Below are 120018 nucleotides of genomic sequence, written 5' to 3'. Positions count from 1 at the left end.
CATACTCTACTCTCGTCATATTTTACAGCTGAGAAAATTGATGCATACAGAGAAGGTTAATTTTCAGATTTAGCATTGGAACTCAAGGCAGTCTGTTTCTGAAACAAAAAATCTGAAAGGTTCTATCTATAGTATGAAAGGTTCATACTATCACTGCAAGGTTAATGTTATACTGGACATCAAAGGCTATTTTAAAAAGTATTGAACACATAAGCAGCATATGATTATTCCCATTAATTACTATCTTTCTACTCTATGTAATCAGGGAATCCTCACATCTTGGGATTGATTTCAAACCAAATTAAGTAATGATCACAGTTCATTGTTCAATGCTGTTTAATATCAAATTTTGATGACAATGATGATAATTAGAGTGCCTTGCCTCCAAATAACACTTCTTTTTCTGTTGACCAAATTTGTCATGGAATTTCCAAGTTGATTTACCATCTGCATCTCTATTGATGTCATGAGTCCCTTCTTTTCCTGACTTGGATTTATTTCAACTAAGTATAAAACATAATCTTACTTGCACTGCTTTCAGTTGCACCTACACACTAGATTTCATACTGTGTTTGGCTAGCATTAATTACAATTATTTATAATTAGGATGAATGAGAAGAAGCCACAGAATGTGTTTACCTGTTGGAAAATAATTATACCATTCACATCGCCTTAGACCACAATTTGTGAATAATTTGTATCTTGGTTCCAATGATAATATCTTTTAACTCAATAAATTGTAGTGTTTATGGAGGGAATTGCAGTTTACACTGGAAGTAAATCAATGGACACTTTGATCAATCACTTTCCCCCTAGGTGTCTAAGAGTAGCTTTCCTTAATTGCAGTATGCTAACACACCTAAGGTGAAGGCTACATTATTGCTTGCCTTCTGCCAGCAATCATCGCTGAAATTAAAAATGGAAAAGGAACATACATGCTTAACCATTTTATCTATTCACTTGCTAAAATAAGATGTTTCCAGTGGGTAATCTATTTATTCAAAACAAAGGAAGCCACCATTTCTATAGGAAAACAATTTTGCTAGACATAGAAACACAATCAATAAATTGAACAAATTTCATTCTTTTTGGCTCATCATTTTAGATCAAGTAGCAGAATTAAAGTCTAAATAAATGTAATGCAAAACATTATACAGAGAATAATTAGGGTATATATAAATAAATTTTAGTTGGTTTTACAATATTATATTCTATTGTTCAGCTAAAGATATAAGGGTATGTATGAAATTTTATTGAACTTTTTGTAAAACTAGAGGAGTACAGCCTCTCTAAAATTTAACTGTTTTTAATTCTACAAATTATGTATTTTTAGGATTATGTTTACATAGGAAGGGTAAGGAAAGTATTTCTAGCAGCAACCTAGTGTTCTTAAAATTCACCTTTTTGTGTTTGCTTTCAAGTAATGTATGATAGATTTTTAACAGCTATTTTACATATTCTGTTGTCAAGTTTTCTCTTTGTTTATTGAGTAAACTTAAAAAGTGAAGATCGGCAATTTTCATAAGCACAGCAGGAACTTGGAAAATACTAGCAGATCAAGTTTATCAATATGAACAAAGAATATTAGACCATGACTTAGAAAAAGCTAGCCAAGGAATGCAAGGTTAGCTTAATATACCAAGTAAATAGTAGATGGATATAAATTCATAGGTATAGACATAAATAAGACTGATATAGTGAAAACAGTTTAGTTCAGAGATGGGGATATGATATTAACTTACATAAAAATTAACTAAAGCTCAGATAGTAAAATTAAAAGAGAAAGTGTAGGGGAAATATTAAGAATTTCTATAATGGCATTATTTTGCAAAAAAAATACTAATACAGTTAAATTCTCCATATTGCCTGAGAATTATGCCATATATATATTTGGGGGAAGGTTTATATATATACATATATATGTACATTTGGGGGAAGGTTTTAGGCCACATCTAGCAGTACACAACATTTTCTCCTGTCTATGTGCTAAGTCATATGTGCTAAAGTCTCCTGGTAGCACTCAGGGGACCATATTATATGCCAGGGATTGAACCCAGATAAGCTGCATGTAAGGAAAGTTCCCTGCTAACTCTAATATTTATATTAAAGATCCATATTATCATTGTCCATATTATCATTTTATTTAGTGCATAAATGTTGCATTATCAACATCTCCAACATCAATGTTTCATACTCACCTCAATCCATGAAGCATGATTTTGATCACTTTTTAAAATTTAATTTGATTTTATTGAACCATCAAAATTTACAAAGTCCTTCACAGTTGGGTTTCAGACACACAATGAATCAGGGCCAATCCCACCACCAGTATCAATCTCCTTCCAACAATGTATGTAGTGTATGACAGAGGTGGGCCTCTTGATTCCATGGTTATTGCCTTTCATTTGGATATTTAGTTCTTTTTTTAACATCATAAATACACCTGAGATCACTTGTCCACTGGCCCCCATTCTTTCATATTTGTTTTCTTTTCCTCCACTCAATTTCTTACCTTCTTCTTGCTATATTCTGGAGCCAAGGTTCAAGACATTCCCATTTAAAACATCACATTTCTTCATGCAGTTATTCTAAAAACCACATATAAGTGATATCATTCTGTATTTATCCTTCTTCTGGCTTACTTCATTTAACATACTATCCAGTTCCATCCATGTTGCAGAAAATGATAGCTTAAAAAAAAACAATTGGAATCATTTTATTTCATTTACACTTTTTAATAGTTCATTCTTTAAAATATAAAAAAACATGTCATTTTTAGAATTTTTCAAAGTTTATTCTCATTCTCATACCCAGTCATATCTTTTACCACTTTCCTGTAAACACACTATTTTCTATTCCTTTTAAACTTTATTGCTCCTTAATAACATCATGTATTTTACAAAGATACATTCTCCAGCATTTGAAATAATTTTATTTAATTTTTATATAATTAAATAGTTTTGTATAGAATGACCTTGAAATACAGGGCTGAGTTTCAAGTATGCAATGTTCTAACTCCAATCCAAATGTATTCTTATCATTAAAGTATAAATTTAATATGAACATATTAAACATATTAAGTACAACCCCCAATCATTCAAATATGAGTCAATTTCCCTAATTTTTCTACCCCCATAACATTATAGAACTTAATTCTGAACTTTTCACACTACTTGCTATTTTTTAACTTACTTCATATAAATATTAATACTTTTCTTCTTGATTAGCACAGTGTTTGGTTCAGAGAATATTATAATTAAGTTAATTTAAATGATTTACAGAATAAAGAGGAAGAAGATCCAATGAAGGACTTCAGAAAACTGAAGGTTAAAGTTGGTATCTTTTATAAACTTGCATTGTCAAGCTATTATTTATACATATGACTTTCCCACACTTTATTGTTTATTTGTGAAACATTTCATCCTATTAAGTGTTTAATATTTTATTATCTCAATGTAGAAATGTTGGTAAAAAATTTTCTAGCGGGCCCGGAGAGATAGCACAGTGGTGTTTGCCTTGCAAGCAGCCGATCCAGGACCAAAGGTGGTTGGTTCAAATCCCGGTGTCCCATATCGTCCCCCGTGCCTGCCAGGAACTATTTCTGAGCAGACAGCCAGGAGTAACCCCTGAGCACCGCCGGGTGTGGCTCAAAAACCAAAAAAAAAAAAAAAAAAATATTTTCTAGCTTGTAAATTATTGCCGGGTATAGCATATCGTTGATGAAAACCATTTTATTAAATTCTAAAATTAATTTTAATAAAATATAATGTAAAAAACTACCATAAGCACAGATACCTTTATACTATCACTTGTAGCAAGACACTCTCTATTTTATAACCTAGCAATCACTGTTTTATTTTTTTTTATTGTTTTATTTTTTTTGTTTTTTGGGCCACACCCGGCGGTGCTCAGGGGTTATTCCTGGCTATCTGCTCAGAAATAGCTCCTGGCAGGCACGGGGGACCATATGGGACACCGGGATTCGAACCAACCACCTTTGGTCCTGGATCGGTTGCTTGCAAGGCAAACACCGCTGTGCTATCTCTCCGGGCCCCCACTGTTTTATTTTCTGGTCCCTACAATAATTTTTCCCCCCAGAATATCATATAATATTACAGATCATGTTGCCCCTTTAGTCTAATTTTAGTTACATACCATGATTCATTTAAGATTTATCCAAGAGTTTGGAAGTGTAACAAGGGTACAGATTCATTCATGTTGTTGCAAGTGTTGCAAGTGTTCATCCACATTACCACAATCTCTTAATTTCATTTACAAGATTTTATTCCAGTGCTTAGATTATTAGTTAAATCTCTAAAACACATTAGTATTTTTGCATAGGTATCACTTTTCATTTATTTAGGATAAATAACAAGAATGAATCATTTTACTTTTAATATCCAATGCAATTAAATAATAATCTATGCTTAAATGCCTATTAAAATCAACAATTAATTCAAACATATAAAGGCGATGATACATATAAATGTAGTCTTAGACTACTTCAGGAAATAATAAGAGCCACAGTCTCTTAATCTGCATAACATGGAAATATGTTTATGCTACATAATTCAGAAACTAAGTCATTTTAATAACAAAATAGAATTTTATATATATATCTTTATATGAAAGTAATGAAATACCAAATTCTAATTATTTCCCAAAATGGGTACTTTGAATGAGGGTAACTCTAGAGGTATTTCAGAGATTTCTTATTATTTTAAGTTAATACTAGAAAGATAATGTAGAGGCAAAAACAATAACACAGTGTGTAGATCACTTGCATTGAGTAGTGACAAGGGTTCCATCTTTGACACCCCATTTGGTCCCAGTACACCCAAAAATGATGCCTGAATGTAGAGACAGGCTGCAGCTCTGGGAACTATTGGGTATGCCCCAACTAAAAAAAAAAAAAAAAAGATTAACTATCAATGTTGAGATTGGATCAAGGATGCTTAGGGCAGTAAAACAGTTAAGACAAAGATCTTGGCATGGTAAATAGCAATAGATGTTCAATGAGACAATATAATTGATGCCTTCATACCTTACAAAATAGAATCTAACTCACACTAAAAAAAATGGAAGAGATAGAAAGCAAGTGGTCTTAGGCAGTATGTCAAAATACATTACAGAACGAAAATATGCTATAAAACAAAGCAAACCAGCAGCCAAAATGTCTTGACAGCTTAAAAAAATGGGCTACTTCTAGGCACATTTTTTTCAGGCTCTATGAAGAAGTTTTTCCTTCTTAAATGTAAATTATCTAGTGGCATTAAAAGCATTATGAAGAGATACATTGCATTTTCATTTCAGCATCACTTTATAGTAATTATCATGAATCTTTATTAAATCTAATTTTTGTTTCATATATATGTGACAGTCTTGAATACAGTTTTAGAATCTTAGATTAGATGAAATGAGAATGTACTTTTTTTTTTTTTTTTGCTTTTTGGGCCACACCTGGTAACGCTCAGGGGTTACTCCTGGCTATGCTCTCAGAAGTCGCTCCTGGCTTGGGGAACCATATGGGATGCTGGGGGATCAAACCGCGGTCCGTCCTAGGTTAGCGCTGGCGAGGCAGACACCTTAACTCTAGCGCAACCGCGCTGGCCCTGGGATGCCAGGAATTGAACTGCGGTCCTTCCTTGGCTAGTGCTTGCAAGGCAGACACCTTTGCCGGCCTCGAGAACATACTTCTATATCACTTTATTTTAATGTTTGAAATAAACATTGCTCAAAACTTAACTAAAGAGTTGAAGAACCTATATGAAGAAAATTACAAAAAGACTATGTCAAGAAATAAAAGAGTAAAACAGGACACACAAAAAAAATGGAGACATATAACCTGTTCATAATTGGAAAATTAACCTCATAAAAATGGCAATACTGGAGCCAAAGAGATAACAGAGTTGGTTATTTAAAAAATAAAATGTTAATCTTGCAATTACAGTTTACTTTCTTTTTAATTTCAAATGGGTTATTAGGAGTCAACCTCACCATGTATTATTAAGAGATGGTATAAGAACTAAAATTTTCAGAGAGAAAGAGAATATTAGATGTTAAGTTAAAGGTAAGATTGACCAACGTGATTGAAGTGGAAGATGAAATGATGTCTTTGCAGAGAAGACTGAAATTGTCAAATATCTAAGTGATCAAATATTTCTCAGGCTGAACTGGAAGTTGCCACTTCCAAACATAAGCCTCACACCCAATATAATTCTTTTATTCATTTTATCCTCTCCATCATTACAAGAATACTTCTCTATTATCAAATCTTTCCTCATATTTTTATCCTTTCTAAAATTTTTATATTCAGTTAGTATGCCTCATTTAGAAAGTTTAAATTTTCATGAAATTGCTGAATTAATAAGAATAAGAAATGCTTAAGTTTTAACAAATATAAAACAGTTTTTAATCATTTATAAATATCACAGCAATAGGGTATTTGTCTTGCATGCAGCTGATCCAGGTCAGACAAAGGTTCAAATCCCAGCATCCCATATGATCCCCTGTGCCTGCAAGGAGCAATTTCTGAGCACAGAGCCAGGATTAAACCCTGAGTGCCACTGGGTGTGACAAAAACAAAACAAAAACAAAAACAAAAAAAAGTATCATCATTTATAAATCCATGTCTATTTTAGTTATATTTTTTCATTTTTATAACAAAAATTCTCTTGTCAGGCCAGAGTTCAGTAAGTAGGGCACTTATTATGTGGGTAAAACACCTACTATGCATGTAATAATTTTAATTATATCCCTGGCACTTAATATGCTTCCTCAAACCCAAAAGAATGACCCATGAGCACAGAATCATGAGTAACTTCTGAGCACCAACAGGAATGGCTACAAAACCAAATGAAACCAAAACAAAATAAAAAACCAACTTCTCTTGACAAGGTCACTAAAGATTTCTACATTACTACACTGGATGTTCAATTCTTAGTTATCATCTCTTTGAGGTGTCAATAGCATTAAACCTATCATCTTCCTTTAAAAGGTGTTTCACTTGGCAAACAGGACTCTGAAATTACATGGTGTTCTTGTTTCATGTAAAACTTAATTTCACTGTCTTTTTCTGGCAACTTGTCATCTCTGGCTCTAAATTTTGCAGTGCTTCATGCTTGAGCCATCTTCCTATTCTTTGTTACTCCCTGGGTGTACATGACTAATCATCATTTTAAGTTTCTCAAAAGTGTATCATATCCGCATCTATGATCTCCTTTGAACACAGACATGGATCTCTAGCAGCCAAACTGACACCTTCACTTAAAGATCTGCAAAATATCTCCAATTAAGCCTGTCTATAACTCCCAAAATTCAACTCCTGGTATACCCACCAAACCAGTATTTCTCATATTTTCTTCAATTTTTGTGATAGCAAATTACTTCCATATTCTAAGAAAAACTATTTTATGCCATTTCGTACTCTTTTATCAGATAAACATGCTCCAACTCCTTCTCTATAATGCCATTTCTCCAGATATCAGCATTCTCACTCTTTTTCTATATTAAGTTTTTGTACAAATGTCAACTTCTCAGCGTGAACTTGTCTATTCTGATATATACAGTGTGTGGTATCTGGGGCCAGAGAGTCCAGATTTAAATTACAAGGCTGCCACTCTTTGACTGGTTTTCATTAATAGATTGTTTTGTTATTGTTTGTTATATTGTTGTGTTTTTTTTGTTTTTTGTTTTTTTCTGTTTTTCTGATTGTGCTCCATTGTGACCGTGCTTGGATACATTTGTGGTTGCAGTGCTTGCCAGGAGTGACTATAACTTTCAGGTTATGCTTGCTCTCCTGGTTTTCATATGTGAGCATCCTTTAGTCTTTGGAGGTTTCACATTGTTTTTGCCATTATCACACTCTGCCACAGCCTCTGAGACCATCTCAGTGAATGTGGTTGGTCCCACAGATAGAGCTAGCTTGCAAGGTTGATCAGGCTTGCAAGAGTGGAATGTGTTGCCATGGAGCATCCTGCAACCCACATTAAGTTCTCTAACACCCCCAAACATATTTCTTTTATTTAATATAAAACTAATAAAGCCACTCACTGGTAATTTTTGAGTTCTAAATAAATTAGCATATGTGTAATACTTATAGTGTCAACTATTTTTTATCATTATTGATATAATTTGCTTAAAGAATTGAAAGATCATATAAGTAGGGGCCTGAGACATGGCTTGGTGGTAAAGAGCATGACTCATGTATAAGACCTTGACTTCAGTTTTGAGCACAACACAAAACAAAAACAAAAGTATGCTACTGGTAAAGAAAAAATAATATTAGCAAATATCATGGTTTTTCAGATCCAAACTATGGTTTATATAATTTCTCTTCAAAATTGTATTAAATAGAAAAACTATTACATTTAATTTTCAAATTTAGCCTTAAAAATAAAGACTGGGAGAAAGAAATAAAAGGCAAAACAACTATTGTTGTCACTGGAAGAATTACCATGTGGCAGTTAGGATCTACAGGGTCCTAGAGATCAAATCCAAGGTCTTGTGCATACAAAACATTTGCTCTGCTTGATCCACATGTCCATGCCCCCCCCCAAATAATCCTGAATTTCTCTCTTCTTTGTTTAAAAAATAATCTAAATATGAATCTAAAATAAATCTAAATATGAATCAAAATATAAAAATCACATACATATTGGAAAATCTTAGTATCTCCTATACTTTGAAATGTGATAGTTAAATCTTATTTTTCGCTATTTATTGATCTCTTTTATTTTGAATATTGTGATTGAATTTGGGATATTGTGACTGGAAAAATGTTAATAGTTTCTCTAGCTTAAAGAATCATCAATCACAATTTGTCTTTAATGAGATTTTCCAGAAATTTCTACCCACTGATTCCAAAACCATTAACATCAGGACATTCAGAATTTCATGTCCCTACCTATTTATTGATATCATCCTGGTGGAGGCAAAGAAGAGAGACCTTATTTATTTAAAAACTAGTATTTTTTATAATGTAGATTAAGAATTCCTAAGTAAAAATAAAATACTTCCATATAAAATGTAGTTATCATATTTTCCTTTAATTTCATGATATGAGAAGGTATGGCTATGTCCATCTAGAAATGAAAACAGAGGTATCAACTACTATATTGTGATTGGTTTTTAAAGATAACCTAATTCATATCAGATAATGTTGTGAAGTTTGCCCTTGTAAAAATATATTTGGACATTATTTATAAAAGATTTAGACTGCTTTTTATAGTTCCTAACAAAAGTTTAGTCACTTATTTGGCCTAGTTTTAAAGCCTAATTTTAATTTATGAAGTTGTTTAACAGTTGTTATTTGAAAAGCACCTTAGCATGGTATTCAAAAGATAAAAAGAAGCTTATAATTTTGTTTATAAAGCAATAATACAAGAGTCTAAATTTCTAATATTCTCATTCTAAGTGGGCAATATGAGAGAAGGAGAGGAAAGAGAGAGGAATGTGTACATGCATATGGGAAATATTAAATATCCTATATTTGGTATATATTTAAATCTAAAATATTAAACTATAGTTGTGATCTCTACAAATGCAAGTACGCAGGCTACTCTTAATAAATTCACTCACTTAACATCTATTTGTTAAATATTTACTATATACGAAATAGATTCCTAAATACAGAGAATGAAGGAGTAAAAAATAGATGAAGCATCTGCTTCCTGGTGATCACATCATAATTCCTATTAGTGTCTATTCTAAACAAGCCTAACAGCTTGATTTTAACCTCATTTTTAAAAAAAGTTTTTTGGAGGTTCACACCCTGTGGTGGTCATGGTTTACTCCTGAATCAGTGCTCAGAAATCGCACCTGGCAGACTCAAGAGACCATATGGGATGCCGGGAATCAAACTGGGGTCTGTCCCTTGTTGATTACTTGCAAGGCAAATGCCCTGCCACAGTGCTAATTCTCCAGCCCATTTCAACCTATAATTTAGGGACAAGGGAGGCAATAGAACAAGTAGGGTATTTCCTTCGATGCAACCAACCCCAGTTCAATCCCCAGACTACCATATTGTCCCCTGAGTACTGCCACAGTAATTTTTGAGAGGATAGTCAATAGTAAACCCTGAGCATGACCCAAAAACTCATTTTAAAAACAACCTTAAGTTCAGGCATTTAAAACTAAATAAAATATATCCATTGTTTATATTCAATTTATGAAGCCAAATGTTCTTAAAGAGTTAAGTCCGATGACAGATGATTAGCTATAGCTTCAAACATTATGGCAAAAAGAGGCTGGAGAGGTAGCACAAGTGGCAGGGCATTTACCTTACATGTGCTGACCTAGGACAAACTGTGGTTTGATGCCCCAGCATCCTATATAGTCTCCCAAGCCAAGAGTGATTTCTGAGCGCATAGCCAGGAGTAATCCTTGAGCAACACTTGGTGTGATCGATCCCCAAAAAACCTATTGAAAAATTATGGCAAAAAGAGTTGAGATCTCAACTAAATTATAATAAGCTAAAATTTTTCTAGTGTTTACATTTTAGATGTCATCTAGTTTTGTTTTTAAGTCACACCTTAAAGGTGCCCAGGACTTATTCCTGACTCTGCACTCAGGGATCTCTTTGGCAAGGTTTGGGGAAAATAATACAGGGTTCCATGAACTTAACCCACATCAGCCAGGTGCAAGGAAAAATTTTCCCCCATTGTTTTATCACTCCAGCCCCCGAATATTTTCTCTTTTAGAAGATACACCAATTAATGAGATGGTTTGTAACAAACTCTCACCATTAGATTATCTTTTCCAGATTTGCTCAGACATCTTGTAAAGGGGATTGGAGTGGCTAAACTAGTGAATGTTCATGTTCTTTGTTTTGTGTTGTTTTGTTTTGTTTTGGGCCCAATACCCAGTGATACTCTCAGGGGTGACTCCGGGCTATTTGCTCAGAAATCACTCCTGGCTTTTGGGACTGTATGGTATGCCAGGGTATCAAACTGCGGTTCATCCTAGGTCAGCCATGTGCACAGCAAAAGCCCTACCACTGTGCCATCACTCTGGCTCCTCATGCTACTTTTTTATTAGTAACATTTTAATGCCTTCTAACAAACATACAAATTGGTCTTTAGTTGAGCAGTAATCTGGGGAGGGGGGGGTCATTCCAATCTTTGTCAAACCTTGATATATGCAAAAGAACACAAGGTGATATTCATCATAATATTGGTTAGTAATCATAAGAGCACAATTAGGTGGATTCTGTTTTAAAATTCTATTTTAAAAATAAAAACAAGAAGAAATAAGTAGGTAACATTCATAAATCCTATCAGTAAATTAAAAGCCATATCCAATCCCACATCTTTCTAAAATTAAGAATAATAAACATGTACAGATGTACTTAACAGAAGTAAGATGCTTCAGATGACTAAACTTATTTAGTGCTCAATAGAAGAGCATAGGAAAGGCAACATCTGGGCTAAATAACAAATTAGAGATTACTATAAAGAAGGTGGGGGATAAAATGTGAGTAAACCAGGACAACTAAAAACAATGTACAATAAAGTATAGAATTGGACTCTCAGTGATTAATTTAATTTAATATATACACATGGTAATATTCTGAGAGGCACACCTGAAATTTATGGAATGCTTAATGTACTAATATTTCAATAAAAATAAGTGAATTGATAAGTAAAATGAAAAAGAGATACTTCACTTTTTTGAGTTTTATATTCTCAAACTTGAAACTCAAAAATCAAAAACTAGCTCATTAAATCTTATAATTAAAGAACTAATGGTAGGGATTTGATATCAGATGTTTAGATATCTTGCTTTCAAATATTAGGATGTGCTCACCTCTATAGCTACCAAAATACAAAGCTAGGTCTAGAATTACACAGCATGTGGCCTCCGATGGGTATTGACACTACAACTGAACTAATGAGATAGGAAAGGAAAAGGAAAAAAAAGCCAATTTTGTGGGAGATGGGATAAATGGAAAGTAGCTGGGTAACATCCAGTGATAATGTTGTGTATGCCATTTTAGAAGATAAATTTACTCACAGGAGAGAAATGCTGAAGGCATCTATTTAAACATATCTTTTCTTAGAAAGGAAGCCACTGTCAAAAGTATTAGCTTAGGATCTAAGGTGTAAATCAAGATTATTCAGGAACAAACCTTCCAGACAGTTTACATTTAAAGTTGTTGGAGAGTACTTCGGGGTTCTGAGAGAAAACTGCTAGGTGCTGTCAGAACAATTAACTAGTTCCCATAAGGATGAAATGAAGAGAGTAATAATAGGGAAAACTTGGTAAAACATGCTCGCATAGTAGTTCTGGCATTTATTTTTCCACAGCATTTTTATTCAATATTATTTTGACATGGTACTAAATTTTACAATTTAGAGAAAAAGGTGGATATGGAAATAGCTTTTAAACTATATAGACTTAAAAACTGACTTTTCTTTTGTGATCTTAGGTAAACAGATTAACCTTTCCTAAGATTGATATTTTTATGCTTGAAAATTAAACAATAGAGAAAGGCAGAACCTCTGCCTGTTGTTTGATTACCAATTGGGAGAGACTGTGCATGCCTCCTGTGCGTGTTTCTTTATGTTCTGTGTCCTGAACCTCTCCTGAGTGGGATGAGAAGGGCCCAGAAAAATCACTCTCCTAGAGTTGCCCAGGTCAAAAAGCCAAAGAAGACTAAGTCCATGAGTGAAAACTGGCTATCAGCAGTAACTTGCAGAAAAGCAGAAGCTCTGTCTGTGAAGTCAGGTGGAAGGAATCTGTCCCTGCTGTCTGTGAATGTTTCTCTATTGTTCTGTGTCCTGAACCTCTCCTGAGTGGGCCTAGAAGGGCCCAGCAAAATCGCTCTCCTAGAGGCTCCAGAAGAGCACAGTTGTTTCACTTTGCTTCGTGACCCTGCACTCTTTCTAATGACTGAACCCCACCATAACAAGCAGAAAAAAAAAATCACACTACAAGTGTGACAGTGGGGAAGCCTCGCAGGCATGAATGAATGAAGATGATAGCTCTGATTACCAAAAAAATACCAACCATCAGATAAGGAGTTTAGAATTTAGTATTACCTAATGGAAATCAAAGAAAACATATCTCTAGATGAACAGAACACAAAGAAAGAAATCAGAAAACTTTAAACTGAAATAACAGATCTGAAAAACATGGTAGCTCAACTGAAAAATTCAATGGACAGCCTCTCCAGCAGGGTAACAACAGCTGAGAACAGAATCAGTGAACTGGAAGATCAAATGCAAAACAGCACCATACAGCAGAAGAGATTTGTAAAGACCCTTAAGGCAAAAGATCATGCAATGGAAAAAGTACTCAAAGAATATGAACAGAGAACACTAGGAAATGGAAACACATACCCTTTTCATGGATTGGCAGGATTTACATCATTAAAATGGCAAGACTTCCCAAAGAATTGTACACATTTAATGCCATCCCTCTAAAGATATCCATAACAGTCTTTAAAGAAGTGGATATTACACATCTGAAGTTCAATTTGAAAAATAAACACCCTTAAATAGCTAAAGCACTCCTTGGGAAAAATAAGGGAGGCATTACTTTTCCCAACTTTAAACTGTATTACAAAGCAACAGTTATCAAAACAGCATGGTATTGGAATAAAGAGAGACCCTCAGATCAGTGGAATAGACTTGAGTACTCAGAGAATGTTCCCCAGACATACAATCACCTAATTTTTGATAAAGGAGCAAGATATCCTAAATGGAGCAAGGAAAACTTCAACAAGTGGTGTTGGAACAACTAGCTAGTCATTTGCAAAAAAAGAAAGAGAGAGAGAGACAACTCAGATCTCAGCTAACACCATATACAAAGGTAAAATCCAAATGGATTAAGACCTTGATATCAGACCTGAAACCATAAGGTATATAGAACAACATATACGTAAAACACTCCATGACATTGAGACTAAAGGCATCTTCAAGGAGGAAATGGCACCCTCCAAACAAGTGAAAGCAGAGATTAACTGATGGGAATATATTAAGCTGAGAAGCTTCTGCATCTCAAAGGAAATAGTGCCCAGGATACAAGAGCCCCCCACTGAGTGGGAGAAACGATTCACCCAATACCCATCAAATAAGGGGCTAGTAATCAAAAATATACAAGGCACTAACAGAACTTTACAAAAAAAGCATCTAATCCCATCAAAAAATGGGGAGAAGAAATGAGCAGACACTTTGATAAAGAAGAAATACAAATGGCCAAAAGACAAAAAAATGCTCCACATCACTAATCATCAGGGAGATGCAAATCAAAACAACTATAAGGTAACATCTCACACTACAGAGATTGGCACACATCACAAAGAATGAGAACAAATAGTGCTGGTGGGGACATGGAGAGAAAGGAACTCTTATTCACTGCGTTGGGAATACCATCTAGTCCAACCTTTATGGAAATGATATGCAGATTCCCCCCAAAACCCAGAAATTGAGTTCCCATACAATCTAGCTATAGCACTTCTAGGAATATACCCTAGGAACGCAAAAATACAATACAAAAATACCTTCCTCACACCTGTATTCATTGCTGCTCTATTCCCAACATAGCTATATTTTTTTTCCTATATATGGATGTACATGGAATCTATTATGCTGAGGGAGATGACTGAAACCCAACGACAATCATGTTTGTAATCAAGGTGTTTCAGTAAAAATATTAAATAAAGAAAAAAGAAAATTAAACAATAAACATCAGAAGTTTCATACAACTATCTTATATCAAGTGTTTAAAAGTGCTAACTATATATAAAAGTATTTTGTTGTTTATAAAAAATTACATTCACTATTCTTTACTAATATTTTGAAAACACTGCTAATTCTCTATAAATGAAGTATTGAAGGTGTCAGTTATCAGTTGTTATGATTAAAATCCTATTTTCCTATTGCTCTGTTTATGTCAAGAATAGCATAGAGTGAGAAGGCAAGAAATATTAAAAAGAATATACAAGAATTATTTTTCTCAAAAGTCATTGACCAAGTGACATCAAACTCTTAAGGCTATGGCGTTATGGAAAATTAATTTCATAGAAAATATATTACCTTATTATATTTGTCAGTAACTATTATATGCAAAACTTTACATACATTGACTTTCACATATTTGTTTCAATTAAGCATATTCCCTGTAAGGTTCTCACGTTATATTTCCAATTTAAAGAGAAGATAACTGAGATTCAAATTTGAAGTTACTTTTCGTAGAGAACTGAAAGCCACCTCAATATTGTGTCATTTTGTGCACAGGAAAGCTATCTATATTAATGGCAAATTAAATTAAAGGTTTTAATGTAAAAGAAAATTAGGTAAACAAGAAATGTATTTACTATGCTGGTCTATAGAGTATATTTCCAATGTAAATTTCCATATTTGTAAATAAATTTTTTAACTTAAAACATCATTGTTAATGTAGTTTTTTTTCTCACAGATAATATTGTTCATGATTATTATACAATGTATAACAACCTTCACCAGTAAACTGTTAAGTTCTATGTGTGATTTATTAGGCACACAAAAGTTAAATTTGGCTTCATTCTAAATGACAGAAATTTCTTTCTCTTAAAGTCAATGACTACAGTAATTTCTTTCATAGAAACAGTCAAGGTTCAAAGATAAATCCTTTAAAGCTTCTTCTTTAATCTAAAGTCAACTTTCATGTAGCAGATACTGTGAATATGAAAAGACAAACAAATGAGCAGACACAGTATTTCTTCTCCAAACAACTTGTTACCATTTCTTTGGAGACTAAACTTTAGTCTTTGCTCAGGTTCAGTATAACTATGTGCTTTATAAATAGTCTTACATTTCACAACCTGGAAGCATATCCAGTATAAACTCAAACAATATTCTCTAAGAAATGGATCCAAATGGATCTTTGGTGATTTAAAAATGAGTTGAATTTTTCCAAAAACTGGTAAAAATGCTTGGAAATAGTTATTGAAGAACCATTCCAACTGTTAGATCATGAAATAGGCTTTCTGTCAACTTTCTGGGCAAATCACCTGGAATAATTTAATGACGTATGAAGAAAGAAGGCAGAGGTCACATCTATTTTTACATGATTGTCAGGGGCTGTGTTTGAGAGTCATTCTTATAAAACAGGACAGCAAGGTATGGGGTGTGAATAGATAATTAGAATTTAGTCACACATGGAATTAGAGAAGAGAGGACCTGAGATCAGCCATATGTATTGGGAAATTATTAAATAATATTTGAGGAAATATTATTTTATTAAACATTAAATATTTTATTAAATATTATTAAATAATATTTTAGGGAATTATTGAAGTGTCAATAATTGTTATTATTGATTATTGATAAAGATTGTAACAGTTATAACTGACGTAGAAAGGTTTTTTAGCTGAGAACCACCCTTTCATCTCCAATCAGGAAAACTTAGCAAGATACGTACAACAAGAATGGTCTGTAAAATATAAGAAACCAAAGATGGGGAAAGATATTGAATTCTACAAACAAGAGAAATAGAAGGAATATAAGAGAAAGAAGTGAAAACGAAAAAGCAGCTAGAGGAACTCAATATAGAAAAGGAGTTTAGTATGAAAGAAATCAGTATGAAAATCTACTAAAACCTTCAGAATAAAAGGTTACTACTGATTGGAAGATGTAGTCAAATACATACGCCTATTTGAATGCAAAGAGTTGACATTTGTAAAAAAAAATTGTTGAGCTAATTTTCTATTGGTATTTATCTTGGTTGGCAGTTTTTTTTTTCGCCCCAACTGGTTGTGATAGTGTCACATTTGAATGCTATGTAACGATTTTTAAAACTGTCGAAATTTAATTCAGATATAAATCACTATTTCAAACTCTGTCATCATTCTCAGTGCTAGAACTTGATCTTCATCTTGGCCCTATTTATCTTGAATCACTCTGTAAATCTCTTAGTTAAAAATTTAACATCATCACCTGACTTCAAAACTCATCTTTTGTAAATTAGAACTAATACATGGCATAAGTATATTTTTAATTTATTTAAGAATTTATACAAGTCTAGTTGCAGACTTTCAGACATTGTTCAATTAGTTTTTTATAAGAGAAGGGCTGTATGTGACAAATAAATGAAAGTTATGGCTATTTCTTATTGCAAACATGAGAAAATGGGCTCACCAACTTTATTTTATCCCTCTGAACTTGTGGCTACTGTGTTTGTTACTGCTACTGCTGTTTTAATTACCAAGGGTTGTACATTTTATTTTGGTGTGGTGCTTACCAGTTATTCACACACTTTAATCATAGTGCAGCACATTTTTAATGTAGTAAGCACAAGACCACACATTTTTGATATAGTGCCAGGGATACCAAATAGAGTGCCACTAGAATCACTCAGCTTATAGAGAGAGTGGTGTCAAAAATCAAAGTCATTGCCTCATGCTTGCAAATGGGAGCCCTACACTAACTTATTTCTGGGTCTTTCAACCAACAGTATAATATATAATAAATGTATTGATTCACCCAACAAAATAAAACTTACAAATTAATTTCAGAGAGTGTCTCCAAATTGAAACTTTACCAAAACCTCTTTATTGTACTTCCTTTAATATAGTTAGATAAACTAACATAACTGAGAAATAGACAAACATTTAGTCACATCTCATGAAATAAGTAATTCCTTACATTAAGGCACATTTTCCCACCTTGGAGAAATAGTCTCCATATTCCTATATGAAGTGTATACTTATTCTTTCAACTCTGAAGAAGCCTATGTTCTCTTTTGAGCATGTATCTTTCTTTCCTTCCTTGTCTATCAAATGAACTTCTTTTACTTCAAAAAATAGAAATAATAATATGTCTTTATCACTATCACACAATAGTGTTCAGAAGCTATTTCTGGTTCTATGCTTAAGAGTGAACCCTAATAGTGGAAATATAGTGTTCTTGAACCATAAGGATTGAAACAGAGTCAGGTACTGCAAGCCAAGTGTCCAGCATATTGCATTATCTCTCACTTCTACATTTTATATTCAAGCATACAATTTCTACATTTTATATTGAAGGCATATATGTTGACTAGAATGATACTCACTGTACGTGGATGTTGTATTGGTTTTTATATTGAGAAAACTTTAAGTGCTGACTGTACCACATTTTCTAATTACTGAATATAATATAGTGAAAATCAAATACTATTTTTGATTATTTGTTTACATTGGGTAAAATCCACAAATACACATTAATGCTCATTTTTTCTTAATAAAAACAGCTTTATTTGGCTTTTTTGCCTGTCTTTTTCTGTCCTATTTAGCCAATTCAAAATTTTACAAAGAGTCCAAAAAATCAAAAAGACAAAGACCAGCAAGAGAGCAGCCATTAAGAGTAGTGCCCAGAGATTAGGTTAACCTCCTGGTAAGGGTACGTGAAACAGACGCAGCTGCCTGTAAATAATTATAGACAGAATTCGGGGGGTGGGGGATCACAGCTTGAATTCAGCAGAGTGAAACTATCGAGTGTATAGTCATTTCAATTCAAACCGGGCTGTGCATGTCTTCCAGTCAAGGATCTGTAACACAAAAAGTAATAAGAGAACCATACATAGAAATTCACAAAGGAAAAACTACACAGAACCATACCACAACTTGTGACTGAAGAAGCTAGTTCTGGAGACCCATACAACACCTGAAACCAACCTAATATATCTGATCAGGACTTTTGAGACGAAATGTTATGAATTTTTAATGAACTTAGAGAAATTAAGGAATAGACAGCCCCAGAACTCAAGAAGATATGAAAATAAAAAAGAGAAAAAGTCAAACAGAAATATTAGGACTAAAAAATATGATAAGTAAAACTAAAAACTCAATGGAAAGCCTGACCAGCAGAGTAACAGCCACTGAGGATAAAATCAATGATATAGAAGATGACCTGCATAAAACCACCATATAACAAAAGATGCTAAAATAATCCTTAAAGAAAGGTAACAGAGGCTGATGCCATTGAAAGGGGCACCTGGTCATTGCTGCTTTGAAACCAACTCCAGCACAGAAGCCCCAAAGGAAGCCCAGAGAAGGAAACACCTGGAAACACCCAAACAGTGTAGGGAGTGGGGCCACTCTGCTTTGCTTTGCAGACATGTGCATCTTCTAGCAAATGAACTCAATCATAAAACATAGAGAAAAAAAATCACACTTAAGATTGATAATGGGGAAACAACACCAGCACCAGGCATAAAGAATGAAGATGGCAGCTCTAATGACCCAAAAAGTTCTAATTACATATATAATCTCTCAGATAAGGCATATAAAGGATGGTCATGGAACTCAAAGAATGTATATATTGAGCTAAACAGACCACAAAGACAGAAATCAGAAAACTAGAAGTGAAAATAACAAAACTAAAAAACTAGGTAAATGAAATGAAAACCTCAACAGAAAACCTCTCCAGCAGAGTAACAGAAGCTGAGGACAGAATCAGTGAGCTGGAAGATGAGATACAGAAAATTCTATACAACAGAAGTGATTGGAAAAGAACTTTAAAATAAATAATCAGACAATGAAAAAAAAATTAAAGTCTTTGTTAAATTCAACAGAAACAACATAAAAATTGTTGGAGTCCTATAGATCCAGGAAGAAAATCCTGAGGAAGAAACAATAGTTAAGGACATCATTACAGAGAAACTCCCAGAGCTCAAGTCTACATGCAACTAAATCCTGCATTCTCGAAGAGTACCAGCTAAAAGATATCAGAAGCAAAGCACACCAAGACACCTCCAAGTCACAATGACCAATCCCACAGAAAGAAATAGAATTCTGAAATCAGCAAGATCAAAAAGGAAAATTACGTTCAAAGGAGCATCCTTAAGATTTACAGCAGAACTGTAACAAGAAATTCAGACATACAATCAATTAATTTTAATAAAGGGATAATAAATGCAAAAGGGAGCAAAGAAAGCCTCTTCAACAAGTGGTATTAGGACAACTGGTCAGCCACTTGCAAAAAAAAAAAAAAGAACTCAGATCTCAATCTAACACCATGCACAAAGATCAAATCCAAATGAATTAAAGACCTTGATATCAGACCCCAAACTATACGGTACATAGAACAACACAAAGGAAAAAAAAAACTCCATGACATTGAAACTAAAGGCATCTTCAAGGAGGAAATGGCACTCTCAAAAACAATAAACACAGGAGTAACCCCTGAGCACCACCAGGTGTGACCCAAAAACCAAAAAAAAAAAAAAAACAATAAACAGATAAGCTTCTGCACCTCATTGGAAATAGTGCCTGGGTTACAAAACTTACCCAAAGAGAGAAACTATTCACTCAATACCCAACAGATAAGGGGCTAATAACGAAGATATACAAGGTACTGACTGGACTTAAGAAAAAAATCTAATCCCATCAAAAAACGGGAAGAAATGAACAGCCACTTTCTCAAAGAAGAAATATAAATGGCCAAAAGGCACATGAAAAAATGTTCCACATCACTAATCATCAGGGAGATGCATATCAAAGAAACACTGAGGTATCATTACATGCCACAGAGACTGGCACGCGCACACACACACACACACACACACACACACACACAGAAAAATCTGTGCTGACAGGAATGTGGAGAAAAGGAACTCTTATTAACTTCTAGTGGGAATGCCTTCTAGTCCAGCCTTTATAGAAAAAAATATAAAGATTCCTCAAAAAACAAAATTAAACTTCCATATGATCCAGCTATACCACTCCTAGGGATATATCCTAGGAACACAAATATACAATTCAAAATCCCTTCCTCATATCTATATTTATTGCATCCAGACTTATATCCAGATATATAGCCAGACTCTGGAAAAAAATGATGCTCTTCAATAAATGAATGGCTAAAGAAACTGTGGTACATACTGGTATACACAATGGAATATAATGCAGCTGTCACGAGAGGTGAAGTCATGATATTTTCTTATACATGGATATACATAGAATATTATGCTGAGTAAAATAAGATAGAGGTAGAGAGATAGACACAGAATAGTCTCACTCATCTATGGGTTTTAAGAAAAATTAAAAGAAATTATTGTAAAAATACCCAGAGATAATAGAAATGAGGGCTGAAGGACCAGCTCACAATATAAAGCTTACCAGAAAGAGTAATGAGTGCAGTTAGAGAAAAAACTACACTGAGAACTATCATAACAATGTCAGTGTTGAGGGAAGTAGATAGCCTGTCTTGAAAACTGGGGAATAAGGATGAGGAGGGACATAGGGCACATTGGTGATGGGAATGTTATACTGGTGAATGGGGGTGTTCTTTATATGACTGAAACCCAACTACACACGTCTGTAATCAAAGTGCTTTAATAAAGATATTAAAATAATAAAAAAAAGTTAACAGATGACAATATAACTCTGAGATAAACTCAATAGAAACACCATAAGAATCTTTGGGGTCCCATGGACCCAGGAAGAAAACTATGATAAAGAATAAACAGTCAAAGATAACATTACTGAGAAATTCCTAGAACTAAAGAGTGCATGCAACTGTATTCTGGATGCCTGAAGAGTACCAACTAAAAGTAATTTTAAAAAATCACCCCAAGGCACATAATTAAGACACAGTGATGAAAACCACAGATATAGAATACTAAAAGCAGCACAACCAAAAAAGAAAATTATATACAAAGAGGCATCCTTTAAGATGTAAAGCATAAATGGGGCCGGTGAGGTGGTGCTAGAGGTAAGGTGTCTGTCTTGCAAGTGCTAGCCAAGGAAGGACTGCGGTTTGATCCCCTGGTGTCCATATGGTCCCCCTAAGCCAGGGGCAATTTCTGAGCACTTAGCAAGGAGTAATCCCTGAGCATCAAATGAGTGTGGCCAAAAAAACAAAAAGAAAAAAGTCAATGGTTGGAGGACAAACATTCAAGCAAACAAACCCCTTATAAGGGTTGAAGTGGCCATACTAATATCAGACAACACAGACTTTAAGATTAAAAAGGTTATAAGAGATAAGACATTTTTAGTAAACTAGGGCTATATACAACAGGAAGAAATCACACTACTAGACATGTATAAAGCCAATGAGGGGCCAGCAGGATTGGTAATCAAGAAACTGTTGTCAATATAGTCAATGTCATTTACAACAAAACTATGACAAATATTACTCAATGAGGAAAAACTAAAAAATATTAAAATAATACTGGCACAAAACAAGATTGGCCCCTATAGCCGCTTCTATTCAACAAATTACTGGAAGAGCTTGTGATAGCCATTGGTCAAGTAAAAAATATCAAGTACATACAGAGGAAAAAGGAAGAAGTCAAACTCTAACTGTTCAGATATGACATGATATTTAGAAAATCCTGAAAACTCTACCAAAAAGCTTCTAGAAACTAAGTAATTGTGTAGTAATAATTAAGGCAGACTAAAAATTTACCACTAAAAATCCATAGCATTTTATATACAAATAATGAAAGAGAAGAAAACTATTTTACAAAAACAACATTCACAATGTTGTTTCAGAAAACCAGTACCTTGGAGTCAACTGACCTAAAGAGGTGAAAGATCTATACAAAGAAAACTATAAAACACTGCTTTAAAAAATAAAAGAAGACACAGGAAATGGAAACATAAACCCTGCTCATGGACTGAGAGGATTGACATCATTAAAATGCAATACTAGGGCACAGGAGTAAAGATAGCACAGGAGTAAAGATATTTGCCTTGCACATGGTCGACCCAGGACAGGCCTGAGTTTGATCCCCAGTATCTCATATAGTCCACGAGCCTGCCAGGAGTGATTTCTATGCATAAGGCCAGGAGTAATGCCTGAGAGCTGCCAGGTTTGGTCCAAAAAACAATAAATGAGTAAACAAACAAATAAAAAGTCAATACTTCCAAAGCATTGTACAATTTAATGCAATCTCTCTAAGGATACCCATGACATTTTTCAAAGAAGTGGATCAAACACTCCTGAAATTTATTTGGAACAATAAATGCACACAAATAGCTAAAGCAATCCTTGAGAGAAAGAAGATGGGAGGCATCACTTTCTCCAAATTTAAATTGTACTATAAAACACTAGTAATTAAAACAGCATGATATTGGAATAAGGAAAGACCCTTAGATCAATGGAATAGATTGTTATTCTGAGACCAAGTCCCAGATATTCAAGCAATTAACCAGTGATAAAGGGGTAACAAATAAAAGATGGAGCACGAAAAGTCTCAAGAAGGGGCCGGGAAGGTGGCACTAGAGGTAAGGTGTCTGCCTTGCAAGTGCTAGTGTAGGAAGGACTGCGGTTCGATCCCCCTGGCATCCCATATGGTCCCCCCAAGCCAGGAGCAATTTCTGAGCGCATAGCCAGGAGTAAACCCTGAGCGTTAAATGGGTGTGGCCCAATAACCAGAAGAAGAAGAAGAAGAAGAAGAAGAAGAAGAAGAAGAAGAAGAAGAAGAAGAAGAAGAAGAAGAAGAAGAAGAAGAAGAAGAAGAGAAGAAGAAGAAGAGGAGGAGGAGGAGGAGGAGGAGGAGGAGGAGGAGGAGGAGGAGGAGGAGGAGGAGGAGGAGGAGGAGGAGGAGGAGGAGGAGGAGGAGGAGGAAGGAGGAGGAGGAGGAGGAAGAAGAAGAAGAAGAAGAAGAAGAAGAAGAAGAAGAAGAAGAAGAAGAAGAAGAAGAAGAAGAAGAAGAAGAAGAAGAAGAAGAAGAAGAAGAAGAAGAAGAAAGAAGAGAAGTCTCAACAAGATAAGCAAATAGGACTATATTAAACTGAGAAGTTTTTGTTTTTAAAGGAAACAGTGACTAGGATATAAAGTCTATTAATGCAATGGGAGAAATCATTCACCTAAAACTAATCTGAGTAAAAGCTAATATTTAAGATATATAAGGTATTGACAAAACTTAATAAGAAAAACGCATCTAACCCCATCAGATTACTGGGAAATTGAACAAATGTTTCCTCAAAGAAGAAATACAGATGGTAAAAAGGAACATGAAAAAGTGCTTCACATGACTAATCATTGTGAAATGCAAATCAGAAAAAAAATGAGTTATTGTCTCACATAGAGTCTCACAGTCTGGCTTGCATCTCAAACAAAAAAACAGTGCTAGTGTACATGGGGAGAAATGGAATCTCAGTCACTTCTAGTATAAATGCCATTTAGTTCATCCTTTCTTGAAAACAATATGGATATTCCTTTAAAAAAAAACTTGGAAATTGAGCTTCCTTAAGATCCAGCAATACTACTCCTATGCGCATACCCTAGGAACACAAAAACACAATACAAAAATGATCTCTTCACTCCTATGTTCATCACAGTTATTTACATTAAACAGAATTTCAGGTGCCCAGCATTATACATAGATGATATGGGGAGTATTATGCTGATTGCAATGAGTCAGAGAAAGAGGGATACCAATAAAATAATCTTACTCGTCGCTAGTAAGGAAAATAAGAGACAATGTGGGGGGGTGATATCCAGTTACAATAGTACGGTTAATGTAAAGAAGGGTTTAATATGTAAAGCAATTATGGCTCTCCTTTATTTGCAGTAGTACAAACCACAATGTCATAAAAGAAAAGAGGGTGGAGAGAGAGTGAAAGGAATAGTGAAATAAAATGTTTACACCAGAGTCAGGCGAGAGAAAATGGTGGAGAGAATGCTTAGAGAGGGTTATAGGGAAACTGTTGACAATGGTGGCAGAAAATTCTCTCTGCTGAAGATTATACATTGTATGACTGTAATTCAAACATAAAAAACTTCTGTTTGTTTTGGTTTTTTGGGGGGGCACACGAGGTGACACTCAGAGGTTACTCCTGACTATGTGCTCAGAAATCGCTCCTGGTTTGGGCGACCATATGGGACTCAGGGGGATCGAACCTTACCCCTTGCACCGTTGCTTTGACCCCATCAATCATGAGCAACTTTATCTGTGAAAAAATGCAGCATGAACAACCTTGTAACTATGGTGTTTAAATAAATATATATATTAATAAAAAATCACTCAAAAAAGATGCTTGTTATGATGGCAATGTGGGGTAGGGGATGGTGGCATAGAATCCACTCAGAATATTGGTGGAGGGAGATTGACACCGATGGTGCAATTGCTCCTGAAACATTGGATGTCTGAAACCCAACTGTGAATAATTTTGTAAATCACTATGGTTTAAATTAAAAAAAATAAAAAACATAAAATAAAGAGATTGGGAGAGATAGAGGAAAAGAGATAAAGAAAAGTTCACAAAATTATTTTTAAATTTTCTTTTCATTTGTTTTGTTACTCACCTGGCAATGCTCAGAGATTTCTCCTGATTCAGGGGTTACCAAGAAATCATTTCTTGTAGTTCTCACTAAAATATATGGGATGCTGAGGATTGGACCCAAGTCAGCCTCATGAAAGGGAAATATGTCTTTTCAGCTGTACTATTGCTCCATCCTCAACATTCTTCTACCCTTAAATTTTTAATTATTTGGGCTTCATTTTCACAAATTTGTATTTTTAATTGCTTTGATGAAGATAGACAATTTTTCTCAGGGTTCAGATGATAAATCTTTACATTATGTTGGATTTTGTCAAGTTAAAAATTACTAATTTCATTTACATTTATTGTTCTTCCAGGGCTAAAGGGACATATATAACTCAGCATCTGCTATAAACCTTTCACATTATTTTGAACTATAGAATTAATTCTCTTCTGTAATGTGACACAATTAGAAAATTCATGACTCACATTAGTTAGATGTGTTCTAAGTTCCTCCAACATTTCAACACACTTAACCTGAACAATACAGGGTTGCACTATCTCTCTGGTTTCACCTCTATATTTTGTTATAAATACAAAGTTATTTGTTATAATACAAGGTTATAAAAACCTGAGCCTCTTTTTTACTCAAAGGGAACCTTTGGAAACACTATCTTATTTGCTGAGTTTAGCTAAGATTTTTCTTTAGACCAAAGATAAACCATCTATTTCCCTCTCCATTCAATCCTATTTACACCTCTTTACAAATATGTTGATTTTGAAAGCATTTCAAAAATATTGTCTTAATATAGGTGCCATTAGTATTTACATGTGGTAAAATCAACAACAAAGATGATCATAATTAAAAAATAGTTTGTTATTCACATTTCTGAATGGGTTGAGTTATGAAGTGCCAAATTGAATTAGTAAACAGAGAGGGGAACTAGAACCAAAGTCATCATGTTTTTTATAGAAAGAAGTAAATTAAGCAGAGTCAGTATTATCTAGTTTGTAATAAGTTCAAAGATCTCTGGGACATAGACTGTTCCTAAATTCAGTACAAACTTCACATTTATTAGCATAGATAGATAATATTGGTAATGAATCATTTGGTCTATATGTGGGCAGGTTGTTCATGCTCTAATAACTGGGCAGTCTTTCCAATAAGTAAAACCTCAGCTAGCAAGATATGAGTATTTTAAAGACTTGTTTAATATAACTTCCTATATAGAAATTAGTTCTGAATCTATACCTTTTGGTCTCAACTGGCAATGCTTTCATCTCAGTAACTATAATGCATAAGTTTAGACACATATTCCTCTAATAACATATTTTTCAAAAGAAAACAGAATTTCATGATCTGTAGCATTGGTCAATTTCCATGGTTTGTTGTTCCCACTTTGGTTGATTTCAAAACTATCAACATTTTGCCTCTTTGAGTAGAGTTAGGAAAAGATATGTTTTATCAATTCCAAAGATTATTTATTGTGAGCTGGTTACAGAGAGTTTTGACTATTAGAGGGAATTAAAATATTTTGTAAAGTATAATGTTATTTGTTTTTATTAGAGATTTATTATTGGTTCTCAATATGATCTAATTTCTAGGGTACAGATTTGACACATTTGCATATGTATATTTCTCCACACATAGCACCAAAGTTTCAGCACCTTATACCACCACCAAGAAGAGACCCCTTTTATTCCTTCTACCCACACTTCCCTTTTTTCCAGTAACTTCTACTTTTTATTGATTCTAGAAGCTTGTTTTGTTCTCTTTCCATTTCATTTACTTTAGTAATGCATATTCCACACATGACTGAAACCACCCAGTAACTGTTTTTCATTCCCTTACCTTTTTCACTGAACATAATCGAATTTATCCATTTATTTTGTCTACAATGACATGGTTTCATCTTTTTTAAATGACAGCTTTTGATTCTACTGAGAATATATACTATAAGTTCTTTATCCAGTTTTCCACTAGTGAGCATTTAAATTGCTTCCATGTTTTGGCTTTGTGTATAATTGCTAGTATTGTAAATAATGCTTCCCTGTATATAAAGTACAAATATTCTTTCCAGTGAGAATTTTCATATTCATGAGTAGTATTGTTAGATTGTATAAAATTTCCTATTTTAAGGCATAGCCATACAATTTTCTCATAGAACATGCATCTAGTTACATTCTATTAAGAGTTTTCTTCATAGCTTAACTCCATAGCCTTGATCTAAAATAGCCTCATAAGCATGAGGTGATATGATCAATTGTTTTTATTTACTTTTCCCTAGTAACAAGTAAGTTAAGCTTTTTTTTATGTCTGTGGACCATTGGTATGTCTTCTTTAGAGACGTAACTGTTAAGGTCTTCTCATTTTTAATTGGGCTGTTTTCATTTTTTCTGTTCAGTTAGTTGTGTGAGTTCTTTGTATATATTATTAACAACCACTTAGCAGATGTGTGATATTTAGATATTTATAATTTCTTAGTGTCTTTTGTTTTTATGGTATTTTTGCTTTTTTATGTCAATCTTTGACTTGTGTAGCTTGTGTGTCTTCCTTCCCCAGTGTCTTTCTTCTGTGATTCTCTCTTTCCAAACTGCTCCTTTTTTCAGTTACATTGTATTGACCCCATGCAATTGACCTGACTTTTTCTTTAAAAACCTTATTTCCAGGGTCCAGAATGGTGGCACTAGATGTAAGAGCTGCATTGCAAGCTCTAGCCTAGAACGGTCAATCCCCCAGCTTCCTATATGATCCCCTCAAGCCAGGAGCGATTTCTGAGCTCCCTGAGTGAGAATTACACCCTGAGTGTAAACGGGTGTGCCCTTCCAAAAAATTTTATTTTCAGATTCGGTTACATTATAAATCATAAGAGATTTAGAATCTCAATATATCTCTTTGGACTATGGATAAATTTCTGTTTATAGCAATAACTGTAAAAATTAATTGTTAAATATTTGTACCTATCAACCCATATGAATAAGCCTAAACCAAGATAGATTCTTATCAGATTATTTGAAACTAATAAAGAAAAGAAAATCTTAAAATGAGCTACTGAGGGGGCTGGCATGGTGGCGCTAGAGGTAAGGTGTCTGCCTTGCCAGTGCTAGACTAGGATGGACCGCGGTTTGCTTGCCCATCGTCCCATATGGTCCCCCAAGCCAGGAGCGACTTCTGAGCTCATAGCCAGGAGTTACCCCTGAGCGTTACCGGGTGTTGCCCAAGAACCAAAACAAACAAACAAAAAAAAAAAACTGAGCTACTGAGGACCAGAGAGATAGCATGGATGTAGGGCATTTGCCTTGCATGCAGAAGGATGGTGGTTTGAATCCCAGTATACCATATGGTCCCCAGAGCCTGCCAGGAGCGATTTTTGAGCATAGAGCCACAAGTAACCCCTGAGCACTGCCTGGTGTGATCCAAAAACAAACAAACAAACAAAGAGCCACTGAGAATAACAGACACCACACCGAGGCAATAATAAACATATACTTCCCTCTCTTCCCCACCCCTTTTATTCTGGGAGGGGGATTGGGTTGTTGCAGTTAATGGGAAAAATACATGTTTTCTTGCAGCTCTTACTCTGACTTGGTTGTGTTGCTTGCTGACAGTTACACATCTGATTATTGTACTTACCTGCAATTTCTTATGTCACTTTTAATGATTGCATATATATGTCTATACAATGCTAAAGGCTGAACATGTATGTGGTTGAAAAGTTCTGTCAGTACCTATTATACTTAGATATTAGCCCCTTATCTGATGAGTATTGGGTGATTAGCTTATCCCAATCTGTGAATAGCTTTTGTATCCTGGCTATTATTTCATTTGAGGTGCAGAAGCTTCTGCACTTAATATAGCTCTGACTGTTTGTCTCTGCTTCAACTTGTTTGAAGAGCATTGTTTTCTCATTGAAGAAGCCTTTGATCTCAATGTCCAGACTGTTTTACCAACCTGTTATTCTATATACCTTTTGGTTTTGGGTCTGATGTCAAGGTCTTTAATTCATTTGGATTTGACCTTTGTGCATGGTTTTACACTGAGGTCTGAGTTTGTTGGGTTTTTTTTTTTTTTTTTTTTTTTGGCAAGTGGCTGATCTGTTGTCCCAACACCACTCTTTGAAGAGGCTTACCTTGCTCCATTTTGGATTGCTTGCCCATTTATCATAGATTTTTATGTATGGGGGACATTCTCTGAATATTTAATTCTGTTACACAGATCTGATTTATAATACATTTTAAAGTTAGGGAAAGTAATGTCTAACAGTTCTATAGCTATTCTCCCAATGGTTGCTCTACTATTCAAGGGTGTATAATGTTCCTGATGAATTTCAGGAATTCGTTTGACCCACTTCTTTAAAGAATGTCATAGGTGTCCTTAGAGGGGTTGCATTAAATTGTTTCTTTGAAAAAGTAAACAATATTGATAAACCACTAGTAAAACTCAAAGAAACAGAAAAAGAAAAAAATTAATAAACCTGATTAGAAATAAAAAAAGGGGAGATTACTATTGATACTGCAGAGATTCACAGGTTAATCTGAGAATACTTTGAGAAACCCTATGCCAGGAGACATGAGAACAGGGAAGAAATGTATAAATTCTTGGACTCATAATCTTCTATACTTAAACTGGGATGATACAACATATCTAAACATACCCATCACTACTGTGGAAATTAAAATGTTAATAATAAAATGGTAATAATTTTGTCCTCCCACGAACAAAATCCCAGGCCCAGATGGATTCACTAATATCTTTCAAACCTTCTAAGAAAATACTACCAATCCTTTTCAGGCTCTTTAATAAAATTGTAAAATCAGGAATTCACCCAAATTGTTTTCATAAAGCTAACATCCCCTTGACACCAAAACCAGAGAAAGGGACTGCAAAAATATAAAACTTTAGACTAATATTCTCCACAAATTGTAGCATCATCATCAAGAAGGTCATCACTATAGCCAAATAGGATTAATTTAAGAAATGCAAATATGGTTTAACATATGAAAATCAATCAACATAATATACCATATCAGCATAAAGAAAAATAAAACCATATGATCATATCAATAGATGCAGAGAAAGCATTTAATAGGTCCAACACACATTCTTGATTAAAAATACTCTAAGCACTTTATCACTATTGAACATAGTTCTGAATGTTCTTACCACAGTGATTAGGCTAGAAAAAGATATCAAGGGCATTCATTTAGGAAAGGAAGAAGTCAAACTCTCGTTTTTGCAGATGACATGATACTATATTTAGAAAACCCTAAAGACTCTACCAAAAAGCTTCTGGAAAAAATAGATTCATATAACAAAGTGGCAGTCTACAAAATTAACAGACGAAAATTAATGGTCTTCGTTTACAACAATAACGATAGAAAAAATTATATTAAAAACAATCCCAGGGCCGGAGAGATGCATGGAGGTAAGGCATTTGCCTACCATGCATAAGGTCAATGGTTCAAATCCCGGCATCCCATATGGTCCCCGAGCCTTTCAGGAGAGATTTCTGAGCATGGAGCCAGGAGTAACCCCTGAGTGCTGCTAGGTGGGACCCAAAAACCAAAAGAAAAAAAAAATCTCTTTGGGGGACGGAAAGGTGGCACTAGAGGTAAGGTGTCTGCCTTGCAAGCTCTAGCATAGAACGGACCGTGGTTCGATCCCCCCACGTCCCATATGGTCCCCCCAAGTCAGGAGCGATTTCTGAGCACATAGCCAGGAGTAACTCCTGAGCATCAAATAGGTGTGGCCCAAAATCCAAAAACAAACAAACAAACAAAAAACCTCATTCACATTATTATAGCCACACAAATTCAAATATCTTGGAGTCAACTTATTTAAAGAGGTAAAGGTTCTATACAAAAAAAAAAAACTATAAAATCACACTTCAAGAAATAATTAAAAAATTTAAAAAACAGCTTTTACCAGGCTTCTGTAAAGACTCTAATCCCAAGTTAGATCATAATTATACTTATAACATGTTGAGATAGCTTGTTGACTCCTATAGTAAAGTTTTCCAGAGCCAAAGAAACACATCTTTAAGTAATTTTTATTGTGATGAAAGTGAATTATAAATCTTTCGCAGTAATGTTTAAGGTACATAGTGACAATGAATCAGGGGCATTTCCACCACCAGTGTTGTCTTCCCTCTACTCCTGTTCCCAGCATGCATCCCATTTCCCTCTCCTTTGCCCCCTGTAATGCTAGGATAACTTGTCCCCTCTTGTACAGCTTGTTGTAGATTGAGTATCGATTCTGTTGTCTTTTGACTTTGGGTTTGTTGTCAAGTATGATCATTTTTTATTTCTACTCAGTGTTCATAAGACTGTTTGGTCCTGGTACCATCCATTTTCTCCCTCAATTTATAAGGCAGAACAAGATGATTCAAGTTATGTGGTTCTGTTGGAAATAAAAGAAAATGAAAAGAAACAAACTTCTAAGAGTTCATCTAGATGTTATAAATATCAATTTAAAAGGGAATAAAGGGAAAAAATAACAACACAAAATGACCCAACAAAGAAACAACAAAAGAAACAATAAGGAATCAGGTAGTGTCCTTGGGCTGGGGGGTTCTTCTGGAGCTGAATCAGTAGCATGCAACAGTCCACCTTTGGCGGGGATGAGAAGGACCACAAAGCATGAGTCAGGAAGAATGTTGGTTGTAGTTTCTTGCCGGGATACAAGATGTCGTAGTGAGAGGGTGTTCATTCGTTTTCAGAACTTGGAGATGGTTTATTGAGGCAGGAGGTCGGTCTCAGTACTAAAGAGTTAAGAACTGAAATTAAAGCGGACTAAATATCAGATCAGGATTAAGGGATGAAAGGATAGAAGGATTTCTGAAGAGGAGAGGAGGGATAATATATAAGGGAGCTATATATACTTTAGGCATGGATTGTTTACATTTTAGGTTTGGCAATCAGAGAGGAGTCCACTGTCTGCAAACTCATGCCCACATAAAGACAGAAATTAGTGATTTATTCTTTGGCTGTAATTGGAAGCCTGACCCTCCTATGCTGATCTGAGCTCTTAAGAAATAATTGAATTAAGAAAAGATAATTAGGTGAGATACAGATTAGGAGTGAAAGAAGGGAAAAATGAAAGATAAGAGAGAAGAGAAAAGAAAAATAAGTAAATATGGTAAAAATAAGTTAAAAATAAGATTGGGCTGGTACATCGGTGTTGGAGGGTTTTCCAGTTTCAAGGCTCTTAATCAATGACAAGGGTGAGCTTTGTTATGTATAGCTTTCAGTTTATATAGTGGCTGGAGCATTTTAGGGCAAGCATGGTTTTCAAGTCTAGAGTACTAAACAATGTGGTAGTGAGGACTATAAGATGTGGCTTGTAATAATGTCCACCTCATCTTATGTATAGAGGTATTGATAGCTTGTTTAGTCTCTAGGTGTTTGATGTTCTCCACAGTTTCTTTTTACAGTCAATATTGAACTGTATTGCATAGTGATCTTATAGGGTGCTTCTAATAATCATTATATTTGTGACTTTGTACAAGTTAGATTTATATCCTAAGGCATGGTTTATTCTAGAGAAGGTTCTGTGTGCACTTGCGAAGAATATATATTCTGCTTTCATGGGGTGGAGAGCTCTGTATAAGTCCATTTGTCCTTATTTCCTCTAATATCTCATTTAGGGTTCCTATGTATTTGCATGTTTTCTGCCTGGTGGATCTGTCTAGTCATGATAGTGGAGTGTTAAAATCTCCTACTACTATCACATTTTCTTCCATATGTTTCTTTAGGTTTGTGAGCAAATGCCTTACATATTTTGCTGATTCTACAATCGGTGCATAAATATTGATAAGTGTTAGTAAGTACTTCTTTGTCTAATACTGCCCTAATTAGTAAGTTGTGACCCTCTTGGTCTCTAAACACTTTCTTGAGGTTGAATGCAATTTATTCTGATATAAGAATGTCTGTCCAGCTTCTTTTTTTGTTTTCCATTGGCTTGAATAATTGGTTTCCATCCTTTTATTTTAAGCCTGTATCTATCCTATTCTTTTAGTTATGCTTCTTGCAGGCAGCAGATATATGGTTTTTATTTTCTGATCCAAACAGTAGAGACTCTGTCTCTTAATAGGGGAATTTAGACCATTGACATTTAAGAAGATTATTGACAGAGAGGGTTGTTGTGCTATTGTATTGAGTAGAGTGGTTGTTGTTACAGTTAAGGGTTTGGATTGTGTAATAGATCTTTGAGTAGTTCAGTAAGAGATGGTTTGGTTAGCACAAATAGTGTCAGTTCTTTTTGTTTGTTTGTTTGTTTTTGCTTTTTGGGTCACACCCGGCAACGCTCAGGGGTTACTCCTGGCTCCATGCTCAGAAATCGCCCCTGGAAGGGGACCATATGGGATGCCAGGATTCAAACCACTGTCCTGCATGAAAGGTAAATGCCTTACATCCATGCTATCTCTCCGGCCCTGTGTCAGTTCTTTTTGTCTGAGAATGCTTTTAGTTCTCCCTCCCATATGAATGAGTGTTTTACCCGGTAGTGAACTCTAAGTCATTAGGTGACTACATTTTCCCCAATGTTTTGTCTTTTGCTTTCTTATTGATTTCTTTGTCATTGTTGTTTTGTGGTTTTTCTTCAAGTTCCTCTATGCATTCTTCTGTGTAACCTGCTATTATGGTTTGCTATTATGTTTTTTATTTATTTTCCTTAGTTCCATTTGTATGGATTCTTTCATATTATGTAAAAGTTTTTCTTTGAGTTCGTTGAATTGTTTGTCTATAAATTTCTTAATTTTGCAGGCTAGTGATTCCTTGATTTCCACTACTAAGATATTCATTGTCATTCTTAGGTTTTCGTCTATTGGGCTCATGTATTTTGGTGTAATTGGAAACTTGATAGGATTTCTCTCCATTTTCTCAGCTGCTAGTGTCTTCCTTAGATTACTCATATTTCTTTGCATTTAGTGGTTTTGATTGTTGAGTTTTTGTTTTTTTTTTAATAAGTGATCTGCTATACAAACTGAATTAATAGTGATTAAAGCTATATCCTATTTTGAGTTTATTTTCCCTAATTAGGTGAGCTTGTCTAAGTATGATAGAGGTATTACAAGCTGCTTCAGTGTTTTGCTATCTTTTTTTGAACTGACTAGACTTATAAGGTCTACTATAGGTCTAATATACCCTATAAGGGTAGTTAGACTATCTATAAGGATAGTTAGACACTCTTCGTTCTCACTATTAGCAGGTACAGTAGAAAGGGGCAGGACATTCCCGAACCTGATTGGATGGCCCAGAGGCCAGACTGAGTCTACACAAGTTGCTGGTTCAGCATAAAGTCGTGGAGCATTTCCAAACCTGGCTGGATGGCCCGGTGGCTGGGCGACTATTTGCAGAGGTCGCGGGTCCAGCGGAAAGAGCCAAAACTTAAGAAATATTTTAATACTCTCTTTTTGTCATTTTTTTCTTCATACATCCTATAATCTTTCAAAATGTTTCACATTTACACTAATCTCATGGTTAATATAAGGTGAGAGCAATGTGTAGCTTTCTGAGTGCTCAGGAATCAAGGACCATGTGTGGTGCCAGGGATAGAACTCATGTCAGTCAGGTTGCAAAGCAAATTCCATCCCTACAATACTATATCACTCTGATTACAACATAAAACTTCTTACCTAAGATATTCTTATTTTAATCAGTAGTAAGAGTATTTCAAGAATTAGGTTTGATTATTAGTAGTGTCTATATAGTTTAATCTTGTGCCTTGTTTTCTCATATAAATTCTATACTGTTCCTGACTGGCACTGGTAAAAACTGTTACTCTGTATTCAAAGGATTTTTTTTCCATCTTTTTCTTAAGCTGCTTTGGTTTTAAGTTTTGCCACAGATTCAAAATAGCCACTAACAAACTCTTTTTTTCCACAGTTACTTTCTTGAAAACTTTGCTATTTTATTTTGTAAAGGATCTACAGTTTTTATACCATGAACAATAGCAACAATGTACTTACAATTTTTTCTGCATAAACTTTTCTTCCCTCTAAGATCCCTAATGGATTTCTCTTATTTTCACCGGGTCTACATTTATGCTTTATTTTTTGAACAAGAATTTCCTAACTTGGGGCTGGAGCAATAGTACAGCAGGTACTTGCACACAGCTGACCCAATTTGATAAGAGCATCTCATGTGGTTCCCCGAGCTGCCCAGGAATGATATCTGAGTGTAGATCCAAGAATAACACCTGAGCACTGCCAGGTGTGGCCCAAAACCAAAACACAACGAAAGTAGACTTGTCTAATTTTCTTATTTAAAAAATCATCTTGAACTAGTTATCCTATTTTTCTCAAATTATTTGTTTAGTGCATATACCATATTACAGTGTATTCTATATTTCATATTAATGTGCCCCTTATCTTCTTCAAACTAAAATGAGCTATGAAGAAAAGGATTTCTTTCACCTTTAAAAAATTCATTACTTGGTTGTCTATATCTATCTGCCATGATAAACATTATAAACAGGTATTAGATGCATTCCCTAAGCTATCCTTTTTTTTTAGGTAATTTATCTTATTTTAAAACAAAAGTTGAAATTTAACTAAAAACTTCCATTGTTTATTTTGGTGTCATATACATAAATCGCTATTAATTGTTATATGCTGAATGAATGACTGCTTCCCTAATGAGTGGCAAAGTACCATGTATTATACTGGTTACAGATGGGGAGTGGGAGTATGCACTTGGATGTTCTATTCTTGGCCTTTTTCTCTGATTGCATTCAACATACATGAATATTCATTAGATGTTTATTTTGGGACTAAAATATCAAATGCTCATTTAGTAAATATGGTGATAAAGAAAAGCAAAGGACAATCCGCTGGAAAAGGAAATAAAGATTACATTTTCTTCTAGGGTCTTAAAATATGCCCAGAATGTGGTGTGAGCATGCGCTATAGTAGACTTCTGGATGTAAATCTGTATATGCAGGAAGATTTGTATTTGCAGTGAACCGATTAGAACTAATGGTTCACTGCAAATACAAAGCAGTCCCTAAGGACATATTTGTTTCTCTTGTAAAGGCCAATTACATCAATGTGTGTCATGAATGAATATATCCTATTGGAATTATACAGAAATTCAGAGGTTGGAAATGATTAACTCTTGAAATCTAGTAAGGAGCTGTTGTCCGGAGAAGTCTTAAAATTGAAAAACTAAATAACTAGTAAACTAATTTGGGGTCGCCTATTGTTGGAATTTCCTTTCATTCAGTCTGGCTAGTCTTTTTACAGAGTACTGAGGTTCCACATGATGCAGTCTTTCTCTGGAGTAGGTGTCTCTGTAAGGCAGATTCAGTCTTTTCCCTTCTCTATGAAAAGGACAGAAAGCAACCAAGTTCCATTCTGAAAGAGGTGTTCTTTACATGACTGAAACCCAAACTCAATCATGTATGTAATCAAGTATTTGAATAAAATATTTAAAAAAAGAGATAAACGATTAGTCTGCTTCTTCAAAACTATAGAATGACCTGCCATGTCTTGCAAACTTGTTACAATAGAAAAAATTGAGTAATTACATAATCTGTCTATGACAACATACTTGTAAATTCATAAGCTTTCTGGTCACATTCCCTGAGATGTTCCCAAATGTGCTCTGCCTTTCACCCAAAGGAAATCTCTGGAGAGAAGGAAAGACAGTTTGGTGGAAAAGACAACTGGGGTGGTGGTAGGAACAAAAGCAACTTTTCAATTAAATGTCAGCCCTAGGTGGAAGTTCAGCTTCAGCAAGCTGCCATTGGGTGTAATCAAGGTTGGAGAAAAAGACAAAAGTGGGACAAGACTTGGGACTCTATAACTCATTGAGTTCTAGCAGTGTCTGGTCCAACATCCTTTATGTATAGAGATGCTCCCCTTTTGTGCAATTCAGTTTATATTCCAAATTTATGTTTCCCAACATGGCTACTAATGTCTCAGCAAACTCAGCAGAGACCTCTGCTCTTTGGGTTTATCAGTAAAAATCTTTATCTCTTCTTCACATTTTTCTTCTTTTTAGAAAACTTTTCCTCAGCAAAACTCAGACACTCCAGATTCTGGTCCAGCAGTATATTCTACTCCATCTCTCTGCAAGAGTACTCTGCTCCTGATTTTAATTAGTAAATCATTAATTTTCTTCTTCATACTTCTGATCTGCCTCTTCTGTAACATGCTTAGTTTCTTTGTGCTGACTTTCCTGAAGTTCCATTTTTTCTTCCTCTTCTAAGGCCTGGATTTCAATGACCATCATCCCTGTCTTTCATCGGCTGCTTTCTCAACAACTTTTGTAGGGTAGTTTCCAGGCATTCCTGGCCAGAAATATGGTCCAGTTCTTCTTTGACTATATGAATCTTATGATTCAAGGATGCCACTTTTACCTTTGCCTATTCTAGGGCCCAACTTTCACCCTCCACTTTCCACTGGAAGTGCTCAGTCCTCTCCTCCTCCTGTTGCAGAGCCTGGATCTTGTCCTTTGCATTCTCACTGGTAGTGATGCTCGCTATGGTCCTTCTAAACTCAGCTTCCTGTGCTCTCAGCTCCTCCACTCATCACTTCAGCTGCTTCTTTGTTCATTGAATCCAGGACCCTCCACAGCTCTGCCTGATGTTCCCCTGAAGACATGCAATGCCAGAGGTGAAACTTAATGCGTATACATAAAACATATACATTATATTCCCCCTCAGTCTTGAATTATATTACTGACTCTTTAATATTAGAATCTTTAAAAAGTCAAACATACACAATGGAATATTATGCAGCTGTCAGGAGAGATAAAGTCATGAAATTTTCCTATACATGGATGTACACGGAATCTATTATGCTGAGTGAAATAAGTCAGAGAGAGAGAGAAAAACGCAGAATGGTCTCACTCATCTATGGGTTTTAAGAAAATTGAAAGACACCCTTGTAATAATAATTTTCAGACACAAAAGAGAAAAGAGCTGGAAGTTCCAGCTCACCTCAGGAAGCTCACCACAGAGAGTGATGAGTTTAGTTAGGGAAATAACTACATTTTGAACTGTCCTAATAATGTGAATGTATGAGGAAAATGGAGAGCCTGTCTAGAGTACAGGCGGGGGTCGGGTGGGGCAAAGGGAGACTTGGGACATTGGTGATGGGAATGTTGCACTGGTGATGGGTGGTGTTCTTTACATGACTGAAACCCAAACACAATCATGTATGTAATTAAGGTGTTTAAATAAATTTAAAAAAAAGGTATTTTGAATATAGGCATCTGAGTCTTAAACTAGAAAGTTAGTTGTAAAATCTAAATATTATGTTTCCATATGTACCTGAAGTAAATTTGAGATAGACAATATTGACATTTTAGAGTGCAACTAAGACAGTTTTCCAAATCCCCACATGAATGTGTATCATATCTATATAAAATATTCATATATAAAACATTTAATATGCTGTATATAAAATATAAGTATATATCCCTTAGACTAGCCTCTATATTGCTTTTACTCTATTCCCACCAAGTCTATAACAAAAAATATTGCAGCTAGCAGGTTAATATTAATGGGACTATTCAACTCTTCTTTAGATTATTTTTCTTTTTTAAATTAATCTTAGAAAAAATGGTTAGTTGTTTTTAATAATCTTTATAAGATACACATTTGAGATTATAAGAAATTATGTTTAAGTAATTTAGACAGGTCTGCATGTCAATTCCACCAAAACTAGTGAGCTTGTCAACTACACTGAAAACATACTCATCATAGGTTGTCATTTATATGTATACCTTTATAAGATAGTGGAAAAGTCTACCAAGAGATAAAATCATCTTCAAATCATCAATAATGGTGACTTAGAGTACTACTTAATCATCAGTTGTCTAAAATAACTTGATTTCATGGATACTGAGAATAAAAGGTGGAAATAAACTAAAGTATGAAGTGACAGTTCTGACAAGAAAAATAGAGGTGGATGTCAGAATTCTGAGTGACTAGAGAGATATCTGAGTGCTACCTAGGTCAGCTGTATTCTTGAAAGCACTCAGATAGCTCCCTAGGTCAAGTTTTCTATAGCTTAATTACAGTTTACTCATTATAAAATATAAATCTGAGCTTAAAAGGTTTCTGAGTTTACTAGATGATTACATTAATTTTAGAGATATATAATATATATAAAGTACCATAAAGTATTTTATTATGGAAAATGATCAATAAATATTCTCTACTTTGTAGCAAAACTGTTAGTAAAAGTAGAATATCTTTTCTAATTTAGCCAAATCTACTTTAACCTGATGTCTAATGCCAGTATCAGGGTTTTAAATTATAGCTTACTGAGAAATACATTTTGTCAATGTAAATGAATAAATTACAAAAATTTCTAAAGAATAAAAATTTTTCAGAGTAGTCCAGGTTATATATTATACACAGAAAAACTGACACAACTAACATTCCAGTCTATTTAACATATAAACATATGACAGATCTGTTTTATTACTGCCTATTTAGGACAATAGGAAGTGAATTCTCCATCTGGATCAACTTAATGGTAAATAATAAACTTTAGATATACTATTATTAGTATCAAATGAAAGGACTTTGAATACAATTTTAGTATTTATAAATTGCTGTGCCCTTAATTGGCAAAATATAAGGAGAAACAATCTTAGTTTTTCCAAATGTTATTTTATATTAGGCACCCTGTTTTTCTGTGTCACCTGTACACTTCACTCAAAAAAGTGATAAAAATTTTGTGCATACAAATTTTAAGACTTTAAAATAACTTTTTTCATTTGTTATATAAAACCATATTCCATATAACTGTTTGTAAATTATTTTTATTTGTTAGCTTTTTTTTTTTTTTGGGGGGGTGGGGAGGCTACACCCAGTAGTACTTAAGGCATACTTCTGATTTTGCACTCAGGGATCACTTCGCTGGCTAGAGTGACTACGAGGTTACACATGGTCTATCTATCCAGCCCCAAATGCTATTGTATATTCAGTACCATTTTACTATCTGTTCATACCATATTTTTTACAGCTTCAAGTGACTACATCACAATAAAGAGCTTCATTATTTTTAAACTTTGTTTAAACTTTGGAAAGTTTTATCTTCAATAAAATAAAAATTAGTATTTTGGCAGTGGGAAGAGTTGAGCCATACCCCTTTAGCAGTGTTCAGGGCAGAATTCTGGCTTTGTGTTCGGATTTTATTTCTGGCACAGGACTATGTGTAGTGCTGGGAATTGAAACCAGCAAGCATCCTGCCTTCAGTTAGGAGATTAGTTAGTACAATAGTTTTATAAATTAAACATTTCCTACTTTCATAATGAATTTGTCTTGTAAATAAAAATATGGCACACAAACTTTTTAGATATGGTGGTATACTATCAAATTTTAAGAGAATGAAAGTTTTAATACCCACGATCACTTGGTGTTCTTTATTAGAACAATGAAGCAAGCACACTAACACATTTCACCAGATTGTATTCCTATAATGTGGTATCACTACCTATTCTGATCAAATCTAATTTTATTATTCTGGTTTGTTCTTTCATATACTTCAAGGCTAGAGTTAGCAGCTCTAAAAATATGTAAGCTTGAAAAGAACAATTCTTAGGATTTGGAAAACATGTCTGCCTTCTTCTCTATGCTAATGAAGACATAATGTAATCTGAGAGATTTGCAATGATCCCGGTAAGTTTCCTTTAAGAAGAAAACAGAATATGTGTGTGTTTATATTTTAACAGGGGCAATAATCACAGTAATATTGTGATGCTGCTAGAAATGAAATGATACAAAGATAGGGCCTGTACCAAATGTCAGTATATACCCAAAACTCCAATCTCTGTTCTAATCAGATAAAGCATCTTTCTCCCTCTGGGCAGTAGGTTGGTTTTAAGAGTATTTTTAAGCTATGAAAAGAAAAATCAATTCTTGCTTTATTTTTATCTAAAGTACTTATATAAAAGCCCATTTTTATCTTTAATCTGAAGTGGTAAAATTAAACTGCAATTGCTTTTTTTATAAATTGAAAACACAAATGATTAACCATTGCCCAAGCTAGTTTTGTAATTTGGACATATGTGATTGAAAGCTCTCCATATTTAAAGACACAATAAGACAGGAGTAATGACATAAAAGCTTTAGTGTTGTTTGTTTGTGAAATAGTGAATTAAGATAAAAGTCAAAAGTAGCTAATTAACTCTCCATTTTAGACTCTTTCAATTCCTGCTCTATACTCTCATTCTTAAAATCTCAATTACAATCTGCCATTGGACGAGAGATAGTTCAGCAGGTTAGGAGATTGTCTTGGTTTGTGCCCAAACTAGATTTGTGACTGACATCCATAGGGCACCCTGAGCTCTGCCAGAAGTGACCACTGAGCACAGAAGTAGGAGTAAGCTTTGAACCCAGCAACATATGCTCTTCAAATATAACAACAAACCACTCTGGTATTGACTGTGAAATTTATATTATTTACGATAGAGTAATTAAGTGATTCATCATTATTTTGTTCTCTGTCTTTTTTCTTTATGTAAATATCTTGATTGCAAATATGATTGTGATTAGGTTTCAGTCATGTAAAGAACACCTCCCTTCACCAGTGCAACATTCCCACCACCAATGTCCCAAATCTCCCTCCATCCCACTCCACCCCAACCTGTACTCCAGACAGGCTTTCCAGTTCCCTCATTCATTCACATGATTATGGTAGTTCTCTGTGCAGTTATTTCTATAACTGCAGTCAACACTCTTTGTGGTGAGCTTCATGAGGTGAGCTGGAAGTTCCAGCCCTCCTCTCGTTGTTTCTGAGGACTGTTACAAAAATGACTTTTATTTTTCTTAAAACCCATAGATGAGTGAGACTATTCTGTGTCTCTCTCCCCCTCTGACTTATTTCACTCAGCATGATAGATTCCATGTACATCCATGTATAGGAAAATTTCATGACTTCATCTCTCCTGAAGCTGCATAATATTCCATTGTGTATATGTACCACAGTTTCTTTAGCCATTTGTCTGTTGAAGGGCATCTTGGTTGTTTCCAGAGCTTGGCTATTGTGAATAGTGCTGCAATAAATATAGGTGTGAGGAAGGAGTTTTTGTATTGTATTCTTGTGTTCCTAGTGTAGATCCCTAGGAGTGGAATTGCTGGGTCGAAGGGGAGCTCAATTTCCAGATTTTGGAGGAATCTCCATATCACTTTTCATAGAGGTTGGACTAGATGGCATTCCCACCAGCAGTGGATAAGAGTTCCTTTCTTTCCACATCCCCGCCAGCACTGATTGTACTCATTCTTTGTGATGTGTGCCAATCTCTGTGGTGTGAGATGATATCTCATCATTGTTTTGATTTGCATATCCCTGATGATTAGTGATGGGGAGCATATTTTCATGTGCCTTTTGGCCATTTGTATTTCTTTTTTATTAAAGTGTCTATTAATTTTTTCTCCCCATTTTTTGATGCGATTACATGTTTTTTTCTTGTAAAGTTCAATCAGTATCCTGTATATTTTGGATATTAGCCCCTTACCTGATGGGTGTTGGGTAAATAGTTTCTCCCAGTCGATGGGTGGCTCTTGTATCCTGGGCACTATTTCTTTTGAGGTGCAGAAGCTTCTCAGCTTAATGTATTTTCATCTGTTGATCTCTGCTACTACTTGTTTGGAAAGTGCAGTTTCCTTCTTGAAGATGCCTTTAGTCTCAATGTCATGGAATGTTTTACTGACGTGTTTTTCTACATACCTTATGGTATCAGGTCTGATATCAAGGTATTTAATTTATTTGGATTTTACCTTCATACATGATGTTAACTGGGGGTCTATGTTCGCTTTTTTGCAAGTGGCTAACCAGTTCTGACAGCACCACTTGTTCAAGAGGTTTTTCCCTGCTCCACCTAGGATTTCTTGCTCCTTTGTCAAAAATTAGGTGATTGTATGTTTGGGGAAAGTTCTCTGAGGACTCAAGCCTATTCCACTGATCTGAGGGTCTGTCATTATTTCAGTACCATGTTGTTTTGATAAATATTGCTTTGTAGTACAGTTTAAAGTTGGAGAAAGTAGTGCCTCCCATTTTCCTTTCCCTAAGAGTGCTTTAGCTATTCAAGGGTGTTTATTGTTCCAGAAGAACTTCATAAGTGTTTGACTCACTTCTTTGAAGAATGCCATGGCTATTTTTAAGGGATTGCATTAAATCTGTATAATGCTTTGGGGAATATTGCCATTTTAATTATGTTAATCCTGCCAATCCAACAGCAGGGTATGTGTTTCCATTACCATATGTCCTCTCTTATTTCTTGCAGCATGGCTTTATAGTTTTCTTTGTATAGGTCCTTCCTTTCTCTGGTCAGTTGACACCAAGGTATTTGAGTTTGTGTGGTAATAATATGAATGGGATTGCCTTCTTGATGTCCATCTCTTCCCTATCATTACTGGTGTATAAAAGGCCATTGATTAAGAGTGGTGAGTGAAGTTATAGAAATAACTACACAGAGAACTACAATAATCATGTGAATGAATGAGGGAACTGTAAAGCCTGTCTAGAGTACAGGTAAGGGTGGGGTGGTATTGAGAAACATTTGAAACATTGGTGGTGGGAATGTTGCAGTGGTGAAGAGGATGTTCTTTACATGACTGAAACCTAATCACAATCATATATGTAATCAAGATGTTTAAATAAAGAAAAAAGTTTCAAAAAAAATATAAAGCACCTATAATCTTAAAAAAAAAAGGCCATTGATTTCTGTGTGTTAATTTTGTAGCCTGCCACCTTGCTATATGAGTCTATTGTTTCTAGAAACTTTCTGGTAGAGTCTTTAGGGTTTTGTAAGTAGAGTCATGTCATCTGCAAACAATGAGAGCTTGACTTCTTCCTTTCCTATCCAGATTCCCTTTATATCTTTTTCTTGCCTGATCGCTATAGCAAGCACTTCCAGTACTATGTTGAAGAGGAGTGGTGAGAGTAGACAGTCTTGACTTGTACCAGAATTTAGAGGAAAGGTTTTAGTTTTTCTTCACTGAGGATAATATTTGCCATTGGCGTGTGGTAGATGGCTTCAACTAGGTTGAGAAAGGTTCCTTTCATTCCCATCTTGCTGAGAGTTTTGATCAAGAATGGGTGTTGGACCTTATCAAATGCTTTCTCTGCATCTATTGATATAATCATGTGATTTTTATTTTTCTTGTTGTTGATGTTGTGTATGATGTTGATAGATTTATGGATGTTAAAAACATCCTTGCATTCCTGGGATGAAACCTACTTGGTCGTAGTGTATGATCTTCTTCATGATGCATCGGATCCTATTTGCCAGGATTTTGTTGAGGATCTTTGCATCTGCATTCATCAGGGATATTGGTCTGTAATTTTCTTTTTGGCAGCATCTCTGTCTGGTTTTGGTATCAAGGTGATGTTGGCTTCATAAAAGCTGTTTGGGAGTGTTCCCGTTTTTTCAATTTCATGGAAGAGCCTGGCTAGGATTGGTAGTACCTCCTCTTGAACGATTTGAAAGAATTCATTAGGAAATCCATCTGGGCCTGGGCTTTTCATTTTGGGCAGATATTTGATTACAGTTTCAATTTCCTCAATAGTGATGGGGGTGTTTAAATATGCTACATCATCTTTACTTAATTGTGGAAGGTTTTAGGTGTCCAAGAATTTTTCCATTTCATCTAAGTTCTCATGTTTAGTAGCATAAAGTTTCTCAAAGTAGTCTCTGATTACCCTTTGGTTCTCTGCAATATCTGTCGTGATCTCCCCATTTTCATTTCTTCTATGAGTTATCAGGTTTCTCTCTTTCTTTGTGAGTTTGCCAATGGTCTATCAATCTTGTTTCGTTTTTCAAAGAACCAACTTCTGCTTTCGTTGATTTTTCGAATTGTTTTTTGGTATTCCACTGCATTGATTTCTGTTTTCAGCTTTGTTATTTCCTTCAGTCTCCCTAATTTTGGTTCCTTTTGTTGGTCATTTTTTAATTTTATGAGCTGCGTCATTAAGTTATTCAGATATGCCACTTATTCTTTTCTGATATGTGCTTTTAGAGCTATAAATTTTTCTCTCAGGACCGCTTTTGCTGTGTCCCACAGATTCTGGCAGTTTGTGTCTTCATTATCATTTGTTTCCAGGAAAGTTTAGATTTCCTCTTTGATTTTTATCTGGGACCCACTGGTTGTTCAGTAGCAGAATGTTTAATTTCCAATTGTTAAAGTTTTTCTTCTGTGTGCCTTTGTAGTTCACATGTAATTTCAGAGCCTTGTGGTCAGCTAAGGTAGTCTGCAAGATTTCTATCCTCTTGATTTTATGGAGGTATGTTTTATGTTTCAGCATGTAGTCTATTCTGGAAAATGACCCATGTACATTGGAGAAGAATGTGTATCCAGGTTTTTTGGGATGGAGTGTCCTATATATATCTACTAGTCCTCTTTCTTCCATTACTCTTTTCAGGACTAGTATGTTATTGTTGGGTTTCAGTCTGGTTGACCTATCAAGTGTTGATAGGGCCGTTTTGAGGTCTCCCACAATTATTGAGTTATTATTGATGTCTTCTTTCAGATTTGTCAATAACTGTATTAGTTACTTTGCTAGTCTCTCATTGGGTACATAAATGTTTAACCGTCTGATTTCTTCCTGTTGCACATATCCCTTGATTAGTACACAGTGTCCATCTTTGTCCCTGTCCACTTTTCTGAGTATAAAGTTGATGTCATCAGATATTAATATGGCCACCCCAGATTTTTTACGGTTGCTCTTTGCTTGGATGTTTTTCCTCCAGTCTTTGATTTTGAGTCTGTATTTGTTCTGACTATTCAGGTATGTTTCTTGTAGGCAGCACAAGGTTGGATTCAACTTTTTGATCCATTTTGCCACTCTGTGTCTTTTAATTGGTGAATTTAGTCCATTGATGTTGAGGGAGATGATTTTCATAGGATTTAATGTCATATTTTTAGATAAGTTTGTTGTGTTTGTTGGTCTCTCTTGTCTTAAAGTAGACCTGTCAGTTTTTCCTTTAAGGCTGGTTTTCCTTCTGTGAAGTTTATGAGCTGTTGTTTATCCATGAAGCTATGTATTCTTTCTTCAAACCTGAATGTGAGTCGGGCTGGGTGCAGTATTCTTGGTGAAGCATTCATTTTATTCAGACTTGTCACAATATCCCACCACTGTCCTCTGGCCTTGAGAGTTTCTTGTGACATGTGTGCTGTAAGTCTTAAGGATGCTCCTTTGAATGTAATTTCTCTTTTTTGATCTTGCTGCTTTTAGTGTTCTACCTCTGTGTAATTTGTCATTGTAACAAGGATGTGTCTTGGGGTGTTTTTCTTTGGGTCTCTTTTAGCTGGTACTCTTCATGCATGCAGAATTTGATTGCATATAGACTTTACTCTGGGAGTATCTATTTGATGATGTCTTTGACAGTTGATTCTTCCTGGAGATCTCCTACCGGGCCTCTGGGACTCCAATGATTCTTATGCTGTTTCTGTTGAGTTTATCAAAGATTTCTATTTTCATCTGTTCATATTCCTTGAGTGCTTTTTCCATTGCCTGATCATTTGTCTTAAGGTTCTTTTCCAACTTCTTCTGCTGTGTTGTGTTTTTATGCATCTCATCTTCCAGTACTCTGATTCTCTCCTCAGCTGCTGTTACCCTGCTGGCGAGGCTATCTATTGAGGTTTTCAGTTGAGCTGCCTTGTTTTTCACATGTTATTTCAGTTTGGAGTTTTCTGATTTCTGTCTTTGTGTTCTGTTCAGATCAATCTGTGCTTTCTTTAAGTTCTACAAACATCTTCCATATTTCTCTTTTAAGTTCCTTTTCTCGAGAGGTTAATCAGGTGGTTGGACTTTTTTAGGTCATCTGAGCTATCGTCTTCATTCTCTGTGCATGGTGTTTGCCTGCGAGTTTTCCCCATTGTCACACTCGTAGTGTGTTTTTTCCTGTGTGTTGTGGTGTGGTTCATTGGTTAGAAAAAGTGCGCGTCTGCGAAGTAAGTGTCTTCTGCTGGGTCTAGTTGACAGTCTTTTGGAGGTGCACTTCCTAGGCCTCTGAGGAGACCTTCAGGTATTCAAGAAACACAGACAGGCACAGGAGAGAGTTCCCTTGAAGTCCTCAAAGTGATCAAAGACACAGCATGGTGGAACCTCCGCCTGCCAGAGAGCTCTGTGTATTGATTGGCAACCCCCACAGCCAGACTTTACTCACTCACTCGCTGGCCAGCTTTAGAATGCAGATGCTTTGGGGGTGCGCTCCTAGGTCTCTGAGACCTTCAGGTATTCAAGGAACACAGACAGGCACAGGCTGAAATTTATATTTTTAACCAAGAAATAATTTTTGAATATTTGTATTTCCAATTATCTTGACTTGTCAAGTTGTATATAAATAAAACATAAGCAAAAGAAAATCTATTCACTTTCTATATTACTATTTATATGTCTGAAAATAAATTCTTTGAGAGAAGTAACTGTTATCTAGTCACTAAGTTAGGACTTATTAAGCTTCTGCAAATGAATGTTTTACACAACAAAAATGATTACCTACCATTTCTGGAAACTAGATCTAAATTCAAATTTATTCCTTCTATAAAATGAAACTCAATAATCTGTTCCAGACTTTTTTCCACTTTACCTGTAGTTGAAAATTGTATCCTTGTATTTCTCACCTCATCTTTCTACATATCTCCATAACTGCCTGACTCTAAATTTCTACCCTGGATTATTATTCCAGTCAAAATGATTTGATTCCACATTTCTAAGGCCTGTCCTCACAATTCTGACATCAAATTTCTACTTTAGATAATGATACTAGCCTTATTGAATTAAGGTTCTTCCTAATACTGCATTATAACTGGTGCATATGAGATGAATCTATTTCCAAGTATAAAGCTCACACTCTCATAATTCAACCCACATCAAAATATAATTTTATTGTGTCCACCATTTTTTCTGTAAGGTCTGGTGGTCTTAGGGTCACATATATGGAGATAAAGATTCTTATTGGCACTTTAGTAGTTAAAATAACTAGGAACAGAAATTTGATCCTTCGCATGGTATAAGTATCTCTGGGGGAAAAAAGTATCCCTGGAGTATTTCTTCTGTTTCATAATAAAAATAGGGGCCGGGCGGTGGCGCTCGAGGTAAGGTGCCTGCCTTACCTGCGCTAGCCTAGGAGACGGACCGCGGTTCGATCCCCCGGCGTCCCATATGGTCCCCCAAGCCAGGAGCGACTTCTGAGCGCATAGCCAGGAGTAACCCCTGAGCGTCACCGGGTGTGGCCCAAAAACCAAAAAAAAAAAAAAAAAAAAAAAAAAAAAAAAAAATAAATTACTGACTTAAAAAAGAAAAAGATAGGTGCAAGAGGTTTTAGTATAGCCATGTAAGTAAGGCCATTAGCTGAATTCAGTATTGTGAGAGTAAATCTCACCTCTGTAAAAATTCAAAAAGTGGATATAAAACATAAAACATAGAGGAATAATTGACACAGTTAAGAAAAAACAACTTAAAGCCCAAGTGGCTCTAAGATCATGTAATTTTAAAAAAAGTAATGCAAAAACTGACCCATTTTACTGTTCTTCTGAGATATTATTTTGTAAACCCCTTCAAGTCTCCTTCAAGATGAACCCCTGAAATCTGAGTATTTCCTGTGACTGAGTCAACTGCTCTAGCAGTTCTCCTTCTTTTATCTTGGAATATGTGTTGGTATCTTTTGACTATTACCATGGTATCAGAAGATACCATATCAGGGAGAGAGGCCCATGGAAGATGAAGTGAAAGGTGAATTGGGAATGCCTTTCTGTATTTATCATAGCTGTAGCCCAGATGCTGTCTGTGGAGATGTCAAAGTAAATATGTGTTGGTATATTTCGACCATGGTATCAGAAGATATCATATCAGGGGAGAGGCTCATGGGAGATGAGATAAAAAGGTGAATTAGGAATGCCTTTCTGTATTTACCATAGCTGTAACCCATATGCTGTCTGTGGAGATGTCAAAGTAAATATTTGATGAGAGCTTTCCAAACTGATATATAATAATGTATATAATATACATTATATTATATATAATGCATCTGTACCTAGAATTAACTATTAAATAGTCCATAAACATCTAGAATATAGCAGATTCTAAGTTTTTTATTTTTCTAAAGGAAAACTCTTCTCCAAACTCCATAAGGAATAAACATAGAGAAAGTAGGGAGATAGATCCAGAGTATGGATCTCATGTTTAAGAAGTAAAGTGTCTTCAATTAAAAGTTTCCTGTCAAAATGTTTTTCTTTAAATATGCATTCATTTTTCTATAAGTTTTTTGGATCACACCAGAAAGGGCTCAGGGGCTACTCTTGGCTCTATGTTCTAGAAATCAGCCCCGGCAGGCTCAGGGGGCCATATGGGATGTCAGATTTTGAACCACCGTCTTTCAGCATGCAAGGAAATGCCATACTGCTATCTCTCTGCCCCCCAAAAAAATTCTTAAGTTTTTAAGAGAATTGATAATAAATGATTTCACAGTCAGGAAAAGACCATATGAGCACAAAAACTTTGGGTACTAAGTTCTTTTTCTTTAAATATGTATATATATATATATATATATATATATATATATATATATATATATATATATATATATATATATACAGCTTGGTTAAAAATATGATTGTAGTTGGGTTTCAGTCATGCAAAGAACACCACCCTACACCAGTGCAACATTCCCATCACCAATGTCCCAGATCTCCCTCCTCCCCACCCAGCCCTGCCTGTACTCTAGACAGACTTCTACTTCCCTCGTTCATTCACATTGTTATGATCATACTCAATGTAGTTACTTCTCGAACAACATTCATCACTTTTTGTGGTGAGCTTCATGTAGTGAGCTGGACCTTCCAGCCCTCCTCTCTTTTGTCTCTGAGAATTACTGCAAAATGTCTTTTATTTTTCTTAAAACCCATAGATGAGTGAGACTATTCTGCATTTTTCTCTCCCTCTGACTTATTTCACTCAGCATAATAGATTACATGTACATCCATGTATAGGAAAATTTCATGACTTCATCTCTCCTGATGGCTGCATAATATTCCATTATGTGTATGTACCACCGTTTCTTTAGCCATTCATCTGTTGAAGGGCATCTTGGCTGTTTCCAGAGTCTGGCTATTGTAAATAGCACTACAACAAAAATAGGTGTAAGGAAGGGATTTTTGTATTGTATTTTTATGTTCCTTGGGTATATTCCTAGGAGTGGTATAGCTGGATCATATGGAAGCTCAATTTCCAGTTTTTGAAGGGATCTCCATATTGCTTTCTATAAAGGTTTGACTAGACGGCATTCCCACCAGCAGTGAATAAGAGTTCCTTTCTCTCCATATCCCAGCCAGTATTGCTTGTTATCATTCTTTGTGACATGTGCCAACCTCTTTGGTGTAAGGTGGTACCCCATAATTTTTTTGATTTGCATCTCCCTGATGATTAGTAATGTGGAGCATTTTTTTCATGTGCATTTCTATTTTTTCTTTGCCATAGTGTCTGTTAATTTTTTCTCCCCATTTAATTATGGGATTAGATTTTTTTTGAAAAGCTCTGTCAGTGCCTTTTATATTTTGGATAATAGCCCCTTATCTGATGGGTATTGGGTGAATAGTTTCTCCCATTCAGTGGTGGCTCTTAAGAGTCCAAGAATTTATCCATTTCTTCCAGATTATCATATATGTTGGCATAGAGTTTCTCAAAGTAGTCTCTGATTACCCTTTGAATCTCTGCAATATCTGTCGTGATCTCCCCTTTTCATTTCTGATATGGGTTATCAATTTTCTCTCTTTCTTTGTGAGTTTTGCCAATGGTCTATCAATCTTGTTTATTTTTTCAAAGAACCAACTTCTGCTTTTGTTGATCTTTTGGATTGTTTTTTGTGTTTCCATTTCATTGATTTCTGCTCTAAGCTTTGTTATTTTCTTCTGTCTCCCTATTTTTGTTCCTTTTGTTGATCATTTTCTAATTTTATGAGCTGTGTTATTAGGCTATTGAGGTAAGCCCCTTGTACCTTCCTGATGTGTGCTTGCACAGCTAAAATTTTTCCTCTCAGGACCACTTTTGCCATGTCTCATAGATTCTGATAGTTTGTGTCTTCATTGCCATTTTTTATTTCCTTTCCTCTTTGATTTTATCTCGAACCCACTGGTTATTCAGTATGAGGTTGTTTAACTTTCAGGTGTTAAAGTTTTTCTTCTGTGTTCCTTTATAGTTCACATATAATTTCAGAGCCTTGTGGTCAACGAAGGTAGCCAGCAAGATTTCTATCCTCTTGATCTTATGGAGGTATGTTTTATGTGCCAGCATGTGGTCTATCTTGGAGAATGATCCATGTACACTGGAGAAGAATTTGTATCCAGGTTTTTGGGGGTGGAGTGTCCTATATATATCTACTAGGCCTCTTTCTTCCATTTCTCTTTTCAAGCTAGTATATTTTTGTTGTGTTTCAGTCTGGTTGACATATCAAGTGTTGACAGGGCCGTGTTGAGGTCTCTCACAATTATTGTGTTATTGATGTCTTCTTTCTGATTTGTCAATAGTTGTATTGATCCCTTTCGCCACTCTGTGTATCTTAGCTGGTGCATTTAGTCCATTGACATTGAGGGAGATGATCGTCATGGGGTTCAGTGTCATCCTTGTGTATAAATTTGGTGTTTCTGTTGGTCTGTCTTGTTTTAAAGTAAACCTTTCAGCTTTTCTTTTAAGGATGATCTTGCATCTGTAAAGTTTCTGAGCTCTTGCTTATCCATGACGCTATGAATTCTTCCTTCAAACCTGAATGTGAGTCAGGCTGGGTAAAGTATTCTAGGTGAAGCATCCATTTCATTCATCTTGTCACGATATCCCACCACTGTCTTCTAGCCTTGAGAGTTTCTTGTGACATGTCTGCTATAAATCTTAAGAATTATCCTTTGAATGCAATTTCCATTTTTGATATTGCAACTTTCAGAATTGTATCTCTATCTGTGGGATTTGTCATTGTGACTAGGATGTGTCTTGGAGTGCTTTTCCTGAGGTTGCATGCCATATTAACTCTGGAAGTTTCTCTGCAATGATGTCCTTGACTGTTGATTCTTTATGAGGATTTTCTTCCTCGGTTTCTGGGACTTCAATGATTCTATGTTGTTTCTGTTGAATTTGTCAAAGATTTCGATTTTCATCATTTCACATTTCTTGAGTATTTTTATGGTGTTTGATTGTTTTAATGTTCTTTTCCAATTTTTTCTGCTGTATTGAGTTGTTCTGCACCTCATCTTCCAGGATGCTGATTCTGTCCTGGGTATCTGTTACTCTGTTGTGAGGCTTTGCATTGAGTTTTTTTATTTTATCTACTGAGTTTTTCAGTTCTATTATTTCAGCTTGGAGTTTTTTGATAGTGTTCTCTTCAGCTTGATCAATTCTTTCTTTGAGTTCTATGAACATCCTCCATATTAGTACTCTAAACTCCATGTCTGACATGTTATCTATGTGATTGGTATTCTCTGGGACATCAGAGCTGTCATCTTCATTCTCTATGCATGCTGTTGTCTGGCATTGTTTCCCCCATTGACACGGTTGAAGTGCGACTTTTGCTACGTGTTCTAGTGGGGTTCATGGCTTGGGAGATGTGCGCTGCCGTGGAGCTTTGCGAAGCAGCCACGCTCCTTCCAGGTTGGTGAAAAAATAATGGGATCAAGTTGCTTTAGGATCCTGGGGACTCTCTGAGCCAGATCCCGCAGGGGTCAGGAAGCTGGGTTCTAAGTTCTTAATATTGAGGACAACAGGTATAAAGTTGGTCAGAGCTAGAACGAGAGACATGGAATGATTTCTTTCATATCTGGAATAAATAGAAACTTTGTAAGGAATAATAAATTCCAAAAGGCAATAAAAAAGGTGGAGAAATCATTCTTTAACGTTTAGCTTGCTATTGCATTGGAGGTATGGGGAAATAAATTAGTGAAAGGTATACCAGGGCTTGATGACGGAGAAAATTGCCTATTCTAAGTAGTCTGTGAACTGAAGATTAATTGGTGATATTGGTGGAGAGAAGTAGACACTGGTGAATGGATCAGGGTTGGAACAATGTATGCCTGAAACTTAATAAAAATATTGTAACTGTAAATCATATGATCAAAAATTTAAAAATTATATTAATAAAACTAAGTCAATATGCCTTTACTATTTATAAATTATGTAAGATATATATTTATATACATTCTGAGCAGTTTTCAAAATATACACTACACATTTATAAGATTATCTCCTGAGAAAAACACCATAAACTATAATTTCTCACTTATGATTTTAAAGCTATTAGACTGAACACAAGCCAAAAACGTAAAGTAGGCCATAATTAGTAGACCATAATTTTTCTGTCACAATATTTTATTATTGTTTCATACATCCAGAAATACTCAATGTACAGATCTGGAAATATGGCACATATTTTAAGCTAATATTCATACCTGAGGCCAACCCAGGTTTAATCTCCAGCACCAAATATTTTGTCCAAATGTATCAAGTACATAACCAAGAGTAATTCAAAAGCACTGCTAAGTGTGACCAACACTCCCCCACAAAGAGAAAGAAATATATTCAGCACACAAATATCTAACTTATAAAAATAGTTCTGTCCTTTTCAGTTTTACTCTAAGCCTTAATTTTATTTTGAACCCAAGAAGAAGTACCAAGGTCCAGGTGAATAATTCTTTTATACCACATGTGAATTAGTTCAAAAGAAAGGAGAGAGAAATATAATTAAACTTACTTATTTTAATCAAAAAATGTTACCATCCTAAAGAGATAGTCTGCAAACTTTCCTGTGCATCTTTTAATAAGTGCATTTTTAATAACTGAAATTGATAACATTCTTAAATAACTTTCTCCTTTAACTCAGTAACTTATGGAGATAGTCAACTCAATGAAATAGAGCAGGGAAGTTTGCCTTTGAATCTAAACTAATTAATCAAAAAAGAGCTTTCTGGGGCTGGAGAGATAGCATGGAGGTATGATTTTGCCTTGCATGCAGAGGGACAATGGTTTAAATTCCGGCATTCCAGATGATTCCCCAAACCTGCCAGGAGCAATTTCTGAGCAGAGAGCCAGGAGTAATCCCTGATCCCTGCCGGGGTCCAAAAAACCAACCAACCAAACAAGCAAACAAACAAAAAACCTTTAAAAACAAGAAAGAGCTTTTTACAGAGAGAAAAGTAAATTAGTAACAATGATCTTAATTTTTCATAAAGAAAAAAAGTAGCTAGTCACAGAATCCTGAACTCATAAAACATTAACTGTCTTCCCTGATATTTTCATTTTTTTTCTTGAAAGCATTCATAGATAATATAGTTTTCAGAAAGAAAAATATATAAATTTAAAATGTGTATATTATTTTCATTCTTATGGAGAAGATATTATTTACAATAAGAAATATCAGCATTAGCTCAATACCCAGTATAAGATAAATTTGATTAATTTTAAACCACAAATGGTTTTCTTCAAATTTCACAGATTCAGGGCTTCTAAACTCTTGGGCATATGAGGACTATTTAAGAAATACTGTAGAAATGTTAAATATTAAACCCTTCCATCTGGCAGAATTTTATGCTAAGGTTCTCACATGCTACTCATCCGTATTTACTGTTATTTTAGAATGCACATATGAACCAGAGCTTCACCATATACTCTGAGTGACCTAAGGACAAGCCTTATAAACTTGAAATTGTCTAAATTAATCCTCTCTCCTGGAAATGTCAGACAAAGAGGAAATTCATGACCAAACTTGTGCAAATAAAACTTTTATTCCAGGCTCCCGAGCTCAGAATCTCAAAGGTCTTCCTCCACTACTGTGAGTTCTTCTCCTTGAGATCAAGTCAATGAATAGTATGGCCTAAGAAGTGATAGTGAAATCTAGCAGTTTCCTCACACATCTTCTAGAAAAGTAAGATAAACAGGATGACTAGTTGCTCTGTTGCGTCATTTTCAACACAAAAACAGATCTGAAGACTACACATATGAAAAAGTGCAATTTTCCAACTGGTTAATATTTTTGTGGCTTCAGCAATATTACACTGCTCATAAAAATATGAAAATATTTCAATATTTCGAAGAAAGCATATTTACTCAAAATAATCTAAAAATAACATTTTTGAATAGAAAATGTCTGTTTTTGCTATTTGTGTTTATTATATACTTGTGAAAAATCTAAAACAATACCATTATCAGTAGACTTTATTTAAATTTATACCTCCAGGATTCAAGTTTCTTTAAGATTTGTTTAAATGTATACTAATATTTATATAAATGTAAATACTTGTTTTTTATTTTGATCATAGTGGCATACATATTGTTGACAATAATACTTTAGGTACATATTTACATAAAATCAGGGGGGATTCCCATCGCCAAATTGTCCTCCCTACACCTCCGTTTCTGTCCTACCTCCCATTTCCTTTTCCCTCATCCCAGGGCGGCTAGAATATGTGGTCCCCTCTGTATCCAACCCACTACTTAGTAGTCTTGCACCTGTTTGGTCTTGATGCCTCCCTTATTTCCCCCTCTAACTGGAGGCAGGACTAGTTAGTTCAAGTTGCGTGGTTTTGTTTGAAAAAAAAGAAAAATAATAAACTGGGGTAAGAATCTAATACCCCGAAAATGGGCGGAGTCCTTCTAAAGGCTCTCATCATCAATTTGGGAGATGGAGAAAAAGAAGGTGAAACACTCCACTAGTACCAAAAGAAGTATTAAATATCCAGTGAGGGCTCCAGCTATATCGATAAGCACCTCAAAGAACAGACAAAACAAACAAACCAAAAAAAAAACTAAAACTAAAACAAACAAACAAAAATCACGCCATGGTCTTGAATTAAGAAACATGGTATAGCACATAACGAAAGAGAAGAAAGGAAGAAAGAAAAAAATAAATTAATATAATTGGGGACAACACTTTCAATAATCACACCCAAACAGAAAAATCGACCAAAATAGATAAATAAATCAAAAATAATAATAACAATAATAAATAAAGGTAATATATATTTATATAAAAAATAACCAAGATTTTGTGCTTTTTGTATTTGTTTTTTCCCTCCTGCCCTGGCACAGTAAATATTGGGGTCATTCGAAAAGGAATTCACTTGGCCTAAGAGATATGGGGTTTCTCTGTCCTTGGAGCATACTGTCATGGGATCAACTCTAGACTTTGCTCATGATCAGGATCCTTTACTTTCCCGATGGTGTTTTGTTGTTGTTGTTGTTGTTGTTGTTGTTTTGTTTTTTTGTTTTGTTTTTCTGATTGTTTTTTTTTTGGTGTGTGGAAGACTTCTGCTCTATGTTTAGAGGTCTCAGTATCTGCACAGATCCTGAGGTGGGACTTATGATGAAGTCAGTCTTTGTGGTTCTAGAGGTTCTGTTACCTCAGTGTCATTTTAATCCATCTTCTGTGGTTGGTGATCTTGGTCTTTGCACTGAACCTAGGGTGGCACCTAGGATAGCGTCTTTCTTTGTGCTTCCAAAAGCCCCATTCTGTTACAATTGTCTCAGCCGGACCTTTGGGACTGGGGATCATGATTATTGTGCAGGTCATAGTTCAAGCCCTAAACTAGGGCTTTTTTATTGGTCCCAAGATGTATACAGTCTGGTCGTGGTTCTTGCAGCCAGTCATCTGCAAATCCCGATCTTGATTTTTGGACTTACCAAAGGGTGCCAAGACTTCTGGTTTTGTCTTGTCGTTAGTTGGTAAGGTAGGCTAATCTGCTCTAAGGTCAAGATGTTCACATTTTCCTCGTTGTCAGGATAACATGTTAGAGCTGGGCCTTGTTGTTAGTCCCGCCATATCAAGGCTGTCCCGGATAAAGTTTGTTTCCTGCAGCTGTTGTGAAGAGCTGTGCCGTTTTTATGTCGGGGATCAAGGGTTCAAGGCTGAATGAATGGTATCTAATCACCTGAGGTCTAAGTTGATTCCACATGACATATTTTCAAGGCAGGAGATATCCCCATATTGTAAACAACTATGAGTTCGTATCTCTAGTAGATAGGAGCTCTTTTTTTTTTATATGTAAGATTTCCCCTTTACTTAGTGTGCCTTTGCAGGGGGAAGTGGTGCTACATTATAATGTCTGTATATTTGTGGGTGGATTGATGGGATAACCGAAACAGGTCACATACCCAAAAACGAGGGGAAAAAAAAAAGGGGGAATTAAAAATGTATGTGTTCACCAATATATATGTAGGACAATCATTTAAAAAAGATAAATAAATAAATTAAAAACAAAACAAAACAAAACAAAAACAAAAAATAAAACTAAAAAAAGAAAAAAATAAATAAAATAAGTTAGCGAAGTTTTTAAGGAACCAAAGTGGTGCAGAGGACTACCTTACATTTGGGGGAGAGCAGGTAAAGAGGTGGTGTATTACAGGTTTTATGCCTATGTTGGAAGTACAGTTTTTCCCATTGTCTTTTGGGTTTTTCTTGTGGTGTGTGGGTTCCCAGGCATCTTCCTAACACATCCCCTGACCTTCAGATTGGTAAAAATTTGTGGCAGGGAGGTCTTGGAAGAATTCTTGCATTGGGGATACTTTTGGACCTAGGCCCAGTTTCAAGGAACAGTCCGCGTTAGGGAGAGTTAGTAGGGAGGGCCTCACAGCATGAGTCCACAGGGGAGTTGGCTGTCTTTTCTTTCAGGAGACGAAGTGTGGGTTTATCTGGGTGTCCCCTCGCCTGGGTGCAGGGTACTTGTTCATTGGGTAGGAGGTTGATCTTGATGCCTAATAGAATAAGGACTGAGGGTGAAGAGTTTTAATATGATGGGAGATCTGGATGGGATTGAGGGGTAAAGGGATAGTTGGATTTCCGGAGGGGAGAAAGGGGAAGGTATATGGGAAGGGTATGAAGAAGAGAAAAGAGAAAATACCTTAGAGAGAAAAGGGGAAGAGAAAGGGAAAAAAGTAATGAGCAGAATAGAGAAAAAAAAAGTAGTGAGAAGAGAGGAGAGAATAGCAAGGGAATGCTGGTTTGATTAAAAGTGTTCGAAGAATAGAGCCTGTGGTTTAAGTCTGTACGTCTCAGGTACTGCTTCGATGGTCTAAATGATCACGTGCTACGATTCCTAAATGGAGGTATTACCTAGAGATAAAGTGTATGTTAAAGAGTTTTCTCGTGGCCATCTCGTAGTGCATGCAAGGTATGGTATCCCATGTGGTATCCCGAGTTGCCACCTTAGTTTGTCCGCCCTTTGTATCCAAGGGCGCCTGTGGACAGAAAAGCTGAGAGGTTATTTAAAATATGGTAAGATAAAGGCATTAAAAGGTAGTGTTATGGTATGTTGCCATAGCCGTCCGTGATTTCCCTTGGTGTTCTATACTTGTGTTCCTGTATACGAACTCCAAGGGATTATTGTGGGCCTTTGTTGTAGAAGTCTGATTACATACCTGTTCTCTCTATGCTGCCGTTTCTGTTGTTATTGTTATCTTTATGGTATATCGTGTAATCAAAAATTTGCATTATTCCTTTTTCATGTTTTTGGACACTGCTCCCACGTATATGTTGACTATTACAGTGTTCGGAGTTTCTACCATGTTAAACCCTGTTATTTGATTGTTAAGTATTAGTTGTATATAAAATATGTGTTCTAGGTGTTTCAGAATAGTGCTACCATTCTGTGTTTTTCTTTTGTCTTCTGACTTACTTCGTTTAACATAACATGATCTAGGTCCATCCATGTTGCTGCAAAGTCTGTGATTGTATCATTTCTAACTGCCATGTAATATTCCATTGTATATATGTACCACATCTTAATGATCCATTCATCTGTTGTTGGACATCGAGGTTGGTTCCAAGATTTGGCTATTATACTGAGTGCTGCAATAAATAGTGGGGTGCACATATATTTTGGAATGAATGTCCTTCCATCTTGGGGATATATGCCTAGGAGAGCAATTGCTGGGTCAAATGGCAGCTCAATTCTGAGTTCTTTGAGCACTCTCCAGACTTTTCTCCATAGATTATGGACAAGGGGGCATTCCCACCAGCAGTGGATGAGAGTTCCTTTCATACCGCATCCTCGCCAACAAAGGTTGTTTCCATTATTTTTGATGTGAGCCAACCTCACTGGTGTGAGGTGGTATCTCATTGTTGTCTTGATTTGGATCTCCCTGATGATGAGTGAAGGTGAGCATGTTTTCATGTGTTTGTTGGCCATCCTTCTGTCTTCCTCAGAGAAGTGTCTATTCATTTCATCTCCCCATTTTTTTATGGCTTTATTTGGTTTTGAGGGGCTCAGCTTTCTGAGTGCTTTGTATGTTCTAGATATTAGCCCTTTATCTGATATATCAAGTGAAAAGATTTTTTCCCATTTTGTTAGCTGTCTTCTTGCATTAAGTAGGGTTTCATTTGCCATGCAGAAGCTTTTTAGTTTGATGTAGTCCCATTTGTTTATATTTGATGCTAACGTTCTTACCATTGGTGCTCCATTCTCAAAGACCCTTTTGATATAAAGGTCTTCGAATGTTCTGCCTATTTTATTCTCAATAAAATTTATAGATTCAGGTCTGATTTCCAGGTCTTTGATCCATTTTGAGTTGACTTTTGTATAAGGAGTGAGATATGGGTCAATTTTCACTTTCATACATGTGAGTTTCCAGTTGTACCAACACCATTTGTTGAATAGGCTTTCTTTGTTCCATTTCATATTCTTGCCTCTTATATCAAATATTAGTTGGCTGTATATCTGGGGGTTTATGTCTGGGAATTCTGTTCTGATCCACTGGTCTGAGGTCCTGTCTCTGTTCCAGTACCATGCTGTTTTAATTACTATGGCTTTATAGTATAGTTTCAAGTTAGGTAAGGAGATGCCTCCCAACTTCTCATTTTTCAGTATGTGTTTAGCTATCCTTGGTCTTTTGTGGTTCCAGATGAATTTTGTAATTGATTGTTCTATTTCTTTAAAGAATTGTGTCTGGATTTGGATAGGGATTGCATTAAATCTATATAGCAGTTTGGGTAAGATAGTCATTTTGACTATGTTAATTCTACCTATCCACGAGGATGGGATGTTCTTCCATTTCGTTAGATCGTCTTCAATTTCTTTCTGAAGTGTTTTGAAGTTTCCCTGGTATAGGTCTTTCACTTCTCTTGTAAGGTTGATTCCTAGATATTTGATATATTTTGATACTATCTTAAATGGGATTGTATTTTTAATCTCTCTCTCCTCAACTTCATTGTTTGTATATAAAAACGCTACTGTCTTTTGTGTATTGACTTTGTATCCAGCCACTTTACTGTATTGGTTGATTGTTTCTAGGAGTTTTTCTTTGGACTCTTTAGGGTTTTTGATGTATATCATCATATCGTCGGCAAATAGAGCTAGCTTGTGTTCCTCTTTCCCTACTTGAATTCCTTTGATTCCCTTCTCTTGTCGGATTGCTATTGCTAGGACTTCTAAGGTTATATTGAATAAGAGTGGAGAGAGTGGACAGCCTTGCCTAGTTCCTGACCTTAGTGGGAATGCTTCTAGTTTCTCGCCATTAAGTATAATGTTGGCTGTAGGCTTTTCATAAATAGCTGTAACTATCTTGAGGAAGGTTCCTTCTAACCCTATTTTGCTGAGTGTCTTTAACATGAAAGGATGTTGGATTTTGTCAAACACCTTCTCGGCATCGATTGATATGATCATGTGGTCTTTGTCTTTCATGTTGTTGATGTGATGTATCAGATTGATTGATTTGCGTATGTTGAACCAACCTTGCATTCCTGGTATGAATCCCACTTGGTCGTGATGTATGATCTTATTGATGAAGTGTTGGATTCGGTTTGCTAAGATTTTGTTGAGTATCTTTGCATCTATGTTCATTAGTGAGATTGGTCTGTAGTTTTCTTTTTTGGTGGTGTCTTTGCCTTCTTTGGGAATGAGTGTGATATTAGCCTCATAAAAGGAATTGGGGAGGATTCCTGTTTTTTCTATGGTTTGGAAAAGCCTATGGAACAGTGGTAATAAGTCTTCTTGAAATGTTTGATAGAATTCACCTGTAAATCCATCTGGGCCTGGGCATTTGTTCTTAGGGAGTTTTTTAATTACATCTTCAATTTCCTCTGAAGTGATTGGACTGTTTAGACTTTCTAGATCTTCCTTTTCCAGTCTTGGAAGAGGGTGTTTGTCCAAGAATCTGTCGATTTCTAGTGGGTTCTCTAGCCTAGTTGAGTATAGTTGTTCAAAATATGATCTCATGATATGTTGTATTTCTTGGAGTTCTGTTGTAATCTCTCCCCTTTCATTCGTGATCCTAGTGATTTGGGTGTTTTCCCTCTTTTTTTTTGGTGAGTTTTGCCAATGGTTTGTCTATCTTGTTTATTTTTTCGAAAAACCAACTCCTGGTCTCATTGATTTTTTGTATTGTTTTCTTAGTTTCTATGTTGTTTATTTCTGCTCTGGTTTTTATTATTTCTTGTTTTCTGGTTGTGGTTGGATTTCTCTGTTGCTGTTGTTCCAATTCTTTGAGGTGATCTTTTAAACTGTTGCTTTTGTTATTTTCCTGTTTCTTGACATAGGCCTGTATTGCTATGAGTTTCCCGCTAATTACTGCTTTTGCTGTGTCCCATAAATTTTGACATGTTGTCTCTTCATTGTCATTCGTCTCAAGGAATCTTTTTATTTCTTCCTTGAGTTGTTCTTTGATCCAGCTGTTGTTAAGCAGCATGTTGTTTAATCTCCAGGTATTAGTTTTCCTCCATTGCTTCTTCTTGACATCAATTATAAGCTCTGTTGCATAGTGATCTGAAAGGGTACTTCTAATGATCCTTACCTTTGTGGTCTTATATAGGTTGGCTTTGTATCCTAAGACATGGTCTATTCTGGAGAAGGTTCCATGTGGGTTTGAGAAGAATGTGTATTCTACTTTCTGGGGATGGAGGGCTCTATATAAGTCTATTAGCCCTAAATCTTTTAATTTTTCATTTAGAGCTCTTATTTCTTTGCTATTTTTCTGTTTGGAGGATCTGTCCAGTGGTGATAGTGGAGTATTGAGGTCCCCTACTATTATCACAATTCCCTTCATGTGTTTCTCCAGGTTTGCCAGTAGTTGCCTCACATATTTTGGTGACTCTACATTAGGTGCATAGATATTGACCAGGGTTAGTGTTTCTTGATCTAATGTTCCCCTGATCAGTAAGTAGTGACCCTCTTTGTCTCTGATCACTTTCTTGAGGTTGAATACAATTTGGTCTAATATAAGAATGGCTGTCCCTGCTCTTTTTTGTTTTCCATTGGCCTGAATAATTACTTTCCATCCTTTTATTCTAAGCCTGTGCTTATCCTGTAACAGTAGGTGTGTTTCTTGCAGACAGCAGAAGTCCGGTTTATTTTTCCTAACCCAGTTCTCTACTATGTGTCTTTTAATTGGAAAGTTTAGTCCGTTAACATTTAGGGAAATTATTGATAGAGAGGACTGTTGTGCAGTTGTATTGTGTGGAGTGGTTGTTGTTACAATCGGGGGTTTGGATTGTGTAATTCGTCTCTGAGTAAGTCGCTCAGGATCGGCTTAGTTTGCACAAATAGTTCAAGTTCGTTCATATTTGTGAATGTTTTTAGTCTGCCCTCCCATATGAATGATAGTTTTGCTAGGTACTGGACCCTGGGTTGGAAATTTCTTTCATTCAGTCGTTTAAATATGACATTCCACTGTCTTCTTGCTTGAATTATTTCAAATGGGAGATCTGGTTTGATTCTTATGTCCTTTCCTTTGTACTTGAGGTTTTTTTTCTCCCTTATTGCTTTCAGGAGTTCCTCTTTCTCTTTGTTTTTTGCCATTTGGATTATTATGTGTCTTGTGTGGGTTTATTAGGGTCTATTTTATTAGGGACTCTCTTGACTTCTTGGATTTGTCCTGAATTGTCTTTCCAGAGGGTGGGAAATTTCTCTGTTATTATCTCCCTGACTACCTGTTCTTCCCCCTTCCCTATTTCCTCCCCTTCTGGTATACCCACAATTTTTAGATTGTTTCTTTAGTCCTTGTTCATTAGATATTGGATTTTTCCTTCCAGTGCTTTGCCTTTTATTTCTTTGTTGGTTTCTTGATCATTTTTTGATTGCAGTTTTCCTTCGAGTTCTTCGATGTGCTTCTGCCACATTCCCACTCAGGAGAAGAACACACCAAATAGTGTAGTGTCCTCCTGAAAAGGAATTAATTGCCAAAAAGGCCCGCTTAGAGTAGTCAAATTCACTTGACCCTTTGTGTGGAGGGTTTGGCAATAATTCTAAATATGTGGCTGTAACTATCTCTCTCTATATTTTAAACCTTTATTAGAAATCAGGCCTTAGTAATTTCTTCCTACTACAAAGGACAGTACTAATCCCGCCAAAAAATCTCCCACTTAATAGCTCCCTGTAATTTTTCCTACCTTGGCACCTAAATTCAGGTTTTTCCATTACTTAGCTCAAAATAAAGTAATTTTCACTTCTCCCCCCGAAACTCTGATACATTCCTCACTATTACTTTTTCCTTCTGTTTTACCCAAAGCAAAGCAAACCCAAAACAAGCTGTCTTTTTCACCTTCAGTATTCAGCTCCTTAATATGCTAATCTAGCCAGGGTCTTTCCATTCTTCTCCCAGCCTCTTTGATGCCTAGAATTTACATCTGCCTTCCTGCCTCTACCTTTTAAAAGCTGCCAGCTTAAAAAATAAATTTGTCTTCGTTCTTGGAATGAAGTCCCCATGCAATCTGCGTGGTTTCATTTCATTTCTACAATATATTTTCCGTCATTAGCCATTCCGCGTGCCCACCTTTTCCCGTGGAATTTTTCCCAAACTCCACGAAGGATTTGTTTGCAGGTGATGTAGACTGCAAACAAAATTTGGCTCACAGCATGCTTCTCCAACTCTGTGTTTCTATTTGTAAGGCTTGTTACTTTGTCTTTTAAATCCTTCACTTCTTTTTGTATGGAATCTCTCATGTTCTTTGACATTTCTTCTTTAATTTGGCTGATTCGTTCATCCATGAATTTCTTATACTCGGTTGCTAGGGTTTCTTTCATTACTTTTAGTAATTCTTGCATTTCCTTCCTCATGACCGCTTTTAGGTCTTCTTCCCATGGATCTGTGCGTTTTGGTGGACTTGGAAACTTGATAGGGTTTGTCATGGTGTCTCCAGTTATAAGGGATCTCCTTGATTTACACATAATTCTTTGTATTTAATGGTGTGTTTTGGAGTGCTGTGGCTTCTAATTTCGGCCTGCTTTGGTCTCCTTCCTGAAGGTGTTTCTAGAGGAGCCTGTTGGGTGAGTTTGTTGAACCTAGCCCTTTATCCTCCCCTTTGCTTCCTAGAGTTCAGCCTTCCTGCAGTGGGTCTTGTCCCTTTTCTGCTCCTTATTTCTGTCAGTGGTGCAGTTCCACTCCTGGCCACAATGTCTACTGGCGCTGTTGAGCCTAGCTCTCAATCCACCTTCCTTTCTCTGGGATTCAATGGAGCTCCGCCCCCTCCAAGCCTCCCTTGAATGAGTTCCCTCAATTCGACCCTGCAGGCTCTGTCCACGCCCTTGGGGAGTCCCTGGTCCGCTCCAGGGTCCAGGGGGGTGGACTGTTCTAGGTCACCTGCGAGTCCAGATGGTTGGCCCTATCTCCCCCGTCTATTCGGGTCGCTCAACTTGCCTTTCTAGGCACCACCCTGGGGGAGGGTCCGGCCTAAACGCCAAGCAAAAGGACAGAAACTCACTCACGCCTCCCCAGCCGGCACGCAGGGGTCTCGTAAATACTTTTAATTCACTGGATTCAGTGTGAATTTGATCCACGACTTTCCTATGTACTAAATAGAAAAATTATTTTAATATTCTAACAAAATTATGTAGTTTATACTAATATTTAATTATCTTTTAATATTAATGAGCAATATAGTTTTTAATCATCTTAAAGACACTTAACTGCCAGTGTATGTTCTATAGGCTTTACCCCATACCATAGCAAAAGTTTAAGCACATGTTTTCAGAAATGTATCTTGACTAGGCAAGAATGTGTCAAAATGAGATAAATGAAGATATTTCAATGACATTTACAATCAAATAAAATAGTCATTTAGTGGATGTTGCTAGTCAGCCCCTGAAGAAGTTGACTGATGGAGGGATGGAGGATGAGGTCTTTCCCCTCCAGCTCGGAGCACGTGTCTGCCACCTCGTCTGGTTCTGAGGTGAAACAGCAAGTAAACAGCTCACAAACAGTCAGGCTTGTGGAAATATTAGCTTTATTCGGTGGACAAGACTGAAGTCCAAAGTCTCAGCCTTAGTTCCAGCAAAAAGCCTCTCACCTTCCACAGACCCTTGTTTTTATCCCCCAGAATCAGGTACCACCCAATGGTGGGATCAGATACCACCCAATGGTGGAAGCAGAATCAGGTACCACCCTAAGGTGGGGGCAGAATGCCAGGTCACACCCTAGGGTAGGGCACAATCACCGATCAAGGTAGGGTCAGTAACATAATAATCCCCTAAAATATTTACATACACAACAATGAGTGAGGAAAAACTAGTCAATAACAAAAGTGCGGCTGTTTGCATAAGCGCTATCACAGGAAAATGTAAAGAAAAACTTCTAACCTAAACACAGTGTTCTCATCCTCCATCCCTCCATCAGTCAACCTCTTCAGGGGCTGAATTGCAACATAATGGCACCCTAAACATGGATGTGAACTCTGGATCCAAGAGAACAGCAATCATGGTGAGATTCCTGCTTTTGAGTTTGATATTGGTTCTTTTCAGTTGCATTCAGCCTAAAATCTTGGGCTACTATGTGAAGCCATTGTCAAATATGGCCGACAACCCTTCTGGGGGCAGAAGAGCAACTGAAACATGGGAGGTGGAAGCGTGTATTACCCCCATCCCAGGCCCAGGCCCATGACTGAGACTTTGTTACAAGAAATAAAAACCCGGGCCTCTTCAGAGACTGATGGAAAGCCTAGATTGGAAACGGACAAGAAAAAAGACTGTATTTAGAATGGACTGATTTACTAATATGACCTACAGCCTGAATTTGGATTTCGACTTTAAAAATTTCAGACTGGACTTTAGTTTGAATCACTTTGAATTCTGAACATCCAGATGCGCCCTGCAAAGAAGCAGCGGCCAAGATGATCAGCAGAAAATGCCCGTTCTGCAGGCAGCTATGATCAGCAGAGAACGTGTATCCTGCAGCAAAAAAGCAGCGAAAAACTCCTAATCAGGCCAGAAATGGAAACATGTGGGAGTCAGCTCAGCCCTGCTCAGGTAAAGCTACATGGAAACAGTAGCGTAGAAGTGGTTTTTGCAGTGAGCCTGGGACCCACCCTCCAGATCAGGAGAATAAAATGGCTCAAGTTAACCCAGTTGAAACCTCATGAAAGAAAGCCATGTGGAGATATCAGCGTGGAAGACCAGCGTCTGGACTAATGGTTTTCAGGTGAAGGGATTAAGTGGGTAGCCACATATTTTACACATAGTTGGTGATGGGATAAGTTCTAGTTAGTGGTGTAAAAAATTAGTTAAAAAAGTGGAGAAATAACAGTAAAGCCCAAATGAACAATCTAATTTAAAAACCACCTCATTTAACTTTGATTCAGGTGTATCTCTTGATTAAGTTAGGTTCTTGCCAATTAAATGTGTTTATTGTTTTCCATAGTTAATATTTTCAATTACAAAATGTTTTACTGTGTATTTTAATGTATTAGTCTGTTTTCAAAATGTATGTTCTGTATTCATGCTTTTGTGCTTGTGTGTAGGGAAGGGTAATAGGAACAAAAAGTTCCCCTCAAATAGTTTAAAGGTATAGGAACAAAAAGAAGTTCCAGAATAGTGCGTGGTAGAAAGCATTGAAAAAATTTTAAGTTACAGGTGTATGGTATATTTTTCAGAAATGTTATATTTTTGAAAAAGGCTAGTATGTTAATTTTCACTTTATTACATTGTTGCTACGGAAATATTACCCGCCTTTAGCTAAAGGCTGAGTTAGGATTGCAAAAGCTTATTATCATTCATTTATATTAAGGGAGGGGCACCCTGTGTTTAGGTTAGAAGAAGTTTTTCTTTACATTTTCCTGTGATGCGCTTATGCAAACATCTGCTCTTTTATTATTGACTAGTTTTTCCTTTAATAATTGTAGACAATATTATTTGTTTACTAAAAACAAATGGGGAATTGTTGTGTATGTAAATATTTTAGGGGATTATTATGTTACTGAACCTAACCTGATTGGTGATTGTGACCTACCCTGGGGTGTGACCTGGCATTCTGCCCATACCCTAGGGTAGTACCTGATTCTGCTTTCACCATTGGGTGGTATCTGATCCCACCATTGGGTGGTACCTGATTCTGGGGGATAAAAACAAGGGTCTGTGGAAGGCGAGGACCTTTTGGCAGGAACTGATGCTGAGACTTTGGACTTCAGTCTTGTCCACCGAATAAAGCTAATATTTCCACAAGCCTGACTGTCTGTGAGCTGTTTACCCGCTGTTTCACCTCAGAACTTTCGAATAGACAGGTGCTTTGAGCTGAAGGGGAAAGACCTCATCCTCCATCCCTCCATCAGTCAACCTCTTCAGGGGCTGACTTGCAACAAGTGGATATAAGAAAAATTGAAGTTTTTAGGGCTGGCGAGGTGGCGCTAGAGGTAAGGTGTCTGCCTTGCAAGTGCTAGCCAAGGAAGGACCGCGGTTTGATCCCCCGGCATCCCATATGGTCCCCCTCAAGCCAGGGGCAAAATCTGAGTGCTTAGCCAGGAGTAACCCCTGAGCATCAAATGAGTGTGGCCTGAAAAACCAAAAAAAAAAAAAAAAAGAAAAAAGAAAAGAAAAATTGAAGTTTTCATGAATATATAAAATTTAAGAAAAAATTGACAATAACTAGCCTTCATGGTAATCATAAGACTGAAAATTAAAATTAAATCTCTTATGTATAGATTTAGTTTAGTATTCATAAATAGATAAACACATTTAAGAATGCTTTAAAAATTTAGGAAAATAAGCAAGTTATAAGAAATTATATATAAGTAAATACTATGCTTATTCAGTTTTCAAAAATTATTTTGAGGAAGAGAGATATTATAGCAAGGAAGGTGCTTGCTTTGAATACCGTTGATCCCAAATCTATAACCCCACTCCACCTGAGCACAGAGCCAGGAGCAAGCCCTGCAAACAGGAATCTATGGCCCAGTACTTCATCCCCTAAATACACATACTTCTGACTATTCGCTCAGAAATTGATCCTGGCTTGGGGGACCAGATGGGATGTTAGAGGATCAAAGTGCGGTTCATCAGGGCTAGCACCCACAAGGCAGAGGCCTTACAGCTCCAAGCCACTGCTCTGGCTTACCAGATATTTTTTAGGGAAAAATTCTTTATATGAATGACTTTAAAGTCATTCCTTAATTTTTTTAATTTGTTTTATTTACTTATGAAAATATAATGTTATTGCATAAAATGTATTTATAAGAGTGACTAAAGTTACTACTTATTTTTATTTATTTACATTATTTTATTTATTATTTATATAAATATCATATTGGATAAAAATCTAAGAAATGTTCTCAAGTGTTTGCTGTTTGTCATCTTCAAACCTCCTTTGGTGAAATGTCTATACAGTTACTTTGTCTATTTAAAATAAATTTTGTGTGTTTATTTAATGTTGCTGTGATAAAACATTATGTATATATTTTGGATATATGCATCATTTTCAAATATCTTACTGAATCCAGTAGGTTGACTTTTCATTTTGGAGATGGTTTCTTTCATTGTGCAGCATAGATTAGAAAAAATGGAAAAGCAAAACCACAAGTAATAATAACAATTTTCAGTTATTTAAGTGACTTATTTAAAAAAAAAGATGAGAAACAGGGGCCTGAGTGGTAGTACAGATAGTAAGGTGTTTGCCTTGCACGTGCTAACCTAGGACAGACAGCAGTTCCATCCCCCAGCATCCCATATGGTCTCCCAAGCCAGTGCCAATTTCTGAGTGCATAGCCAGAGAGCCCCTGAGTGTCACCGGGTGTGGCCCAATAACAAAAACAAACAAACAAAAAAAAGGTGAGAAACAAAGAATATTGGGGATTGTGAAAAAATAGAAATTATACACTACTAATAGGAATTAAATCAGAACAACTTTTGTAGAAAAACATATACCAATATATAAATGAATGGAAATACTAAATAATCCAAACATTCCACTTCTAAACATTTATACTGAGAATATAAAACTACTAATTAAAAATATAAATATGAATCATGAGCTTCATCAGGAGTGATTCCTGAGTCTTGTAGGCTTGGCAAGAAAAAAATCATAAACTTGAAGGAGAAAGTAGCCCAATGGTCTTAAGTGTAAATCTTGTGTGTTCAGGGAATGAAGTTTGAGTATCAAGATAAAAGTCTTGGGCCTAAATATTCTGCGAAGTGGCACTGGTAGACCCAGTACCACTGTGCCCTAGAAGCCCACATTTTGGACCTTTTCTTGAACTCTCCATGGTTGGCTGAACAAGGTCAGAACTGGTCTTTCATTCCCCTAAGTTCTCTTTGGATATTTCCCTACAGAAAAAAATCATAAACTTGAAATTTTATACTTCTCTCTTACAGCCATCCACACTTTGCTTTCACTATGCTGTTGACATACAGTGAAAGAAACAGTTTCTTTCTAAAAATCTGCACCAACATTGTAAGAACTGGGCTGCTGGTTTTTTTTTTAAATAATATCTTTATTTAAACAATATGATTACAAACATGATTGTAGTTGGATTTCAGTCATATAGCACTGTTTCTTTTTTTTTCCTTTTTTTAATTGATTATTTTATTTATTTTAATTGTTTTTATTTTTTTTTTTATTTAAACACCTTGATTACATACATGATTGTGTTTGGGTTTCAGTCATGTAAAGAACACCCCTCATCACCAGTGCAACATTCCCATCACCAATGTCCCAAGTTTCCCTCCTCCCCACCCGATCCCCGCCTGTACTCTAAACAGGCTCTCCATTTCCCTCATACATTCTCATTATTAGGACAGTTCAAAATGTAGTTATTTCTCTAACTAAACTCATCACTCTTTGTTGTGAGCTTCCTGAGGTGAGCTGGAACTTCCAGCTCTTTTCCCTTTTGTGTCTGAAAATTATTATTGCAAGAATGTCTTTCATTTTTCTTAAAACCCATAGATGAGTGAGACCATTCTGCATTCAACCTTTATGGAAAGCAATATGGAGATTCCTCCAAAAACTGGAAATCGAGCTCCCATACGATCCAGCTATACCACTGCTAGGAATATACCCTAGGAACATAAAAATACAATACAAAACCCCTTCCTTACACCTATATTCATTGCAGCACTATTTACCATAGCAAGACTATGGAAACAACCAAGATGCCCTTCAACAGACGAATGGCTGAAGAAACTGTGGTACATATACACAATGGAATATTTTGCAGCTGTCAGGAGAGATGAAGTTATGTTTCTTTTTTTATTTAAACAACTTTATTACATACATGATTGTGTTTGGGTTTCAGTCATGTAAAAAACACCACACATCACCAGTGCAACATTCCCATCACCAATGTCCCAAATCTCCCTCCTCCCCACACAACCCCCACCTGTACTCTAGACAGGCTTTCTATTTTCCTCGTACATTCTCATTATTAGGATAGTTCAAAACGTAGTTATTTCTCTACCTAAACTCATCCCTGTTTGTGGTGAGCTGTATGGGCTGCTGTTTTAAACCCATCAAATATAAACTAACTTTAAAAAGGTCAATAGTTTATCTGAAATTAAAATTAAATTCCCAGGGATATTGTTTATACAGCAATAAAATAAGATGCTCTCTGGTTTTGGTCTCCTCATTCTAGTTTCTACCATAAAGTATTTATTATTAGCCATCTTTTTCAGAAGTGCTTTGCTAGAAGCTATAGGGACAGATATGTTAGAAAAGAGCCCCTGTAGCCAAAATTTTACAATTACATGTCAATACTAGCATATTGAGCAGTATAACCTTCATTTAAACTAAAATTGTAGCTTAAATAAAAAGAAAAATATTAATAGATAAGTCACTAACCAAATAAATGAATTCATCATAAATATTCTTTTACTATAAACGTATTCACCTATAAATGATAGTAATTACAGTAGCTACTTGATCAATATTATGGAGGATTAACATGATCATGACAAAAATAACTAATAAGTAAACTATGTAAATAATTAAGGGAAAAGCATTCTAGTCAGAAAGTTCAGTAAGCCTCTGCCATAGAATTGATCTTTAGTTCCTGGAGAAAGAAAGAAAGCAAGTGTTCTAGATTATAACAAGCAAGAGGAATGATATAGTCAATTCTGTGTTATAGACAACAGTAGAAGACAAAAGGAAACCTAAGGTACTTTAAATTCAGGTTAATACCTAGTGAGAACTAAATAACTGTTTGATTCTAGCATTGTCTTGGCAATTTATATAATTGTGTTGAAATGGATATGATTATTCTCAAATATGAATATTAGGGTATAAGTAGGTTGAGGAACTTATCCACATATATTTTATGTAGTAGATATAGTGAAAAAATAGAACCCTGTTCTTTTGTTGTTGTGAAAACCCATGATTTGTAAGATTACATTAAGGGAATCATAAGCTTTGATGAAAATACAAAATATCACTGGGAGCCGGGAGTTTCTGCCAGCATGGCCTCTTTAACCAGGCCTAGGAAGGGGTGCGGGACATGGGTCACCCCAGTACCCATCTACCTCTAGTGAGGTGGGAATAGCAGCACAATAGGTTCTGGCTTCAGGAAGTCCCAGCGAAGTTTCCTGACTAAATCTGTCCATTGTGAAACCGTGCGGGGCCTAGCACCCTCGTGTGGAACATATTGACAAATATTTAGATATCATTGTATTTAATCTGTTTATCATAATCTGAAAGCCGCCCAGGAGCTCATTTTATCCCTTTACTCCCTCACTCCCACCTCCTATTACCCCACATTTAACCATTTTTCTGTTTTGGCCAAGGTAGATTATATATCTTTCACAGTAATCTTTTGCGTGAAGTCTGAAGCTTCAGCAGGCAACACGTGGACGGCATGGCTCCACGCTGTAGGCTTTTTGGCCAACCTAAGGGAAAGATGCAGCCTTGGCTGCCCCCCACAGCCTTCTCTCTCCTTTCTCCAGGTCCCCAGGACACCAGCTCAGGGTCCCAGCAAGTGGGTTCCGGCAAGGAGCAATTTAAAGGAGACCCCAAGCTTTCTCATTCCTGCGAGGGGCTGGGAGATGACTGGTGAACTTCCGACTTCCAGCAATTAGGAAGCAATCACCTCTCTGGGAGTTGAAAGCTTCAGCAGGCAACACGGGGAGGACATGGCTCCAGGTGCTCTTCACTTGTCCAAATCACAGACCAAAGTGGTGTCTCAGAAACAACACCCTCCCTCTTTACTATTTCTTTTTTTTATTTTTTGTTTGTTTGTTTGTTTTGTTTGTTTATTAATTTTTTTATTTTTAATTATGAGAACAAGGATGCAAAGAAAAAAATATGGAACGCTTCACGAATTTGCGTGTCATCCTTGCGCAGGGGCCATGCTAATCTTCTCTGTATCGTTCCAATTTTAGTATATGTGCTGCCGAAGCGAGCACTTGACTATTTCTAAAACATAAAAGGAACACGTGTATCTTCTTTGTATATCTCAGATGTATTCTCTTAACATCTATAACTCCTTTAAAACATCCTCATATAGTGACAATTTTGCCCACTGGTTTTGTTATTTGATTGATTTTCCCCCTTTGAGTTCTGTTTTATAAGCAATACTGGTAGAAGAATATCTCTGTATAGATTTCATGTTTGAACCAAGTTACATGGAATGTTGGACTTTATTTATCAGCCCCCAGATGCACCAACAATATCTGTGGCATTGCTTCTCTTTTGCATAGTCACATTAAAATGGGAAAATAATACATATGCAAACAAGTTCTTATCTAATAGAGATGGGAATACAAATTTGGTAATGCAATTAGGCCTTATAACCTGAACATTGGCATAATGATTTGGCTCAGGCCTCAGAAGAATGGGCATCGCCCACACACACCTGAACAATGAATACCATCTATGGAAACAACCACAATTGTCTATAACATTACCAGGATCCAAGCCTCTACCAGGGAAGACCTACCACTGCTTTGGCATTGACTTACTCCAAAGAGTGCTCTCAACACCCAGACAACTCAGCAATAGCCTGCTTACAGGGCAAATAGATCCATATTTAATGGTATGCTGAAACTAGAGGATGCTCCACATCAGCCTGACATCAATGAAAGAAATGCACAGAATCCGGAATCTTTAAGTACAAGAACCTGATATCAACAATAGCTAAAGTGTGAAAAGTTTCACCGGGACCACGGAGAATGACTCGGGTTGGACAGACTGGTATGCCTGGAACTCAGTCAGTCTTATGCCAATGAACTTCTGGTCTTAGGCATTTTTGTAATCAGGCCAAGGAATGTTTTCGTTTTCCTCATATTTTTCTGGACCTATGCAAACAATGGCGATTACCACTATCATACCTTTACTATATTTTTTTTTACTCTTATCCTTTAAGGAAAAAATATAAAATTTACTGAACTTAAAAACAAATAATTGTAGTAGAATGCCTGTCTCAAATACAGGCAGGGAATGGGAAGGGGGTTAGGGGGAGTGTTACACTGGTGAAGGGGGGTGTTCTGTTTGTGACTGTAACCCAACTATGATCATGTTACTAAAATAAAAACATATTTAAAAAATAAAATACAAAATATCGTGTATGCTGTATTCATGTGGGAAGCATATGGGTCACTGAACAAGACTATAAACATTTCAATGGAAATAAGAATAGCCTGCTTTGTAGTCTCTATTTCTTTTGGTCAAAAATCAGGTCCTGAGTTTTTTCTACTTTTTGTACTCCTGACTTTTGAGGAATAGATTGAGTTCAATCTAATGGATCTTTGCAAACATTTGTATGCATGTTTACAAATCATTATATAATTAAAAAATGTGTTTGCACATAAGCCAATTCAGGATCTCTGAATGTAACTATTTGAGGAAAATATGCCTGCTAAGTGATATAATGCAATCATGAAGTTGGCAACTACTTTGTGGCCTTCATATTTTCCTTTTCTTTTTTATATGAATATTTATAACTTCCAGACAGAATCCTCCCAGTTTTGGTTTGTTGTTGTTGTTCATTTATTTATTTTTTATTTTTTGTCCAACAGAACCACATAACTTGAATCATCTTGTTCTGCCCCATGAATTGAAAGGAAAAAAAATGGAGAGTACCAGGACCAAACAGTTGTATGAACATTGAGTGGAAATAAAAGTGATCAGACTCAAACACCAAGCCCAAAGTCAAAGACAACAGAATCGATGCCCAATCTACAACAGCTATACACAGAGAGGAGCACATACACTAGTAGTCCAGGGGGCAAATGAGGGAGATATTTATTGGATGTATGCTGGGAACAGGGGACAATGCTGGTGGTGGGAATGGCCCTGATTTATTGTCACTATGTACCTTAAATATTACTGTGAATGATTCACAATTCAATTTGGTCACAATAAAAATTATTAATAAAAACTATACATTAAAAAACTATTAGAGGAAATTTAAAGAGCACTTCAATAGTACTAGCTATGCAGCTATGCAACAAACTTGATCAAATAAATAAATAAATAAATAGATCACTGCAAACTACATATTATCTAAACTCTTCAATTATATTTCTTCAACACTTTTACCCTCCATCATTCCCAAAAAGCCCTGGTGATGTCAGCCTAAAGACCAACAAAACTGAAGTTTGGTCAGATTGATGTCTCCAAAGGGAAAACCTGGCAGCCGTGATCATGCCAACAAATGCAGTTGCCATGTTCAAACTGTTGAGATTATTGTTATTATTATTAATATTATTAATAGTATTTATTACTTATCATCATTATAAACAATTATTACTAATATAAATATTAATTATTGTTAGTGTAATTGAGCATTTGTATTAATAATTAATTATATCAATTAACAAACTAATTAATCATTCACATTTATTTATTGTCATAATATATTAATTTTAAGTGTTATTTATGACAATATTAATACAATATTAGATTATTATTTATATGAAATATATTAAATATATTGGATATATAAAAACAATAGAGTGACATCTAATACTACCCAAATTTATTCACTGATGCTATTCACATTTAAAACATATTTGTATTTTGGGGCAGTTGGGTTGCCACACCCAGAGACGCTCAGGAGTTACTCCTGGCTATGGGCTCAGAAATCGCTCCTGGCTTGGGGAACCATATGGGACACCAGGGGATCAAACTGCTATCTATCCTAGGCTAGCGCCAGCAAGGCAAACACCATACCGCTTGAGGCACTGCTCTGGCCCAATTTAAAACATATTTGGAAATCAACTATAAAGAGAGCTGAAAAATAATACAGAATGTCTTGCATTCTCTTGGCACTCCCCAAGTCTGCCAGTATGATCCCTGTGTATAGTCAGGAGTAATCCCTGAGTACCAGGTTGTTCCTCCGCCCCCCCCCAAATATATATATAATATCTGAAGAATTAGGAAGGCTGTGTAATGGGAAACTTAGAGTAAATTTTACCTACAGCTACAATTTTTGATCGATATGTGAAATGTTTATTGAATGTAATGCATATTTAATTTTTATAGATTTAGCTTAGTTGACAATTCTTTTAAATAGATTCTACACACATACACATATAAATTGAATCTGTTTATTATAGGAGGATATTTAGGGGAGTCCAAAATATTTGCTAATATGTAAAGAGCTTAAAAATTCTGTTAAAAATATGAGTATTTGGGGGCTGGAGCAATAATATAGTAGGTAGGGCATTTGCTTTGTACATAGACTCTGGGTTATAAATTTTTGAATAAGGTCTGACAAAATTGCCCCTTTAAGTTATTAAATCAACCTCAAGTGTAAGAAACTCATGGAATTGTACCTAATTTCTTCTCAACTTCTTTAATGTTTTATGTTTTACAATAGAGTACAAGTATACCTTGTTATTTTATTTTTTACTTTCTTACTAGCTTGTGTGATATACCACACTCATATATTTTTGATGGTGTGTTTCTCCTTTTCTAGGAGTTCTTTTTTAGAACGTTTCTAGGGAGGAAGAGACAACTCCATTTATTAAGGATCCTTCTAGATCTTTCCCACTATGGTCCACATTAATGAGTTTCATCATTGTTTTAATCAGTTCATTCTCTAGATGGCAAAGTAAAAATCCTTTAATGCTTAGGATGTTTATCAGATGAGTGTTCAGTGCTTTCTTGGCAATGAAATGATGCCAAAAAATGAGTTAAGAAGCTAGAAACAGAGTAGGAGACACAAATATATTGATAATAGCCTAAGTCAATCTTTTGATTTTTAGAAGAAATTTCAGCTGTATAGTGGATACTTGTTCAATGAATAAATGAATGTGTGATTATGTACAACAGATTATTACAAACATAATCAATAATCAGTTCACATTCTTGGCTACCTTTAATCAAATGTGTCCTTTATGACAATGAGCTGATTCAAAAGGTCTGCTTGTTCTCATTATTTTAATCCACTAGGAGAGTTTTTATTCAGTGTAGCACTTCAAAGCATTTACTAAGATTTCCTTGGTCATCCTTAATACCTTGACTAATGAAACAGAGAAGGGGGCCTGCTAAGTTGTTTTAAGTTTTTTCTTTTCTTCTTTTTTCTTTTATTATTTTTCTTCTTTATTCCCAAGTCAAGCCAGTTATTTTCCTTTGCTCATTTTGTACTTTTCTATTCAAAGAGAAGAGAGGAAAAAATAGAATATCTAGTTGTCAGCAAACACTCTGTCTTAAATAATTGAATAACAAGCACTATTATCCCAAAATATCTCCAAAATGATGTGCTGCAGATAAGAAGAAAAACAAAATTCTTTGCATTTTATAGGGCAAGTTGGTGACATGTTGCCGGAAACTTCACTTTTATGACAATGTGTAATACAATGTCTTTACCCTCAAGTTTTCTATACCCTTATTTCACATTGGGGACTGCTGCAAAGTAGCCCACCATATCCAAACTACCTTAACTATGCAATACATTAATAGGTCTAAAGAATGAATATGAGCATATCTTGGCTCTGCCTACCTTTCAGTTCATCCGGGATTCTTTTTTCATGATTTATTTAATAAGAAACCAAACCAAGTGAAATGAAGTGAAACCCCGGTTTAAGTGAAAAAAAAAATGTATAGTAAGTAATTGAAATGTTTTGTTTGGTTTTATTTTGAATAACTTTCTGTTTCTTCTCCTGGGAAAGCAAGCCAGTTTAAAGACTTGCCTATTAGGAAAACCTTGCTGATATTCAGCCTAAGTCAACAATTTTCTTTTGTTCTCTAATTGCTTTTTCTCCCTCTTGGTCTCCTTTGAGACATGCAGCTGCAAACTCCATTCCTGAATTTTGAGATCTAGCACAAAGTCTAGCACAGTCTCTCCATGTAAAGAGTCTCTCCAGCCTCTCTTGAATTAGACTATTGTTGGATCCCTCCAGTGACAGTTACTGAACTGTCTGGCAGATGGAACCCCAGAGAGCAACTGTTCTGAGAATTATTCTTGAAATGATAACTTGCCCCTGTTTATGCTTCTGATATGTCCTGCCACCTTGCATGCATCCCTTTTGTCCTATTTAAGCAATGATGAAATGGAATAAAATGTCTCTGGGCATCAGTCTGGAGATCCATCCGTTCTTTCCTGGTCATTAGTTGAGGGAAACATTCTCAGTCCTAAACATACCTGGGGAGACAGAAGTTGATCCTTGCTAACCTACAAAATGAGGACAGAATACATTCCCTACCTCAGGAGATTTTTTTGAAACCTGATACTTTGTGATCAAACATCTTTTAGAATGTTAAAAAATTAAAAAAAAGAAAACTCTTTTAAAGTCTTGCAGAACTTTCCTTCATGAGATGAAAAGGAAAGTAGTATCCAGGTATGTTAAATGTTTTTTTTTAAGCAGGAGAATAGCAGATAATAGAAGAGTTGGTATGCATACCTGAAATTTGAGATAGATATGATACATAGCCGTATTATTGGTGTATTATTGCTATTCTTGGTGTATTATTGTATCATGTGGGTACACATGCATTGCTATGTTTTATGCAAATAATAACAAGTTATGGAAAGTCAGGGAACAGAGTTCACTTGCAGAGGAATGTCCTGTATGCCAAATAAATAAGAAATTATCTAGGTAAACTAACCATTGATTGCAAAATATTTTAGCCTTAAAGAAAAATCAGAATACTAAATTTTTTTGTGCAACAGTAGGATATTTCCCTTGAATGCGGTTGACCCAGGATGGACCACGGTTGATCCCCGGCTTCCCATATGGTCCCTGAAGTCAGGATCAATTTCTCAGTGCTTAGCCAGGAGTAATCCCTGAGTGTCACTGGATGTGGCTCATAATAAAAAAAAAATCCTTATGATCATCTGAAAGGTTCTATGCGATTTTATTTCCACATCCTTCATTCATATGGTTATGATATAATATAACTATAACTTTGAACTTTGAACTTCTTTATGAGCTTTTCAGAACCTGATCGGTCTTAGCATAATAAACTTATTGTTAATTAATTAATCACCTCTGTCATACTCTCTACTTCTGCTATTTATTACTTAACTCATATTTATTATATGAGTTATTATAAATGTTATATATGAGTTTATTATAAATATATATGTATATATAACATATATAATACATATAAAAATATAAATATATAAAATAAATATATATAATATATATATGAGTTTTATGAGTTTATTATAAATAAAATGACTTCACTGAAATATTTGCATGTTTTAGTCACTATAATTTTATAATATTATCATGTGTATTTTGAATAATTAGTAATTTATTAAATCATGGTGTTGTTTCAATACTTACACACTTATTGTTGTGCAACCCTGGAACTGTTCTCAATTTGAAACTGTTACAAATAAAACTGTAATGAACAATTCATTTACAAGTTCATTTACAAGTACATATATTGATTCTAGACACATATTTTTGTAATAATTATGCTTTTCAAAGAGACTTTAGTATTTATATTTATATGCAAATTCTATGAGTTCTAGGTGCTCATTTTATTTACCTTCACTCAACATTATAGTCATTTGATCATTCTAGTAGTATATTGATATGTCATTATAGTCTTAAAATGCACTTTTCTAATAATGATGTTAAGATTTTTTTCTACATGATTAATGGCTGTTCATAGATCTCTTTTTGTGGCATGTATATTCGAGTCCTTCTTTGATTTTAAAATGGGTTGTTTGCCTTATTAATTTGTAACAGCTACTTATAAATGCTGTGTCTATCAGATACATGTATTATCAGTACTTCCTAGGAAAGAGGTTGGGAGAATATACAGGCATAATTTTTTAAGCTAAAATATATGGTCTTTAAGATCTTCATTGCATATCAGAAATCCAGATCCCGGCATACCATATGGTCCCCTGTGCCTGACAGGGGCAATTTCTAAGCATAGAGACAGGAGTAATCCCTGAGCGTTGCGGGGTGTGACCAAAAACAAACAAAAGAAACCTTTAGGGGCTGGCGAGGTGGCGCTAGAGGTAAGGTGTCTGCCTTACAAGCGCTAGCCAAGGAAGGACCGTGATTCAATTCCCCCAGCGTCCCATATGGCCCCCCCAAGCCAGGGGCAATTTCTGAGCACTTAGCCAGGAGTAACCCCTGAGCATCAAACAGGTGTGGCCGAAAAACGAAAAAAGAAAAAAAAAATCCAGGATTCATTAACAGGCTAGAAAGTCCTTGGATGATTTCCAGTCATTTGCTTTTTTTACTCAGCAAATTTTTCGATAACTGTATTAGTGAAACACTGGCTATGATAGTTCTCCACCTTGATGTCAGCTCACATATTCCCTTTTTTGAAAAGTATATCTTTATTATCCAAGAGTTTAAAAGGTCTTTTTACAGAATAAAATATTATTTTAATTCATTCACAATATTATAAAATATGACAGAATTTTTCAAGTTACTTAATCCATTTTATAAAAAATTATTCCTTACCTTAAGACTCAGTAATGCCAATATTGTAAAAAGGTTAAAATTAAAAACCATTCTAATAACCTAATTGCCAAGTAAAGCTGCCCAAAATGTTAAAATACTGACATAAAAATTTTCAAATGTCTTATGTATGAGTTCTGTTCACTTACATTTACACACATAAGCAAACATCATAGACACATGATATATGCCTTATTCCTTTCTTTCATGAAACTGTAAATTATTCCACTTACACTATTTGTATCTAAATATTCTAATGCGAAGTAAAATAAAGCACATAGTTTACAATTTTCTATTGGAATAATGCACAGATAGTAAAAGAGATTAACTGTCACACAAATGATAGTTACTTATATCTAGTCCAATGAAAGTTGCAACTGATAGTTCTGACAAAAACTCGATGCTGAAATTGGAGAAATAGCATGCAAGGCACCCATTCTTAACAACAGTGCTAAAAACAATGTCAAAATGGAAAGAGTTAGAGAGAGAAGCAAATTGCCTGCCATAGAGCTAAGCATAGTGGGAATAGGGATGGGAGAGAAACGGGAGACATTAAAAAGATGCAATGGTGAAGGATGGTGTGCATTGTATTACAAAAAACTGTCAATGAACTATTTTGTAACCATGGTGATTAAAGAAATTAAAAATAAATTTAAATCACAACTAAGGAAATTGAAACAGTAATTAAGAATATCCCCAAAAATAGAAGTCCAGGACCAGAGGGTTTAAAGATCAATTCTATCAAACATTCAGAGAAAAATTACTACCATTGATCCTTGGACTCTTCCAAAAAATCAAAAAGATGGGAATCATACCTAGCTCCTTTTATGAATCTAAGATCAAACCCATTCCCAAAGCTGACAGAGATACTACCAAGAAAGAAAACTACTAATCTCACTGATGGGCATTGATGAAAAAATCCTTAGCAAACACTTAGTAAACTAAATCCAACAGCACATCAAAAACAAAACAAAACAACAAAAAAACAAAAACAAACAAACAAAAAAACTATATCAACCAAGTGGGTTTATTCCCGGGAATGCAAGGATGGTTCAATATACGCAAATCAATATACCACATCAGTTAAAAAAAAAAAAGAAAAAAAGATAAAATTCAGATGATCTTATCAATTGATGCACAGAAAGCTTTTGACAAGATCCTACACCCATTCAAATAGATGTGGAATTAACTGTCCTCAAGATAGTGAAGGCTAAAGCCTATAGCCAACATTATTCTTTTTTGTTGTTTGTTTTGATTTGTTTTGGGGGGCACACCATAGCACTCAGATGTTACTTCTGGCTCTACACTCAGAAATCTTTCCTGATAGGCTCAAGAGACCATATGGGTTGCCGGGAATTGAACCTGGGTCAGTCCCATGTTGGCCACATGCAAGGCAAATGGCAGATGCCTTGCTGCTGTGCTATCACTCAAGCACCCCCTACATTATTCTTAATGGCAAAAAATTGAAAGCAATTCCACTGAGGCAGGCACTACACAAAAAAGTCCTTTGTCTTCACTTTTATTCAACATAGTATTAGAAGTCCTAGCAATAGCAATCTAGCAAGAGAAGGAAATCAAAGAAATTCAAATTGGAAAAGAGGAAATCAAACTATTTCTCTTTGCAGATGACATGATGATATACATTGAAGACACTAAAGAATCCACAAAAAAAGTTCCTAGAAACAATAAACCAATATAGCAGAGTGGCCAGCTACAAAGTCAACACAGAAAAGACCCATATCTTTATACAGATAATGTTTCAGAGAGAAAGATGTCCTTTTTCTTTTTGCCAAAGAATAATCCTTCAACCTAACTCTAATGTTCAGACCTTGCCTATGTAATTCTATTTTTACAATAGAGTGTTAAATGTCAACTTTCTTGAAACACCTATCTATAACCCACCTCATCCTTAAACTAGCTTAGGTATTCCTTACCTAATTGTTCAGAGCAGTCTGTGCTTTGCTTTATTTATAACAGCTCTTGCTAGTGCTACCCTTAAAGTGGAGGAAATAGAGAAGAGAAATACCTGCTCTGATTAATTATAGCAAGCTTTTAGAAGCAGTGCTTTCCCATAGCCTCAAACATCATAAAACATAGATGTAAAGTGTACTGGCCTTAATACTTTGTGAATTGGAGGACCTCCCCCTATAATGGCCTTTTACAAGACTTAAATTATCTATTTGTTTGCTTTTCTCTTTGCTTATTTATTTATGTATTTATTTATAAAGAGCCTTGTTCTAAATAATCTTTTTTATATAACAAGCATCAATACCTATGAGTGCTTGTCAAAACAGAACTGCAATATCAGCACATTTAGAATTAGAATTTTCATTCTAGAAGAAAAAACGTCCGTATAAATTCTTTCTCCAGGTATCTAAACTCTTATGACAATTAAGAGACTTTTTTGGGTTTGTATTTTTGTTGTTAATCTAATGAATTCTTCTCCCTGAAGAATATCTTTATTTTTTCTGATATAGAGCCAAATTTCCGTGACATAGAATTTTGCATTTCAGAGATTTATAAAACGGTGAGACTGCTTTATTTAAGAGTACATTATTGGGGGCTGGATAGATATCTTGGAGGTAATGCAGAAGGATGGTGGTTCAAATCCCGGCATCCCTTATGGTCCCCTGAGCCTGCCAGAGCGATTTCTGAGTGTAAAGCTGGGTGTGATAAAAATAAAGAGGACATTATAGAACTTAACTTTTGAGGGTAAAAAGAGGCAAGAAAAGTTGGTTTTGTAAATCACAATTATTAAAGGAAGACTAGATTTTTGAGTGTTAAAAGAAAAAATACAGGACCCAAAATAAATAAGTTAAGGCAACTCTACCAAGACCTAATACCTCATCCAAATACAATTTCAACTTGTTTCCAAAAGTAATTTTAAGTTACTCTTAAATTTCATAATCAGCACCAATGAGATTATCCATATCCACCTGCCTTCTCCTGAAGAACAGCAGTTTTGTCTGATGTAATCCTTCCTTTCTTAGGCTTATTCACTTTTTTCAAATCAAGAGCCATTTCTTTTGTATTTGTTTGTTTGTTTTTGTTTTGGGGCCACACCCAGAGCATTCAGGGGTTACTCCTGGCTCTGTGCTCAGAAATCACTCTTAGCAGATAAGAGGCATTTTTTTTTTTTGCAGAAACATGAAGGCTCTTTCTAATTATTGTATAGGATACTGCCAATTAATGAGTTTTAATAAAATACTTAAATCTGTTAGGTAAATTTATTCAGATTAACACATTCAAATATATTTGCCTTAAGTGTGAGCAATGAAAGCTATGCTGTCATTCTGATTTAGAAAAGAAGATAAACTAACCTCATGTTCCACCCCAGTCCCTACCTTAATGAGAATCAGAGAGACTAAACATGCAACCTTGTACTATTTAAAGACTTTCAAAATGGGAGCGATATGACCAGTTTTCTAAAAAGAAAGACAGAGATTCCAGTCACCCAGCACTGAAGAAAACAAGCAAGTTGATATAGGTTGGGCAACTTTGCTCTTCTTTTCTCTCAAGTGAATTTAAAATTTAAGTCTGAAAACTTTGGGGCACATAGCTACAGTATGATGGGTACATATGGCAAACCTGGATTTAATTTCTGGCATCCTATATGACCCCTAGTTCTCCAAGAGTAGTTCCTGAGCACAAAACCAAGAGTACCCACTGAGAATGGCTGAGTGTGGTCAAAATTTGCAAACTTTTTTAATCACTATCTTTTGAGAATATCAAGAACATTTGCCCTAACCATTCCTTCCCCGGAATAATATTTAAGAAAGGGAAGATGCAGGTTGAAACTGGGGGTTATTGACAAATCTCCCTGGCATCAATGAATAGGCAATTTGCCCTTTGTAGAGTCAACCTCCCTGTTCTTTTCCTTTATGAACTTCTTCCTAAGCAAGCAAACAAGATGGTAGTTTAGAACTGGTGTACATCTCAGGAACTTCTAGCTTGTTGCTAAGAGACCTCTTTTTTCCCCTCATCTTGTCCTTCCATAGACTGTCTGCTGGAGTGGCAGGGGAAATGGGCCTTGACAATCCCCATGGATGCTAGGAACCGAGCCTCCTGGACACTCTGAGAGTACAGCTTGTAAAGACCCACTTGCTGTATCAGACACGTTGATTCACTCAGGCATATCATGAGTGTGAGTTTAAAATAGTCTGAAATATCTGAGAACTTGACACTACATTTACTAATGGAGATGATTTATGGTGTCATATTAAGCAATGTTTTGGTCCTGACAGCACCATTTATATTCATCTTCTTAGCAGAAGAAGATCAAAGAGCAGCTATATAACCAAAGCCTCAAGTATACTGAGCCTTTACATTTGGTTGGAAATTTTAAAGTGGTTTGCCTGTGAAAAAAAAAGCAGGAGGTAAAGAAATGTGCTTTTTATTAAGATTTTTGGCAAATAGTTGCATTATTGGAGCACGATCTCTTAGGGTCAGCACTTTGAATCCAATTACTAGTGAGCATAATGGATAGTTTCTCTGACTTGTCATTTCTGCTCTGCAGGCACTTAAGGTGATTCTCTTTAACTTTTCTGGTTAAAGTGAATTTATTGCTGGCAAAAATTATTTCTGGAATTGAAGTCTCTAAATGAATTCATAGTTAACGGTTTCACTGGAAACTGTCTCTTTCAGAGAAATTGCTGTGAAGGTATGTTCTCCCAGACAAATTAGACTATAATATTAAATGAATAAATAAATAAATACAAGCTCAATCAGCATTGCTTTCATTTTTGTATTATCAATGACAAAAATGTCAGGATTAAACTTAGCACTTGTGATTCTAGACGTGTTTCTGTTATTGTTCTTCTGTATTTCCCATGGAAAGACATTGAAAATAACTTGGTTTTTCTTATTTCAGCTCAAATGCCAACTTGATTGCTTAATAGGGCAGACAAATCACTGTAGTCTCAATTCTATTGTCTATTAAGAGAAATAATACCTTTCTAAAAGTATTATAAAAGCTTAAGTTAATATTGTGTTATAACATTATTTAATGTGCCTAAGTGTTAGCATATATTGTCATCATGGATATCTTATGAATAAACCTAACTTCAGAGTAATTAAAGAATAAATTAAAATATTTTACTCAATATTCTAAATTGATGCTCATCAACTGAAGTGCAGCAAAAGTCATAAAATAACGTCTTATAAACTTGAGAAGATATATTGATAGCAATATAGAAATGTCATAAAACATTAATGCCCTGCCTCCCTCATTGAAAAAATTGAATAAATAGTAAGGAAACTATCTGAACATTAGTAAAAAAATAATAAGACCCTAATGAGGAATTAGAACTGAGCTTATTATTCATGTGCTAGAACTCCCCCTAAAATTGAATACAAAATCTTTTCAATGCATTAGGATATTCTTCAGGATAGATCACATGCTAGGACATAGTTTACATATCTAAAAATTCACAAAAATAGACATTTTGTCAAATATACTTTAAAAGCACAATACATGAAGGTAAAAATTAACCATTAAAAATAAGGTGGAATTTCGAATGATTGAAAGCTGAAAATGATAGTGTTATATAATTATTGGATGAAGATAAAACAAGAAATTTTGAGATTGAACAAAACTATCATCAGAACCTGTGGAATACAGCCTTTCCTATGAGATTGGCACAAGGACTATATATGTATTCAATGTCTTATTAGTCATTGAAGTTAAAAATTATAACCTTGTGCACCAAAATCTGCAATTTTGGGTCTATAAGATTACCATTTTATAATACAAGAAAACAGAGCCTGGAGACCACATGCCTAGAACAAACTATGAGGCAATAAGAAAACCTACTGAAACTCATCCAAACTCTCGAATTCATAGACAAACCTTTAGATCATAATATATGATGCATCTGACAGAGATAAAACATGACAAAGTAGATATTGAAAATCAAGTCTCAGAAAGAAAAATCACCTGATAAGTAGCCAGCTGCTCTCCTCCAAAACATAAAAGGACATAGATTCCCTTTTTAAGATTGTACATTTGTAATATCTCTTCCTTTCCACTCATACAGTGGCAGAGATTATTTAGGTTCCCATTCAAAACTCTCCAGTGTTTTGAAGATTTATCTCTTCTACACTTGCCAAAGCCAACAGAAAAAGAATTGCCAGGATCTGCAGCTTATCAGCCTCAGTTAGTCATGCCTTGGTGGTAGAGGGAGCTATAGCTTTCTACAAGAGCCAAAGGCCCCTGTAGAACAGGGAGTTAAGATAGGTGCCTATGCAGAAGAATAAAATGGGTTCGTTTTCTACTAGTTCCCAGTTCCCAGATGCCATCCTAGCTTTCTCTTACACTGAGGATTCAACACTTTCACCAACTGATACAAGACTATTGATGGCTATCAGTAGGCCAGTAGAAGCAGCAGTGAAAGTGGTAGTCAAACATGGAGGTAGGCATTCTACCTCTCTTGTTATTTAATTTTGTCATGCTAGTTACTAGTGTTGTTATTTCCCTAACAACAGGCAGGGGTGAAGGGGCATTGGTGGTGGGAATGTTGCACAGGTGAAAGGAGGTTATTCTGGAAGGCATCTATGCTCACCACTATACCACCAATGCGCCCCATATGAAGGTTTTCTGTTTATGTCTCCAACCTAACTTCAATCATGCTTGTAATGCTGGTGCTTAAATAAATATTTCATTAAAAAAACATGAAGGTAGATCAGAAGGGACAAAAAAAAAACATTTAAACTCTCCAATTTATTTCTGCCTCCATCTTTTCCAATTCTTGCCTTTTGCTACCAAGGAGTGAGTTGGTGTCTTTTCATTCCCTTTGCACCATTTGGTAGGATTACTGAGAAGAGTCCTAGTTATGAGATAGCATAAAGGGTGAAAATATGATAACATCCATTTTTCTTGGTTTTTACAAAATAATTGTAACTGTAATAGAATATAATGATTCAGAGACCCATTTAAGGGCCATTTCTCTCCCAAATTCTAGCACATAAAAAAGACAAAGGAGTGTTACAGAAAGGCAAATCTTTTTTTTTACTCATTGACCTCTAACAAAGTGATTTAACCTGCAAAGATTCATTTTATAGGAGTTTATAGAGTTTCAAAACCAAATTGTCGACAGTGAAACGAAGAAAACCAAATTGTAAACACAAACACTCATTGAATAAGACCAAAAGTTAAATTTAAATGAAGCTTCTTCAAAAACTTCTTTTTTTCCTCCTCCAACAGCAATGGGCACATCAAGATGAAAAGAAGGGAGGATGAGAAGGAAAAGAATCTGGACATCTTCTAGAATTATTTCCACTCTCTCTTTTGCTTTCTCTCTCTCTATCTCTCTTTCTCTCTCTCACTCACACACACACACATACACACACACACACACACACACACACACACCACAGGGTGACCTCACCACAAGCAGCCAGCAAACACAAAGAACCACTGGCTGACTTTCTTCTCTCACAGCAAACTTGATCCAGATAGCCCAGATGAGTTATTTCAAAGAGCTATTTAATGATCCTTTATAACCAAGAGAAACAGGCCACCTTGTGTGTTTGAGCTGTCCCCTGGCTAGATCATCAAAGACTGTTACTACTCACTGCTCAAGAGACTAAGATTGATGAGAAAATAAGTAATTAGTGAGTTTTTGTTTTGTTTTCAGATTCTTGCTAACAACCTGAGAGTATGCTGAACTCCTTCTCAAAAATAAATTCATCACACTCTCAAGTTGAATAATGAAGAGTTATTTGCAAAAGTTGAAAGAAATTTATGGTTGTAGGCATTTTATAAAGGTCTTGAAGAAGTCTGGACTGGTATCAATGGTTAATGAATTCCATTGGATGATGGTATGTTCCTTGTAAAACATAGAAATGACCAGCTAAAATAACCATCTATCACCAAGGTCTACATGATAACCATTGAGACATTTCAGAAGACCTAAATTTGCTCTTTTTCCCACCATTCATAACTTGACCCAGTCTAACATTAAAAATACAATGCATAAGAATATTCTTAAGAGCAGAAGTCAAATTCCAGAGTATGGGGGGGTAATAAGAAGTATATATGTGAGAAGCAGAATGCCTGCTCTAATAATTGCTGAAGTCAGAAGAGGCCAACACATATCTAAGTGCCCTAATCTCAGATTCCTAGCTTCTGGAACTATGAGGAATAAATTCCTATTGCTTAAACCTACCCAATCTATGGTATATTGTTATTGCAGCTCACTGGACTAATTCTGATATCAATAGTAATTATAAAAACTAGTCAGCTTATAGATTTTCAAGTAAAAATTGAAGTTTTTTAACAGAAGAAATGAGTATGAAAAAAGAATGAGTCTGCAATATGTTGGATCTGTCCATTCTCTGAATGACTCTGTACAGAAAATATTTAGGAAAAAGGAAAGCCTTTTATTTTGGATTTTTGGCCACATATGGCAGTGCTCAGGGGTTACTCCTGGCTTTATGCTCAGAAGTCGCTCCTGGCAGACTCACGGGACCATAGGGGATTCCGGGATTCGAACCACTGACCTTCCGCATGCAAGGCAAAAGCTTTACCTCCATGCTATCTCTCCAGTCCCAGAAAAGCCTTTTTAATTCTAATGTTATACCTACAAAATTTGAAATAACAAATAAGCATTTACATAATAGAAAAGTCAGTCAGGCAGTAGTATATACACATCTGCTGTTCTGAATCTGGAATGGTATAAACTATGAGAGTTTTGGGTTTTGTTTTTTTGTTTTTTTGTTTTGTTTTGTTTTGTTTTTTATTTTGGGCCACACCCAGCAGTGCTCAGGGGTTACTCCTGGCTGTCTGCTCAGAAATAGCTCCTGGCAGGCACAAGGGATCATATGGGACACCGGGATTCGAACCAACCACCTTAATTCCTGGATCGGCTGCTTGCAAGGCAAACATGCTGTGCTATCTCTCCGGGCCCAACTATGAGAGTTTTAACTTGTAAATTTTGCTTATGTTTGTTTGAGAATAGACAAGATCATCTAGGGAGTGAGGAAGAAGTTAGAACAAAAAAGTTCTCAGCCCTGAGGGTTGACATCTTTAAGAGGTTTGTGAAATAAGAATAAGCATTCAAAGAGACAAATATTCAAAAAGTTCATTGAAATGGATAAAAGAATAAACAGGAGAATGTGTAATCTAATGAAAACTAGCAAAGGTAGTGACAATTGTTATTTATGTAAGCTACTCATAAGTCAACTGAGATGTACATGTTTGTAAGCCCACAGTATGATTCTTCTTTATGACTACTCAACCAATCCATGATTGAGTTCTTTGATTATGTAATTGTGTTGTATATGTGTGTGGTGGAGAGGGGTCAGTATACTTAATGCATATAGAATACAGGAACATATTCCTGAACTGTGACAACCAAAAAATATCTCTAGACACTGGCAAAATACTTTTGGAGATAAAATTGAACTAATTGAAAATCACCATTCTGCATATAATGTATATATATACATTATTCCCATTTACTTAACTTGGGCCAAACTGAAAGTCTAGCAAACTGACAATAGAAATATTTGGAGTAGAGGAGAAGGCTGGGAGTCAATAGCAGAAGCCAGAAGTTCCTTCTCTGTACTGAAGGGCAGACTTCATGGCTGAATTGGCTTCCAATGATAACTTGATTAGCATTTGTTTCTATTGAGACATTTCAAAGAACTTCTCTTAGAAACTAACTCAAACCAACCTTTAGGGTGAAACAGAAATCTTCCAGCTGTATTTTGTCAAGCAATAGTCTAGACTCTGCAGTGCCTAATTAACTTCGTTTTCTTGATGTCTCTGTGCCTGGAGGACCAAAAGCACTTTTGCACACTAAGGAAATAATTTTCTAATGAGGTAATCAGAGCTGCTGCTGCTGAACCCCTCAAAATGACCACTGAAATAAGAAAATAAAGCTGAGCAGACACAAATGGTTTTTAAGGATATTGGTCAGCCTCTTTCTGAAAGAGATAACAATAAAAATATACCACAGCTACATATCAAAGAAAAAGTTAAATGTAACGAAGACATTGAAAGCAATGATGATGATGATGTTGATACAATTAGGCCTCTTTTTCTCAGAAACTGCTTATTGAGTATCTCTTATGTATGTAGTTCTTAGGCTTCTCATTAAACAGCTTGAAATAGAATTCTATACACTATGCAGTGCCAGAGCTTAAATTTTGGGTACTAGGGGCCGGAGAGATAGCATGGAGGTAAGGTGTTTGCCTTTCATGCAGGAGGTCATCAGGTCGAATCCCGGTGTCCCATATGATCCCCCGTGCCTGTCAGGAGCAATTTCTGAGCCTGGAGCCAGGAATAACCCCTGAGCACTGCTGGGTGTGACCCAAAAACCACACAAAAAAAATTTTGGGTACTATATAGATAACATATGTGCTCCTGGTTCCTGATATATATTCCCAGCCCAAATACCAATAAGGTCATAAAATATTGATATGTTACTATGTTTGGCTAGCTTGCTACATAACAAAAAAGTTACTAACAGTTATTTCCCAATGCGCAATAAATTCATACTTTCTTATCATAAATATTTCCTGAACATCATATCAAGAATATATCCTTTTGTGAATATGGTATGGCTGATATTAGGTAAAAGATAAAAACACAGCTTTAGTCAGTAAAGACTTAATTGAACAAATCTACTAATTTGATAGTCATTCATGAGATAAGCTCAGAAGGATGACATGAGGCTGTTTATTTCTTTTGTTTTATCTTTTTAAAGCTGGACAATCTAACCAAGTTTGTGTTTAGTAAGTCAGATCATTGTTGATATTGTCAATTTCTAGGCACCTACAAAACTCATGCATATTTGGGGCCGGCGAGGTGGCCCTAGAGGTAAGGTGTCTGCCTTGCAAGTGCTAGCCAAGGAAGGACCGAGGTTCGATCCCCCGACATCCCATATGGTCCCCCCCAAAGCCAGAGGCAATTTCTGAGTGCTTAGCCAGGAGTAACCTCTGAGTATCAAATGGGTGTGGCCAAAAAAAACTCATGTTTATTTAAGACCCTTGTAGAATTTGATTTCCTTTATAAAATATAATATGCATATAATGCTCTCTTTTTCCTAGCTAAATGCATTTTCTTAGAAACTTACCTCACAAACTATCCAATTATGAGAGTAGAATCTAAAAGTTAATTTCTCCTAAAATGGTAAAATTTCTGTCTAGTTTATCTAAAACAGATTAATAACCATCTTTATATCATTCCAGATATGTTAATTTATCTATGCTAAATATCTTAAAAATACTGCTCTAACTTCTTGGAAAGAAAGTTAACAGTGTCGTTTATTACTGATTAAGAAATAAAATTTAGTTCCAGGAGTTACAAATCAGTCATACTAGACAAATATGGCCTACAAATATATCTTTTGTTGTTTCTTGCAAAATTATTTTGGGATAATTTTTTTGACTACATTCAACTCTGCTCAGGCTTTACTTGAATTTCTGTGCTCAAGCATTGCTCCTGGAAATGGTTGGATGACCATATTGGTGCAAGGGATTAAACGGTTGTCCATATACAAGGAAAACATTTACATTACCCCTGTATTATCTATCTCTGTGACTTAAATTATTTAAAAAAATTAATTGAAAGGGTTAAGTAAAACCATGAAGTTTTCTCACACATATCAAATATACAAATATATGAAAGAATGTATATATGAATAGATGGATACATAAATTAGACAAATTTAGATTTGATGTCCTCTGAGATAATTAAAATTTGAAGATATACAGAAGTCTTCCATCACCACAAAAGCACAGAGGGGAGAGTAAATGATCATGCAAGAAGTCTATAGTTAATCCCATGATAGTATACTTCAGGGTTGGAGAAACCCTGTATCTCCTAGGCCAAGGGAATTCCCTCTATAATATCCCCCAATAGTTACTGTGCCTATGCAGGGGGGAAAAGCACAAAATAATCATTTTTCTATATATATATTTATGGATTGATCAATTTTTGACGTCTTTATTTTAGTGTAGATATTGAAGTAGATGTCTCCAATTTTATTTTATTATATCTTTTTTCTTTCTTTTTGCACTCCAGCATGGTTTGATTTCAGAACCGAGACTATTGTGTGGTGCTTGTCTTTATTGCTGTAGTGCTCACTGGATATTTAATTTGATATTTCTTCTGTATTGTTGTGGTGTTTCAATTACCTTTTTCATGTCCTTTCTCAAACTGAGGTTGAAAGCCTCTAAAAGGACTCCACCCATTTTCAGCTTATTTGATTTATTTTTATTTTTTATTTTTTTCTTAATTTTTTACCTCATTCTATTGCTTTTCTTTGCTTCAAACAAAACCACATAACTCGAATTATCTAGCTCTGCCTCTCAACAAGGGAGGGTACCAGGACCAAACAGATATATGATCACTAATAGTAAGCTAGACAAAGAGGGGACCACCTACTCTAGCAGCCCAGAGGGATCACCTGGTGGGACATATGGGTTGCAGGAAGGGAGCGAGAATGAGGGGAGGACAAATTTGGTGATGGGTATTTCCCTGATTCAATGTTAATATGTACCTAAAACACTACTGTGAAAGATATGTAAGTCAATATGATCAAAATAAAAACTAAAAAAATTGAAGATATAGACTCTAATTTCTGGCATAGCAATAATTAGTAAGAAATTCAGTGGGTTCCTCTTTTGAGCATGTAAGCTTCCTTCATTAGAGTCCTTGCCTTCCTTTTTGTCTTGATAGAGACATGTTAATAGGAAATAAGAGAGAGAAAACTATCATGTGTACAAAAGTCAGAGATAAGAAAGTCAGTTTTGGATACAACAGTTGTTGAATTTTATCACTGGCTGGATTTTTAAGCAACAACAACAAAAAAAATTTAAGCAACAAATGATAGAATTTTATTAGTAACATTTTTGAATTGCAGTCAATGATTACCAGAAAAAATTATTTTTAATAATTGAAGTATCCATGATGCAATATGCATCATTTTTGTATGTTATTATCATCTCATGGGTAAGTCTTCTAAAATTTATTTGCAAGCTTACAATATTAATTTGAACAACACATTTTATCTTCCAAGGTAATTAGACTAATTTTACTTAACATGTTTAGGAAGGCCTACATATATTATATCTATTAAATAGCTTTTGTTCATTAGTGGTTTTATATATTTGGAAGAGTCATTGAATTTCAATAACTCTAAATGACTTAAGAAAAGGGAACCTCATTTCAAAATGGAAAAACAGAGATAGAGAAAGAAACATCTCAGAAAAGAAATATGGAAAAGGATCAGTCATTAAAATGTAAAGCTATTGTTAACAATATTAATATAAAGTATATATTCATTCATTCTTCATAAATATACTAGAACCTAGATGATCATAATCTCCAGAATTTTAGAATGTTTTAAAATTGCCTCTAAATAACCTCACATATTTTTAACTTTATTAATTAAAAATCATCTTCTATAATTTGAACCATCTTGTTTCGCCTCTAAAATTGTGGGGGAAATAATTAAGGGTACCAAGACCAAACAGTTGTTCATCACTAAGTAGTAATAAAAATGATCAGACTTAAACACCAAATACAAAGCCAATGACAACAGAATTGATATCCAATCTACAAGCTAGACACAGAGGGGACCACTTATACTAGCAGCCCGGGGGGTAAAGGAGGGGGATATGGGATGCATGCTGAGAATGGGGCTGGAGAGAGGACAACTTTGGTGGTGGGAAGTCCCCTAATTCAATGTCAATATATACCTAAAATATTACTGTGAAAGATTAGTAATCTACTTTGATCAAAATAAAAATTATTATTATAATAAAAAAGAAAAGCATCAACTTTTAATTTTGAGTGTTCTTTAATACTGTCTCAAATATATCACTGACCTCATTACTTCTGCATCTCTCCTTGCATCTTTTTAAAAACAATGATGTTTTGATCTGCATCTCCTAGATAATTTTTTCAAGTGTCTTTTGGCCTATCATCTAATGAACCCCATCATAACATGTAGGAAAAAATCACACTATAACCGTGACAATGAGGAAACATCGTAAACAAACAATATGCACAGAGAATGAAGATGATAGCTCTGATGACCCAAAAATTTAAACATCTGATTAATCTCTCAAAGATAAGGAATTTAGAATAGAAATATGGAGGATCCTCATAGAAATCAAAGAAAACATAGCTCAAGCTGAAAACAAAGAAAGAAGTCAGAAAATTCCAAACTAAAATAACAGTTCTGAAAAACATAGTAGCTGAACTAAAAAACCTCAATGGAAAGCCTTTCCAATAGGGTAATAGCAACAGAGGACAGATTCAGTGAACTGGAAGATGAAATGCAGAACAATGCCATATAGCAGAAGAGACTGGAAAAGAGCCTTTAGGCAAATGTTCAAACAATGGAAAAATTACTCAAAGAGTGTGAACAGATAAATATAGAAATCTTTGGGAAAATAACAGAAACAAATAACAATCATTGGAGTCCGAGAGGCCCAGGAAGAACATCCCCAGGAAGAATCAATAGTCCAAGACATCATTACAGAGAAACTCCCAGAGCTAAAGACTGCATGCAACCAAATCCTGCATGCCTGAAGAGTACCAGCTAAAAGAGACTCAAAGAAAAGCACCCCAAGATACATCCTAGTCACAATGACAAATTCAACAGATAGAGATAGAATACTGAAAGTAACAAGATCTAAAAAGAAAATTACATTCAAAGGAGCATCCTTAAGATTTACAGCAGACATGTAAATCCTCATGTAAACCCTCAAGGCCAGAAGACAGTGTGAGATATTGTGACAAGACTGAATGAAATAGACGCTTCACCTAGAATATTGCACCCAGTCAGACTCATGTTCAGGTTTGAAGGAAGGATACATTAGCTACATGGATAAGCAACAGCTCAGAAATTTTACAGATGCAAAGAAATTAACATAATGTTTCCTTACTCTTAGGAAGGTGAGGTAATTTAAGTATCAAATATATATTTATATAATAGTTTGTATCAGTGTTGATATTTCTAAAATATAAAGTGAGACATGATATTATTTAATAACTATACAAAGAATTTATATTGTTTTTCTCTTTCATAGTACCTATGATATGGGATATATATTATTACCTAATTAGTTAAGCACTCCACAAGTATAAAAAGTAGAGTTAAGTGTTAAAATAGCTTTGGGAGGGTATGGATCTACAACTTTTACTTATGTTGCATTAAGCTATCATTTAATTATGACATCTGAAAGTTAATAAAAATTTTATTCAGGGTATAGAACTACCATTATTATTATTATTATTATTATTTTGGTTTTTGGGCCATACCCGGCTATGCTCAGGGGTTACTCCTGGCTATCTGCTCAGAAATCGCCCCTGGCAGGCATGGGGGACCATGTGGGATGCCGGAATTTGAACCAACCACCTTAGGTCCTGGATCAGCCACTTGCAAGGCAAACACCACTGTGTTATCTCTCCAGCCCCAGAACTACCATTTTTTTGCTATCCAAGATTCACTGAATGTATCAGTCAATCATGCTAATTTTTACTATTAAAGTCCCTTGGTAATGTTTTGTTGAAAATTAAATGTAATGTATTCTGCCCAAAGTAAGATAGCATTGTTTCTTTTAATAACTTAAATTAGATTTTAGTTCCCTCCTTTTATGGTCATCATAGATTTTAGTGGTTCTAAGTATAATTCCTCATGTATTGTTTAAAAAATGTGTTGGCTTGATATTTTTTTCTGGTGACAACTACATTTTTAAAGGAAAAATGTATTATAATAAACATTGCAAGAGACTCACCCATGGTAAAGTGACAAATCATATATGAGGGCTCCATTATTCATTTTAAAAGGTTTGCACAAAGTGAATATCACCATTATTATAGATCAGATGTAAAGATGTAATTTCATTCTACGTTCATTTTTAAGTCTGACATACATTTTACTATGAAGAAGGAGGAAGTGAAAAATTAGTCTCTTTAGTCCTGAGATTAGTTTAGCTGACTATATAGAGAAAATAAAATTTTACCCCAAAATTTTCAGAAACCTTTTGAAATATTAAGATACTTATTTGTTTGTATCCAAATAATGATGATTGTTGTTCATTAAATAAGAGATGAGATGTCAGTCCTGTATACTCCACCTTAAGTTATAAAATAAATTGATTATAAAAAGTTCTTGTCGTTTGATATTTGAGTTGTTGTCATCTCATGTCAATTACATGTGCATAATCATCTTGAAAGTTTTAAATATTAAGAGTGAAATTACTGGTTATGTTTAATTTTTTGCAAAATTTTTATACATACTCGGATAACTATTTCTATCAATAATGCATCTCCCTTTTGCTATCCTGACCAATACTGATTGCTTCCAGTCTTTTTGACATATGCTATTCCAATATTGCAGTGATTTATTTTCATTTCCCCAATTATAAGTAATGATAAACACTATTTCATCTGACTACATGAAGTAGGAATGTCTTCTTCATGAAAGTTCATCAACTTTTTCCATTACCTTCTCCTTTACTATATCTCTGGCCCCTTGCTTTTTGTAAATTTTTATTGTGGTGAGTGAATTACAAATCTTTCATATTTTCAAGAGGACTAAGTCTTTGGAAACTATGTTTTTCCCTAGACATTTTGAGTCTGGGATTAAAATCAAAAGAATTAAAGGGCCAGAGCCGGGCATTTGCCTTGCACACTCTAACCTAGGACAGACTTCTGTTCTATCCCTGGAGTCCCAAATGGTCCCCTCAAGCCAGGAACGATTTCTGAGCACATAGCCAGGAGTAACCACTGAGCATCAAAAGGTGTGCCCCCCCCCCTGAGGATTTCAAGGGAAACTTCTTCTGAGGCTATCTACCTGTGTTTCTGAATCCCTGAAGATTTCCCCAGAAGCCTAGAGAGTGCACCCCAAAAAACTGCATTTTGAAGTTGCCCAGTAAGTACATTCTGGCTACAGGGGCCACTGTCCAATAAGCTGAGGTCTCTGGCCTGTGGACGCTCCACCCTGCTGTGCCTTTGTTCACTCTGAGGATTTCAAGGGAAACTTCTTCTGCACCTATCTGCCTGTGTTTCTGAATCCCTGAAGATTTCCTCAGAGGCCTAGGGAGTGCACCAAAAAAAACTGCAGTTTGAAACTGCCCAGTAAGTACATTCTGGCTGCAGGGGCTGCTGTCCAATAAGCTGAGGTTTCTGGCCTGTGGAGGCTCTGCCCTGCTGTGCCTTTGTTCACTCTGAGGACTGTCAACTAGAGGCAACAGAAGAGCACAGCCACTTTGCTTCGCAGCCATGCACTCTTTCTAACCAATAAACCCCACCACAACAAGCAGGCTCAGCTCGGCTGGGCTCAGCTTGGCTGGGCTCAGCTTGGCCCGGAAAAGCGGAAAACCTAGAATCCACCCTCCAAATCACAAAGGTGAAATGGCACAAGTGAACCGGCCTGCAAAAAGTTTAAAGAAGCACGTGGTAAAATCAGCGTGGGACAAACCAGCATCTGAACTTTAAAAGTTTACAGAAGCCATGTGGTGAGATCAGCGTGGAACAAATTAATCATCTAAACTATGATTTTAGGTGTAGGGACTAAGCGGGTAGTCTTATATTTTACTCATAGTTGGTGATGGGATAAGTTTTAGTTAGTTAGTGGTTAAAAATAAAAATAAAAGGTAAGTAATACAGTTTAGCCCATTTAACATCTGATTTCTAACCATCTGCATCTTTGTCTTAATTAAGTCATTTTCTTTATAATTTAAATGTGTTTTGTTTTCCAGTTAATATTTTCAATTGCAAAATGTTTTACTGTGTGTATTTTAATGTACTTAGCCTGTTTTTAAAATGTATGCTATGCATTTATGCTTTAGTACTTGTGTGTAGGGAAGGTTAATAGGAACAGGAAGTTCCCCCAATATAGTTTAAAAGTATAGGAACATGAAAGTTCCGAAATAGTGCTTGGTAAAAAAGCATTAAGAAAATTTTAGTTACAAGTGTATAGTATATTTTGCAAAAAATGTTATGTTTTTAAAAAGGGCTGGTATATTAATTTTCACTTTATTACATTGCTGCATAAAAATATTAACCCACCTTTGGCTAAAGGTAAAGTCAAAATTACAAAAGGCTCTTTTTATATTTCAAAGAAGGGGGAAATGTTACTCCACCCTGGATTTACGTGTAGCAACCTGAGACCCACCCATTTCTGGGAGGGGTCTTGGGAACCGGATATTAGGTGTGACCTTACCTGCAAGACCCGGCCCATTCCTGGGAGGGGTCTTGGAATAGGTAAATAAACCCTGGAGCCGGGGGAGTCGGCCCTTTCGGCCTGGCTGAGCTCGCTGGCTTTGGGGTCTCTGTGTTCTGGTCTTGGACCAGCATGGAGCTAAAGGGAAGATGGCTGAAAGGAGTTTAAGATGCAGGGCCAAGAAAAACTAGTGCTTGAAAGGTTATGAGTAGGCCACACACATGTGGTGAATAGGGCATGAATAAAGCTGATGCTTCCTGATGCCTGTCTCTGGATAAGTCTGATTTTCGCTTTTCACCTGGGCCTGGGACTCGCCAGCTGGATGGAGTTGCGGAGCCACGTGGCCTGGGATGGCAAAAAGAAATCCATCGCCATCCACCACCATCCAGCCCCATCATTATTTATTTAACACAACAATCACTGCACAAAAATCTCAGTTAACAACGGAAAATAATTGTGGCCACACAAGGAAATATGTCTGACTATGTCTGGAAGCATAAAAAAATTTCAATAGATATGTTCATGTTAAGTAATAGTTACTAACAAGATCAGATAAAGGCATTAGAGACATGATTTTTAAGGACTAAGTTTCTTGAAAAATAAAGACTATGGTCAGTCCTCATAATAACAACTGTAATCAGCCAGAGCTGACTTTGAGCAAAGATTGCATGAAATGGAAAAATCAGAAAAGGAAACATCAGTAGTTACTTCTCTTTCTTGAATGGTTATTGTTAAATCAATACTTTTATTTTTCTTTAAAATTGCAATAATAGGGCTATTCCAGACATGTTCAAATATGTCATCATGTATTAATATATACGTTTGAGTCCTTTGATAACCAACCCTATGAACTGTATGAAACAAGAAAAATGGTCTCATAGAATGTCCATAAATTGTTTGTTGTCTTATATGTAATATTTAGTTTGAGTTATGTAAACTAGAGTTTCGCAACTTTGGTATTTTAGGAACTGGTAGAAGTAGAACTTTGTCTTGAATCTTCATTCTTGAGCACCACAGAAGGTTCTTGGGAACATCTACACTCAAGAACAAATCCATGAGTGTAGAGCCAGAAGTAAATGCTAATCACCACTGGGTTTGGTCCCTAAATTAAAACAAAAATAATCCTTTCAACATCCTTTATACTTTGTAGTATTGGAAGAATATAAAGACAAAATTTAATAGATTAAAGATGAGTGCATTTACTTTGAATTTTCAGTATTTAAAATATCAATAAGTCACTTGATATGTTTCTTTTTCATTTGATTTAAAGGGTAACTCCAGTTTTTATAAAAGTTAAAATGTCCATATCTAGATCAATAACAAATCTTCCCAATTTTAATTCAGATAAAATTATATAGTTGAGATTTGGAATTAGCTCTGCTCACAACTATTTCATCAACAAACAGGCTCTACTGTTGACTTTTGAAATTATTTAAAATGGATAAAATTAAACACCAATGTTGTTTTTTGTAAGTAAAAAGGTTTTATTTGGAGTTCTGAGGAAGGTAATAAAGGGAATAATAAAGAGAGTGACATACTTGAGAGAGCACTGTAGAGCATGAAAGTATCAAAGTGGAAAATACACACCTCAAGAAGGGAGATGATGTGGGTGACATTTGCATGTAAACGCCATATGGATGGGCTACCACCGCATATGTGCCAAATACTTGCTCTGTAATCCAATAATGGTCATGATAAAATAGAGTATGTGACTAAACACTAATTCTGGTGACCCACACTCATTAAAGGAATTGATTACAATAAAGAAAAATAGGGGTAAAAGAGATTATACTGTTGTCAGGGCACTTGTCTTTCACACAGCCAACCTGGATTCTATCCTTGATACCACATAGAATCCCAGCAATTTATCTCTAAGTGCAGAGCCAAGAATATTCTCTGAGTTCCACTGTGTGTAACACCAAAATGAAAAATAGAAAATAAAAACACATTTATGGAATAAGGAATAAGAATGAGACCATTGAAGGTTACCAAAAAAGAAAAAGTTTTACTAGGGTGCTAACAAGTTGACGAGGGCAAATTTGCTCTATGTTGGTGCTAGGAGGTTGCGTCAGAAATAAATTTAGAGGGGCAAAAGAGATAACACAGCAGTAAGACAATTGCCTTGCAAGCTGCTGACTCAGGATGGATGGTGTTTCAAATCCCGTCATCCTATATGGACTCCCATGCCTACAAGGAGTAAGTTCTGAGCCAGAAGTAACTCCTGAGGGCTGCTGGGTGTGACCCAAACAACCCTTCCCCAAAGAAAATAAATTAATTTAGAATAATGAGGAGCTTCACTTGAAACAGTATGTCTGCCAGTGTCAGTGGTTAAGTGAACCCGTTGTTCCTTATGAAATTGGAAAAGTGTCAAACAACAAATTTATGTAAAGTGATTTCTTGCTATTATGAAAATATTACAACTCTCTAATGTTCAGTTTTCATCACGGAAGAGAGAGTAAAAGCAAGGCACTTGCATAACACCAACCGAGCCCTACCTATAGTATATGAGCTCTATATGTAATATAGTTGAGCACAGAACCAAGAGTAAACCCTGAAGAGAGTTGATGTGGCCCCAAAACAAAAACTACATGAACAAACAAAAATTTCTGCACTGCATGCAAAAATTAAATGAGATGTTGCCTGGGGAGAATTATCATAGTACCTGGCATACAATGAAGATCAATTAATTTAAAAAATCTCCATAGGATTTTTTTGTTTTGTTTTGTTTTTAGTTTTTGGGCCACACCTGGTGCCGCTGCTCAGGGGTTACTCCTGGCTATGTGCTCAGAAATTGCTCCTGGTTTGGGGGAACATATGGGAAGCCCGGGGATCAAACCACGATATGTCCTAGGCAAGCCCATGCAAGACTGGTGCCTTACTGCTTGTGCCACCACTCTGGCTCCTCCATAGGTATTTCAAAGTAAGTCAAATCATAGTAAATATATTTGATTTTATCTAAGAAAATTTTGCCCTCTACTGATGTAAAGGTGTAAATGTTTTTGGAGTCTCTGTCCAATATGGTAGAAGTGCAAAAGAAGGTTAATGATAAAATAAAAATATACTTAGTGCCCTCCAGTGGAAAAGAGCTGGCTTGGACAATACTCAGAAGTACAAACTGCTGTCTATTATTGAAAATGGTATGTTCATCACAAGTCATCCTTGAAATAAAGGATATTTTGGATGCAATTTTTAGGTTTTGTTCAGATCTTTTGGCATCATGTAGAGACTAATCAAGCATACTGTATATAACCCTATTTTAGAAATGAACACAATCCTGGCTGGAACAACTAATAAATATTTTGTTTATTTATTTATTGGTTTTGGGGTCTAACCCAGTGACACTCAGGGGTTACTCCTGGCAATGCACTCATAAATTGCTCCTGGCTTTGGGGAACCTTATGAGGTGCCGGGGGAACGAACCTAGGTCCGTCCTGGGTCAGCGGCCTGCAAGGCAAACGTTCTACCACTGCGCTATCGATCCAGCCTAAACTCACCAATTTTATAGAATTACCTGGATGAAGAAGTTGGTGACATTGTGAGGACCAATAAACCATATATTTAGCCTCAATTTTTTCATATTACAAAGAAAAATGTAAAAATAATGTAGATAAAAATACAGAAGATCACAACATTTGAATTCAACTACCACCTATAGAGCATCAAAAGTACTTTTACAACAAAAGAAAATCATGTTCAGAACCTTATTCAGAATTCTTTGATTCCACAAAATAAAATAAAAATCTGAGAGTATACTGCATTACCAGAACCTCTGATATTACCTGACAGGTTTCCCTTTATCTCACTTTCTCTGAGACACTACAGTTGGCATATTATCATCTTAATACCTTTAAAATGCTTTCTTTCTGGAATGTTCTCCCCCAAGACATCCTTAGAATTAAGGATTAAGGCTTTCACCAACTTTAGGTCTTTGTCTAAAGTTAATTTCTTAGTAACATTTATTGTCTACAATATTGGATTAGTATTCAAGGATTCCTACCTTATTTTTCAACTCAGTACTATCATCAAAAATATACAAATATGGCAACCTATATAATACATATACTATATAATTACATATCTGTGATATATCAGTTACATATGCATATTTAGTCATTTCTCTATATAAATAAATATAATTGATTTCTTTTATTTTACTCTGAGAAGTTCCCTATTCAAATAAATTTTGCCTCTTAGTTATTAAAATATTTCTAGAATCTAGCACACAGTAAATTTTAATCAAATATATTGAATAAGTCAATTAAAGAATGCTTACACATCATTTAGCTTGTTATCTAGCATTTTTTGTGAATCTTGTGAGTGGGTGCATAGCAAATGTCCTACTGCTGTGCTATTTCTCCGGCTCTTCCACTATCAATTTTTTATTTAACATCTTTTTTTTTTAAATTTTGGGCCACACCCAGCGGAACTCAGGGATTACTCCTAGCTCTGCTCTCAGAAATCGCTCCTGACAGGCTCAGGGGACTATATGGAATGCCAGGGTTCAAATCTGGGTCCATACAGGATCAGCCATGTGCTAGACAAACACCCTACAGCTGTACTATAGCTCTAGCCCTAATTTAGATTTAAATATCTGAAATTTAATTGTGATATAACAATACATATATTTTATTTCACTTTTGACTAAAAATGAGAACTACCTGAAAATGTATACATTTATCTTGGCTAACATGAAGCCCAGTAATTGTTTCTAAGTTGGTGATGTTGATAAAATTGAGGCTGTATCTTTAATGTGGCAGGAGCTATATATATTTAACAACACCAACTTCTCAAGGGCAGTTCTCTCTCTCTTAAAGTCAGCTGTTTCTAAAATAATGGAATCCCAGAAATATGTCTGCTAGATCTATTTGATCACTGATTTGAGTTCCTTGAGGTCTCTGTCTTGGCCATTATTTAAAATTTGTATCTCTAAATTTAATTTATTTATTCTACTTTCCCAACTTTTATCATTATTGATTAACAAAAATGAAAATCTTACTATGAAACAAAGAAGATAATGAAAAAGTTAACTTTGAGCTGAACCAGGCACTTCTACTAAAGCTCTCTAATTGATCCTATCTCCTAACACTCAATATCTCAATATACTGTTATGAATTTTTTCTTGAGAAAATTCATACATTCAAGTCTCTACCCCTTCTACTTTAGAATGTGACTTGCTTACATAATATTTCTCTACAAAAAGTATTCATTTAATAAGTAGTACTTTAGGTTACTCCAATAGTTAATGATATTGTTAAAAAGAATAATCTATACCACCATAAAATATAAGAGATATATGCACTCCTAGAAAACAGACCATAATAAGAGTGCATAAAGATGATAGCTGCAAGCCATAGAGAAAAGACACAAAAAATTTAAAATGCTCCCATCTTTATTACAGTTTATAACTTTCGCAACTTTGAGAAAAAAAATAATTCCTGCCTGTAATATCCTTTTTGGCAAACCTAATAAACTAATATTTTCTCCTATGAAATAAGTAATAGCCTGGGCTACCTTTTAGAGAAGTCTGCTATAATATTTCTAGAAGTAAGGTATCTTAAATATCAAAGGTAAGGCTGAAGAAAATACAATGAGCTGAGTACTTGTCTTGTGCATGGGCAAACTGGGTTTAATGTTTAGCATTCTACCAAGCTCCACCAGAAGTGATCTCTGAGTAGAATAGCCATGAGTAAGCCCTGAACCAGCCATGGCTGGTTGTGGTAAAAAAAAAAAAAAAAAAGATAATCAAAGTCATGTAAGCATAAAAAGCATGTCAACAAAATACATTCAGGAGCATAATGGGAAAGAGTTCTTGGTTGAGTTCCAAGCACAAAATGCAAGCAGTTCAAGTTCACTAATGTGAGATGCCAGCTAAAGGGAAGACGATGCTCATTGCCTTGAGTCTTTCACTTTGTCTTCCACAATATACAATTCCTAGAAGCTATGTGTTTTGAAAGACATTGATTTTTCTCTGTCTCCAAAACGACCCAAAATCAGCAAACTAGCACATTCTTTTGGCTATAATAAACTGACTTTGTGGTCATTACAAGGTTAAGATGATTAAACCAAAGTAGAAAATAATATTCATGTTCTAATACTTAATAAAATAAGATTTGTTTGAGCATGAACCAAGAAGAATGAAGTAACTAGTTGTGAGAACTACCTCAGGTAGTTCTGCTGAAACTAAAGAGTCAACTCAAGGAGTACATTGACAGGACAAGGAGACAATAAAGAGTTAAAAATGAAACAGGTAGTGAATTATTAAACCTTTGAATTGTTATATCATATTCTTTCTGAAGTTTATTCTTGTAGATATTTTTAAAATTAACATTTCTGTCTTCTCTCATCTTTATGCCAGTTTGAATTGGTTACTGACTTAGGTTCTCATATAAGACATTTGGTAAATATACCTGTTGGGAGAGAATGAGCCTTTAGAATTTGAGAATTATTCCATGGGAATTCAATTTTTGTCCCAATTTAACTTTGAAGATTTTTATCACAGAGATCATATTATAAACACTTGCAAATCACATCTATATTCTATTACATTATATCTTTTACCTCTACATAACCTTGTACCTTTGATATTATAACTCTAACCATGAATATTATAATTGCAGCAATAGCTTCTAACTTTGCCTCAGAGTATTATACTCTAATTATTCTGTTTGTCATAGCTATGTGAGGTGGGTTTTTTTTTCCAATTTGTCTTATTTCTATATTGCTAATTAGGCCCTTTGGTTAAACTGTTTGTACAATTCAGTCCTTCTTGTTGAAAAAAATTGTTTTATCCTCAGTAAGAGACTGGTATGCTAGGCACAACTTATTTATTTTAAGTTCAGGAACTAGAAGAAAATATTTCTGCTTCTATGTAGCTTACATTCTATTAATGATAAAGACATACATGAATCAAAGATAACAAAATAACTTTAAAATGATAAATGTTGTCAGAAAACTACTTAGAAGCCTATTACAATAATAAATATTTGTAACCAAGCATTCCAAACTGTGGTGGTCTACACTATTTAGCAGTATTTTCATCTGGGACTGATCTGGAATCAGCAAATTCAACCTAGTCTTAACTAGGTGGCATGTGTGCAGGTTGTAGAAGGTGACAATACTGCATATTTTTGTAAACACTGAGTGGATCCACTCCATACATTTATTATCTTTTTGTTTATTTTGATTTGAATTCGTTTTGGGACCATTGTTCAAAATAGTATTTAAGATTTAAACCTGGCCCTGCAATTAAAAATAACTCGTAACAGAACATGGGGGACTATGTGGTACCAGGGACCAAATCAAATCAACTGTGTTCAAGGCTAGTCTAACCCTACCCAATATAAGATGCTCTGGCCCCAAGTTTCTCATTTTTAAACAAATGAACTATTTGAAACATGCCCTATAAATACAAATCCACAAAGTTAATAAATCAAGAAAAATCATGAGAGTTTACTGAAAAATGAAGTTTGGAACTCGCTACTTATCTATATGCCATTGGCCTAAAGAAAATTATATGAATAGGCCAAAAATCAAGAAGCAAAAGTGAATATTTTGTCCAGAAATGAAGGTAAGGAAGGAAAAATATACAAGGGAAATGAATACTTGAAGCCAAGGAAGTCCATTCATCACTCAAAAGTAAATGAAAGAGATAGTCTGCAGGGAATGGTACTATTTCAGATTGAGTATTTAAATTAACACATCTTTGAGATGAGCTATGAATAATGAAGAAGAGGAAGTCATGTGAAGCGATAACTGGGAAACATTTCTAGTAAAACTATGAGCTGGGAATAATCTTGAGTTGCCAAATGAATAGAAAAAGGTCAGCATGGTTGAAGCAAGCCCAGAAAAATGGGGATTATAGAATATATTAAAGATGAAGACAGAAAGCAAATCACTTGAAACCTTGTGTTCCACATTTTAATATAAATTTTATTAAAGTTATAATGGGGGCCTATGGGAAGATTGTGAAGAGAAGAATAATTACATGAATTATGTTTTATGACATCAAAGTGATCTTATAGAAATTAAGATGTAGCTGAAAGAAATAAGCTAGGGAGAAATATTTAATATTATTGCAACATTCTACATAAGGCACAAAGCTAAGATAATGGTAGTGGGTACAAAGAGTAGATTCATAGTGCAATGTGTTTGAAAGCTAGGCCCAGTCCTTTTTCTTGGGGAATAGACTGGAAATATAGTCACAAAGAGTAAAAAGTGAAGGGAAAAAATTCTATTAATAAATTAGCAAATGTTTAAACTTTTGTGAGATTATAGTTCTAAACATTGGTTTCAATTTAAGTTTTTGTTTTGTTTGTTTTATTTTGGGGCCACACCCAGCCACACTCAGAGATTACTCTTGGCTCTGCACATAGGAATCATTTTTTTAAATATCTTTATTTAAACACATTGATTACAAATATGATTGTAGTTGAGTTCAGTCATGTAAAGAACACCCCCCTTCACCAGTGCAACATTCACATCACCAATGTCCCAAATCACCCTCCTCCCACCACACCCCCGACTGTACTCGAGACAGGCTTTCTACTTCCCTCATTCATTCACATTGTTAGGATAGTTCTCAATGTAGTTATTTCTCTAAAAGCACTCATTCTTTGTGGAGAACTTCATGTAGTGAGCTGGACCTTCCAGCCCTTCTCTCTTTTAGCTCTGAGAATTATTGCAAAATTATCTTTCATTTTTCTTAAAACCCATAGATGAGTGAGACTATTCTGTGTCTATCTCTCTTTCTCTGGCTTATTTCACTCAGCATAATAAATTCCATATACATTCGGGTATAGGAAAATTTCAAGGGATAATTTTTGGCAGGTTCAGAAGACCTAATGGGATGCCAAGATCAAACATGAGTTGACTTTGTTTGATTGGCACATCATTGGCAAATGCCTTCTCTGCTGTCTTATCACTCCAGCACCAAGCTTGTACGTTTTTTATATAACTCAAATTAGAGTTTCCATTTAGTCAGGAATGTATCTGGAGTGATAAAGCATACACCTTTCACGTGTGAGGCCTTGGATTCAAGTCAGCAGGATTATGGTCCCTATACTATCAGGAATGGTAACACGAGAGCACTAATAAGCTCTGGAAACTGGACATATCTTACTGTTACCATAAAACTAGTTTCACTTCTATGTAAGTCACTGAAATTTTTGCATAGTATAACATGTATATACAAAACTCCAGATAATGGAGCTGGAGAAAGTGTAGTGTGGAAAGCACATCTTCCTTGCATGTGGCCAGCCGTGGTTCACAGAACAGTGCCATTAATTGCTCCCAGAATGTAGAGCCAGGAGCACTGTCATGTTTGCCCCACACTCCCTCCCCAAATAAAATCTTTCCAGATATTTATGAATTTTAGTATAATTACCTTCTAGAAGGTAATTTAAGCTTCTAGATATTCTATAACTGAGCCTCATACTGCTAGTTCCTCACAGGTTTCATGATCCTCCTTGTTCCATCTTTATTTCTCACTGTGTTTTTATTTGTTTGTTTGTTTGCCTTCTTTAGGGGTCACACTCAGGGTTGTTAAGGAGTCACTCCTGGCTCTGCTCTCAGACATCATTCTTGGGTTTATACAAGAAAATCTATGTAGCTCCCCCAAATTGGACCTGGTTCTAATGCATCCAAGGACACATATTAGCTGTATTATCTCTCTGACCTTCTCCCTTTTGTATCTTCTGGCTGAAAGCTGCTCTTCTGTGTCTGCCCTGGGGTTCCTGAATTTGTCTCTCAAGTCCCACAAATCCCAGGTTCTTTGTCCCTCGAATTTCCATGGTTTTCATGACATTTGACAGTGAGTGGGAACTGCTTTTTCCTGTGTCTGTCAGACCACAGACCATCAAAGAAGTGGTCTGACCTGCATTCCATTTTGACTACTCTTACCCCTAGCCATTTTTTTCTGTAGCTGTCTCCACTGGTTTTCAGACTTAACTTTTAAAATTTTGGCAGCTAAAAATTTCTCCTCTGAAAATACTATATATATCTAGGGGACAAGCATGTCAAGTAGATATAAATAGTCTTGGATATCAATTTTACCAAATATAGGTATTTTCACCCTCTTTTGTTGCAATTTTTAAGAAAAATGTATTGATCATCAACTTACCAGGATATATGTCTGTCAGCAATGACAAGAAAATGTTCATATTTATTGCTGAAAAGCTCAAAAGCAAACACTGAAGTCATTTGTAGAAGACAATTCAAGCAAAAGAAATAATAGAAAGATCAGCTATCATACAAATTCTATAGCAGTGGGCAGCTCTTCCAAAATGTTCTCTGTATTACCAAGCACATGCCATTCTAGTGGGTTAATTCCAGATCATAGTCCAAATGAGCTCCAGGCAGGAATAAGAAATTAACCATGAAATGATGGGACAAGGCATTTAAAAGTGGTATTTAAGATCTACCCTCTGGCCTAGAAGTTTAATAGTCCAAATTAAAATTTGAGTATGGATAGAAAAATATTCTTAAAAGTTTGTTACTGGAAAATAGGAAGCACAACAGTCAGCAAAAAGTTTCTAAACTCCCCTATGCTACTGGCAACTTATAGAAACCCATTGACTTGTCTTTCCCTAACATAGCGTATTTAAGTGACTGAGGTTAGTCATACTTTTCCATGGAAATTTCTGTGGATGTAGATGGAAATTCTTTTCCGTTTACATTTATAGGGTTGAACATATTAGCTTTATGAATTTTTTATTTTATGCAAGTTCTACTCAGATCTAAATAGCACCAAATTACTAACATTTTTCAGAGAAACATCTTAAGTAAAAATGGAATTTAGTCTTGAGTCCTGTCAATCTTATGAGATAAGACATTTTTTTAGATCATTTGAGGGTAAACAATCTTTTACCTTTAGTGTATTATTTGTGAGATATTGAGAGTTATTGAAAACGTGGCAATAAAAGAATTTTGAAAACGTATTTTTTAAATTGGACAGAGTGGTTCTGGGGAAAAGTTAGCTTCTGAAATAGTGCTTTGGGGATGTAGGTTTTTCTGTTTAATGCTAGGACCTAAGAATAAGAAGCTACTTGGGGCCTCCAGTATTGGAATTACACAGATGATCTGGGGATTGAATCAGGTTCAGTCACATTCAAAGACATGCACTTTAATCCCCATACTATGTTTCTACCTTAAAATATAATGTCAAATGGCTAGTGTGAGCACTTCACATAAATGTTCTTATAGTTTTCAAATGAAAGACTGGAAAGAAACAGATCAAAGGACCAGTTCCAAACATTATGCTCCCCATTTATTTTACAGCAAATATTTCCATCATGAAGAATGTCTAGGAAATTCACGAACACTGCATATCCCAGACTCAAGATGAAAACACCTTAGATCCAATTCTAACCATTGTTACCTCATTTGAATATTGATATTCATTCTTATAACTATAGAATTTCTAAACTATATGTTATATTGTTATATTTCATTAACAAATATATATAAGCCACTTTTAATGTACTACCATAAATTGAAGTCATCTGTAAATGTAACATGGAGGAGAATTAGAATAATTTGAGATTGATCCCTAACACTATTCTCCAGAAGCCTGTCTACTGTCCATAGACACACCTTCTTCTTTTGGGTTGCCTACCCTAAATTTTATGTTTTCTTCTCTGCCTTCTAGTAATAGACTATATGACCTACGAAGTCATAGATTTCTTTACGGATCTGAGCTATTTGGATGCAAACAGTTGGTTCCCTAGCAAGTGATGTTACTTGGTTGCTAAGAACCAATTTCTCTGATTAGAGATCTCGGCTTGTTTGTCTCCCCCCAAAGGCAGCACAAACACATAAAACAAGATGGCAGAGAATGTTTAAGTGGCCCAAATGAGTGTATGCAAACTTCTGAAGTTGTAAGTTTCTCTCTGAAAGTCCTTTGCTCTTAAGAATAGTAAACTTCAATTCCTTTTGTTTATCCTTCACCTGATTAACATAGTATGTCAAAATTCATTATCCACATAAAGAGCAACGTTTACTTATGATTGATTAGTTCCGTGTGTCCTTCAGATTTGTCAAGTGATAGTTAAAAACCTACGAATGGGGAACTTTCTACTAGACGGCAATGACAACTGATACATATTTTGAGATATTTTTCCTTTTCTTAATTCCATTAAGAGGTTTCCCCATGAGTTTCACAAGGAAGAAATAAGATTTAACAGTGTTCCCATTTCTCTAATAAGCAACAATAATTACAGTATCTCTAATCAGAATGTAGGTGATTTGTGGGAAATATGTAGGGAGGTTTCATAATTTCAAAATTTTCAAATCTTTTTTCTCACCTTTTGTGCTCTTACTTTTGCTTAGTCATGTAACATGTGTATAATAAATGTGCATTATAAAGAGTACCTTAGCTGAATAGCATGCAGAATATTGAAGAGTACAGATAAGTCCACTTTGTGTCAAACACTTAGGTACATTATTACCCATTATTTAGTTTAATTCATAGGTATACGATGGAAAATAGTAATAATCCTATTAAAGATTATTCTTTTAATAATGAGTCCCATTTAGGAAGGAAATGAGAAATTTCTTTCTAAAATTTGAGGAAAATAGACTCTTTTTTATTAATGATTTTTATTTTGACCAAAGTAGATTACAAATCATTTGTAGTAGTATTTTAGGTACATAGTGACATTGAATCAGGGACATTCCCACCACCAATGTTGTCCTTCCTCCACTCCTCTTCCCAGACTATATCCCATATTGCCCCTCCAAACTTTTAAACATTTTCTAGGTAGAAGAGACAGACATGATAGTATAAGAGAAAACTGTGAATTACAAGGCCTATTTTTAAACTCCAAGAAACCAATAGAACACTCATCTAAATCAACTTACTGTCCTATTTTCCAGAGGGAGAAACTGAAACTAGCATGTATGCCTAAAATATAAAGATATAGAAATAGTGAAACAAGGGGAAAATATAGATACTACATATTACTGAGAAATGTTTGTTCTACTTTTAGTCATACAAGTAAAACTTACAGTCTTATCAATTCAGTCCAATGATTCACCTTCACTGCCATTCCCTAGACTGTCAGAGATTATTTTACATTCTGCACTAACTAGCCCATCCTCACAGCAGTAGGAATAATTTTCTTAAATTTAAGCTGTATTGTGGACATTTCTTCTTCAGCAAGTACTAACTCTTGTAATTCAGAGTGAAAGTGGGAATACTTATAAAAGCCCAAAGTATCCCCACCTCTCTTCTCCCACACTGCTCACCTAATTCAAGCCACATTGTATCTTGCTTGGGTTCTTTTCTGACACTCTTGAAACTGATGTACTATCAATTCTCTCTTAAGAAGATTCTTTCTATATTAAGTACACTTAGTTTTGCTTCTTGCTATGAACTAATTATTGACTTAGAGAAGAGTTATAAAAATAGTTCCATTCTATGTACCTTTCACTAATTGCACAATATCAATGTATTATATAACCATGATGTAATTATACAAGCTCAGAACTTCATGTTGACTTAATACCATAACTTTAGTTCAGATTTTATTTTTGTTACCTATTTATTCCAGGCTCTTCATTTTCTGCTCCAGTTACCAGATTACATTTAGTATTCATATCTCTCTAATCTCCTTCAAACATTGTGACAATTCTTTAGTTTTACCATAATGTTCAAGACCATGGGACATTAAAAGTACATCCTGTATACTTTATGATGTATTCATCAATTTTTATCTTAGGAATTTAAAAAAGTTTTCACTTCATTATCTCAATTCCTTCAGATATAAAGCAATATTTCAGAAAGGCTTTAGCTGATCATTTTATTTGAAAATATGTAACTCAATTACTTCATTTTCTTGCCACAATTTATTGTTTTATTTTTCTCTACTTCTGAAAAACCATTTTTATTTATTAATTACATATTTTCAGTCTCGTTTTTAGAATGTTGTCTACAAAAGACAAAAGACATTTGATCATTTTATTCATTGCTGTTTAATCTAATTTCTAGACACCATCTTAATAATACATAAAAGATGTTTAGTAAAGTTTTGTTTGATGTAATAGTAAAGTAGATTTCTCCTCAGTTGTAGGAATTAAGAAAGCAAAAGTAGATTACTACACATTTAAAAGGATATTTATATACCATGCCTTCCCAAGTTATTGGAATGATCCAGTTAAGAAGTTTGAATAATTTTCTTGAGACACCTCACACATAGTTGTCAATTTCCTTGTCAAACCAGTTAGAATTATTATTTAAAACACATTTCTTGCTGAACTATGAAAGTCTAAATTTATAAACTTGAATTTTTCTACTTCTTGGAAAATAAAGAAAAAATTATGGAAATGAAAACCTCTTAGCCTTTATGACTACTGTAGTTTGCTCAGTAAAATGAATTTCAGACACAGGAACATTTCACCCTCAAATGGGGCCTTTCAAAATCATTCCTTGACATTTTCACTCATGCAAGTGCAAATGCCTCCTGATTCATGGAGACTTGAAGCATGTTAAAAACCCAGGCTGCTCTCAGTCTTGTGGAGCTGCTGTTTCATCAGCACATTATGCAAGACTATTTTTTACTCTTCTCTTTTTTCATCCCACTTTTAGACACAAAAATAGATTTAGAATTTATACCCGAGGTGGGGAAAGGTAAAAGAAAGTAGAAAAAACTTGAATCTGGTAGTTTCATTGCTTGTAATCAGATGAAAAGAGTTTGAATGGAGAAAAGGCTATGAGCTAGATAGAGCCTTTGGGCCTACCTACAATTTTAATGTTGATGGTCAAGAAGAATCAATAGAAAAAGATGTTGGATTCTAATCTCAAGTATTGGGTAAACTATCTAATACTCTTGAACTTTAATTTACCACAAAAATGAAAGATCAGTTCAACTTGTTATGTTGCTTATTAATTTAATAAATATGTATTGAGTTCTTGTTATGACCAATCTCTGGTATATGGACATAAAATACAAACATCCTTATCTCAAAGATTTAACAAGTAAGAAACATAGGTACTTGGGGGAAAATGTTTTATTGCAATCTAACAATTATTATTTTTTGTGCCACACCTGGTGATGCTCAGGGTTACACCTGGCTATGCACTCAGAAATAGCTCCTGGCTTGGGGGACCATATGGGATGCCAGGGGACCAAACCATGGTCCATTCTATTTTAGTGTGTGCAAGGCAAATGATTTACCACTTGTGCCACTGCTCTGGCCCAGGCAATCTAACAATTATTTATAAAATAGAAATATATAGGAAACCATAAAAGAATATAAGAAACCATATAAGAAGACAGAAATGTTGACTGGGTCTGAAGACAAGGCTTCTGAATGAGTCATGCACAGATGGGTCTTAAAATGACAAAAAATATTGCTCATACTCAGAAGATGTTAGCAAAAGGATCAGCAAAGAATTTTTAACAAATATTTACTGGCAAATATAATGTGCCAAATACTGCACTAAAAGTTAGCAATAGAATAAAAAAATCAACAGCATATTTAATCTCTTTATTAAATTGACATTTTCATTTAATTAATCAAAATTAATATTTCAAAGCAATTATTATAAGTGTGGCATGAAGAAAAGACAGCGGCTTATATAAATGATCATAAGCTTATTAGCTTATGATTTTAACATTAAATTTTTGAAGGAGTTTTAAATGCATATTGATAAAAAATCAACATGAATATGGGACTAAAGAGCCAAAGGAATAGAAAATATTTGTTATGAGAGAAGCAAAATAATATTTGCTTTACATGAACATTGCTCATGTTGAAGAGACTAAACTGATGGTCAAGATTTGGATAACAAGTATCATGTAAAAGTGGTTTACCACTATGAACACCCATTTCTTGTCTGACTCAACCTGCCATTTTAATATCGCCCTTGTTTATTTTTATTTACTTTTAAGTAGTCATCAACATTTATATATGTAGTTTCACTGCAAACTTTTTATTGCAAATTTTCAGTAAAAAGTTATTTGCATATATTGCATATGTTGTAACTTTATTTGCATATTTATACCTCAAAATTTGACCTTAGGCCAAAATTTACCATAAAAGATAAAATACATAAATTGTTATAATTTGTTTTGTTTCCTCATTATCAAAATAAAAAAACAACTCTTGTTTATTATTTTAAGCATCATGATTCCAGAGCTTCAAATACAGAGTTATATGAAGTTATTTGGGGCATTCAGCACTCCAAATTTGAACCAACCACCACTGTGAGTGTCCCTCTACCAATAACTCAGAATTTGCTTCCATCTTTCCACCTTCTTATTGAAGTCATTCTTTAAGTGCACTTTTTTTAATTTGGATCATATTATTACAGAAGTATTGATTATAATAGTTTTTTGGGGGGCACCCCTGATGTCACTCAAGGGTTACTCTTGGCGATGCGCTCAGAAATCGCTCCTGGCTTGGGGGACTACATGGGACACCAGAGGATCAAATTGTGGTCCGTAGACTAGTGCACGCAAGGTGAACACCTCTCCAGCCCCTGATTGTAAGTTTTGATGTATGTAGTCATCTCACTCTACACCATAAAAATGTCTAAGATTCCTGACCAATTCCCTTTGTTATTGCCAACCTTTCTTCTCACTTCCTCCGCAAGTATGACACACTTCTTTTCTGGCATTCTTATATCTGTAATCCAGGGTCAAGAATTTTCCATAATTTGATATTTTCCATTCATTTGATTTATCACAGATGATAGCATATGCTATTTGTCATTTTCCCTCTAACTTCAGTTATCGTAATATTCTCCAGTTCTATACTGGTTGGGTTTCATCTTTTCTTGTGGCTATTGCATATTACATACATATTGCAAATTCCTATTCACTCATTTCTCCTTGAATATTTGAGATATTTCTATATTCTGACTATTGTACTAAGGGTTATAATAAACATAGATGTGTATATATCTTTTTTAATCAATGTCTTTTGTGTTTTACTGATAAATGCCAGATGTGGGAATCACTTGAATTATATGGACTTCTGTTCTCAGTTAGAAAAATTGCCACACTCTTTTCCATAGTACCTACGCTAAACTGTATTCTCATCAGTAGTAAATGAGGCTTCCCTTTTCACTACATGTTCACTAGTACTGGTTGTTTCCTGTATACTTGATACATGCATCCTCATTTGTGTAAAATGATGATGTATTGTCATTTTGATTCCTTGACGGTAAAGTATAAACAACTTTTTATGTTTACATTTGTCTTCATAAAATGCATCTGATTATTTTCTCCATTTTTGCTTGGGATTATTAAGAAACTCTTTTTAAAATGAATTTTAATATGATTATTAAAATAATCCCCCCAACCCCGTTCCCTTCCTGCTACAATATCCCCCACCATCATCACCCAGGCTGCTAGAGTAGGTGGTCCTCTCTTTGTCTAGCTTACTTTTAGTGATCATATATTTGTTTGGTCTTGGTACCTTCCCTTATTTCCCCCTCTATTTGAGAGGTAGAGCTCGATGATTCGAGTTATGTGGTTTTCTTTGAAGAAAAGAAAAGCAATAAAATAGAGTAATAAAAGAAGAAAAAAAATTTAAAAATATGTCAAATAAACGGAAAATGGTGGGGTCCTTCTAGAGGCTTTCAACCTCAGTTTGAGTGAGGACATGAAAAAGGTAATTGAAAAACCACATCAATACAGAAAGAAATATTAAATTAAATATCCAATGAGCACTACAGCAATAAAGACAAGCACCACACAATAGTATTGGTTCTGAAATCAAACCATGCTGGAGTACAAAAAGAAAAAGATAAAATAAAATAAAATAAAATTGGAGACATCAATTTCAATATCTACACCAAAATAAAGACATCAATAAAAATCGATCAATCAATAAATATATATGAGGAAAAATGATTATTTTGTGCTTTTTTTTTCTTTTTCTCCTTGCATAGACACAGTAACTATTGAGGATATTATAGAGGGAATTCCCTTGGCTTAGGAGATACAGGGTTTCTCCATCCCTGAAGTATACTGTCATGGGATTAACTATAGGCTCCTTGCAGCAAAGAAAAGCAACCACAATCAGAAGGCAAGAAATAATAAAACCAGAGCAGAAATAAACGACATAAAAAATAAGAAAACCATACAAAAAATCAATGACACCAGGAGCTGGTTTTTCGGAGAAAAAAAAATAACAAGTTAGACAAACCACTGTCAAGACTCACCAAAAAATGAGGGAAAACATCAAAATTAGTAGGATAGCAAATGAAAGGGGAGAGAGTACAACAGAACCCCAAGAGATACAGAATATCATAAGGTCATATTATGAACAACTATACTCAGTTAGGCTAGAGAACCCAGTAGAAATAGATTCCTCGAAAAATACCATCTTCCAAGACTGGAAAAGGAAGATCTAGAAAGCCTAAACAGGCCAATCACTTCAGAGGAAATTGACGATGTAGTTAAGAAACTCCCGAAGAACAAAAGTCCAGGTCCAGATGGCTTTATAGGTGAATTCTATCAAACATTCTGAGATAAATTACTACTATTGATCCACAGGCTCTTTCAAATCATTGAAAAGACAGGAATCCTCCACAACTCCTTCTATGAGGCTAATATCACACTCATTCCCAAAGATGGCAAGGATAACACCAAGAAAGAAAACTACAGACCAATCTCACTAATGAACATAGATGCAAAAATACTTAACAAAATTTTAGCTAACTGAATTCAGCACTATATCAAAAAGATTATACACCATACCAAGTGGGTTTCATCCCAGGGATGCCAGGCTGGTTCAGCATATGCAAATCAATCAACATTATACACTACATCAATAACAAGAAAGACAAAAACCACATGATCATATCAATCGATGCAGAGAAAGCATTTGACAAAATCCAATGCCCATTTATGCTGAAAACACTCAGCAAAGTAGATTTAGAAGGAACCTTCTTGAAGATAGTTACAGCTATCTATGAAAGCCCACAGCCAACATTATCCTAAATGGTGAAAAACTGGAAGCATTTCCACTCAGGTCAGGTACTAGGCAAGGCTGTCCCCTCTTCCCATTCTTAATATAATCTTGGACGTCCTAGCAATAGCAATCCAACAAGAGAAGGGAATCAAAGGAATCCAAATTGGGAATGAGGAACTCAAACTATTTCTTTTTGCAGATGATATGATGATATACATCGAAAACCCTAAAGAGTCCACAGCAAAACTCCTAGAAACAATTAACCAATACAGCAAAGTGGCTGGCTACAAAGTCAATACACAAAAGACAGCAGTGTTTCTAAATATGATGTAGAGGAAAGAGAAATTAAGAATACAATTTCAAAAAAAAAATACCATTGAAAATAGTATCAAAAATATTAAGTACTGGTCTCGTCTGTGAGATTTCCAGAGGCAGCACCAGGTGGGGGCCTTCCCTTGCCTCTGCCCCTCTCCCCCATCGTATCTGTGAGGTTTCCAGAGGCGGCACCAGGTGGGTAAGAGACCTTCCAACGCCTCCGCACATCCCCCCCCCCACCTCTGTGAGGTTTCCCAGGGCGGCATCTGGTGGGAGACCTTTCTTTGCCTCCGCCCTTCCTCCCTGTCAAGCTGTGAAGTTTCCCAGGTGGCATTTGCCAGGGGACTTTCGCTGCCTCTGCACCGTGTCTCCGAGGTCTCTAGCACCCCCAGCTAGGACGGCTAGGAACAAAAGACGAGAGGGTTTTCCGACAGAGGCCTGGAGGAGGCAGAGTTCCATTGACTTCCAGGTAGGGGAGGAGGGCGAGGAGCCAGGCTAAACAGCGCCCCCCACCATTGTGGCCAGGAGCAGCACTGCACTGGCTGGCAGCAAGAGGGGAAACACTAACCAGGCTCCCACTAGAGGGCACGCTAGAGGCTAAACTTCAGCCAGACCAACCAACAGACCCACCCAGAGCTGTAATCCAGAGAAGGGACCCAGCCCCACATCTCAGGGAGCAAAATCAGGCTGAAATTGGAAGGCACTGCTCTCCAAGCCACACCAATAAATACACAAAAACATGGGTAAACAGATGAGGACCCTAACAGCTGGAGATACAGAGAGAACTCCTACTAAGTTCCCAAGTTCACCAAAAAGCACAGATCCAAGAGACGAAGATTTAAAAGCAGCCATGAGAAAGGAAATGCAAGCCATGGTACAGGAAATGAAAGAATAGCTAGTCACTGAGTACAAGAAATCCATGGAGGAACAAACTAGTCAAATTAAAGAAGATCTGATACAGAATATGAGAGACTCCATACAAAAGCAATTAAAGGAATTAACAGACATCGTAAAAAGCCTGACGAGCAGAATCACAGAGATGGAGAAGCGCTTAGTAGAAGTTGAAGGAAAACTTCAAACCAAAAATGACCAAGAAATCAACAAGTAATTAAAAGGCAAGGCACTGGAAGATAAAGTCCAGTATTTAATGAACAAAGACAAAAGAAATAATCTAAGAATTGTAGGTATAACAGAAGGGGAGAAAACAGGGAAAGGTGAAGAACAAGTAGTTAGGGAATAATAGCAGAATACTTCCCCACCCTTTGGAAAGAGGACTCCCTGCAAATACAGAAAGTGAAAAGAGTCCCTCATAAAATAGACCCTAATAAACCAACACCAAGACATATAATAATCGAAATGGCAAAAAAAGAGAGAGAGAAAGATGAACTCCTTAAATAATAAAGGAAAAATGGAACCTCAAGTACAAAGGAAGGGACATAAGAATCAAACCAGATCTCCCATTTAAAACAATTCAAGCAAGAAGACAGTGGAATGAAATATTTAAATGACTGAATGAAAGAAATTTCCAGCCAAGGGTACAATACCGAGCAAAACTGTCATTCATATGGGATGGTAGCCTAAAAACATTCTCAAACAAAAACGAACTTGCAGTATTTGTGCAAACAAAACTGATCCTAAACGACCTACTCAGAGATGAACTACACAATCCAAACACCCGATTCTAACATCAACCACCCTACAAAACACAACTACACAACAGCCCTCTCTGTCAATAATCTCCCTAAATGTTAACGGACTAAACTCTTCCATTAAAAGACACATAGTAGAGAACTGAATTAAAAAACATAAACCGGACTTCTGCTGCCTGCAAGAAACACAACTACAGGACAGGCATAGTCTTAGAATAAAAGAATGAAAATCAATTTTTCAAGCCAATGCAAGACAAAAAAGAGCAGGGATAGCCATTCTTATATCAGACGAAATTCCATCCAACCTCAAGAAAGTGATCAGAGACTAAGAGAGTCACTACATACTAATCAGGGGAACAATAGATGAAGAGGTACTAACCCTGATCAATATGTATGCACCTAATGTAGAGTCAGCAAAATATTTTCTCATTTCCCTTCATGTGTTTCTCCAGGTTAGTGAGCACCATGTGAGGCATTTGCTCACTAACCTGGAGAAACACATAAAGGGAAATGAGAAAATAGTAGGAGAACTCAATACTCTACTATCACCACTGGACAGATCCAGCATCAGAAAAATAGCAAAGAAATAAGAACCCTAAATGAAAAAATTAGAAGATCTAGGAATAATAGACTTATATAGGGCCCTCCACCCCCCCCCCCAGAAAACAGAATACACATTCTTCTAAAGCCCTCATGGAACATTCTCCAGAATAGACCATGTCTTAGGATAAAAATCAAACCTATATAAGACCACAAATATAAGGATCATTAGAAGCACCCTATTAT

At 35.5% G+C, this 120018-nt stretch overlaps 1 non-coding gene and 1 pseudogene across 1 annotated transcript; both read right to left on the bottom strand.

Annotated features, from left to right (window-relative positions):
* Window positions 1–36976: 36976 nt before the first annotated feature.
* On the bottom strand, window positions 36977–108138 carry LOC126028311 (tropomyosin alpha-3 chain-like; annotated as a pseudogene).
* LOC126028961 (U6 spliceosomal RNA) lies at window positions 72586–72692 on the bottom strand. Its single transcript, XR_007502627.1, has one exon. It is a non-coding gene; the product is annotated as a U6 spliceosomal RNA (small nuclear RNA).
* Window positions 108139–120018: the final 11880 nt, after the last annotated feature.

Source organism: Suncus etruscus, chromosome 14 (genome assembly GCF_024139225.1).
Source record: "Suncus etruscus isolate mSunEtr1 chromosome 14, mSunEtr1.pri.cur, whole genome shotgun sequence".
Classification (NCBI taxonomy): Eukaryota; Metazoa; Chordata; class Mammalia; order Eulipotyphla; family Soricidae; genus Suncus; species Suncus etruscus.
The sequence above is the reverse complement of the archived record's forward strand: the minus strand, read 5'-3'. Positions and strand labels throughout refer to the sequence as shown.